Source organism: Ambystoma mexicanum, chromosome 4p (assembly GCF_040938575.1).
Source record: "Ambystoma mexicanum isolate Mex_15411 chromosome 4p, UKY_AmexF1_1, whole genome shotgun sequence".
Classification (NCBI taxonomy): Eukaryota; Metazoa; Chordata; class Amphibia; order Caudata; family Ambystomatidae; genus Ambystoma; species Ambystoma mexicanum.
The window spans coordinates 51,456,811-51,584,107 of record NC_090927.1 but is presented as its reverse complement, the minus strand read 5'-3'; the positions used below and the strand labels follow the sequence as shown (position 1 = coordinate 51,584,107).

Below are 127,297 nucleotides of genomic sequence, written 5' to 3'. Positions count from 1 at the left end.
GGCGCGAAGGGAACCGTGGATAAGAGGGGGCTGGAAACACCACTACCATATCGATCTCCTGAGTTCTCACGAACGAAGGAATACAGGAGCCAAGTATCCTGCAACCAAGAGGCTGGACCGAGGAATCGCTGGTGACCCATTGAAGGACTCCTCCTTTGCACTGCTGTCGTCCTGTGAAACCCCTTCCTCCTTTGATCGAACCAGAAGGCCTGTACTGGTGCTTCGACCTTTGGAATAGCAGGAACAGCTATTCCCGGCGACTTCATCATCTCCTGCCAGTAAGCCTTCGGAAGCGTCTCTGGGCCATCCAGTTGACTGACCAGCTTACACGGGAGTCTTGCTCTGTAACCGCCGCCAGGTTGTGTTGTATTTCGAGTCCTGGTCACTCTCACACGCTTCGTACACTTGGTGTTCCCAAGTCTGAAGTGAGTAGTGTACATTTGGCTCGGATACACACGGCCGCTCCGTTGCCCTACGGTGGTGACAAAACTGTGCAGGTTTCTTCGATTGGGACGTCTTTTTTCTCTACACGACGACGAGGCATTCCCGGCTCTTCTGAACCTGCCAGCTGCTGAAACTAACGTGGAGAAGCCTGGGTCTGCTTGCATCGGGGACCGGTGAGTAGTATAGCTAGGATCTGGTCGCCCTCCTGCAGTAGCCCATTGCTTTTCCCCGCTGTGTAAAAACAGCACCCTTTTGTCCGTACTCGTGCTCTGCTTCTGCTCACTGTGGAGGCTGCGCTTGAGTCGCGGAACCTGTTCTTCTTCTGTTGTGCACTAACCCGAACTGCCTGACTTCCTCCGAGGAGCTTCTCCTTTTGCCCGTTGGCACCAGCGTGTGCAGGTACTTTGAGCACAAGGCACCACTCTTCGCAGGGCTCGGACTTCCATCTAGTTAGGTGCCTCTGAAGGCGAACTGAGTCTAAAGCATTATCGCACTGCCTGTTTTCCTTCCCTTTCAGGTGGACTACACATTTCGTGCATATAACGCTTGCGACTGTCGTATTTGTATATATATTGTGTTGATATGGTATGTGTTGGCTTAATATTGTGATATTGTGATTTTCTCGCTACGGTCATTATTTTAAAGGCCTTAAAATAAATGTGTATATATTTTTGATATAACAACTGTTTGGAGTAGTTTGTAAGCGCTCTTGCTTTGTGTGCTCATTGCGGGCTTTCAGTCACCCTCACCCCTCTTGAGACCTAGTCTTGACCGCCGCGATCGCTACCTTGATTGGTCTGGCTCGTCCAGAGGTTACCCTGTTCAAAGTAATTAGGTTGGCCTTCTGAACTTCTGCGCCACCAGGACAGAGTTCAGAAATCCGTCTTAACAACCGTATGGGCTTGAAAATAGAAAAACTTCGAATCCCAATGCCCTTACACCAAACCCACGAGAGAGAGAAAAATGGCACGACCTTACATCATGCCGCAAAATACATCGCAGAAAAGACACCGTATAAACCCAAGTGGTCCTCAAGGACAAATGTAAGGGGAGAATTCAGGCCGTCTAACCATTATGAAAATAAAGAACACAGTAATTACAGGAACAGTCGACCAACAGATCCACCGAAAGCTCAAGGAATAAGTGAAGAGAAGCAATACCAGGAAGAACTAGGCAAACAGACGAAAACAGTGCCGAACAAAGAGGGAACTCAATTGAAACCGTGGAAGTGGTTTCAAGACCTTATTGCCCGCCCCCCCAAAGCATAGCAATCACCATCGTGTTCCAACGCCACTATGGGACGGGAGGAAATGCCACCCACTAAGCAAAAAGAACTACCCCTTCATATGGCATCGTGGAACACAAGAGGTCATCGCCATCTAATGACCGAAAGTGAGACTAACTTAAGAGCCTTCGATCTTATTTGCCTTCAAGAAACTTGGCTCCTGGGAAAACCGGCGTTAGATGGCTACGAAATTGAAGTTTCCCCAGCAACAAGGTCCTTACAGGGACGACCATCGGCTGGCCTACTGACGGCAACCCGGGTAGGCTCAGGAATCTCGAGTATAAAGAAGGTAGCTGAAGATTATGGCATGTTAACAACTCTTGTATCTTGGAATCACCGTCCCCGGGATCTAGCCATAGACGCTACATCAGAAGTAGCAATAATCAACCTATACTGGAACCCGGATAGAGTCTCCACTGAGGGCTTCTGTACGGAGATTGCGAATATCATCGATAAAATTACAATCGACCTAAAGGTCCCCCACGTAATAATATGCGGCGACTTGAACGCAAAATGTGGGAGCGGCAAATACAAAGATGATAAGCCTTCCTATCCCGTGGCCGACGAAAGCGGTAAAGCGTGGTCAGAATTAATGAAATCACGTAAGCTGTACAATGTGGCAGAACTGGTGGAGCACAAATCCCAAATTCCAACATGGGAAAGGTCGGGTGCGAAGGCTACTCTCGATTACATTTTCATCACCGAAGGTTTCATCCCGTATCTGACGGACTTCACAGTATACCGGACACCAAAAAGTGACCACAATCTGCTGCAGATGTCCTGGGGCGGTCTTATGAAGGAAAGAGGGCACTACCTACCAGTGGTAAGCTCGAATATGCAGCAAAACCGACTTCGTCTCTCATCTAACAACGTGAGAGGGTTGGAAATCGCTCTAAAGAAAAAAGGGGGGGTCCCACCGGAAAATGTAATAGAGGGAAGACCTGAATATGTATCGCTGCTTGTGCCCTACAAAACAAGTTTTGGAGGCAAGGTGAAAAACCCTCCCAATCATGTCCACACGTTCAACCAAGAGGTGGTGACAAAAAGACTGGAGCTGAGAAAGGTAAAAAAGAAAGCGATCAAGGCAGGGAAGAGGGAGGCATGGACTGAATACCGCACTGGCGAGAAGATTTACAAGGCATGGCTAAAACACCATCGCCAAGCACTGTACCAGAAGGATGCGGAAGCCATGCTGGTAATTGGGGCGACGAGAAAGACCAAAGATTTTTGGACATTGCTCAGAAATAGAAATTGCCAAAAAGCGCCACCACTCTCGAGTTCAGTATCTGAACAAAACTGGATCTCCCACTACTCAGACTTATACCGCGTACCAGGGGACTCGCCCCACCAGATTCAAAAAGGAGGGGAATACCCATGGATCGATTTAGCGAATCAGGAAAATATCTTAAGAACAATAACTTCAAGGGCACCGGGCCCGGATGGACTGACAAATGTGGATATTAAAAGGCATCCATCAGCATGGGCAAATGCAATTTCCGAACTCTTTACCCAATGCCAGACCCAGAGGCAAGTTCCAAAATCCTGGACAGAGGCAATTTTAGTCCCAGTTTTTAAGCAGGGCGATAGAAACCAACCGGCTAACTACAGACCGATTGTACTTCTAGATATAATTGGCAAAATCTTTGCCTCGTTGCTGTTACAACACTTCAAGGACTGGGCCGCCATCTCCCCAGCCACGGACTGTTTCCAGCCAGGATTCCAAAAAGGTACAGGAACGGCAATTAATCTTCTGATCCTGAGTATAATCAAAGCCAACGCAAAGAGGGGAGCTACTAAAGTTTACATGGCACTAATAGACCTCTCGCAGGCCTTCGATACAGTAGATCGTACTAAGCTATGGGCCAAACTGACAGCATGGAACTGTCCGCGACCAGTTCTCGACCCCATCCTGGCACTCCACACGGAAACATCGTTAAGGGTCCGTCTAAACCAGCAAGGGGCCCTCTCCGACATGATTTACACCAAACGGGGAGTCAAACAGGGATTTCCCCTGTTTATTGCATTTATTGGGGACTATCAAGAGTCTGAGAAAATGGTGCGAGCATTCCCTCCTAAAGTAGGAGGGGAGAAAGTGTCCAGGCTTTGGTATGCCGACGACCTGGTTCTACTGGACCAAACAGCAATCGGCCTTCAGCGCCAGTTGACCAACGTGGCGGCCTACATGAGCACGAACAATCTGCAAATCAACAAAACGAAAACCAAAATCCTGATACTCTCAAAATCAACAAAGAGCACTAAATCAACCTTCAGCTGGGCTTTGGGACAAACTAAAATCGAAGTCATAACCAAATATAAATATCTCGGAGTAATGCTTGACAACACGCTCCGTGAAAACTCACTCCAAAACTCGCTCTGGTCAAAAGTGCGAAACTTAACTTCTCAAATGCGGGCAGTCGATGGGAAATTTGGAAAATTCTCGTGGTTCCCCGCCCTACAATTCTACAAAACGAAAGTAGTTCCAACCATTACTTATGGCATGGCGGCAAACCTCAATCTCCCGGATGAACTATGGCCGCGTCTAGAAGGCTTCATTTGGAAATCAGTATTAGGCTTGCCTAAGTCAGTTCCCCTTCCAGCAATCCGTCGAGATTTAGGTTTGCTATCTCTTGGAGCGGTGGTGACCATATCTGCAACGCAACTATACAGGAAAATCCTGCTCCAAAGCTCCCCCCCCCGATTTTCAAAATCGTGGCGGCTGAATTACAAGGACGGAACTGCAAAGCCTTGGTAGATTGGGAAAAAAAAATCAAGATCGCTATGGAGGCGGTAGTGTGTGATGAAGAAATACTGATTTCAAATCCATGCCGTGTCAAAACTAAGCTAGAGCAGCAAGATTGGATCTGTACAAACGAAAAAGCTCTTTTTTACAAATCACTAAAGCACCTACCTCCTTCGCACAATCGCCTAAAGGAACCCTTAAAGTACTGTGACAAGTTCCCGGAAAAAAATCTAAGACAAACTTTTATGCGGGCACGGCTGAACTTACTGCCTACTAGAGAAATTCTATCTAGTAGAGCGCTGTCCCCATCAGCGGAGTGCCGTCTATGCAGTGTGCCGGACAATCGAGAATCACTCCGACATCTGTTAATGATTTGTCCAGCATTATCCTATGAGAGACAATCCTATCTGACACCACTCTTCAACAAAGCCAAGATGTTGGATGAGGAAACCTCCTGGTCACGGCTGATAGCTGGGGACTCGGCTAAATGGTCCAGGACAGCCGCAAAATTTTTGACTGTCGCCCTGCAAAGAGCTAATGGGCCTAATTGCAAGAGCCTCCAGGTAGCCCCTGAGGAGGCACCCACGTTAAGCCTGCTCTCGAGTCTAGAGTAATGAAAGGAGTCCCCAGGAGTGGTGTCCTTAGGTAGTAAACAAACTGTGCAACAGGGAATGCGAATTTCGAAATATGTTTTGTAAAAACCTATGAGGTTATAAACAAATAAAAAGAAAAAAAAAATAGCACAGCACGCGAGCTTGCCTTTCTGAATGGAGCGCCTCTCCTAAAAGCTAAGACTGCAATCAAAGACTAGGGATTGGATATGAAATGTGTTTATTTTAAAGTTTGTATATAGCACAGACCAGGCCCTAAGGGGCACTAGAGCGATATATTGCCAGGTGTGAACCTTGATGGACGATAGAGGAGAGGGATTCTTTGTGGGATTGCCTGGGTTCTCCTTCGGGGGGGGTTCTCCTTTCCTTGAAAAGGTATGGTCTGCCACGAGGGGAAGCCACTATGCCAGACTCTGAAACTGTCTACGCCAGGGGCTCCTCCCCCGCAACAACCGAGATAGGGAAAAAAGCCTGGATGGCTCAAAAAACCCTGTGACTGATATGATATGATATGGCATTTATAACGCGCCTATACACAAGTGTTTCAAGGCGCGACCAGGCAAGGGAGGGGGAACAGAGGAAAGACATAGACAACGATCCTACTAGGCCAGGTGTCATTCAGATCGCACAAGTGCAGGGGAAGGGGGAAGGAGAAAAGTGCGGGGGGAAGAGGGGACAGTGCAGTACATGAGATACATTGAATAAATAAAACAATAATACAAAATATGGCCTGGCCAGCTGGTGGCAAGTGCAAAGGGTAAGTGCAAACGTCAGGTGTCAAGTGCTGGAAGAGGGACTGTAGGGATACAGATAAACAGTCCCCAAGTGCGGGGGTTGCCAGGGAGGCAGTGCAGGTGTGCAACTGGTGGGGGAGGTGACCTGGGCCTGAGACCAGAAGGGGCCAGGTAACCAGTGCAGTCTCAGTATCAGCCAGGAAATCTGCAGGGGAGAGGAGGAGAAAAAGCAGAAGAAAAGAGGAAGCATTTGAGGGGCTTCCGGAACTAGAGATGGTCCTCCTCAAGTTTCAGGGGGGCAGGGAGGCTGTTCCAGAGGGAGGCCCCAGCGAAGAAAGAGATCTACCACCAACTTGTTGCTTGGAGAGCGACTGACCCTGAGGGAGTTGGAGGTGGATGAGCGAAGAGTTCGAGAAGGAAGACATTTAGGAAGAGAGAGTTGAAGGTCCAAGTGCAGTAGAATGTTGGTTCCCAAAGCTGCAGAGTGGATTCCATGAGGAATATAATGCACGGGTACGAGAAGGTCAATCACGGCCAAATGGTGTCCCCCCCTGAGAGCCCCTCCCCCACAATCACCTGCAACAGGGCCTCCATTCAGAAAGTCCACTTTCACCTTCACATCTAGTCCACGTTTTTCAAAACATGGATTTCCTGCTTTGCACCTAAATTCTGCAGCATATATTGACTTTGGCCTATTCATTAACTGGTTGGGTTAAACTCCAGACTGTGAACTGTCCCTTTCCAGTAATGTCCAGCCCACTCTAAACAGTGACTGTTTAAAAGTGCTCAGAGGGTCAGGCACAGGCTGGGACCGTGTGCTGTGTAGGACAGCTCTCCTCATCTTGCTCTTATCTGTGAGAAAGGCACCCGTCTCACCTCTCTCCTGTCCGTGAGTAAGGCAGCTCTCCTCACCTCTCTCTTGTATGTGGGTAGGGAAGCTCTCCTTTCCTCTCTCTGGGTAGTGCAGCTTTCCTCACCTCTCTCCTGTGTGTGCATAGGGCAGCTCTCCTCACCTCTCTCCTGTCTGTGCATAGGGCAGCTCTCCTCACTACTGTCTTGTATGTGAGTAAGGAAGCTCTCCTTTCCTCTCTCCTGTGTCTGGGCAGGGCATCTCCCCTCACCTCTCCCCTGTCTGTGCATAGGGCAGCTCGGCTCACCTCTCTCCTGTTTGTGCAAAGGGTGCTCCCCTCACCTCTAGCTTGTCTGTTGGTAGGGCAGTTCTCTCCTCCCTCTTGTCTGTGTGTATGCCAGCCTTCCTCCCCTATCTCCTGTGTGCATAGGGCAGCTCTCTTCACCTCTCTCCTGTCTGTGCATAGGGCAGCTGTCCTCACCTCTCTCCTGTCTGTGCATAGGATGGCTCTCCTCACCCCTCACCTGTCTCTGGGTAGGGCAGCTCTACTCACCTCTCTCTTGTCTGCACGTAGGGCAGCTCTCATCTCATCTGTGCATAGGGCAGCTCTCATCACTTCTGTACTATCTGTGCATAGGGAAGCTCCCTTCACCTCCCTTCTGTCTGTGCATAGAGAAGCTCTCACCTCTGTAATGTATGTGGAAAGGGCAGCTCCCCTTGCCATCCTCTTGCCTGTGCATAGGGCAGCTCTCTACACCTCTCTCCTGTCTCTGGGTAGGGCAGCTCCCTCACCCCTGTCTTGTATCTGGGTAAGGAAGTTCTCCTTTCCGCTCTCCTGTCTCTGGGTAGGGCAGCTCTCATCATGCCTCACCTGTCTCAGGCTAGGGAAGCTCCCTTCACTTCTCTCATCTCTGTGGGTAGGGCCTCTCTCCTGTCTGTGCATAGGATATCTCTCCTCACCTCTCTCCTGTCTGTGCTTAGGCAGCTCTCCTCACCTCTCTCTTGTATTTGGGCAAGGAAGCTCTGCTTGCCTGTCTCCTGTCTCTGGGCAGGTCAGCTCCCTTCACTTCTCTCTTGTCTGTGCATAGGACAGCTCCCTTCACTTCTCTCTTGTCTGTGCATAGGGCAGCTCCCCTCACTTCTCTCTTGTCTGTGCATAGGGCAGCTCCCCTCAACTCTCTCTTGTCTGTGCACAGGGCAGCTTGCCTCACCTCTCTCTTGTCTGGGGGTAGGGCACCTCTCATCACCCCTTGCCTGTCTCTGGGTAGGGCAGCTCTCGTCCCCTCTCTCATGTCTGTGCATAGGGGAGCTATCCTCAGCTCTCTCCTTTCTCTGGTTGGGGCAGCTTTCATCTCCTCTGTCTTTGCATTGGGCAGTTCTCCTCACCTCTCTCCTGTCTGTGCAAAGAGAATCTCTCTTCACCTCTCGCTCATCTGCAGGTAGGGCAGTTTTCATCTCCTCTGTGTATAGGGCAGCTCTCATCACCTCTCTCTCCTGTCTGTGCATAGGGCAGCTCTCATCACCTCTCTCCTCTCTGTGCAAAGGGCAGCTCCCCTCATCTCTCTCTTGTCTGTTGGTAGGGAAGTTCTCAGTTCCCTCTTGTCTGTGGATATGCCAGCCTTCCTCACCTTTCTCCTGTCTGTGCATAGGGCAGCTCTCCTCACCTGGCTGTGCATAGGGCAGCTCTCCCCACCTTTCTCTAGTCTGTGCATAGGGCACCTCTCATCATGCCTCACTTGTCTCAGGCTAGGGCAGCTATCATCTCTTCTGCACATAGGGCAGCTCTCATCACCACTCTCCTTTCTGTGCATAGGGGTGCACCCCTCACCTCTCTCTTGTCTGTTGGTAGAGCGGTTCTCACCTTCCTCTTGTCTGTGGGTATGCGAGCCTTCCTCGCCTCTCTCCTGTCTATGCATAGGGCAGCTCTCGTCACCTCTCCCCTGTCTGTGGGTAAGGCTGCTCTCATCACTCCTCGCCTCTCTCTGGGTAGGGCAGCTCCCCTTACCTCTCCCTTGTCTGTGCATAGGATATCTCTCCTCACCTCTCTCCTGTCTGGGCATAGGGCAGCTCTCCTCACCTCTCTCTTCTATGTGGGTACGGAAGCTCACCTTTCTTCTCCCCTGTCTCTGGGTAGGGAAGGTCTCCTCACCTCTCTCCTATCTGTGTATATGGCAGCTCTCCTCACCTCTCTCTCTCCCTCTTGTCTGTGCATAGGGCAGCTCTTCTCACCTCTCTCCTGTCTGTGCTCAGGGCAGCTCTCATCACCTCTCTCTTGTCTGTGGGTAGAGCACCTCTCATCACCCCTTGCCTGTCTGTGGATAGGGCAGCTCCTCTCACCCCTCTCTTGTCTGTGCATGTGATATCTCTTCTCACCTCTCTCCTGTCTGTGCATAGGGTAGCTCTCCTCACCTCTTTTGAATGTGGGTAAGGAAGCTCTCCTTTCTTCTCTCCTGTCTCTGGTTAGGGCATCTCTCCTGACCTCTCTCTTGTCTGTGCATGACCAGCTCTCTTCAACTCTCACCAGTCTGTGCACATGACAGCTCTCCTCACCTCTCTCTTGTCTGTGCATTGGGCCTTTCTCATCACCCCTCACCTGTCTCTGGGTGGGACAGCTCCCCTCACCTCTCTCTTGTCTGTGCTTAGAGTGTTAGGCAGAATCCTATGCAGTTCCCTTAGGGAGCACTACAGAAGATCAGGACTACAGGTATATGCAATAAATCCCCTTTGGTATCAGTCTGTACCACACAGATTTAGTTGGTAGCGGTGGCTGAGCAGTCAGACTTATCTCAAGAGAGAGATGAGCAGTATTCAGGGTTTACACAATAGGGCCTCAGTACTATGGGACAAGGAAACACTGACCAAAGCTTTGTATTAAATGAATATATATTTATTTTACACACTCTGATGTTCACAGACAAATCACTATTATCAAAGCAAGTTAAACCAGTCAAGAAAAGTATACACAACTCCCTATTAAATTGTAGACAAGTTTGAGCAATAGAGAAAACTGGGGAAAACGGCACAGTGTAAACCAACTAGAAATGGCACTCTAACAATTTCTCAAAAGGGAGGGAAAGGACAAGTTGTTTAGGTTAAGACACTATAACCCACCAGCAACACTTCTCAAGCAGATTGTGAACAAGTTAGGCAAGGCAGCACTTTAACATAAGCAATTCTTAAGTCAAAAACCGAACAAAATGGCATCTCACAATATTAAAAGAAGGAGAAGAAAAAGGTGGTTATAAGAGGCCTGTGCCAGAGTCAATGGTAAAAGGCAATGTGCCCAGGATCCAATTGTTCTAGTAGCTGCAGTCAAGTCTTTGTTTAACGATTGGAAAAGACGGTTGCAGAAGGTAAAAGACAATGTTAGACGATAGGGGTGGCCAATCCAGTAGGTAAGTACAGGATTTAAAACACCTTTAGCGATACCCAACGAAATGGGAGGCCTGGTGGAACAATGTACCTTTACAGTAGAAGAGGCTCCTGCGGTGGCGCTAGTTTCTGGCAGTTCCTGCAGATCGGGAGATTCAGCAGAGGGAGAGAGGCTCTCGTCGTGGAGGAAGGTTCGAGTTACTGCACTGCCCAGGGATGAAGCCAGCCGTGGTGCTGTCAAATCAAATAAAAGGTACACTCCTATAAATCACGGTCATGGTGGATGGGTGCCTGGCTATCCAGTCTCCGAGTGCAGGGCACTGGCGATTCGACCAAGGCAGGTCCTGGAAGGTGATTGGTGAACTGGTTTTCCCCACCAGCTCAAGGGAAGAAGACTCTTGCAGGCGAAGATCTTCTCGAGTCGTTGGAGAAAAGTGGTGAGAATCTGCAGCAGGGGTTCACCGGTGGTTCAGTCGTTGTATATGTCTTCAGCTTCTCTCCTCTTCAGGTTTCTAGTTCCAGTGGCGACGTCTTGTCCTCCAGTCCTCAGGACCCTGCTTTTATGCAGCAAGACCCCCATTCATACAGCCTAGCTGTCACTCACACAGTGGGGTGGCTCTCCTGGCAGGAGAACCCCCCAACCTATCAGGGCAGAGTGTGACTTGGGTTGCATAGACACCCCTGTCCAGCGTGCCTATTCCCCCCCCACACATCCTGTCTACCCCAGACTCAGTGGCTCCGAGATGAGGGCTTCTGTGCAGAAGCCCACCAAAAGGACGAACAAAGGATCCCCGACCCGGCTTAGGATTTCAGAGAAAGACACGAGAAAGAAATATTATTAAAGTTCTGGCAAAAACCCCACCGGATTAAAGTTAATATTAAAATAAACCAGGGGGTATGTTAGACGCTGTCAGTAAAAGTGGTAGCCTCGAACAATGGGAAAATCTCATAGGGAAATATTCGCGGTCGAATATTTACGGTAGTAACCACTGCCACCAGCCAGAAACTTTGGAGAGAGGGACTGGACGGTACCCTCTCGAAAATGAACACTAGGGAAAAACTATTAACCCTTTTCAGTACTTCCATAGTACGATGGTTTGTACTGGTTTTGTTCATAACATTTGACTAGTAATGTCAATGGGGACTTTACATGCCCTGGGAGACAGTAGTCAGTCCCAGGGTATGGAGTCTATGTTTGGGGCTCGCTATGACACCCCTGTGGTACTGCACGGAGGGTGCTGTGTAACACACATGTTAAAAAGATGATTCCTATGAGGGTGAGAAAACCCCATAGACCATAAGCACACAAGATAGCCCAAAACACACACTAGCAATCTGTCTAAGAGTGGGAAAAAAAGGGTCTCACTCTTAGCAGGAGAAAAAAATAAACCCTTGAAAATCCACAAAGGCTGCTGGGGGGCTTTATAGGTAAGGGAAATTAGCCTTTGAAGAGAATTATCCCTAACATAGAGCCGCTCTCCTCACCAGTCTCCTGTGTGGGCATGGGACAGCTGTCAACTCTCTCTACTCTGTGCATAGGACCGCTCTCCTTACCCCTCTTCTTTCTGTGGGCTGGGTAGCTTTCTTCAGCTCTCTTCTGTCTGTGCATATGTCAGCTCTCTTCACCTCTCTTTTGTCTGGGTAGGGCGACTCTCATCTCATCTGTGCATAGGCAGCTCTCTTCACCTCTCCCCTGTCTCTGCATAGGGAAGCTCTCACCTCTCTTCAGTCTCTGGGTAGGGCAGCTCTTATCCTCTCTGCCTTTGCCTAGGGAAGCTCTTGTCACTTCTCTCTTGTATGTGGGTAGGGCAGCTCTCATCTCCTCTGTGAATAGGTCAGTTCACATCACCTCTCTCCAGTCTGTGCATCGGGCTGCTCCCCTTGCCTCTGTCTTGTATACGGGCAGGGAGGCTCTCATCACCTCTCTCCTGTCTGTGAGTAAGGCGGCTCCCCTCACCTCTCTCCTGTATGTGGGTAGGGAAGCTCTCCTTTCTTCTCTCATGTCTGTGCATAGGGCAACTCTCCTCACCTCTCTACTGTCTGTGCATAGAGCAGCTCTCCACACCTCTCTCTTTTATGTGGGTAAGGAAGCTCTCCTTTTCTCTCTCCTGTCTCTAGGTATGGTAGCTCCCATCATCTCTCTCCTGTCTGTGGGTAGGGTAGCTCTCATCTCTCCTCGCCTGTCCCTGGGGAGGGCAGCTCCCCTCACCTCTCTCTTGTCTGTGCATAGAATATCTCTCCTCACCTCTCTCCTGTCTGGGCATAGGAAAGCTCTCCTCCCCTCTCCCCTTTATGTGGGTAGGGAAGCTCTCCTTTTCTCTCTCCTGTCTCTAGGTATGGTAGCTCCCATCATCTCTCTCCGGTCTGTGGGTAGGGTACGTCTCATCTCTCATTGCCTGCCCCGTGGGACGGCAGCTCCCCTCACCTCTTTCTTGCTGTGCATAGGATATCTCTCCTGCCTCTGCTCAGGGCTGCTTTCCTGACCTCTCTCCTGTCTGTGCATAGGGCAGCTCTCCCCGACTCTCTCCTATCTGTGCATAGGGCAGCTCTCCTCACCTTCTGTCTGTCTAAGGCAGCTCTCTTCACCTCTCACCGGGCTGTGCATAGGGCAGCCTTCCTCACCTCTCTCTAGTCTGTGCATAGGGCAGCTTTCCTCACTTCTTTCCTCTCTGTGCATAGGGACACTCTCTTCACCTCTCTCCGGTCTGTGCATAGGGCAGATCTCTTCACCACCACCCTCTATGTGGGTGGGGAAGCTCTCCTTTCCTCTCTCCTGTCTCTAGGTATGGTAGCTCCCGTCATCACTCTCCTGTCTGTTGGTAGGGTAGTTCTCATCTCTCTTTGCCTGTCCCTGAGGAGGGCAGCTCCCCTCACCTCTCTCTTGTCTGTGCATAGGATATCTCTCCTCACCTCTCTCTGCCTGTGCTTAGGGCTGCTTTATTGACCTCTCTCCTGTCTGTGCATAGGGCAGCTCTCCCCGACTCTCTCCTATCTGTGCATATGGGAGCTCTCCTCACCTTCTGTCTGTCTAGGACAGCTCTCCTCACCTCTCACCGGGCTGTTCATAGGGCATCTTTCCTCACCTCTCCCTAGTCTGTGCATAGGGCAGCTTTCCTCACCTCTCTCCTGTCTGTGCATAGGGACACTCTCTTCACCTCTCTCCTCTTAGGCCGGGCAGCTCTCCTCACCTCTCTCCTGTCTCTGGGTAGGGACGCTCCCCTCACCTCTCTCCTCTTAGGCCGGGCTGCACTCCTCACCACTCTCCTGTCTGTTGGTAGGGAAGCTGCCCTCACCTCTCTCCTCTGTGGGAAGGGCTGCTCCCCTCACCTCTCTCCTGTCTGTGGGTAGGGCAGCTCCCCTCACCTCTCTCCTCTGTGGATAGGGAAGCTCCCCTCACCTCTCTCCTCTGTGGGCAGGGAAGCTCCCCTCACCTCTCTCCTCTTAGGCCGGGTAGCTCTCCTCATTTCTCTCCTATCTGTGGGTAAGGAAACTCCTCTCACCTCTCTCCTCTGTGGTCAGGGCTGCTATCCTCACCTCTCTCCTGTCTGTGGGTAGGACATCTCCCCTCACCTCTTTCCTGTGTGGGCAGGGCAGCTCTCCTCACCCCTCTCCTGTCTCTGGGCAGCTCCCCTCACCTCTCTCCTGTCTGTGGGTAGGGAAGCTCTCCTCACCTGTCTCCTGACTGTGGGTAGGACATCTCCCCTCACCTCTTTCCTCTGTGGGCAGGGCAGCTATCCTCACCTCTCTCCTGTCCGTGGGTAGGGCAGCTCTCCTCACCTCTCTCCTCTGTGGTCAGGGCTGCTCTCCTCACCTCTCTCCTGTCTGTTGGTAGGACAGCTCTCATCTCTCTTTGTCTGTCCCTGAGGAGGGCAGCTCCCCTCACCTCTCTCTTGTCTGTGCATAGGATATCTCTCCTCACCTCTCTCTGCCTGTGCTTAGGGCTGCTTTCCTGACCTCTCTCCTGTCTGTGCATAGGGCAGCTCTCCCCGACTCTCTCCTATCTGTGCATATGGCAGCTCTCCTCACCTTCTGTCTGTCTAGGACAGCTCTCCTCACCTCTTACCGGGCTGTTCATAGGGCAGGTTTCCTCACCTCTCCATAGTCTGTGCATAGGGCAGCTTTCCTCACCTCTCTCCTGTCTGTGCATAGGGACACTCTCTTCACCTCTCTCCTCTTAGGCCGGGCAGCTCTCCTCACCTCTCTCCTGTCTCTGGGTAGGGACGCTCCCCTCACCTCTCTCCTCTCAGGCCGGTCTGCTCTCCTCACCACTCTCCTGTCTGTTGGTAGGCAAGCTGCCCTCACCTCTCTCCTCTGTGGGAAGGGCCGCTACCCTCACCTCTCTCCTCTGTGGATAGGGAAGCTCCCCTCACCTCTCTCCTCTGTGGGCAGGGAAGCTCCCCTCACCTCTCTCCTCTTAGGCCGGGTAGCTCTCCTCATTTCTCTCCTGTCTCTGGGTAGGGAAACTCACTTCACCTCTCTCCTCTGTGGTCAGGGCTGCTATCCTCACCTCTCTCCTGTCTGTGGGTAGGACATCTCCCCTCATCTCTTTCCTCTGTGGGCAGGGCAGCTCTCCTCACCCCTCTCCTGTCTGTGGGCAGGGCAGCTCCCCTCACCTCTCTCCTGTCTGTGGGTAGGGAAGCTCTCCTCACCTGTCTCCTGTCTGTGGGTAGGACATCTCCCCTCACCTCTTTCCTCTGTGGGCAGGGCAGCTATTCTCACCTCTCTCCTGTCCGTGGGTAGGGCAGCTCTCCTCACCTCTCTCCTCTGTGGTCAGGGCTGCTCTCCTCACCTCTCTCCTGTCTGTTGGTAGGACAGCTCTCCTCACCTCTCTCCTCTGTGGTCAGGGCTGCTCTACTCACCTCTCTCCTGTCTGTTGGTAGGACAGCTCCCCTCACCTCTTTCCTCTGTGGGCAGGGCAGCTCTCCTCACCTCTCTCCTGTCTGTTGGTAGGACAGCTCCCCTCACCTGTTTCCTTTGTGGGCAGGGCAGCTCTCCTCACCTCTCTCCTGTCTGTGGGTAGGGAAGCTTCCCTCTCCTCTGTGGTCAGGGCTGCTCTCCTCACCTCTCTCCTGTCTGTTGGTAGCACAGCTCCCCTCACCTCTTTCCTCTGTGGCAAGCCTGCTCTCCTCACCTCGCACCTGTCTGTTGGTAGGACAGCTCCACTCACCTCTTTCTTCTGTTGGCAGGGCAGCTCTCCTCACCTCTCCCCTCTGTGGTAAGGGCAGCTCCCCTCACCCCGCTCCTCTGCAGTCAGGTCAGCTCCTCTCACTTCTCTCCTCTGTGGGCAGGGCTGCTCTCCTCAACTCTCTCCTGTCTGTGGGTAGGACATCTCCTCTCACCTCTTTCCTCTGTGGGCAGGGCAGCTATCCTCACCTCTCTCCTGTCCGTGGGTAGGGCAGCTCTCCTCACCTCACTCCTCTCTGGTCAGGGCTGCTCTCCTCACCTCTCTCCTGTCTGTTGGTAGGACAGCTCTCCTCACCTCTCTCCTCTGTAGTCAGGGCTGCTCTCCTCACATCTCTCCTGTCTGTTGGTAGGACAGCTCCCCTCACCTCTTTCCTCTGTGGGCAGGACAGCTCTCTTCACCTCTCTCCTGTCTGTGGGTAGGGCAGCTCTCCTCACCTCTCTCCTCTGTGGTCAGGGCTGCTCTCCTCACCTCTCTCCTATCTGTTGGTAGGACAGCTCCCCTCACCTCTTTCCTCTGTGGGCAGGGCAGCTCTCCTCACCTCTCTCCTGTCTGTTGGTAGGACAGCTCCCCTCACCTCTTTCCTCTGTGGGCAGGACAGCTCTCCTCACCTCTCTCCTGTCTGTGGGTAGGGAAGCTCTCACCTCTCTTCAGTCTCTGGGTAGGGCAGCTCTTATCCTCTCTGCCTTTGCCTAGGGAAGCTCTTGTCACTTCTCTCTTGTATGTGGGTAGGGCAGCTCTCATCTCCTCTGTGAATAGGTCAGTTCACATCACCTCTCTCCAGTCTGTGCATCGGGCTGCTCCCCTTGCCTCTGTCTTGTATACGGGCAGGGAGGCTCTCATCACCTCTCTCCTGTCTGTGAGTAAGGCGGCTCCCCTCACCTCTCTCCTGTATGTGGGTAGGGAAGCTCTCCTTTCTTCTCTCATGTCTGTGCATAGGGCAACTCTCCTCACCTCTCTACTGTCTGTGCATAGAGCAGCTCTCCACACCTCTCTCTTTTATGTGGGTAAGGAAGCTCTCCTTTTCTCTCTCCTGTCTCTAGGTATGGTAGCTCCCATCATCTCTCTCCTGTCTGTGGGTAGGGTAGCTCTCATCTCTCCTCGCCTGTCCCTGGGGAGGGCAGCTCCCCTCACCTCTCTCTTGTCTGTGCATAGAATATCTCTCCTCACCTCTCTCCTGTCTGGGCATAGGAAAGCTCTCCTCCCCTCTCCCCTTTATGTGGGTAGGGAAGCTCTCCTTTTCTCTCTCCTGTCTCTAGGTATGGTAGCTCCCATCATCTCTCTCCGGTCTGTGGGTAGGGTACGTCTCATCTCTCATTGCCTGCCCCGTGGGACGGCAGCTCCCCTCACCTCTTTCTTGCTGTGCATAGGATATCTCTCCTGCCTCTGCTCAGGGCTGCTTTCCTGACCTCTCTCCTGTCTGTGCATAGGGCAGCTCTCCCCGACTCTCTCCTATCTGTGCATAGGGCAGCTCTCCTCACCTTCTGTCTGTCTAAGGCAGCTCTCTTCACCTCTCACCGGGCTGTGCATAGGGCAGCCTTCCTCACCTCTCTCTAGTCTGTGCATAGGGCAGCTTTCCTCACTTCTTTCCTCTCTGTGCATAGGGACACTCTCTTCACCTCTCTCCGGTCTGTGCATAGGGCAGATCTCTTCACCACCACCCTCTATGTGGGTGGGGAAGCTCTCCTTTCCTCTCTCCTGTCTCTAGGTATGGTAGCTCCCGTCATCACTCTCCTGTCTGTTGGTAGGGTAGTTCTCATCTCTCTTTGCCTGTCCCTGAGGAGGGCAGCTCCCCTCACCTCTCTCTTGTCTGTGCATAGGATATCTCTCCTCACCTCTCTCTGCCTGTGCTTAGGGCTGCTTTATTGACCTCTCTCCTGTCTGTGCATAGGGCAGCTCTCCCCGACTCTCTCCTATCTGTGCATATGGGAGCTCTCCTCACCTTCTGTCTGTCTAGGACAGCTCTCCTCACCTCTCACCGGGCTGTTCATAGGGCATCTTTCCTCACCTCTCCCTAGTCTGTGCATAGGGCAGCTTTCCTCACCTCTCTCCTGTCTGTGCATAGGGACACTCTCTTCACCTCTCTCCTCTTAGGCCGGGCAGCTCTCCTCACCTCTCTCCTGTCTCTGGGTAGGGACGCTCCCCTCACCTCTCTCCTCTTAGGCCGGGCTGCACTCCTCACCACTCTCCTGTCTGTTGGTAGGGAAGCTGCCCTCACCTCTCTCCTCTGTGGGAAGGGCTGCTCCCCTCACCTCTCTCCTGTCTGTGGGTAGGGCAGCTCCCCTCACCTCTCTCCTCTGTGGATAGGGAAGCTCCCCTCACCTCTCTCCTCTGTGGGCAGGGAAGCTCCCCTCACCTCTCTCCTCTTAGGCCGGGTAGCTCTCCTCATTTCTCTCCTATCTGTGGGTAAGGAAACTCCTCTCACCTCTCTCCTCTGTGGTCAGGGCTGCTATCCTCACCTCTCTCCTGTCTGTGGGTAGGACATCTCCCCTCACCTCTTTCCTGTGTGGGCAGGGCAGCTCTCCTCACCCCTCTCCTGTCTCTGGGCAGCTCCCCTCACCTCTCTCCTGTCTGTGGGTAGGGAAGCTCTCCTCACCTGTCTCCTGACTGTGGGTAGGACATCTCCCCTCACCTCTTTCCTCTGTGGGCAGGGCAGCTATCCTCACCTCTCTCCTGTCCGTGGGTAGGGCAGCTCTCCTCACCTCTCTCCTCTGTGGTCAGGGCTGCTCTCCTCACCTCTCTCCTGTCTGTTGGTAGGACAGCTCTCATCTCTCTTTGTCTGTCCCTGAGGAGGGCAGCTCCCCTCACCTCTCTCTTGTCTGTGCATAGGATATCTCTCCTCACCTCTCTCTGCCTGTGCTTAGGGCTGCTTTCCTGACCTCTCTCCTGTCTGTGCATAGGGCAGCTCTCCCCGACTCTCTCCTATCTGTGCATATGGCAGCTCTCCTCACCTTCTGTCTGTCTAGGACAGCTCTCCTCACCTCTTACCGGGCTGTTCATAGGGCAGGTTTCCTCACCTCTCCATAGTCTGTGCATAGGGCAGCTTTCCTCACCTCTCTCCTGTCTGTGCATAGGGACACTCTCTTCACCTCTCTCCTCTTAGGCCGGGCAGCTCTCCTCACCTCTCTCCTGTCTCTGGGTAGGGACGCTCCCCTCACCTCTCTCCTCTCAGGCCGGTCTGCTCTCCTCACCACTCTCCTGTCTGTTGGTAGGCAAGCTGCCCTCACCTCTCTCCTCTGTGGGAAGGGCCGCTACCCTCACCTCTCTCCTCTGTGGATAGGGAAGCTCCCCTCACCTCTCTCCTCTGTGGGCAGGGAAGCTCCCCTCACCTCTCTCCTCTTAGGCCGGGTAGCTCTCCTCATTTCTCTCCTGTCTCTGGGTAGGGAAACTCACTTCACCTCTCTCCTCTGTGGTCAGGGCTGCTATCCTCACCTCTCTCCTGTCTGTGGGTAGGACATCTCCCCTCATCTCTTTCCTCTGTGGGCAGGGCAGCTCTCCTCACCCCTCTCCTGTCTGTGGGCAGGGCAGCTCCCCTCACCTCTCTCCTGTCTGTGGGTAGGGAAGCTCTCCTCACCTGTCTCCTGTCTGTGGGTAGGACATCTCCCCTCACCTCTTTCCTCTGTGGGCAGGGCAGCTATTCTCACCTCTCTCCTGTCCGTGGGTAGGGCAGCTCTCCTCACCTCTCTCCTCTGTGGTCAGGGCTGCTCTCCTCACCTCTCTCCTGTCTGTTGGTAGGACAGCTCTCCTCACCTCTCTCCTCTGTGGTCAGGGCTGCTCTACTCACCTCTCTCCTGTCTGTTGGTAGGACAGCTCCCCTCACCTCTTTCCTCTGTGGGCAGGGCAGCTCTCCTCACCTCTCTCCTGTCTGTTGGTAGGACAGCTCCCCTCACCTGTTTCCTTTGTGGGCAGGGCAGCTCTCCTCACCTCTCTCCTGTCTGTGGGTAGGGAAGCTTCCCTCTCCTCTGTGGTCAGGGCTGCTCTCCTCACCTCTCTCCTGTCTGTTGGTAGCACAGCTCCCCTCACCTCTTTCCTCTGTGGCAAGCCTGCTCTCCTCACCTCGCACCTGTCTGTTGGTAGGACAGCTCCACTCACCTCTTTCTTCTGTTGGCAGGGCAGCTCTCCTCACCTCTCCCCTCTGTGGTAAGGGCAGCTCCCCTCACCCCGCTCCTCTGCAGTCAGGTCAGCTCCTCTCACTTCTCTCCTCTGTGGGCAGGGCTGCTCTCCTCAACTCTCTCCTGTCTGTGGGTAGGACATCTCCTCTCACCTCTTTCCTCTGTGGGCAGGGCAGCTATCCTCACCTCTCTCCTGTCCGTGGGTAGGGCAGCTCTCCTCACCTCACTCCTCTCTGGTCAGGGCTGCTCTCCTCACCTCTCTCCTGTCTGTTGGTAGGACAGCTCTCCTCACCTCTCTCCTCTGTAGTCAGGGCTGCTCTCCTCACATCTCTCCTGTCTGTTGGTAGGACAGCTCCCCTCACCTCTTTCCTCTGTGGGCAGGACAGCTCTCTTCACCTCTCTCCTGTCTGTGGGTAGGGCAGCTCTCCTCACCTCTCTCCTCTGTGGTCAGGGCTGCTCTCCTCACCTCTCTCCTATCTGTTGGTAGGACAGCTCCCCTCACCTCTTTCCTCTGTGGGCAGGGCAGCTCTCCTCACCTCTCTCCTGTCTGTTGGTAGGACAGCTCCCCTCACCTCTTTCCTCTGTGGGCAGGACAGCTCTCCTCACCTCTCTCCTGTCTGTGGGTAGGGAAGCTCCCCTCTCCTCTGTGGTCAGGGCTGCTCTCCTCACCTCTCTCATGTCTGTTGGTAGGACAGCTCCCCTCACCTCTTTCCTCTGTGGCAAGGCTGCTCCCCTCACCTCTTTCCTCTGTGGCAAGGCTGCTCTCCTCCCCTCTCTCCTGTCTGTTGGTAGGACAGCTCCACTCACCTCTTTCCCCTGTGGGCAGGGCAGCTCTCCTCACCTATCCCCTCTGTGGTAAGGGCAGCTCCCCTCACCTCTCTCCTCTGTGGTCAGGCCAGCTCCCCTCACCTCTCTCCTCTGTGGGCAGGGCTGCTCTCCTCACCAATCTCCTGTCTGTTGTAGTATAGGGCCCCTCACCTCTCTCCTCTGTGGGTAGGTCAGCTCCCCTCACCTCTCTCCTTTGTGGGCAGGGCTGTTCTCCTCACCACTATCCAGTTTGTTGATAGGACAGCTCCCCTCACCTCTCTCTTGTCTGTGCATAGGATATCTCTCCTCACCTCTCCCTGCCTGTGCTTAGGACTGCTTTCCTGACCTCTCTCCTGTCTGTGCATAGGGCAGCTTGCTCTCCCTGACTCTCTCCTATCTGTGCATATGGCAGCTCTCCTCACCTTCTGTTTGTCTAGGACAGCTCTCCTCACCTCTCACCGGGCTGTGCATAGGGCAGCTTTCCTCACCTCTCCCTAGTCTGTGCATAGGGCAGCTTTCCTCACCTCTCTCCTGTGTGTGCATAGGGACACTCTCTTCACCTCTCTCCTCTTAGGCCGGGCAGCTCTCCTCACCTCTCTCCTGTCTCTGGGTAGGGACGCTCCCCTCACCCTTCTCCTCTTAGGCCGGGCTGCTCTCCTCACCACTCTCCTGTCTGTTGGTAGGGAAGCTGCCCTCACCTCTCTCCTCTGTGGGAAGGGCTGCTCCCCTCACCTCTCTCATGTCTGTGGGTAGGGCAGCTCCCCTCACCTCTCTCCTCTGTGGATAGGGAAGCTCCCCTCACCTCTCTCCTCTGTGGGCAGGGAAGCTCCCCTCACCTCTCTCCTCTTAGGCCGGGTAGCTCTCCTCATTTCTCTCCTGTCTGTGGGTAGGGAAACTCCCCTCACCTCTCTCCTCTGTGGTCAGGGCTGCTATCCTCACCTCTCTCCTGACTGTGGGTAGGACATCTCCCCTCACCTCTCTCCTGTCTGTGGGTAGGGAAGCTCTCCTCACCTGTCTCCTGTCTGTGGGTAGGACATCTCCCCTCACCTCTTTCCTCTGTGGGCAGGGCAGCTATCCTCACCTCTCTCCTGTCCGTGGGTAGGGCAGCTCTCCTCACCTCTCTCCTCTGTGGTCAGGGCTGCTCTCCTCACCTCTCTCCTGTCTGTTGGTAGGACAGCTCTCCTCACCTCTCTCCTCTGTGGTCAGGGTTGCTCTCCTCACCTCTCTCCTGTCTGTTGGTAGGACGGCTCCCCTCACCTCTTTCCTCTGTGGGCAGGGCAGCTCTCTTCACCTCTCTCCTGTCTGTGGGTATGGCAGCTCTCCTCACCTCTCTCCTCTGTGGTCAGGGCTGCTCTCCTCACCTCTCTCCTGTCTGTTGGTCGGACAGCTCCCCTCACCTCTTTCCTCTGTGGGCAGGGCCGCTCTCCTCACCTCTCTCTTGTCTGTTGGTAGGACAGCTCCCCTCACCTCTTTCCTCTGTGGGCAGGGCAGCTCTCCTCACCTCTCTCCTGTCTGTGGGTAGGGAAGCTCCCCTCTCCTCTGTGGTCAGGGCTGCTCTCCTCACCTCTCTCCTGTCTGTTGGTAGCACAGCTCCCCTCACCTCATTCCTCTGTGGCAAGCCTGCTCTCCTCACCTCTCTCCTGTCTGTTGATAAGACAGCTCCACTCACCTCTTTCCTCTGTGGGCAGGGCAGATCTCCTCACCTCTCCCCTCTGTGGTAAGGGCAGCTCCACTCACCTCGCTCCTCTGTGGTTAGGTCAGCTCCCCTCACCTCTCTCCTCTGTGGGAAGGGCTGCTCTCCTCACCTCTCTCCTGTCTGTGGGTAGGACATCTCCTCTCACCTCTTTCCTCTGTGGGCAGGGCAGCTATCCTCACCTCTCTCCTCACCTCTCTCCTCTGTGGTCAGGGCTGCTCTCCTCACCTCTCTCCTGTCTGTTGGTAGGACAGCTCTCCTCACCTCTCTCCTCTGTAGTCAGGGGTGCTCTCCTCACCTCTCTCCTGTCTGTTGGTAGGACAGCTCCCCTCACCTCTTTCCTCTGTGGGCAGGACAGCTCTCTTCACCTCTCTCCTGTCTGTGGGTAGGGCAGCTCTCCTCACCTCTCTCCTCTGTGGTCAGGGCTGCTCTCCTCACCTCTCTCCTATCTGTTGGTAGGACAGCTCCCCTCACCTCTCTCCTCTGTAGTCAGGGCTGCTCTCCTCACCTCTCTCCTGTCTGTTGGTAGGACAGCTCCCCTCACCTCTTTCCTCTGTGGGCAGGACAGCTCTCTTCACCTCTCTCCTGTCTGTGGGTAGGGCAGCTCTCCTCACCTCTCTCCTGTCTGTGGGTAGGGAAGCTCCCCTCTCCTCTGTGGTCAGGGCTGCTCTCCTCACCTCTCTCCTGTCTGTTGGTAGGACAGCTCCCCTCACCTCTTTCCTCTGTGGCAAGGCTGCTCCCCTCACCTCTTTCCTCTGTGGGCAGGGCAGCTCTCCTCACCTCTCCCCTCTGTGGTAAGGGCAGCTCCCCCCACCTCTCTCCTCTGTGGTCAAGTCAGCTCCCCTCACCTTTCTCCTCTGTGTGCAGGGCTGCTCTCCTCATCAATCTCCTGTCTGTTGTAGTATAGGGCCCCTCACCTCTCTCCTCTGTGGGTAGGTCAGCTCCCCTCACCTCTCTCCTTTGTGGGCAGGGCTTCTCTCCTCACCACTATCCAGTTTGTTGATAGGACAGCTCCCCTCACCTCTCTCCTCTGTGGGTAGGACAGCTCCCCTCACCTCTCTCCTCTGTGGGCAGGGCAGCTCTCCTCACCTCTCTCCTCTGTGGTCAGGGCAGCTCTCCTCACCTCTATCCTCTGTGGTCAGGCTTCTCTCCTCACCTCTCTCCTGTCTGTGGGTAGGGCAGCTCTCCTTACCTCTATCCTCTTAGGCCGGGCAGCTCTCCTCACCTCTCTCCTGTCTGTTGGTAGGACAGCTCCCCTCATCTCTTTCTTCCATGTGCAGGGCAGCTCCCCTCACCTCTCTCCTGTCTGTTGTCAGGGCATCTCTCTCCTGCCTGTTGGTAGGGGAGCTCTCCTCACCTCTCTCCTGTCTGTGGGTAGGGCAGCTCCCCTCACCTCTTTCCTATGTGGTTAGGGCAGCTCTCCTCACCTCTCTCCTCTGTGGGCAGGGCAGCTCCCCTCACCTCTCTCCTCTGTGGTCAGGGCTGCTCTCCTCACCTCTCACCTGTCTGTGGGTAGGGCAGCTCCCCTCACCTTTTCCCTCTGTGGGCAGGGAAGCTCCCCTCACCTCTCTCCTGTCTGTGGGCATGGCAGCTCTCCTCACCTCTCTCCTGTCTGTTGGTAGGGCAGCTCTCCTCACCTCTCACCTCTGTGGGCAGGGAAGCTCTCCTCACCTCTCTCCTCTGTGATCAGGGCTGCTCTCCTCACCTCTCTCCTGTCTGTGGGTAGGGCGCCTCCCCTCACCTCTCTCCTCTGCGGGCAGGGCTTCTCTCCTCACCTTTCTCCTGTCTGTGGGTACGGCGCCTCCCCTCACCTCTTCCCTCTGTGGGCAGGGCAGCACTACTTACCTCTCTCCTGTCTGTTGGTAGGACAGCTCCCCTCACCTCTCTCCTGTCTGTGGGTAGGGCAACTCCCCTCACCTCTCTCCTGTCTGTGGGTAGGGCAGCTCCCCTCACCTCTTCCCTCTGTGGGCAGGGAAGCTCCCCTCACCTCTCTCCTGTCTGTGGGCAGGGCAGCTCCCCTCACCTCTCTCCTCTGTGGGCAGGGAAGCTCCCCTCACCTCTCTCCTCTTAGGCCGGGTAGCTCTCCTCATTTCTCTCCTGTCTGTGGGTAGGGAAACTCCCCTCACCTCTCTCCTCTGTGGTCAGGGCTGCTCCCCTCACCTCTCTCCTGTCTGTGGGTAGGGCAACTCCCCTCACCTCTCTCCTGTCTGTGGGTAGGGCAGCTCCCCTCACCTCTTCCCTCTGTGGGCAGGGAAGCTCCCCTCACCTCTCTCCTGTCTGTGGGCAGGGCAGCACCCCTCACCTCTCTCCTCTGTGGTCAGGGCTGCTCCCCTCACCTCTCTCCTGTCTGTGGGTAGGGCAACTCCCCTCACCTCTCTCCTCTTAGGCCAGGCAGCTCTCCTCACCTCTCTCCTGTCTGTGGGAAGGGCTGATCCCCTCACCTCTCTCCTGTCTTCGGGCAGGGCAGCTCTCCTCACCTCTCTCCTCTTAGGCCAGGCAGCTCTCCTCACCTCTCTCCTGTATGTGGGCAGGACAGCTCTCCTCACCTCTCTCCTCTGTGGTCAGGGCAGCTCCCCTCACCTCTCTCCTGTCTGTGGGTAGGGCAACTCCCCTCACCTCTCTCCTGTCTGTGGGTAGGGCAACTCCCCTCACCTCTCTCCTGTCTGTGGGTATTCATATCTTTCACAGCTCTCCCGTGTTTGTGCTCAATGCTCCTCTCATAAGGCTCCCATCTGTGGATTGAAAACACCTGACACCACTCTCCCATCTGTGACCCTTCACTGACCCCTTATCCTGATAGGCAGCGGAGGAGGCAGGCTCGCAGCCGCATTATAACAGGCATGTTCTCTCTCTCTGGCAGGAGGGCAGTCGCAGGCATGGCTCTCAGGTGCCTCACGCTCCATCTACTTGCCCTGCTAGTCTTGGTGCCCAGAGGGAGCCTGCAGCCACCGGGTGATGGCCAGGAAGGAGGTAATGTGGATCTAAAGCCTCTCCCCAACCCTCAGAGTCACACAGAGACCTTGGCCTGAGGTGGCCCCTTGAACAGTGGGGGCCCCCTGATTGTGGGCTCTCCTAGGGTGTGCACCTTTGCCTCGCTCCCATGGCCTGAGTGTGCAGCTGCTGGGTTGGAGTGTCTGAGTGAGTGAATGTTGGAGCCCTTTTGTGAACCTGAATATTTTTATATGGCGATGCATACTAGATTCATACCACTTCGAAGCGCTTTAATAATACATGATATTATTACCCAATTGCATACCATGGGATGTGTTTGTCTAGGAAGGCTGGAGTAGCCCAACATGAATCGGTGCCATACAGCATGAACACATGTATGTGAGGCAAGTGCTCAACTCACTGAGCTATCTTATTGCACAATCTTAACATCCTGGGCAGGGGCTGGTTATTCTGTGTCCTACCACCGATTGCATACATTGTGGTGGAGCTGCATGGCCACCCTCTCCTGCAGCTCACCCGCACTTGCATGCAGACACAGAATGCTCATGGATAAGGACACTGGTGGGGTCTTTGCATGACTATTGGGCACTAATGCGCCACCCCCTCGCTGTGCAGACCATTGAAACCTTTGACCGGGGCAAGACTAGTATATTGGTGTTAGGCAGAATCCTGTGCAGTGCCCTTAGGCACCACTACACACAATTAAGACTACAGGTGGCAATACAATTGTTACCTTTGGTCCAAGCCTGCACTACTATGTTAGAGTGGTAGCAGTGGCGTAGCAGCCAGGCTTATCTAGAGTATATGAGCAGGAGCAGAGATTACACAAAGGCACTACAATTACTGTGACTAAAGCAAACACTGACGCAAGGTTTCAGGTAGAAAAATATAAGTACATTTATTTTGAAACCATTTGTTATAAACACAAGACTTCTATTAAACTATAACACAAACCACACGTCAAATATATTACAACTAACCAATTCACTTTGTACAGTATGCCTCAAGGTAAGTACCCTGTGTTGGAATGAACCGGTATTACGAACAAAACACGTTACCGCGAATACGATTGCGATCACTTTTTTGACAGTTCGGTCTACTAATTAAACGTGTATCCATGACATGAAATGCTACCGGGGCAAAAACTCACTTAGCACCTGAGATAACCAGAGGGAGTTGGAGTCAAAAATCACAGGCAATATTTTGGTTAGGTAGACAGAATCGAGAAACACTCAGAGACTGGAGTTCAAGAGTCAAAAGGCCGGAGCCAGGGTCAAGTGACACTGGGGGCCTGTTGCCGAAGATCACACAGTCAGACAGTTCACGATTCAACGTAGCCAAGAGTACTGACACGCTCACCTGGTCTCCACGGGGGCGTAGCACATGGCTGCACGAATGATGTCTGCGCTGGCGTGGTACTGCGCTGTTGATGATGCTGCTGTGACCTCTCTCTTGTTATCACCCTCACAAGGCGTTTGTCTGCAAGATCGAAACAAGATGTGAGCCACTGAGTGGGGTTGAATTGAACCCACCTCCTCCACCGCCTGATACCCGACTCCTCTGGATCTCACCTTAGAATTTTGTAAGGTAGACTCTCCGTCCTGCAATCTAGCAGGGGCGCATTTAATACAGTCTTTCCAGGATCGAGTTACTTCACTGATCCGATGAGTGGTTGCCGAGTCTTGGAGAGTTGGGTAAAACAGGTAAGTCTCTATGCCAATAACTGCTTGGTATAGGTGTTTAAAGTCTTAATTTTGCCTCAACCCCTTTTGATCTGTGTCTTTGTCTTTTCTTTCAGGCGCGGCCTCGAATGGATTTCGACTGGAGATTCAAGTAGTTTTAAGATGCAGAGCAGATTGCCTTCAGGTGAGTTGAAGCGCTAGAATGAGGCGCTGTAAGTCTAAAATACTGGTTTCCAGTTTCCCTTCCGTGCGCAACTAACCTGTTGTTTTCCTCTTTTTTTTGCAGAAGCGGCACGGCATCAGAATGAAGAATGGAAAAACCGCTCCGAAGATGCTTCGGAAGAATGCTGAACCCGAGTGGGTCTTGCGACCTGAATGAATACCTTCCCTTCAGCTGATGCGAAGGTCCGGGAGCGGCTGAAGAAGCAACCGAAGGAAGGATGCTGCAGGTAAGACTTTGCTGTTGTACTGTCTTTGTTGTCTCTTGTCTTTCTCCTTCTAGGCACTGATGGATGAATTCTGAACGGGTGTGGATGTAGACGTTCGAAGACAGGACACACACGGTGAGCATTACGCTGCAGGAGTGCAGAATAACGTGAAGCGTGTTCTGCCTGCAAGGCGTGGCTTAAATAGCCTTGTAAGTAGTTCCAGGCAAAGTAGTCCCTTTACCACATCCTGCTCTTCAAGTAAAATAGTCCCTCAACCACACCCAGAGAAAGCTGAAAGGCTCAGCCTCACTAGGCTGGGCAAGTAGTTTCACGTGCTTCATCCCATTTTATGAGCCTGGCACCACCTGCGCCAGGACTGAGTCCAAGAGGCTCTGGGACACTCCTTTGGGGCTTGATAAGTCCTTATGGGAGTCGATGACTGGGGGGGGCCCATTGGATCCAGAGGGTTCTTAGTGCGAACCATGAAAAGTTCTTCAATATTGTCAATGTTCGGAAGCAAAAGTTATAAGAAGGAGGGAAGACAAGGGCAAGCCTTGGAGATGAAGAAAAGGGGTTCATCCAGTTTCATCAAGCAGAACACAGTACCTTGTTCCAGTGATGCAGCTGGTGCCCTGGCAGCTGTTCCTGTTGGTTGCCCGCAGGCCCACGATTCCTGGAGCTTCATTGTGAAGGAGGACGTCTGAAGGGGGTCTGCACCACACAGGGATTAAGCCGGCAGCAGCGACAAAGAATGAAAGGTGGGCTCTTTAAAAACAGGAGAGGCCCTTCAAATGGCTAACCAGACCACTACAGCAGGATGCAGTGATTTCGACCAAGGAAGAGGATCCTCTGGCTGGTTATCCCGACCAGGCTCAAGGGAAGAAGACTCCGGACTGGATCTTCTCTTAGTCGTTGAAGGGTAGATAGCTCAGGACTGCAGCAGGGCTTCACCGGGATGGGGTAGTTGCATCAGTAGTTGTTCTCTCCGCTTCTCTTCGGTTCCTTGTAGTTCCAGAGGCGACTCTCTGACTTCTAGCCCAAGAGACCTGCCTTTTATGCGCAAACCCCCCATTCACACAGCCTGGCTGTCAATCACCCAGCAGGGGGGTTGTCCAGCTTGGACAACCACCTCAGCCAATCATGGCAAAGTGCGACTTGGGTTTCCAAGGATACCATCTGCAGGGGGTGACTACACCCCTCCCTCACATTCAGCCCACCTAGACACCCAGGCGCCTGGTGGAGGGCTTCTGAGAAGAAGCCCGCCAAAAGACGGTGAACAAAGAAGGTGAACCTAGTTTGCAGCGCAAAGTAAAACACAAGAAGGACTTTAACAATAATAAATGGCGAATAAACCCAACCGGAGCCAAAAGAAAGACAATTTGGTCAAGCGGGTTTATGTTCGAGGCTAATATAATAGCCAAGAATAATACCACGTTTATCTAATATAATCGCGGTAGAAAAGTTAGGGTAGGTACCACTGCCACCAGCCAAGTCTAAATGTTAAAAGAACGAAACAATGCTCTAGGAGGTACAGATAAAAAGGGATACGAATTAACCCATTCCGGTACTCCATGGAAGATGGGGTGTACTGGATCCGTGGTAGATTGACCAAGGCAACTTTACCCTAATGGCAACTTTACCCTTTTCTGGGGGACTGTAGTCAGCCTCAGAAATGGAGTTGGGGGAAATCTCAAAGACATCCCTGTGCCACGGCACTGAAGGTGCTGTGTGACACACAAAAGAAGGGGCTACTGAAGTGGTGTACTTCAGAGTCCACAATAACACAAACAGAAAAATACACATGGCAAAACACAGGTAAGAGTGGGGAAAAACTCACACTCTTACTATGTGGAAAAAAAAGAAACTCCAGAAGTCCAGCAATGCTGCTGGGGGGCTCACTAGGTGAGAGAAATTAGCCATAAATGAGAATTATAATTCTCCCTAAAACTCGCCCCCCCAGACTATGGGAGAGGAGGATTTAATCCACTCCTGGATGGACCTCATACCTCTAGTCGGTTACAAACATCCTAGGGAGACCATCAGCATTTTGGTGGTGACTTCCTGCTCTGTGCTCAATGGAAAAATCAAATCCTTGCAGGCAGATTGACCATCTGAGTAACATTGGGGTTTCCCCTTTCATTTGCATCAGCCATCTCAAGGGTTGGTGGTCAGTCTGTATAGTGAAGGTAGATCCATACAAGTATGGTCTAAACCTCTTCAGTGACCACACAATAGCAAAGCATTCTCTTTCTATTGTTGCCCACCTTGTTTCAGGATCCTTTAACTTCCTGCTGATGAAACAAATGGGGTGTTCCCTACCTTTCTCACCCATTTGACTAAGGACTGCACCTATACCTACATTAGAAGCATCAGTCTGTACAATTAAGGGTTGGTGATAGTCAGGAGCTCTTAGGACTGGCGCTTGACAAAGGGCTGTCTTCAGACCTTCAAATGCTTGATTACACTCCTCATTCCACCTGACCTTTTTAGGAAATTTGGGAGAGGAGATGACATTCAAGGGAGAAGCTATGGCCCCATAGTTCTCTATGAAGTTCCTATAGTACCCAGTGAGACCTAGGAAGGCTCTCACTTGGGTTTGAGTAGTAGGGGTGGCCCAGTTTTGTACAGCCTGTACTTTGCTAGGCAATGGTCTTATTTCACCTCCTCCTACCTCATGCCCAAGGTAGACCACTGAACACGGACCAATTTGATATTTGCTTGCCTTTATGGTCAGGTGGGCCTGTTCAAGAGCCTGCAATACACAACCTAGGTGCTCAACATGTTCTTTCTATGTAGGGCTGAACACTGCAATGTCAACCAAGTATGCCATGCAGAAGTCCTCCATCCCATTCAGAACTTGATTGACCATCCTCTGAAATGTAGCAGGTGCATTCTTTAATCCAAAAGGCATTACCTTGAATTGGTAGAGGCCAGCTGGGGTGGAGAATGCAGTTTTCCCCTTGCATAGTCTGTCAGGGCTATTTGCCAATAGCCTGACGTTAGGTCCAATGTGCTGAGGTACTTGGCTGCACCAAGTTTGTCCACCAGCTCATCTGTCCTGGGCAAAGGATGGGCATCAGTCATTGTCACTGCATTTAGAGCCCTATAGTCCACGCAGAATCTCAACTCTTTGGATCCTGCCTTTGGTACAAGCACAACTGGGCTAGACCATGGGCTAGTAGAGGGCTCTATAACCCCGAGTTCAAGCATCTTGTTGACCTCATTCCTTATGTGGGATCTGACATTGTCTGACATTCTGTACCCCCTGCCTCTGGCAGGCAAACAGTCACCAGTGTGTATGTCATGCTGGCCCCAAGGGGTCAAGCCTGGTGAAAGTGAGAACAGGGAGGCAAACTGATTTAACAGTAACTTGCACTCATCCTACTGGTCAGATGTGAGACTGGAAGAGAGATTAACTCCTTCCACTTGCTCATCTAAAGGTAAGCCTCTGAGGAGGTCAGGCAGAGGTTCACTCTCCTCCTCCTCCTGAGCTAAAGCTAGAAGCAAAGCTCCTATGTCAGGTCTAGAGACATAAGCCTTTAAACGGTTGGTGTGAAAGTCTCTGGGAGCCTCCTTAGGATTGCCTAAGTCCACCAGATAGTTCACCTCTCCAAGTTTACCCACAACCTTGAAGGGTCCTATCCATTTGTTCTGCAAGGCCCTCTGCCTTGTTGGGACCATAACAAGAACAAGCTGGTATTGAGTAAACTCAACCATGTTAGCCTTCTGGTCATGCCAATGTTTGACTAGAGCTTGGCCAGCCCTAAAGTTATCACTTTCCTCTTCCATCATGTGTGACATTCTCCTCTGGAGACCTATCACATAGTCAGTCACTCTGACTGGCTTGGGGGAAGGAGCACTCTCCAACCCCTCCTTAATAAGGGCCAATGGACCTCTGACTGGATGGCCATAGAGAAGTTCGAAGGGACTGAATCCTACTCCCTCCTGAGGGACTTCTCTATATGCAAAGAGAAGGCATGGCAGTAGAAGGTCCCACTTTCTTCTAAGGGGTTCTTCTAAAGCACCTATCATGCCCTACATAGTTCTGTTAAACCTCTCTACCAGTCCATTGGTTTGGGGGTGGTAGGCAGTTGAGAACTTGTAGGTGACTCCACAGGTTTTCCACATGGTTTGCATGTAGTGGGACATAAAATTTGATCCCCTGTCAGATATCACCTCCTTAGGAAAACCTACCCTGGTAAAAATACCAAGAAGGGCCTTAGCAACAGCCGGAGCCGTGACAGTCCTCATAGGTATGGCTTCAGGAAATCTAGTGGCATGGTCCACTACAATCAGGATGAACCTGTTGCCTGAAGATGAGGGAGCATCAATGTCAATCCCAACCCTCTCAAAAGGAACTCCCACCACTGGGAGAGGCACTATGGGTGCCACATTCTTGGATCCACTCTTGCCAGAGGTTTGGCAAGTGTGGCAGCTTCTGCAGAATTTGTCTACTTGTGTACCCATTTTAGGCCAGTAGAAGTGCAGCAAGAGACTTTCTTTGGTCTTCTTAAAACTTAAGTGACCAGCCAAAGGTACCTCATGGGCTAACTGCAGAAACTGGAGTCGGTTCACTAGAGGTACTACAAGTCTTTTGTAGTCTCCAGGGGTTGACTCAGTTGGGTCACTGTAGAAGAGGCCATCCTCCCAGTGTAACCTATACTTCCCAAGCTCAGTCCCATTGAGCTGAAAAGTGGCCTGTTGACGAAGAACTTCCAAGGTAAGACAATCTCTTTGTCCCTTAATGAAATCGTCCCTGTTGGGTCCACCTTCTGCCAGTAAAGACTGCAGCTCAGGATGGTCAACAGGGTCAGGATCTCCTACCAAGGTAAAATCCTCTTCTAGATCTGATTCCTCAGTATCTAGTTTGACCATACAGGGTTGAACCTCACACTCAGCCTCAGCTGGTGTGGGAGTCACAGGTGTGACTTTGGACAGTCTCAGAGATGTCCTTCTGGGCACAGGAGTGCTTGCTGGTTTCTTGCTGGCAGACTTAGATTTCCCCTTTGTCTTTTCCTGTCCTGCAATGGCAGTAAGTAAGTCCTGTGGACTTGGGGTGATAGTTTCCTCTATCATGTCCCCAGGAGAGCCTCTTAAGGTTCTCTCCCTTGCAGACCTTGTGAGCTCCTGATTCCTTCTGCTGGGGGGCCTGGGGGTACTGGACACAACTCTAAGAGTTTTAAGGTCATTACCCAACAGGACCCTTCCAGGTAAGTTATTTTGCACACTTACAGGTATTCTGACAGTGATGTCATTACACTGGATGAGATCTGGTAACTGGGGAACTATTTGCACAGGGCCTCCAGCTAACTTGGTTAAGTGTTTGGGTGCCTTACCAACATCCTACACCTTGAAAAAACATTCATCAACCTTTTTGTATTTTTTAAAATTTTTTATTATTGAAACTTCAGTCTAACAATCACAATTTAACAGTTGATCAAGCATGACTTTTGTTACAGAAGCCATCTCACGTCTAGACAGCACCAAAAAAGAATTGAAAAAAGTATAGGTCAATTGACACCTGTCGCGTGACCTTCACTTTGTACTGAATGGCCATAGACAATAAGAAGGTACAAACAACAAGGAAGCATAAAAAGATTAGATAGACAGTAAAACAAGTATAGCGACAAGAATCATTCAATTGTGCTCCCTGTCAGTCAATACTTGAGGGCCCTTCTTCAGGAATGAATCTAAATAATTCACTACGGCACAGGATAGATTTATATTGTGTCCTGCAGTCACACGTCCCCACCATTTTGCCATATCGTCATCTTGAGGTGCATATGACCCAAGGTGGCATGATCGCTGGATACTCAGCCCTGTGCATGTTATGACTAGATGATGAAGCGATTCAATGTCACTCGAACAATATCGACAAATGTTGTCTGATGTGTCTTTGTTCTTTCGCTGCCACAACATTTCTTCAGTTTGCATTGCATTTAAACGGAACCTCAAGAATTGTTTTCGATAATAGCGTGCCGGACACTTTAGTAGATATCTACATTGTTTGTTCAGTCTGTGAAAACACGTTTTCAGCTTTCAATGTTGATTTCAATTTGTCTCGTTGTTCAGAGTTTGAAATCCAGGTCCAGGTTTCAAATTTCTTTTTCACCAACTGTGGCAAGTTGATCAAGTCATCAATTTTTATGTCGGCCCTTAATAGAAGATTTGCCAAAGATAATTTCCACTCGTTTAACAGGTTATTATTGGATTCGTCTTGATTTGTGGCAAAGATTTTGTATGCGGGTATTGCATGTAATAAGAGCATCTTGCGCCAGGCACTTAGTGATTTCCAAATTACCGCTGAATATAAGGAATTCAGTGATAATTCGTAACGGATCGCTGTTACAGAGACGTAGGTTGGTAGTTTCATTACACGTCTCCAAAATAAACCTTCTAGTTTGTGCCATATTAGAGGATCCAGGTTCCATCTGGCTTCGGCGCCGAACGTGATCGCTGGTATTACTTTTTGCGAGTAAAATATAATAACGGGTGATAAGCAGAATTTCCCGTACTCACTATTAATCTTGGAACCCTGTATTCCAAATTGCATCACCCGGGCAACTGGGTCCTGCCTCCAATGATGCTCGTTTAAAGAATTATTGAACATAACTCCCAGATAGCGGATGGAGTTTACTATCAACAAGCTGTCATTATCAATTTTCCATTTGAATGCTTTGTCTTTCTGAGACCCTGGGTGACCAATAATCATTACTTTTGTTTTTTCGACGTTCAATTCCAAATCATTAGCTTTTAAGTATTTGTGAAGATTTTCCAGTAGCCGTTGTAACTCAATTGGAGTGCGATCGATCAGCACAAGATCATCTGCGTATGTTATGCACTTGATATGGGTGGTGTTCAGTTTGGGTGAAAAACAATGTACCAGATTCAGGTGCTAAGGCACGTCAGCGATAAAGAGTTTGAATAGCTCCGCTGCCACAGGGCATCCTTGTTTCACACCTCTTTGTGTTAAGATTTTATTTGACAGGTCACCTTGATTGTTTAAGCGCACACAGATTGATGTACCGTTGTGGAGGGCTTGTATCAGTTCCAGTATAGGCCGAGGGCAGTTCCAGTTCTGCAACTTCTTCCAGAGCATGCCACGATAGATTTTATCAAAAGCTTGACGCATATCAATAAAGGCTAGGTACAATTTCTTCTTTGCCTTTAGAGTTTCCAACTTCAAGATGTTAAGAATGAGCAAATTTACTTCCACCCCCACTCCTGAGGTGAAACCAGTTTGACAGATGTCCAGGATCTTTGCATTCGATGCCCAGTCAGCCAATTTTTGGCGGAGGAAAGAGCCCAAGATTTTCCCAATCGTATCGAGTAGGGCAATCGGGCGGTAGTTCATCGGGTCCGCCCCATTCCCCCTCTTGAAAATTGGGACTACTATTGCCTCTAGCCATGAATCTGGGATTTTTTTCGTGGTGGAGATCGTTTTGAACAACACTTCGATCGATGCAGCCCATTGATGGGCGTGTTTTTTCAGCATCACATTGGAGGTCATATCTGGTCCGGCCGCATGCGAGTTCTTTAGAGATCTGATCACTTTCTCTATGTCCAATGCTGAACTATTCACCTCCCACGCTACATCGGCATGCTTTATTTGTCCACACGGTTCCTCTTGCGGTTTCTGATAAATTTCAGAAAAATGGTCTTCCCATTTCTTGCTATTTATTTCATTTGAAATGATGGCCGAGCATCGAGAATTGCTTGTATTCAAGATGGTCCATATTTGTCTGGTATCTTTGGTCACTAAAATTTTCATCATTTCTTCAGCTCTATTTTGAAGGATGATCATTTTTTGTGATTTTAACCAATTTCGGTACAATTGTCTCCTTTGTTTGATAGCCTTTCTTAGGTCTTTTGGGAGCTTGATGAGCGCAAGATTCTTTTTCAGCCATCTGATATCGCACTGCATGGATTTCTTTTGCGCTGAGATCATTGTGCATGACATATGCTTAGGAGAACGTCCCATTGGTCGAGCCGTGACCATGGAGGTCTTGAGTTGTCTCAAAAGCGGGGCATAGTTGACTTGTTGTTCTTCATGAAGTTTGAATAGCTGCTCGCCTAGTAGTTGAAGTTGCGGTCCATTAATTCGCAGCCGGTTCCCTCCGGCATTTACTGTTATCGGTGTTGCATATTGATCATCTGAGCTTGCCCACTCCATCATACAAGCCAATCGGAGAAGGTCATGATCGCTGTTAACCATTTTTTCGACGTTCAACTTGATCGTTTTTTCAGTCATATTTTGTGATATCCAGAAATAATCCAAGATGCTGTATGAGTCAGCACGGTGCCAGGTGGCAACCGGTGGATCATCGCCTTGAGCGTTTCCGTTTACCATGTGGCAATTGCGGTTTGTTAGAGCCGTCGACCAAGCCTGACTGTTTCGAGAAATCTCATTGTCATTTAATTGGACGTTTATCTTTTGATCTACATCAAACCTGAACCAAGTACAATTTAGGTCAGCACAGCAGATTATAGATACGTTTCTATGTGTTATTAGAGCGTTGTCTATCAAGTGGGTGGTGGCTTTGATGAAGGACGCTGTGCTGCTTTTATATGGGTTCCAATAGCCGTTGATAATCAGCAGATGCTGACGCTCTTCCTTTTTTGTGTGAGAAGATTGCAAGACTATTCCTTGAATAAAAGGATTAGGATTGAAGGTTTCCAAGGTTGTCCACCAGATGTTTATTTTTATCAGCATTAATAACCCCGAATAAGGTCGACCCTGGGGGTTCTTCACAGCCGGATTCAAGTGGATTTCAAAACCATCTCTAGACCGGGCTTTGCCAAGCCACGTCTCCTGCAGGCAAATTACAATGGCCTTTTGTAGGTTGATGTCGAAATCATTGAAAAGATGCGTGAACCCTCTCGTGTTCCAAGATAGGAATTCGCACCAGGATTCACGCACTGCGGATCATTGCTATTGCCTTCTATTTTGGGTGGTTGGATTGCGGTTTTCCTATGTCGGCTTATGAACATCATGAGTATTCTGGATTACCCTTGTGGGGATCTCAGCAAGTGATTTCCTCAAGTCATTATGACTCAGGGTTGCAACTTTTTTGTCTGCAGGCATTGTAGAACAGCTATTGGGATTCATTGTCGACTCCGGTGGTTCGGTCATAATGTCGAAGCCAAAAGCAAGTAGTTCTTCAGAGGCTCGCATGATGGTATTGCGGACAGACACAGATGCAATGTGCAATAGAACTTGATCTGCTGTGAGTTCTGTCGGATATTCCACAATTTTGATGTCCTCCGACTCAATAGTGCGTAAAGAGGGTATACATTTGAACAGCTTCATGACGTTGTTACGATTTAAGTTAACGTCATTGTCATTGTTTTGAATATTTTGCAGGCGTAATTTCTTAATTTGTGTTGAAGGCAGAGATATTTGGTTGTATTGTACTCTTGAAGTATAGTGGACTTTTTTACTCTTTTGATTTAAAGTGCATTTTGGATTCCATCTTGATGAGTGATCACTGTGTTGATCTAATTGCTTGTGAGAGCTTTTTTGGATCTTGGCATCTTGAAAGTTTCGAATGGAATTGTTAGGGCGTTGATTTATCGTCCCTTTTGTTGCTCTGGGCGGTGGATTCGAATCATGGCATACATTTTCGTTTTCCATGGTTTCATGTCCCTCAAAGGAATCTCCTCGGTGTGAGTATGCAGAGAGGTCACATAAGTCTATTTCAGATCCAATTTCGGAACTATCTACTGTTTCGATGTCAGACTCCAGTCTTCTCCTTTTAATTGATTTAGGAGGTGGAACACTTTTAGAAGCATCAATTTTGACTGTGGGCGCGATGAATGTTCTCTCAACATCTTTTGATGGTGCCACTCGCTTGAACAGACCCAAGTGCTTTGGAGAAGTTATATTTCGAATAAACTCTTTTACCTTGGATTTGCCTTTTGCCAGTCGGGGTCGTTTGGCCTCGTGTGAGTTTTTAATGAGCGGGAACTTCATTGAATATGGGTTGACAAGTGATGCATCTGTCTGGGCAGTAATTATTTATTATGCAGTGCCCTCAAATATGCCAAACGAGTTTGTCGGACACCGAGAGGCCTGTTTCACGGCTGGCTGAGTCGTCTCAGTCGCTAGAATCTCCGTAGACCGTTGGACATCTCGGTCATCTGTGGTTGCTTCTTTTTGATTTGGGGCCTTGGTGGAGTTCGCCGTTTTGGTGATTTGGTTGGCATTACCAGAAGTATCTGGCGTTTGTACTGGACATATCAGTGTCGTCGGCCGAGCAGGATTTGGTGTTACTTGCTTGGTTTGCCCACGTTGCGACATCGTAGAAAGCACTGGGTTACGTTGTTTACCCCTTTTGAGTGCACCAGATGAAAAGTGGAGCTGACCCCTGGAGGATTTTTCATTTGTTGTCATGGTTGTTGGGCATTTTATCCTTGTGTCATCATTGGATTGCGGCAGCATAGAGTTACAAGTGGTCACGTCAGCATTGTGCCTCATCCATTTTAAAGCATCCAGTAAGCCTTCCGACAGGGTGTCATTTTGACAATGATGTCGAGCTGCTAGATCAGTCAAGCGCTCTTGCCAACGAATGGTAAGGTCTGCCTCTCTCGAGATCTGATTAGTTAGAAAGTTGTTGAAACGTTCTACTTTCTCCATTTTTTCAGTTAAAGACGATATTAAGGCTGTCTGGTCTTTGAGTACATCATAGATGGATTCATAAAGTTTTGTGAAGGGGATCATCGCCATTGACGATGCAGCAAGCACTTTGTTATAAAGCTGGGTTGCTGCTGCAGCCGAGAGACTTGATTTTTGCGTCGAGGTAGAAGAGCCATCAGAGCAAGAGTGTGCGCTCATCGTTGTATCTTCAAGCATTGGAGACTGATCGCTCGAATGTAATGTTCCAGGATTTTCTTGCAGTGTTTTTTTTGTTTTAGCTGGCCGAGCTCTAGGTGTGCTTGTTGATGCATAATTAGTCGATTGAGGGAAATCGGGCAAGTTATTCAGAAAGTTCGAACACTGAATTTGTTGAGTTCGATGGAGAGCAGGCGGACTGCTTTTTCTGAGCGGCCCGAATCCGCCACTGAAAGTATAGTTTGGTCGCTCCGAACTCGATTTACATGTGGCGCCACTTCTTCTGATTCAGATGATTTTTGCAATGAATGTTGAAGTTGTCCGTTCATACATTTTTGTTCATGGTATGCGATCAGTTTTTCCTTGGCAGTGGCATAGTCAACATCTAATTGTACCACCAAACGTGTTTCCCGTCCTGATTTGAAGAGGCCGCCATTATCGCTTTTTGCGGCGGGGACAGCAACATGTGGTACTTTGGGTGGTATGGGCATTTCACCAACATGTGGATGACCTGAGGCCACGGTTCTCTCCCGCTGTGTTTTCATGATCTGAGTTTGTTGATTTACGTGCCTCAAGTGGTCATGAGCAAGGCATGGGGTGGCATCAGTCAGCCTTGACTGTTTATGCGTTGAGGACTCATTCCTGGGTGGCCCCCATTGAAATGCATCTTTGGTCCGAGGACTTTGCTCTGACAATGTCGAGGGCATTGGTTGAAGCATTGGATGAAGTGAGGCTGAGCCCGTCATTGAACGTGGGCCACTGGAATCTCTTACGTCTTCGGCCATGTTTAATTTGCTATCATTGATGGATCGGTCGAGTGGTGCATCTACAGCGCCCGGCGCAGCCAATGGGCCTGCCGATTTACTCATGATCACTTCTTGGGTGAGAGGTGATCCGACTGAATCGTATAGTTGAGCCGCTGACTGAAAGAGCGCATTTATAGAGGTTTTAGTATTTGTAATGTTTACACTTGTGTTCACGGCTTCCATTAGCTCCACTTCTGTAAGGTCGAAAGGAGAATAAAAAACCTCGGGACTTGTTGCCAAGACACTCCTATCAATGATGGTTTTTTCATGAGCGTTTGTACTGTGCTTTGTGCTCAGGTCCGCCTCTGGAGGTAATTGCTGGGTCGATTTGGGGGTGGGGAGGTCTTTTAGTGACAGTATCTCAGTGACACATGGGCTCTGGGCCGGGGAGGGTAAGGGGGGGTTTACTTGCTTCGCACACCCGTTCACCTCCACTTTCTCCTCTCTCATTCGTCTCATTTGCATTTCCAATTGCGGCGGCTCCACAAAAGCAGAAGGTTGAATGCTACTTATTGCGGTAGAAATTGACGGTAACAAGTCTGAGGAGGTGAGGGAGGAAGAAGAGGGGCTAACTGACATCACAAGCCCCCCTTCAGAGACAGGTACCGCCTCTACTCGCTCACTTACCTTTGGCGGCTTGTTGCCTGTTAACGCTTTCAAGGAAGTCCAAGCAATTAGCATTCAACGATGCTGGAGCGTCTTTCTTCGTGTCTGAGGGCCCGAGTCTGCGGTCATCTGACACACTCAACCAGCCCAGGACCACGGTCGAAAATGTTAGGCGGGGAGCAGGCTGCAGGGCACAGGGCCCGTGGCTGACTGTGGCAGACTGACTCTGCTTCACGACTCCGTGCCATTCATCAACCACAGTTATGCTGGCTCCAGTGTCTCTGATGGCAGGGGTCTCCTGACCATTCACAAGAACACTATCTTTGTAATGCTCTTTAGTATTATCTGGGATTAAGTTATAGACATCTAAGTTCTGTTGTTCCCAAAGACCCAAGTACACTAAAGAAGCACTAGCTGAGACTCTCATGGGCTCATCAGCTAGTAGCTGAAAGTTTCCACTGGTCATAGGTACTTCATCCACCTGGGAGAAGGTTGAGGAGACAGTGTTGATCCCTGAAGGTTTACCCTTACACTTGGGATCTCCTTTCACATGGCCAGGTAACCCACAAACAAAGCATTTCTCAAATGCTCTCTGGAATGGTGGTTTGCTCTGACCTCCATCTGGTGTGGAACCAGGTGGTACACTAGCCTGATTCAGTTTACCTTGTGGCTTACCCTGGTTATGTTTGTGGCCCTATTTTGGATTGGAATTATTGGAATACTCTGTGTTGTCTTTCTTTGGCTGCTTCCCCTCATCCTTCTTCTGAGTAGGCTCAGAAACCTTGTGAGTAGCCCTGTTGGCAACCCAAGATTCTTAGGATCTATCTCCTTTGAATCAGCCAAGTGCTGTCTAAGCTCAGGAGAGCAGACATCAAAAATAGACTCCAAGATTACAAGATTCCTCAAACCGTCATAAGTGTTCACTTTGTAACCCTTACCCAACCATCTAAGTTTTTCAAACATTCACACACCCAGGTAGCCCAAGGGGTACCATCATGCTTTTTGAGGGTCCTAAACCTCTTAAGGTACTGGGAAGGGGTCTTCCCAAACCTAGCTATTAATGGTAGTTTCACACATTCATAATCCTGCTTATCCTCTTCCCCCAACTCCATTACAGCATCACTTGCAACAGGGGGAAGCCTAGAGAAAAGCCAAGGAATCAACTGATTCCCTGAGATACCTTGAATCCATGATTGTACTCAAACATTGCTAACCAATCCAAAACATCAAGTTTAGTGCCATACATACCAATCATTTCCTTTGGCATACAGGGTCTCTTAGGGCTGGAAGACCTGGAAGACTCTGGGAGAGAAACCTTTTCTAGAGACAGTTTCTTCATTTCTAGTTCATGGTTCAGCTCCATCTCTCTGAGCCTTAACTCATGGCAGTTTGTGCATCAATATGTTTCACTTCCAATTCAAGTCTCATTTTCTCAAGTGCAATAAACTCAGGAGTAAGTGTAGGACCTGTGGGGGTCCTTGTGGACAGAGGTTGTGCTTTCTGAGCAGGCAAAGGAGTTGTAGGGTTTCCTAACAAGGACTCATCTACTTCTTCTAAAGTAACACTTTCAGAATCAGAAACATCAACATCCACATTTGCTGGAGTGGTAGGCCCTTCTGACCCACTCTCCAGACTTTTTCCCTTTAACTTTGCAATCAGTTCAGATTTCTTTCCTTTACCAGAGAGATTCCTATCCCTACACATGGTTCTCAGAACATCAGCAGTATAGAGCAAAAGACTCTCTTCAGTGTAGCTTTCCATATTTGACATGATTTCTCAGTTAAATAGAATTAGTGGTGTTAGCCTTGTGGTTAGTTGAACCCAAGCAACAGCAGCACTCTAAGTGTAATCGCTCTACTTCCAAATCCTCACCGCTGTACACCAGTGTTAGGCAGAATCCTGTGCAGTGCCCTTAGGGACCACTAAACACAATTAAGACTATAGGTGGCAATACAAGTTTTACCTTTGGTACAAGCCCATACTACTATGTCCGATTGGTAGCAGTGGGGGAGCAACCAGGCTTATCTCAAGAGTATATGAGCAGTAGCAGCGATTACACAAAGTGACCACAATTACTGTGACTCAAGCAAACACTGACTCAAGGTTTCAGGTAGAAAAATATAAGTACATTCATTTTTAAACCATTTGTTATAAACACAACACTTCTATTAATTCAAAAAGCATACGTGAACTATACTACAACTAACCAATTCACTTTGTACAGTATTATTTGAGGTAAGTACCCTGTGTTGGAATGAACCGGTGTTACGAACAAAACAGGTTACCATGAATACGATTGCGATCACTTTTTGACAGTTTGGTCTAATAACTAAACGCGTATCCGTGACATGAAATGCTACCGGGGCAAAAACACACTTAGCACCTGAGATACCCAGAGGGAGTTGGAGTCAAAAATCACAGGCAATATTTTGGTTAGGCAGACAGAATCGAGAAACATTCAGAGACAGGAGTTCAAGAGTCAAAGGGCCGGAGCCAGGGTCAAGTGACACCGGGGTCCTGTTGCCGAAGATCACACAGTCAGACAGTTCGCGATTCAACGTACCCAAGAGTACTTTGATATGTCAATGTTCGGAAGCAAAAGTTATAAGAAGGAGGGAAGACAAGGGCAAGCCTTGGAGATGAAGAAAATGGGTTCACCCAGTTTCCTCAAGCAGATCACAGTACCTTGTTCCAATGGTGCAGCTGGTGCCCTGGCAGTTGTTCCTGTTGATTTCCCGCAGACCCACGACTCCTGGAACTTTGTTGTGAAGGAGGACATTTGAAGGGTGTCTGCACCACACAGGGATGAAGCCGGCAGCAGCGACAATGAATGAAAGGTGCGCTCCTTAAAAACAGGAGAGGCTCTTCAAATGGCTATCCGGACCACTACAGCAGGGTGCAACGATTTTGACCAAGGAAGAGGATCCTCTGGCTGTGGAAGATGAGCTGGTTATCCCCACCAGGCTCAGGGGAAGAAGACTCCGGACTGGATCTTCTCTTAGTCGTTGAAGGGTAGATAGCTCAGGACTGCAGCAGAGCTTCACCGGGAAGGGGTAGTTGCAGCAGTCGTCGTTCTCTCCGCTTCTCTTCGGTTCCTTGTAGTTCCAGTGGCGACTCTCTAACTTCTAGCCCAAGAGACCTGTCTGTTATGAGCAAAACCCCCATTCACACAGCCTGGCTCTCAATCACCCAGCAGGAGGGTTGTCCAGCCTGGACAACCACCTCAGCCAATCATGGCAAAGTGCGACTTGGGTTTCCTGTGCAGGGGGTGACTACACCCCTCCCTCACATTCAGCCCACCTAGACACCCAAGCTCATATTGGAGGGCTTCTGAGCAGAAACCCGCCAAAAGACGGTGAACAAAGAAGGCAAACCTAGCTTGCAGCACAAAGTAAAACACAAGAAGGACTTTAACAAAAAGAAATAGCTAATAAACTCAACCAGAGCCAAAAGAAAGACAATTTGGTCAAGCGGGTTTGTGTTCGAGGCTAATATAATAGCCAACAATAATAGCACGTTTATCTAATATAATCGCGGTAGAAAAGTTAGGGTAGATACCACTGCTACCAGCCAAGTCTAAATGTTAAAAGAGCGAAACAATGCTCTAGGAGGTACAGATAAAAAGGGATACAAATTAACCCTTTCCGGTACTCCATGGAAGATGGGGTTTACTGGATCTGTGGGAGAATGACTAAGTAAAGTTAATGATAACTTTACCCTTTTCTGGGCGACTGTAGTCAGCCTCAGAAATGGAGTCGGGGGGAAGTCTCAAAGACAACCCTGTGCCACGGCACTGAAGGTGCTGTGTGACACACAAAAGAAGGGGGCTACTGAAGTGGTGTACTTCAGAGTCCACAATCACAAAAACAGAAAAATACACATGGCAAAACACATGTAAGAGTGGGGAAAAACTCACACTCTTACCACGTGGAAAAAAAATAAACTCCAGAAGTCGAGCAAAGCTGCTGGGGGACTCACTAGGTGAGGGAAATTAGCCATAAATGAGAATTCTCCCTAACAATTGGTGTGGCACTTTCAGCATAAAACAGTATTTTACTGGGCAATAGTTGCATATATTTTGGGCACTTGAATTACGGAAATGTGCCAAACAGTGGCAAAGGTGGCATATATTAGGGGAACAGGTATCATGAAAATGTGCTAAGCATTTGCAAAACTGGCATATATTACGGGAACAGGTATCAGGAAAATGTGCTAAACAGTTGCAAAACTGGCACATATTCTAGGAACAGGTATCATGAAAATGTGCTAAACAGTTGCAAAGCTGGCATATATTCTAGGAACAGGTATCATTAAAATGTGCTAAACAGTTGCAAAGTTGGCATATATTCTAGGAACAGGTATCATTAAAATGAGCAAAACGGTTGCAAAACTGGCATATATTATGGGAGCAGGTATTGTGAAAATATTCTGAACAGTGGTAAAGTTGGCAAATGTTGAGGTCCCGGGCATCATGAACATTTTTTGTAAAATGCTTCAATATACTAATATACTATTGGTAACTTGGTATCGGTTGGAGGTTTTCATGCAGCACTCCACGGAACAGATTGTAATTTATAGGCACCATTTCAACACATTGGGGGTCATTACGTCTTCCCTGGTCCGGAATAAATGCCGGAATCAACAGCACCAGTGATTGTGGCAATTCTATCCCATGGAGTCCTATCAAACTCCATGGGAATGGGATCTTACCGGCTCTCCGCTGCTCCTAATAGCCTAATAACACCGGGATATCGGGCGGCAGGGACGGTAAGTGCAGTTTACCAGTATCCCGCCTGTACTACCGCAGGATACTAGCAAACTCGTAATGGGACTATTATCTTAAAAATAGTCTTGGAGGAAAAAACCCCCAAAACCCCTAAATTGGGTTGGGACTGCTCACTGCGCTTGCTCAGCAAATTTGGGAAAACACTTACAAACCTCTACGACTGTAGCATGGGGGCTAACTTAACCCCATTGATTTCAGGACGCAAAACAGATGGGTTGAAATGCATCATGCATATGGCTCTGTGTGTTTGATGAAGGAACTTGTATGTTTGCATGAATGTGTGGGATTGCTAAAACCCAAGACTAGCTGGAAAGCAAGGCTGCAAAGAATAGGGGAAGCACCCAGGGTGATACAGGTAGGGTGCGGAGTAGGGGAGGAGGGGATCTCTGGAGGGAGGGAATTAGGGTTTGAGTGATAAGCAAGAGTAGGGAGGAGCATGCCCTTTATGCATTAGTTACTGTTTCCATAGGAGGAAAAGGCCTGTTGTCTTGTGGTTTTCCTTCTTGCAATTCTTTGATTCCAGTCTAGCCATACTGAGACTTCTGGTGAGACCCTGGCCTCCAGAGATGGTGAGTTTCACACCCCTCTAGAGTGGGGTGTGATTTTCTAGTGATGCTCTGGCCTCCGGAGATGGTGAGTTTCTCAGCCCTGTAGAGTGGGTTTAGGTTTTCCTGTGATGCCCTGGCCTCCAGAGATAGTGAGTTTCTCTCCCCTGTAGAGTGGGCTTTGGTTTTGTAGTGATGCTCTGGCCTCTGGAGATAGTGAGTTTCTCACCCCTGTAGAGTGTGCTTTGTTTTTGTATTGATGACCTGGCCTCTGGAGATCGTGAGTTTCTCAGGTGTATAGAGTGGGTTTTAGTTTTCTAGTGAGGCTCTGGCCTCCAGAGATAGTGAATTTCTCAGCCCTGTAGAGTGGGCTTTGGTTTTGTAGTGATGCTCTGCACTCCAGAGGTGGTGAGTTTCTCAGCCCTGTAGAGTGGGCTTTGGTTTTGTAGTGATGCTCTGGGCTCCGGAGATGTTGAGTTTCTCAGGTGCATAGAGTGGGTTTTGGTTTTCTAATAATACTCTAGCCTCCAGAGATGGTGAGTTTCTCAGGTGTGTAGAGTGGATTTTGGTTTTGTAGTGATGCTCTGGCCTCCGGAGATGGTGAGTTTTTCACCCCTCTAGAGTGGGCTTTGGTTTTCTAGTAAGCTCTGGCCTCCGGAGATGGTGAGTTTCTCAGCCATGTAGAGTGGGTTTTGGTTTTCTAATAATGCTCTGGACTCCAGAGATAGTGAGTTTTTCAGGTGTATAGAGTGGGTTTTGGTTTTCTAATAATGCTCTGGCCTACGGAGATGGTGAGTTTCTCAGGTGTGTAGAGTGGATTTTGGTTTTGTAGTGAGGCTCTGGCCTCCGGTGATGGTGAGTTTCTCAGCCCTGTAGAGTGGGTTTTGGTTTTCTAATAATGCTCTGGACTCCAGAGATGGTGCGTTTCTCAGCCCTGTAGTGTGGGTTTTGGTTTTCTAGTAGGCTCTGGCCTCCGGTGAGGGTGAGTTTCTCAGCTCTGTAGAGTGGGGTTTGGTTTTCTAGTGAAGCTCTGGCCTCTGGAGATGGTGAGTTTCTCACCCCTCTAGAGTGGGCTTTGGTTTTCTAGTGATGACCTGGCCTCTGGAGATGGTGAGTTTCTCAGGTGTATAGAGTGGGTTTTGGTTTTCTAATAATGCTCTGGACTCCAGAGATGATGAGTTTCTCAGGTGTGTAGAGTGGGTTTTGGTTTTGTAGTGATGCTCTGGCCCCCGGAGATGGTGAGCTTCTCAGGCCTGTAGAGTGGGCTTTGGTTTTGTAGTGATGACCTGGCCTCCAGAGATGGTGAGTTTCTCAGGTGTATATAGTTGGCTATGGTTTTCCAGTGATGCTCTGGCCTCCGGAGATGGTGAGTTTCACAGCCACGTAAAGTGGGCTTTGGTTTTGTAGTGATGGTCTGGCCTCTGGAGATAGCGAGTTTCTCAGCTCTGTAGAGTGGGCTTTGGTTTTGTAGTGATGCCCTGGCCTCCGGAGATGGTGAGTTTCTCAGCTGTATAGAGTGGGCTTTGGTTTTGTAGTGATGCTCTGGCCTCCAGAGATGGTGAGTTTCTCAGCCCTGTAGAGTTGGCTTTGGTTTTGTAGTGATGACCTGGCCTCCGGAGATGTTGAGATTCTCAGCTGTATAGAGTGGGGTTTGGTTTTCCAGTGATGCTCTGGCCTCCAGAGATGGTGAGTTCTCAGTTGTATAGAGTGGGTTTTGGTTTTCTAGGGAAGCTCTGGCCACCAGAGATGGTAAGTTTCTCAGGTGTATAGAGTGGGTTTTGGTTTTCCAGTGATGCTCTGGGCTCCGGAGATGGTGAGTCTCTCAGCCCTGTAGAGTGGGCTATGGTTTTCTAGTGATGGTCTGGCCTCTGGAGATAGCGAGTTTTTCAGCTCTGTAGAGTGGGCTTTGGTTTTGTAGTGATGCCCTGGCCTCCGGAGATGGTGAGTTTCTCAGCTGTATAGAGTGGGCTTTGGTTTTGTAGTGATGCTCTGGCCTCCAGAGATGGTGAGTTTCTCAGCCCTGTAGAGTTGGCTTTGGTTTTGTAGTGATGACCTGGCCTCCGGAGATGTTGAGATTCTCAGCTGTATAGAGTGGGGTTTGGTTTTCCAGTGATGCTCTGGCCTCCAGAGATGGTGAGTTTCTCAGCTCTCTAGAGTGGGTATTGCAGTGATGACCTGGCCTCCGGAGATGGTGAGTTCTCAGTTGTATAGAGTGGGTTTTGGTTTTTTAGTGAAGCTCTGGCATCCGAAGATGGTGAGTTTCTCACCCCTCTAGAGTGGGTTTTGTTTTTTTAGTGAGGCTCTGGCCTCCGGACATGGTGAGCTTCTCAGCTCTGTAGTGTGTGCTTTGGTTTTGTAGTGATGCCCTAGCCTCCGGAGATGGTGAGTTTCTCAGCCATGTAGAGTGGGCATTGGTTTTGTAGTGATGCCCTGGCCTCCGTAGATGGTGAGTTTCTCAGCTCTCTAGAGTGGGTATTGCAGTGATGACCTGGCCTCCGGAGATGGTGAGTTCTCAGTTGTATAGAGTGGGTTTTGGTTTTTTAGTGAAGCTCTGGCATCCGAAGATGGTGAGTTTCTCACCCCTCTACAGTGGGTTTTGTTTTTTAGTGAGGCTCTGGCCTCCGGAGATGCTGAGCTTCTCAGCCCTGCAGAGTGGGCTTTGATTTTGTAGTGATGCTCTGGCCTCCGGAGATGTTGAGCTTCTCAGCCCGGTAGAGTGGGCTATGGTTTTGATGGTGAGTTTCTCAGCTGTATATAGTGGGTTTTGGTTTTCGAGTGATGCTCTGGCCTCCAGATATGGTGAGTTTCTCACCCCTCTAGAGTGGGCTTTGATTTTGTAGTGATGCTCTGGCCTCCGGAGATGGTGAGCTTCTCAGCACTGTAGAGTGGGCTTTGGTTTTGTAGTGATGCTCTGGCTTTCAGAGATGGTGAGTGTCTCAGCTCTGTAGAGTGGGTTTTTCTTTTGTAGTGATGACCTGGCCTCCAGGGATGTTGAGTTTCTCAGCAGTGTAGAGTGGGTTTTGGTTTTCTGGTGATGCTCTGGCCTCCATAGATGATAAGTTTCTCACCCCTCTAGAGTTGGGTTTTGGTTTTGTAGTGATGCTCTGGCCTCCGGAGATGGTGAGCTTCTCAGCCCTGTAGAGTGGGCTTTGATTTTGTAGTGATGCTCTGGCCTTCAGAGATGGTGTGTTTCACAGCCATGTAAAGTGGGCTTTGGTTTTGTAGTGATGCTCTGGCCTCCGGAGATTGTGAGTTTCACAGCCATGTAAAGTGGGCTTTGGTTTTGTAGTGATGCCCTGGCCTCCGGAGATGGTGAGTTCTCAGTTGTATAGAGTGGGTTTTGGTTTTCTAGGGAAGCTCTGGCCTCCAGAGATGGTAAGTTTCTCAGGTTTATAGAGTGGGTTTGGGTTTTCCAGTGATGCTCTGGGCTCCGGAGATGGTGAGTTTCTCAGCCCTGTAGAGTGGGCTATGGTTTTATAGTGATGGTCTGGCCTCTGGAGATAGCGAGTTTCTCAGCTCTGTACAGTGGGCTTTGGGTTTGTAGTGATGCCCTGGCCTCCGGAGATGGTGAGTTTCTCAGCTGTATAGAGTGGGCTTTGGTTTTGTAGTGATGCTCTGGCCTCCAGAGATGGTGAGTTTCTCAGGCGTGTAGAGTGGGCTTTGGTTTTGTAGTGAAGCTCTGGCCTCCGGAGATGGTGAGTTTCTCACCTTTGTACAGTGGGCTTTGGTTTTGTAGTGATGACCAGGCCTCCGGAGATGTTGAGTTTCTCATCTGTATAGAGTGGGCTCTCGTTTTCCAGTGATGCTCTGGCCTCCAGAGATGGTGAGTTTCTCAGCCCTGTAGCGTGTGCTTTGGTTTTGTAGTGATGCCCTAGCCTCCGGAGATGGTGAGTTTCTCAGCCCTGTAGAATGGGTTTCGGTTTTGTATTGATGACCCGGCCTCCGGAGATGGTGAGTTTTCAGGTGTATAGAGTGGGTTTTGGTTTTCTAGTGAAGCTCTGGCCCCCGAAGATGGTGAGTTTCTCACCCATCTAGAGTGGGTTTTGATTTTGTAGTGATGCTCTGGCCTCCAGAGATGGTGAGTTTCTCACCCCTCTAGAGTGGGCTTTGATTTTGTAGTGATGCTCTGGCCTCCGGAGATTTTGAGCTCCTCAGCCCTGTAGAGTGGGCTTTGATTTTGTAGTGATGCTCTGGCCTCCGGAGATGGTGAGCTTCTCAGCCCTGTAGATTGGGCTTTGGTTTTGTAGTGATGCTCTGGCTTTCGGAGATGGTGAGTTTCTCAGCTCTGTAGAGAGGGTTTTGGTTTTGTAGTGATGACCTGGCCTCCAGAGATGTTGAGATTCTCAGCAGTGTAGAGTGGGTTTCGGTTTTCTCGTGATGCTCTGGGCTCCGTAGATGATAAGTTTCTCACCCCTTTAGAATTGGGTTTTGGTTTTGTAGTGATGCTCTGGCCTCCAGAGATGGAGTGTTTCACAGCCATGTAAAGTGGGCTTCAGTTTTGTAGTGATGTTCTGGCCTCCGGAGATGGTGAGTTTCACAGCCATGTAAAGTGGGCTTTGGTTTTGTAGTGATGCCCTGGCCTCCGGAGATGGTGAGTTCTCAGTTGTATAGAGTGGATCTTTGTTTTCTAGGGAAGCTCTGGCCGCCAGAGATGGTGAGTTTATCAGGTGTATAGAGTGGGTTTTGGTTTTCCAGTGATGCGCTGGCCTCCGGAGATGATGAGTTTCTCACCCCTCTAGAGTGGGTTTTGGTTTTCTAGTGAGGCCCTAGCCTCCGGAGATGGTGAGTTTCTCAGCTCTGTATAGTGGGCATTGGTTTTGTAGTGATGCCCTGGCCTCCGTAGATGGTGAGTTTATCAGCTCTGTAGAGTGGGCATTGGTTTTGTAGTGATGCCCTTGCCTCCGTAGATGGTTAGTTTCTCAGCTCTCTAGAGTGGGTTTTGCAGTGATGACCTGGCCTCCGGAGATGGTGAGTTTCTCAGGTGTATAGAGTGGGTTTTGGTTTTCCAGTGATGCTCTGGCCTCCGGAGATAGTGAGTTTCTCAGCCCTGTAGAGTGGGCTATGGTTTTATAGTGATGACCTGGCCTCCGGAGATGGTGAGTTCTCAGGTGTATAGAGTGGGTTTTGGTTTTCTAGTGAAGCTCTGGCCTCCGGAGATGGTGAGTTTCTCAGCTGTATAGAGTGGGTTTTGATTTTGTAGTGATGCTCTGGCCTCCGGAGATGGTGAGCTTATCAGCCCTGTAGAGTGGGCTTTGATTTTGTAGTGATGCTCTGGCCTCCGGAGATGGTGAGCTTCTCAGCCCTGTAGAGTGGGCTTTGGGTTTGTAGTGATGCTCTGGCTTTCGGAGATTGTGAGTTTCTCAGCTCTGTAGAGTGGGTTTTGGTTTTGTAGTGATGCTCTGGCCTCCGGAGATGATGAGTTTCTCAGGTGTATAGAGTGGGTTTTGGTTTTCCAGTGATGCTCTGGCCTCCAGAGATGGTGAGTTTCTCAGCTGTGTAAAGTGGGTTTAGGTTTTGTAGTGATGCTCTGGCCTCTGGAGATGGTGAGTTTCTCAGGTCTGTAGAGTGGGCTTTGGTTTTGTAGTGATGCTCTGGCCTCTGGAGATGGTGAGTTTCTCAGCTGTGTAGAGAGGGTTTCGGTCTTGTAGTGATGCTCTGGCCCCCGGAGATAGTGAGTTTCTCAGCTGTGTAGAGTGGGTTTTGGTTTTCTAGTGAAGCTCTGGCCCCAGAAGATGGTGAGTTTCTCAGGTGTATAGAGTGGGTTTTGGTTTTGTAGTGATGCTCTGGCCTCCAGAGATGGTGAGTTTTACAGCCCTGTAGAGTGGATTTTGTTTTTCTAGTGATGTTCTGGCCTCCAGAGATGGTGAGTTTCTCACCCCTCTAGAGTGGGTTTTGGTTTTCTAGTGAGGCTTTGGTCTCTGGAGATAGTGAATTTCTCAGCCATGTAGAGTGGGCTTTGGTTTTCCAGTGATGCTCTGGCTTCCGGAGATAGTGAGTTTCTCAGCCCTGTAGAGTGGGCTATGGTTTTATAGTGATGCTCTGGCCTCTGGAGATAGTGAGCTTCTCAGCTGTATAGAGTAGGCTTTGGTTTTGTAGTGACGCTCTGGCCACCAGAGATGGTGAGTTTCTCAGTCCTGTAGAGTGGGCTTTGGTTTTGTAGTGAAGCTCTGGCCTCCGGAGATGGTGAGTTTCTCAACCATGTAGACTGGGCTTTGGTTTTGTAGTGATGACCTGGCCTCCGGAGATGTTGAGTTTCTCAGCTGTATAGAGTTGGCTTGAGTTTTCTAGTGATGCCCTGGCCTACAGAGATGGTGAGTTTCTCAGGTGTGTACAGTGGGTTTTGGTTTTGTAGTGATGCTCTTGCCTCCGTAGATGGTGAGTTTCTCAGCTCTCTAGAGTGGGTTTTGGTTTTGTAGTGATGACCTGGCCGCCGGAGATGGTGAGTTCTCAGGTGTACATGTGAAAGCAAAGGGAAATATCGAGGCTGAGTACCTTCAAGAGGAAATACGCCAAATGCGGGTTATAAAGATACACAGATCTTTATTCAAAGTGACTGAACAGTTTTCAAAGGAACAAAGTTTGGATAGCTATCAAGCCCTCAGTTCGTCACAGCGAATACCAGCCCTTTCGGTGTGAGAAGTGAGTGGGGCTGTACATCAGAAATGTTTGTGTTTTTATACAATTCTAAACATGATGTCCAGCCCATTTACAGGTTAACCATTTCCCAATCTAGGGTTCATGCCGAGTTCACCTCTGACTCGCCCCGTTATATGCATATGGATCACCTTCAGTGTACATGTTCAACAAATCACAATGTCAACAGTGTATTCTTGGATTCAACATAAGCCTTAGTACATATCTTAATACAATGCAGTTCAACAAATGTTCGCATTTGGTATTTGAATAACATTGTGCTTAGTGTATGCTCGCGGATTAGTATCGTTAGCACCGGTAATCATCAATCCACAGCTCAAGGAAGGATAAGGTCTTGTTACATGACCCTAACGTTTGGTCTGTGGGCAGTTTAAGCATTAACTTTCATGCATAGGTCAAGACGTCCATGTTGCAAACAGAAGAACACTGTCCACCATTTCAGAACACAGGGTGACTTTGGAGTGAGAATCAAAATGGCGGATGAACCTAAAATGGCAGCAAATCGATCTAAGGTCAGCTCCTTGCATGCGGACTTCTTCGCAGAGCTACTGGGTTTAGGCCAATATATATACAATAAGGGGGCACGATTATGATATCCCGTTCGACAAACCCGCCTTTTTCGCCTAAGCCAAGCGCTAAACTACTTATAGTCACTTTACGAGTAACTCCACGTCTCTATGTCCACACACCCTGAATCACTATCAGAGATGTCAATTGCCATAAGATCAGTTACTAAAATTTCTTTCAGCACATATTCATTAGCTTTCTTGTCTGGGGCGTATACCTTACATCCTAATGTACCCATCACCTGTGTGCAACATCCTCCTAACATCGAACACATACCAGGAAGACATTGTATACAACAACAAAGAAACAACAAAATACCAATAATATTCAATAAGACTGAGAGTAGCTTCCATCCGCAAGATCGCAAGAAATCCAAGAACCAAGCGCTAGGATCCCAGTTTCCCTTGGGAACATGTACTTCTGAACTTAGGACTTGCAGATTTTGTATTGCCTTAAAGATAGATGGGAGGAATCTGGCACGAAAATGCAGCATGCGGACCCCACTAATTTACATACTCCACCACGTTCAGCAAGAATGGCATCTAATGCCATCCGGTTCTGAAGTGCTACTAACCTTATTGCTTTCTGTTCTAATGTCATATTATAGAGTATGTCAGTGGTCCGGTTGATGGTCCTCTCCAGTACTATCGCTAGTCTCCTGATATCCTCAGAGTTCATTATTTGTCCCCAGAATGGTATGAAGGATTTAGCTACGTCACCCAGAACTAGTGCTGAAGTATCGCCATTCTCGTCCCGCCGTGGACAAGCCTTTGAAATCTCTACAGTGCTAGCAATGAATACCCCGGGTAACAGAATTCCTAAGTAACAAGTTCCCTGCCAATCCCTAGGTGACCATGGAAATGCTCTATTACCGCAAACAAAGTAGACATGTTCGCCTACATACAAAGGTCAGTCCTCGCTATTCAAATTCGCAACGTTGGCACAACCTTTAAAATCACCCATTGACTGAGTACCATTCCTCTGTATGCAGAAAGAAACTGAAACAGGGCTATGATTAACAGTGTAAGAAAGAGGCGTGGCATCATTATTGTCTATAGGAGCCATCTTGAAAGATATCAAAGATTGAAAAGGACGAGACACTTTATCAGAAGGCCTAATAGAAGCAACATTAAGCTTGCTCCTATTCGTAAAGAGTGAGCATCCCAGGGGCGTTAGAACACGTTTTTCAAAATTATTTAAATTAGTTCCATCAAAGTTTCCTGAGATGCTTTAGTTCCATCGGCCAAAGAACAGTGCTCTAAGAGAAGCATAACAAGCAGTTGTCAAAGGTAAAGGATGAATATACCAACCAAGCCACTTATCCCCATGCTACGGTAAATGTGAACAGACCCAACAATTAGATTTGTTAATAATGGCATGTGTAGCATTCATGATGAGTAATAGGGTGTTGTTATGGTAACTTTGTCTATGCTGAGAGTCTCTAGGAGATAGAGTGTGCAGATGCACGATAGGAGTAGAAACAGCAGGTACATTTTCAGTAGGCAACACATTCTCTAACGGGTGTATTTCTTCTAGATACCAGAAACCTAAGGCAATGACTATTGTAAAACCAATCAACATTATCAAAAGACAGCAATACGTTTTAGGGGCCCAAACATTAAAATGTTCATTTCCGTAGCTGGTCACACAGTCTTTTCCCTTTTCCATACGAGCGGAAGCGGTTGCAGGCATTGTACTCTTCAAACGAAAGCACCAGAGTTATTAGCTGGTGACCTCCGGGCCGAGCGGTTTCTTAGTCCTTCCACAAACCCTAGCCAACAGAATCCCCTTACGAACAATTGATCGGGCCAAAAAGGCAAACAATTGATGATTTTCCTCGATCACACAGCCGAACCGTGCATTAGGTCTATTTCCTCGGACGCAGATCGTACCTTGTGCTTCCTGGTACTGAATGATCTGAGAACAACGTGTCGGCACTTCCCGCTGGAAGCGAAGAATCGAGAACATTAGCGGATGCAAGATCCGGAACAACAGCTTCCAGAAACAAAACTGTTGGAGAGTGTGGAGGCAAAATGGCTGTTTCCCCAGGCCCACAGGCTCAGGGAGAGTCTCTGATGCACTCTCAATGCTGTTTACTGCTTCGGGATCGTTGGTTGCAGTACTGGTGGGGGGTTCTGTGTCTTCTGTATCGTGTGGTACTGGATGTGGAATCCTCTTGATATGCGATGCATGGATCCAATTCTTCCGGGCTGCCACCCGCACCGCAGTCTGTGTGACCAGCAGGACTTGGATGGGGCCCCGCCAATGAGGTGCAAGGCAAGAGGATCGCTCAAATGACTTGGTGAGGATCTGCTTCCCCGGTCGTATGCTGTGACTGGGACCCTCGTACCGTACAGGTAAAGCCTCTCGCACCTGGTGATAAATCAAATACAAGTTTTTAGTCAACTGGCTACAATAGTCGGAGAGAAGTACATTTTCAATATTTCGCAGAGAACGAGAATTCGGAAGATTCCAAATGTTGGCTGGCCTACCCATAACCACCTCAAAGGGAGAGAGCCCAGTCCTAGTTTGAGGGGTTGTACGCATAGATAACAACACAATCAGTAAGGCGCCCGGCCATTTTAGCTTGGTGCCGGCACATGTCTTAGTGAGCTTGTTCTTGATGATGCTGTTGTGTCTTTCCACTAATCCAGCACTCTGTGCGTGTCTAGCCGAATGGAACCGTTTATCAATCTGTAATCCCGCGCATATCTGCAGAATACCTCGAATGGGACAGAAGGTGGACCAAAGCTACCCCTAGGAGTTGATGTGCCCTTTCCCACATTCTGCTGTAAACAAATCATGCATTCCTGAACAAAGCGTTCAGCTACTTTAGGGATTTATCATTTACCCACACATTTTGCAAAATCTTGGTTACCTCACGAGCACATATATGGGTGGGACCATTAGCCATAACATCCATCATCATAATGTATGCTTCAGGCAGTAGCCATTTCCCTTCAATCTTGTCCACCTAACACCCATCATCATCCAGTTTTCCCAAGCCCTCAGCCCATTTCTTAGATTCTTCTAATGTGGCATCGGCTTGAATATCCCTTACGGAGTCAATACTCTCATTCAAAGTACAGGCATTTGTGGCTTCCCTTGAAGTATACATTTATGAAGAGAGATCAGTGGCAGTCTGTTTGGCTATCTGGTCAGCGAAAGCATTCCCTTTTCCTATATCATCTTCAATCTTCTGATGCGCTGTGCATTTTATGATAGCTAGCTGAATAGGGAGTGCAAGCGCTGAGAGTAACCGTACTATCAAGGAGCCATGTTGTATTTTTATAACATGTGAAGTCAAGAACCCTTGTTCTGCCCAAAGTCTACCAAAGTTGTGAACCACCCCAAAGGCATACTGACTGTCAGTATATATTTTCACGGTAAGCCTTTCGGAAAGTTCACAAGCTTGGGTCAATGCTATAATCTCTGCAGCCTGCGCAGAGTTATGCATGATTCTCCTGGTCTCCACGACCATGCTTAATGTGGTGATTGCATAAGCAGCTGTGGATGTATCATCCGGAATTTTGAAGCAGCAGCCATCACAAAACAGCTCCCCTTGTGGATTGTTCAAAGGAGTATCTTTCAGATCGATTCTACCCTTCGTCTCTTGTTCGGTAGTGTAAAGGCAGTCATGTGACTCTTAGTCACTGCAAGCAGTACCTTGCGGGAAAGGTAAAAGTTCAGCCGGATTAAGAACACAACACCTCTTGATTTGTACGTGTGGGGCAAACAAGATCAATTCATATCTCGTTAATCGTGTGGAGGTGAGGTATTGCATTTGTGTTCTGTTTAATAGAACATCTACAGAGTGAGGTACCATCAGGTTTAAAGCATGGCCTAGGACCATTCCCTCGCTCTGTTTTACAGACGCAGCAGCAGCAGCAACAGCTCTCAAACATCTTGGCAAAGTGCATGCTACAGGATCAAGGGCGGAAGAAAAGTAGCCGCACGGCCTATTCTTCCCTCCATGTTCCTGCGTTAATACAGCCAAAGCACATCCATCACATTCATGCAAAACAACACAAAGGCCTTTTCATAGTTTGGTGTGCCCAAAACTGGTGAGCACAATGCAGTCTTGAGCAGATCAAATGCACACTGGTGCTCCATGTTCCATGGCAATGGCAAAGAAATTCCCTTCTTCGTCAAAGCCAACATTGGCTTAATCACTTGTGAGAAGTTGGGGATCCATTGTCTACAGTAAAAAGCCATTCATATCAAGGCTCTAACTTCCTTCTGTGTATTTGGGACAGACATGCTAGAAATTAGTTTTATCCGTTCAGGCGTCAAACTTCTTCCCTCCTTTGATAGGAGATAACCTAAAGAGGCGACCTCCTGAAAACAATATTGACATTTTTTAAGTGAAGCTTTGTGTCCATGTTGTGCTAGATGAAGAAGCAACAACTCAGTGCCTTCCTTACAAGTGCTCTCTGAGTCAGCAGCTAAAAGCAAGTCGTCGACATATTGAAGCAGTGTACAGGTAGAAGGCAACTCAAGGCTATCGAGCTGTTCTTTCAAAGCCCTACTGTAAATGCTAGGACTTTCCGTGTAACCTTGCGGTGCACGGGTAAAGGTAAACAAGTGTCCCCCTAAGGTGAACGCGAACAGATATCTACTGTCTTTGTGTATAGGAATACTAAAGAAAGCGCTCTTTAGATCGACAACACTAAAGTGGGTAGCTGAAGCCGGGATCATGGTTAATATTGTAGTCACATCAGGCACAATTGGAAATTGTGGAGCAAAGATCTTATTGATGGCACGTAAATCAATTATGAAACGGAAGGGAATTGCATTATCACCTTTTTTGTACACGGGCAAAATCGAACTATTGCACAAACTACCTGCAATTTCCTCAATCACCCCTCAGTGCACAAAATCAGAAAGTATGCATTTCAAAGCTTGCTCACCATCGACCGAGATCTTGTACTGTGTTATACGTGGCAGCTTTACTCCATGTTTCAAGACAATTTTAACAGGTTCAATTTGCAAAACACTGACATCATTATCATCAACAGCCCACAAACACTCCGGAGCATCTCTAAATTCCGGTGGCAAAGGTCTGGTCAAGAACTGAGAGACAGAAAGTTGCTGTGGTGAAATCATCAAACGCACTCCATCTGAAGAACAACGATTTAACGCATTAAATTCCTTCAACAGATTCAACCCCAACAAATTCTCTCCACAATTTGTAGTCAAGAGGAATGGACAATGGTCCGTAAACGGACCCAAAGAAATAGGTACCGGCGAAGAAACCTGGCAAACAACAGGTGTGCCAGAAAACCCTACAGAAACATTGGTTTGCCCTGACAGTGGAATGTTTGGAACCCACGAATGATCAATGCAACACTTCCGTGCCCCTGTATCTATCAAGAATAGATGTTTCCTATTACCCGCTATCATTTCAACATAGGGACCTTTCAGATTAACAGGAATAGGCGTCGGTTCCAAACCCTGCTTTGGGCAATCCCAGCGAAACAGGATGTCATCAAAAGGATGTTCTTCAGAGAGGTAAGCAGCAGAAGGATGATCAAAAATGTTTCTATTATCCACACTAAGTGCCTGATTATCCTGCGAAAAAGGTTGCTGTGAATCCTATGAAAACTGGCTTCTACCAGGACCCGCTGCCCCAGGGCGGCCTCTGGATCGTCTACCCATATTCCCAAATGTGCTATTTGACCTCTGTTGGAGGATCGGGCATTGTGCACGCCAATGACCCTCTTGTCTGCAATAAGCACACTGATTAATGTTTACAGGACCCAAGGGCGCATTCCCCTGTGGAACGTACTGACCTCTAAATTGCGAACTACCCCTTCTAGGGCCTCTAACAATTTCCTGCAATAATACCTTTGTTTTTAAGTCACCTTTTCTCTTCTCGACTTGTTCCTTTTCTTTATTGACACTTTTCTCTTAGTACTGAGCCATGTGCAGTACTTCTGACTGAGACTTCGTTTACCAAGCGCTCTCAGATGACATAATCTGTGACTGGATGTCAGGCAGCAATCCACACACAAATTTGTCCACGAATAATCTTTTCCCAGACTCTGTGCCTAAGTCTTGTCCACTGAAATCTGAAAATACTTGTTCGAACCGATTAAAAAACTCGGTAGCACCTTCAGACTTTCCTTGGATACAGGCAGTAAGCTTGTCCCAAATAATCCTTTTTTCAGGAATTATAGTTTTTAATTTCATAACTATTCTGTCAGGCAAAGTTAGGATCACCTGCGGCGGTCTATCACCAGCTCGTCTTTCTCTATCAAGTCTAGCCATATTATCCCATGTATCTCCCAACCCTGGTACATTGTCTACAGTTCTAATCTGTTTTCACAATTCAACAGGCAGGAGTACAGGAAATAACAAATCGATATCACTTAAGGTGAATACCGATGATTGCAAAACAGACTCTATTTCTTTATAGAACCCTGTTGGATTCTTCCTAAAATCGGGAATTGATTGTTTAATATTGTTCACTTCCTGTCTCGAGAACGGGACGTGAACGAACTGTGACACATAATGTGCAGGAATAACCTGAGCAGGTGTACCTGCTGCAGCATTAGCAGGAATCTCTACCTTTGGAACAAATGTCGGAGGAACCTCTCTCATAGGCAACTGAGAAGTAGGCAACTCCGAACGCTTACTAAGCAACAGAGCTAAATCGAGTGCTAAAGCAGCAGAAGAAGTGTCAAGCGAAAAAGCTCTCTTATAAATACTCAATAACTCTGCGGGACAACAAATCTTTCTTTTTACACACTCATCCTGTAGGTACTCTACCATTACCTGTATCACTTTCCTCTGCATTTATGGCGTATACTGACTATACATGTCATATACTTCTGTGGGAGATATCGACATGTCTGAGATCTATCTAATCGCATCTTTCATACAAATTCACGTTTCCTCAGTTATCGATTTACAACAAGGAAGGAACCGTTTCTGTACGAACATAACATCCAAACTTTCACCATCTACATCTTCATTCCGTAACCTTTCCAGCTCCCTTCTATACACAAAAACCCTCTCGACATGCTCTTGTACTTTCTCCGCAGTATCTGTAGTGAACGCTAAAGTATTCAGATCCCTCAACCCTTGCGGGAGATCTGTATTATTTAGCCGGTTCCACATTATACATAGATGAATTCCTAATCCTTCAATAAAAACGTTTTTCTCAGGAAAATTGGCTAAATTATGAAGTGTGGCAAGAACATCAGCTTTATCACCCTTCTCCATGCAATGCTTAGCCCACGCAGTTAACTCAAGCTTTTTCTCTGAAGATACAGTATTACGAGTCACAACCCTCGATCCTGCTCCCCATTCTACTACAAGCGGTGCAAAACCACTTGGAAGAGAGAGAGTAGGCAAGTTTTGAACATCAGGAAACTGAGGTACTACGGCAGGCGCGGCAGGCAAACCCACCGGACCCATAACAACAGGCAAAGGCGGAGAAACAAGCAGAGGAGCGACAACGAAAGGAGGAACAACAACTGGAGGAAGAGGAACAGCAGGAGGAACGATAGGAAGAACAGGAGGATGAATAACAGCAGGAAGAGGAACATACGGAGGTGGCGCAGTGGCACCAGGCCTTCGTTCATTTAAATGTTTATCGATAAGTTTATCAGAAACATGAAAGTCTTTAGAAGGATACATTTTCTGGACACCAAGTGAAAAAGCCCTATCCATATTCCTAGCTGACTCAGACTGTTTATTCTGGTCATATAACAACGCTTTTTCGGCGTTCGTCATATGACGGCGCGCATGCTTTTCTCTACTCTTAAGCTGCTGCAAAGCTTCTTTCTTCCAATTTTGTAATACGTCAAATGCTGCACGTCTAGCCTTTTTCTTCAATAATATAGATTCTAAGTATTCAATACGAGGGATTTCAAAACTACCATTAGTTGGCCACCGAAGTTCGGAAGCATGTCTAGTTTGTCTGTGCCAAATATCATTAAACACTATACTACCAATGCCAGGCTTACAGTACATAGTACATGCCGGCGACCCCTACATTGGTGCAGTCGGCCAAATTCCAAAGATTGTCTGTCCTTGCGGAATAATGCCCTGAAGCAGGCAGACAATTTCTCAGGCATATCAGAATACTTGTGTTACCTGGTCAATAATTGAACTCGCGAGTGCAATGCATCAAAACAAATTATCAGGATACTTAAGAATCGGGTCACGACTCACCTGATCAAGCCTAAGGAGGTCCGATCGGATTTCAAAATTTTCTAACAAAGTTTACCTCGTGTTTGGTGATTTCGGCAAATCTGCCCACCTCGATATATGGACCCTCGTCAAAATGCCGACTCGGACCGCGTGCTCACCGTCCAGGGATCGGGCTGTGCAGCACTGCTGAGGTGTCACTTCTCATTCAGGAAAGGGGCCCCCTTTACACCATCTGATCCCGGCCCGATAGTCACGTCAACCTTCAACGAGCTGGCATCAATCTTGAGGGTCCCTATTCGGGCGCCATCTGTGAAAGCAAAGGGAACTATCGAGGCTGAGCACCTTCAAAAGGAAATACACCAAACTCGTTTATAAAGATACACAGATCTTTATTCAAAGTAACTGAACAGTTTTCAAAGGAACAAAGTATCAGCTAGCTATCAAGCCCTCAGTTAGTCACAGGGAATACCAGCCCATTCGATGTGAGAAGTGAGTGGGGCTGTACATCAGAAATGTTTGTGTTTTTATACAATTCTAAACATGATGTCCAGCCCATTTACAGGTTAACCATTTCCCAATCTAGGGTTCATGCCGAGTTCAGCTCTGACTCACCCAGCTATATGCATATGGATCACCTTCAGTGTACATGTTCAACAAATCACAATGGCAACAGTATATTCTTGGATTCAACATAAGCCTTAGTACATATCTTAATACAATGCAGTTCAACACATTTGTTACATTCGGTATTTGAATAACATTGTGCTTAGTATATGCTTGCGGATTAGTATCGTTAGCACAGGTAATCCTCAATCCACAGGTCAACGAAGGACAAGGTCTTGTTACATGACCCTAACGTTTGGCCTGCTGTAACGCTCACCTGATTCCCACGGAGGCGCAGGTCTGGCTTCGAGTGCTGATGCTTCTTCAATGGTGAAGCGCAGGACTCTGAAGATGGACAGGAAGGGCCCCTCTACTCTGGCTTCTCCGGCTCGCAGGAATATTCCCCTGTGCGTGAAAAGGGAGTATTACCTACTGACTGAGTTATGCTCAAGCCTCCCACTCTCTTCCAACCCTCCACGATACCCTTCCACGATTCCCCGTGAAGTCTCACCTTAGGGTCAGGAAGGATGAGCTCTCCATCCTGCTTCTGATGCAGGGGCGCGTTGAAACCCAGTTACTTCACTGGATTGAGGATTATGGGAGTTCAGGTAAGCTTGACTATTCAGGTAAAGCTCTGTAAAAGTTCTGTTGCAAGTTCAAAAGTCCAAGCTTAATAATAATGTTCATTGTCTTTTTCCCCTTAGGGGCCGGGATTCGGAATGCCGGAGATATGGCGCCGACCCGAAGTGATACGTGCAGTTCCAGTAAATGACAGGTAAGTTCTGGATGAGCGCTCGGGTAATGTCTTTGCATTCACTCATTCAATGTCTTTGTCTTTTTTCCCCATAGGGGCCGGGGTCCGGATGCCTGGAAGCGGCAAGACCCGAAATGAAATGGGAATGACCCAACAGGTAAGACTTAGAAGGAAACTGAGCTTTTCCTATTCCCTTCCTTCTCTCACCTTGTTCTTGTCTTTCTCTCTAGGTTCTGGGAAGTGGCTGTGGATCCGGATGATCGCTGCTGAAGATGGTGGCGTCCAAGAAAGGTGAGTGAAATGCAGCGCTGCAGCGATTGTAGCGAAATGCTTTTAAAATGATGTCTTCCTTTTCAGGATCGTCGGTGTGATGTCTCTGTGGTGCTGATTTAGCAGGTAAGGTCTTTTGTCTCCCTTTGCAGGTGACCCAGGATACTGACAGGCGTGGCTGAGGTCCAGATGCAGGAGCTGACACGGTGAGCGTCCAGCTGCGAGGAGCAGAACAACGCGAAGTGTGAGTTGCTGATCGGGTGTGGTTTAAATAGCTTTGGAAGAAGTTCCAAGTGTGTATCCTTCCTCCGATCAGGTATGTATCCTTCCCCGACCACACCCGGGTGGAAAGTAATCCCACAGGTAAAATAGTTCCATTCAGGCCTCAAGAGGGCCTGGATGTGGCAGCATGGTCTGCATCAGGTAAGTGCACATTAAAACACTTGAACATATGTCTAGCTTTATGAGCCTGGAGCCTAAGGCACCAGGACAGGGGTCCAACATGAGCCTGGCGCCTAAGGCGCCAGGACTGCGTCCAAAGGGCCTCAGCTTGGGCCCGCTGGCACTCTCCTAGGGGAAATGATGCCTGCCTCTGGGGTTGCTGGGTCGGACCTGGCTCCTTGGAGGCAGGCATCATGACACCTGCGGGCAGTTTAAGCATTAACTTTCATGCATAGGTCAAGACGGCCATGTTGCAAACAGAAGAACACTGTCCACCATTTTATAACACAGGGTGACTTTGGAGTGAGAATCAAAATGACGGATGAACCTAAAATGGCAGCGAATCGATCTAAGGTCAGAACCTTGCACGCGGATTTCGTCACAGAGGGACCGTGCTTAGGCCAAAATATATACAAAAAGGGGGCCCGATTATGATATCACATTCGACATATCGAGTGGGTTTTGGTTTTCTTGTGAAGCTCTGGCCTCCGGAGATGGTGAGTTTCTAGGCCCTGTAGAATGGGCTTTGGTTTTGTAGTGATGACCTGGCCTCCATAGAGGGTGAGTTTCTCAGCTCTCTAGAGTGGGTTTTGGTTTTGTGGTGATGACCTGGCCTCCGGAGATGGTGAGTTCCCAGGTGTATAGAGTGGGTTTTGGTTTTCTAGTGAAGCTCTGGCCTCCGGAGATGGTGAGTTTCTAGGCCCTGTAGAATGGGCTTTGGTTTTGTAGTGATGACCTGGCCTCCATAGATGGTGAGTTTCTCAGCTCTCTAGAGTGGGTTTTGGTTTTGTGGTGATGACCTGGCCTCCGGAGATGGTGAGTTAACAGGCCCTGTAGAATGGGCTTTGGTTTTGTAGTGATGACCTGGCCTCCATAGAGGGTGAGTTTCTCAGCTCTCTAGAGTGGGTTTTGGTTTTGTGGTGATGACCTGGCCTCCGGAGATGGTGAGTTCCCAGGTGTATAGAGTGGGTTTTGGTTTTCTAGTGAAGCTCTGGCCTCCGGAGATGGTGAGTTTCTAGGCCCTGTAGAATGGGCTTTGGTTTTGTAGTGATGACCTGGCCTCCATAGATGGTGAGTTTCTCAGCTCTCTAGAGTGGGTTTTGGTTTTGTGGTGATGACCTGGCCTCCGGAGATGGTGAGTTAACAGGTTTATGGAGTGGGTTTTGGTTTTCTAGTGAAGCTCTGGCCTCCAGAGATGGTGAGTTTCTCACCCCTCTAGAGTGGGCTTTGATTTAGTAGTGATGCTCTGGCCTCTGGAAATGGTGAGCTTCTCAGCCCTGTACAGTGGGCTTTGATTTTGTAGTGATGCTCTGGCCTACGGAGATGGTGAGCTTCTCAGCCCTGTAGAGTGGGCTTTCGTTTTGTAGTGATGCTCTGGCTTTCGGAGATGCTGAGTTTTTCAGCTCTGTAGAGTGGGTTTTGGTTTTGTAGTGATGACCTGGCCTCCAGAGATGTTGAGTTTCTCAGCCGTGTAGAGTGGGTTTTGGTTTTCTAGTGATGCTCTGGCTTCCGGACATGATGAGTTTCTCACCCCTCTAGAGTGGGTTTTGGTTTTCTAGTGAGGCTCTGGCCTCCGGATATGGTGAGTTTCTCAGCCGTGCAGAATGGGTTTTGATTTTCCAGTGATACTCTGACCTCCAGAGATGGTGTGTTTCTCAGCCCTGTAGAATGGGCTTTGGTTTTGTAGTGATGCTCTGGCCTCCGGAGATGGTGAGTTTCACAGCCATGTAAAGTGGGCTTTGGTTTTGTAGTGATGCCCTGGCCTCCGGAGATGGTGAGTTTCTCAGCCGTTTATTGTGGGTTTTGGTTCTCCAGTGATGCTCTGGCCTCCGGAGATGGTGAGTTTCTTAGCCATGTAAAGTGGGCTTTGGTTTTGTAGTGATGCCCTGGCCTCCGGAGATGGTGAGTTTCTCAGCTGTATCAAGTGGGTTTTGGTTTTCCTGTGAAGCTCTTGCCTCCGGAGATGGTGAGTTTCTCAGCTGTATCGAGTGGGTTATGGTTTTCCTGTGATGCTCTTGCCTCCAGAGATGGTGAGTTTCTCAGCTGTATCGAGTGGGTTTTGGTTTTCCTGTGATGCTCTGGTTTCCGGACATGGTGAGTTTCTCACCCCTCTAGAGTGGGTTTTGGTTTTCCAGTGATGCTCTGGCCTCCAGTGATGGTGAGCTATACAGACCTGTAGAGTGAGCTTTGGTTTTGTAGTGTACGGCTGGTGACACTCTATTATTATCATCTTTCCCACGCTACAGATTGGCTAGCTCTCTCCCTTCACCTCCCACCAAGACGCCCACTGGCTGCTGATAGGACCAGAAGTTGGGAGGTATGGGTTATGGAAGCTGAGGGAGGAGGAACAATATATCATTTCAAAATGACAGATAGTTTTACACTTTTCAGTTCTGAAAATCTAACATGACAGCTACCCTAATTTTTCATATAATTGACAGCACATATATATTCTTGAGTTCTATATTTTATGGCAAGTCAGAAAATACCAATTTTATTTTGGCACGCCCTTCCTGGGTGGAGCTACTGTTTTTCGTGATTTTCTCCTGAGCCGAAATAGTCACAAATCTGCCCCTTCCTGATTCAAACCTTACTTCCATAACCTATCATCACACCAACTTTCTATTTCCACAGAATTATGAGAAGGCTGGAAACATAATTGTTCTCATTTGTGTTTGTTCACTCGGCCTTATATCGGAAAACAATGTATTGACTGGCTTTTATATTTCAATGAAACTCCACATTAGCCACCTACACTCTCACAATAGGGGCCTAGCATGGCCTCTCCATCTCTGTCACTCTGGGGCTTTTTACCCCACAGAGCGCAACCAATGTATTAAACCTAGGGCATCTAGAGTGTAGCCAATGTATTGAATCTAGGGAATATCAGAGTGCAAACAATTCATTAAACCTGTGCATCTAGAGAGTAGCGATGTACTGAATCTAGGGAATATCAGAGTGCAACCAATGCATTAAACCTAGTACATCTAGAGTGTAGCCATGAACTAAATCTAGGGAACATCAGAGTACAACTAATGCTTTAAACCTAGAGCATCCAGACTGTAGCCATGTACTGAATCTTGGGAATATCAGAGTGCAACCAATGCATTAAACGTAGTGCATTTAGAGTGTAGCCAATTTATCGAACCCAGGGAATATCAGGCCGCAACCAATGCATTAAATCTAGAGCGTCTAGAGAGTAGCCATGTACTGAATCTAGGAATATCAGAGTGCAGCCAATGCATTAAACCTAGTGCATCTAGGGTGTAGCCATGAATTAAATCTATGGAATATCAGAGTGCAACCAATGCATTAAACCTTGTGCATCTAGACTGTAGCCATGCACTGAGCCTAGGGAATATCAGAGTGCAACCAATGCATTAAACCTAGTGCATCTAGAGTGTAGCCAATGTATTTAATCTAGGGAATATCAGAGTGCAACCAATGCATTAAACCTAGTGCATCCAGACTGTAGCCATGTACTGAATATAGGGAATATCAGAGTGCAACCAATGCATCAACCCTAGTGCATCTAGAGTGTAGCCATGTACTGAATCTAGGTAATATCAGAGTACAACCAATGTATTCAACTTAGTGCATCTAGAGTATAGCCATGTACTGTATCTAGGTGCAACTAATGCTTTAAACTTAGTGCATCTAGTGTGTAGCCACGTACTGAATCTAGGGAATATCAGAGTGCAAACAATTCATTAAACCTAGTGAATCTAGAGTGTAGCCATGTACTGAATCTAGGGAATATCAGAGTGCAACCAATGCATTAAACCTAGTGAATCTACAGTGTAGCCATGTACTGAATCTAGGGAATATCAGAGTGCAACCAATGCATTAAACCTAGTGCATCTAGACTGTAGCCACGTACTGAATCTAGGGAATATCAGAGTGCAACCAATGCATTAAACCTAGTGAATCTAGAGTGTAGCCATGTACTGAATCTAGGGAATATCAGAGTGCAACCAATGCATTAAACCTAGTGAATCTAGAGTATAGCCATGTACTGTATCTAGGTGCAACTAATGCTTTAAACTTAGTGCATCTAGAGTGTAGCCAATGTATTGAATCTAGGGAATATCAGAGTGCAAACAATTCATTAAACCTAGTGCCTCTAGACTGTAGCCATGTACTGAATCTAGGGAATATCAGAGTGCAACCAATGCATTAAACCTAGTGAATCTAGAGTGTAGCCATGTACTGACTCTTGGGAATATCAGAGTGCAACCAATTCATTAAACCTAGTATATCTAGAGTGTAGCCATGAACCTAATCTAGGGAATCTCAGAGTACAACTAATGCTTTAAACCTAGTGCATCCAGACTGTAGCCCTGTAATGAATCTAGGGAATATTAGAGTGCAACCAATGCATTAAACGTAGTGCACCTAGTGTATAGCCATGCACTGAATCTAGGTAATATCAGAGTGCAACTAATGCTTTAAACTTAGTGCATCTAGAGTGTAGCCAATTTATTGAACCCTGGGAATATCAGGCCGCAACCAATGCATTAAATCTAGAGTGTCTAGAGAGTAGCCATGTACTGAATCTAGGAATATCAGAGTGCAACCAATGCATTAAACCTAGTGCATCTAGAGTGTAGCCATTGTATTTAAACAAGGGAATATCAGAGTGCAAACAATGCATCAAATCTAGTGCATCTAGATTGTAGCCATGTACTGAATCTAGGTAACATCAGAGTACAACCAATGTATTAAACTTAGTGCATCTAGAGTGTAGCCATGTACTGAATCTAGGTAACATCAGAGTACAACCAATGTATTAAACTTAGTGCATCTAGAGTGTAGCCATGTACTGAATCTAGGTAATATCAGAGTGCAACTAATGCTTTAAACTTAGTGCATCTAGAGTGTAGCCATGTACTGAATCTAGGTAATATCAGAGTGCAACCAATGCATTAAACGTTGTGCACCTAGAGTGTAGCCATGTACTGAATCTAGGGAATATCAGAGTGCAACCAATGTATTAAACGTAGCGCATCTAGAATGTAGCCATGTGCTGAATCTTGGTAATATCAGAGTGCAACCAGTGCATTAAACTTAGTGCATCTAGAGTGTAGCCATGTACTGAATCTAGGGACTATCAGAGTGCAACTGTAGAGGAGGTCCCAGACATGGCCTGCACCCCTGCCTCCCATGTCGAGGTACCAGGAAAGTACTCGCCAAGGTACGTGACGTATGAGGAGCAAATGAACCAACAGAGAGCCGCGCTGGGACTCTGCCCAGTGTACATCAAAAGATCCGTACCTGTTGAAGCGCCCATAATCAGACAACCCTGGGCAGCACGGTACCCTATCAGACAGCCATACCAGCCAGTGATACGAAACGAGGAGTACCTACAGACGGACCACGAAGAGACCCAAAGAGCATTAATGGAGGCCAGTAGAAATGACACAAGGGCCTGGACAGGCACGTGCGTGAACGAAAACGGCTATCAAGGATAGCATGCCAGTGCGAGCAGCTATGAAAAGGAGAAGTAATGGACACAGAAAAGAGACAATGTTGAAATGTAAGGAAATGTGGCTATGAGGTAAGATAGAAGTAGCCAACTAGTTAATGCGTGTAAATAGGCTTGGAACGCAAGAAGCGAAGAAAACGATACTGCTTGCTATGCTTAGTAGAATACTAGAAGCGGCATACGCCAACTATATATATCTACCTCAAGAAGCACATTATACAAGTGGGACTCCATTTTGTAAAGCAGTAATGTGCCCAGGCTGCCAGAGGCCTAACAGGCCAAGTTTCATAACCCAGCCAGAGTCAAGAGAAGGAGCGGAATCGAAACTCAACAAAGAGCGGCTCATGCCTAAGAAATCAAGGTCATCCAGAGAAAGGGAGGAGAGCATCAGCTAACAAGACTCAAACTTCAGAGCATACCAGCCTACCCCATGAAGGTCAAGATAAGGGGGGCCCATGCAGGTGGCGAGGCTAAAGAAGAAACAAATACACGAAAAACTTGGAACTGTAGCAGAATTCACGGTGAACAGACATGTGACTAGTCAGGCGCGAAGAATTACCAACATCTGATGTCACCCAGATCCAAGGGTGCAATAACTTCTCCAGATAAGAGGCTACAGTTTCGAGGCCATACCCAGAAACTGATTGACGGAAGGGAGGCAGGGTGAATCTTGGGACACCAGGCACCTGTGTGTCCATTCTGCATGCTGCTAATTAAAATGGGGATTTATGTCTAGGGGTGTAACCTGCCCAATCACAATGGATCATGTAATCTAAGCTCCTATAGATACTGGAACCAATGGGACATCGTAGTTGTAGTGACGTCTATCACGCGTGATGTAGAGGGTTGGGCGTAGACGCCCACCCGATAAGAGTTATCCAATCCGCATGCTCTGTTACTATATACAGATATAGCACATATACTTAAGTTACCTTTCCCAACCAATTATATTGCATGACGAATTTGTAGAATTAGACATCAGTGATGACGAGTTTTGCCTATAACTATTGCTGTTCAACTGAAGTTTGAGGAAGTCGGAGCGAGACATGTGGTCGCAACGATGCTGATTCCCAACTGCTTCCCTGTTTGATGTTCTTGTCATTAAACGGACTTCCCTTTGCCAAACTACTGAGTCCTCATTATTGAGTCATGTTGGAGTAAGTGAATCCTGCACCCCATCCCTCACATGGTGCAGATACCTTGTCTTACAAGTACTAGAGGGTGAGCACTGACCTATGGGCCCATTGGTGGACATCTCGTTCTCCTGTACACTTGGTAGCGTGAGGATGTTTTCGGCCATCGATTATGGATTATTGATTAATATAGTTATAAGAAAGCTATAGACCAACGGCACAAAGTAACTCTGGGCCTTCGGCAAATATCATGAGCCCTTTCGCCATTCCGACTGAGTAGGCTGAGAAGCTCCCCATGGACAATCATAGTGTAAGTCCATAAAAAATCTGCAGTGGGTCTGAAGGAACTCGCCTTTCCAAGCATATCCCTTCTCATTCCCACAGGCAGCCAATCGGACAAAAAAACCCATAAGAGGCTGAAGAGGAAGGGGTGGTGATCCCGAAGCTCCAGAGAGGAAAAGATGCGATCGGTGAGTGAAGCAACAAACTTGTTACTTTGGCAAATGTCTTGTAGGCATTAGAACAAGCAAGGGAAAGGTAAAGGAGGGTGGCGGAGAAAAAATAAAATAGTCAGAAGTAGAGAAGACTGTATATATATAAGGGGTTAATAACTCGAGTATAAAAGAGAAAAACGTAAGGTTACCGGGGGGGCACCCAAGAAAAAAACGTAAGGTTACCGAGGGGGCACCCGAGAGTTACTGGGGGGGCACCCGAGATTAAAACGTAAGGTTACAAGGGACGGGGGGGCACCCGAGAGAAAAACATAAGGATTCGCCTTGTTCCTGCGCTCAAATACAGCGGTCAAAAGAAACGTGAACTCATAGCCCATATAATAAGGGACAATTAGACTACGATGACGTTTAAAGGCGCATTAAAGGAGTTTGTTTAAACTCCATGATGGGGTATTGATTAGAAGGCAGGTATATGTATGACCAGCTGGTGTCCATCTAATCTGTCAAGTGTCTGTCCTATGTGTTCTGATGTATGCTGATTGTAAGAGAACTGTATCATTGATTGTGTGAGATGAAATTTGATTTTACGCGATTCTGTGAAGAAGAGGGAATCGCCAATCAATTGATGGTTTTGAGTTAATTGATAATATACATTTTGGCGGGAAAAGAGTGGATTGGAGCTTGCGTATCTGGTGCTCGCTCATACTAGTAGAAGGATAGCAAACTGTATAAATATTGCTGCTAATGGAATTGAAATGAAGGTCACCCCACTTGTGCATCTATGCAAGCAACTACCTAAGCATGCACCTAAATTAAAAAAAAGTATAGCACAGAGTGGGTTAAGGGTACTGCCCACAAGATGTTTAGGCCTTGGCCGCAGAATGAGTCCCTATCAAAAGCCATCTTACAACACATGACGACTTATCTACATGCCACATACAGAGGCAAGAAGCTAGAGAAGCGCCTTGCTGTTCTAGAACTATGAAAGATGTTTGAGCAGATGAAGGAGGAAGAGCCTCCTGCAGATTGGATATTAAACGTATGCACGGAGGGGGGTGAGACGGCGACCGCGCCACCGGCCCCGCCTGAGCCAGCCATCGAGGGAAGTAAGACAGAGGGGCTCTACCCGTTAAGAGAACTAAAGGCAGCCACAGGGTATAGAACCCTGCATATGAGTCGCCTACGTATAGTGGCGACGACAATAAAGAAAAGGACCAGGAAATTAATCTTGCCTCCGCAATCCCGAGGGACAAGGAGAGACGTAATGACAAACGAAAGGATCAGGCACAGAGTTGTGCATCTCTCATTAGGGAGAGAGAGGGAAAGAGAGGGAAAGGAAGTAAAGGTAGAACTGATGTGATAACATTCGCGAAAGACGAATGGATGGGAGGTCAGATATTGCTGAAGCTGGATGGAAAAGAAAGTGATGATATAAGGCCAGGAGAGAGGTCTGATGAGACGCAAAGGAGAGAGAAAGAAAAAGAGATGGAAATAAGGGATGAAAGGACAAGAAGGAAGGATAGGCTGAAGCGAGAACAACTATATAGCGAAGAGCAAGAGAAACAGCTCAATCGCAAACAGAAGGCAGCCTATGACCAGTACAAACAGAATAAGCAAAGGTTGGAAGAAGAGCAAAGGGTACATGAGAAGAGAGTGAAGAGAAGAGAAGATGAAGAAATTAGAAGGGCAAAGGAACGAAGAAAGTAAAGGATGCGGGAAGTAGACAAGGCTAGAGAAGAAGCGAGGAAGCGCAAGGAAATAGATGAGGAAACAGAACGTAAGCGCAGACAGAGGGCACGAGATCTTGAATATTTGGAGCGGGAAGTTAAAAAACCCAATCCTGTTGTAGAATGGGAAGACATAGAAGAATTCTTTCCTGCCAACGACTCGCTGCAAGGTATAAGTGGGACAAATATTGAAGATGACTTCGACACCAGAAGCATCAGGGAAACGATTTATAAAATATACAATGAGATGGGGCTAGAACAGATATCACATGGGGGAAGGGAAGATGAGTGCTTGGAGAACACTCAGCTATATGAGGATGTTACTCGAAGTAGTGGGAGCAGGGGACTGTCCCTACACAGACTGGAGATTGGGCAGGACGAAGAAGATGCAAGGAGTTGTGTAATTGGGAGTATTCAGAATCTGACTCCGGTGGGGAAACGGAGGATGAGGCACACGGGGAAGGGAGACTGTTAGGAAAGATTTTGTAATTGTAGGTAATTTTCCTTCCATGTGGCAACCCCTAAACTTTTTGCTGTTGTTTTTCACCTTGTTCTTGACTTTGCCAGAGAAGTACAGCCTTCTGCCGCACTCCTCTGGGCTTTCGCTCCTTTCTTATGGGGAAACTGACATGCCCTTAAGACAGTCAGTACCGGGGAACGCTGTTTCCCGTAGTTTGTTTTATCATGTTGCGGCTTTCGTGCAACATGACACAAGAGGGCACTGTAAGCTAAGTTACAGCTCTCTTGGGTCTCTAGCCTTCTACAGGCCCTAGATACTCATTTAGGATTGTATCTGATCGGTGCAAGCGATTCAGGGACGGGAATGGTGGCAGCGATCGTTTCTTGTGTTTTGAGCTCCTTTTGGCATTCTAAGTGCGTTTCTCGCGCTTAACCCAAAATGGTGGCCTGGCTCCCAAAATGGCCAGACCACGAGGCTCCTTTGTCCTGTCCGCTGACCGTCTTGCTCCCTTCACCTTCCCCAGGTCGAGCCGACCCGGGGCCTTCCTTATTTGGGCATGTACTTTCCCGCGAAAAACGGATGCTTTTGCGGGCTTCTACATGTCTTGTGTGTGCCTCCAGGATGTGGGCTCGGATGTCTGGTCCCAATACACATCCTGGGTGCCAGAGAGTCTAGGGTGGTGTGAATGCCTGGGACCACCGTGGTCCGTGATTGGTCCACGATGTCATGATCTCTGCTTCCAAAAGGTCAGGGTTTTCCCAACTCCCTTGGAAGCAGATCCATAACCCAGGTTCCGAGTGCCAACCAGTCCCAATTGGGACCTTTTGGACCCAGTCCTGGCGCCAGTGGCACCAGGCTCATAAATATGCCCAGTCCCAGCGCTGGAAGCGCCGGGCTCATAATGCTTGGGTGGACTTACCTTCAGCAGACCATGCTGCTTACTTGCCTGCCAGTTGAGCCTCTGATCCTCTTCTGTTTGGAACTACTTTTCCTGTTGGGTGGGGCTGGAGCCACTCCCTAGATTCAGAACACTGGAACTCTTCTGGAAGGCAGGAACTCTTTTCTTACCAGGAACTCTTTTCTTACTTAGGCGTGGCTGTGGAAGGAGACACCTAAGCACTACAGGAGGCTATTTAAACCACACCCGGTGGATGAATCTTGCTTTGCGTTATTCTGCAACCTCTGCAGCAGAACGCTCATCGTGTCTTCTGCATCCGGTCCTGGGCCTAAGGAAAAAGGCTTACCATCCTGAATCCAGTCTTCAGCAACACCTATAAAGACAAGAAAGAACAGGTTAGCATTCCGGCATCTGAAAGGCAAAGGCTTACCATCCTGAATCCAGTCTTCAGCAACACCTATAAAGACAAGAAAGAACAGGTTAGCATTCCGGCATCTGAAAGGCAAAGGCTTACCTACTCTTCGTGCGCTCCGGAGGTCTTCACACTGCATTCCGGCATCTGAAAGACAAAAGTTTACCAACTCTTCGCACGCTCCGGAGGCCTTCGGCGCTGCATCCCGCATCTGAAAGACAAAACAAGGTGCGTTTAAAGACATTGGGGAACTTTAATACTCACGTGCCATTACTCCTTTCCACATCTAATCCAGTGGGTATTCCGGCACCCTGCAGCCGCTCCGAACTCGTACCTGCAAAATAAAAAGACAGTTAGAGCGCATAGTGAAGCAGGCAACAAGCGCTTACTTACGTGCTTCCAGGCGCTTCTATTCATCACACGGGCTCCATCTTCAACTCACTTCAGCCCGTCATCCGCCATCGCCGGAACCCTGCAAAACAAGAGACATCATTACTAAAGACTTTAAAGACATTTGAATGACTCGAAACTTACCGTTCGTGCAGTAAACAACGGACAGCAGTCCTCTGAAGTCAAGAGGCCTGCGCTACCTATCCAGTGAAGAAACTGGTTACAGCACCCTGCCCCGAGGCAGATGGAGAGCTCGGCATTCACTTACCTAAGGTGAGAGCGTTAACCTTTGGGGGTCTACAGGAGAGGAGAAGAGGAAAGAGATAGGGACACCCCAATAACCCCAGTTCATTAACCCCATATTTTCTATCTGCAGACATCTTACTCTACACGTCAGGCATACAGTGCACAGAGGTCCAGCCCAAAGAGCCAACCGGGTGCTACACATCACCTTTGAAGATACGGTAGTCGCCCAGTCAAGACCGGCGCCTCTGCGAGAATCAGGTGAGCGTTACAGAACGCAAAGCCTACCGCAAAACTCTCGCCCAGGCGCTATGGAAACCTCGGATACTGACCCCCTAGCCCGGTTACTTGGGGAACTAAGGGCAGAAGTGCATGCAGCTCGTCAGGAAACGAATGCTCTAAGAAGGGAACTAATTATTTCCAAGGAGAGAACAGACAATCTTGCTAGACAAGTGCTACAGTCACAAGCCGGACAGACCCCGTTACCCGCATCAGGGGCAAATCTTCCTTCAACATCCTCTATGAATCCAGTGCAGATCAACCTACCTGGGAATGTACCTCTGGCTCCGCCCGAACGATTTTCTGGTGACCCAAAGAGGTTTGCAGTATTTATCAATCAGTGCCGGTTGCACTTCTTATGCCGGCCAGCAGCCTTTCCAACTGATCAAGCAAAAGTAGCTTTTGTACTTTCGTACCTTAGTGGCAATGCGGCAGACTGGTCGATCCCTCTAGTTAATCAAGATGATCCGGTTCTCCATGATTTTCAAGCCTTTCAGCTTAGTATGGAAAAACTGTTCGCAAGACATTCACAGGGGCAGGCCTTGGACAATGAGCTTCTTTCGTTGCGACAGGGTAATCAAGACCTTTTGGCTTATATTGCATCTTTCAATAGACTAATAGTGGAAACTCAATGGCCTGAGGACAAAAGGATTACGCTGTTTTATAGAGGTCTACGTGGAGAGCTCAAAGGCGTTTTAGCCCAAGTAGTGAATCCCCCACAAGACGGTTCGGATTATATAGACTTGGTCGTTCAAATAGATCACAGGCTGCAGAACAGGAAGGCCGATCGTTCCAAGTTTGATGCTCGAGTATTTTCCAAACCGCCAACTCCTTCCAAAGGAGTAGACTCCGGGGAACCCATGCAAATAGGGGGTCTGAAAGGTCCTCTAACACAAAGGGAGCGGGAAAGGAGGAAACAGTTGCAATTATGCCTATATTGCGGAAACTCAGGGCACTTTCTTCGAGACTGTCCGGTGAAACCTGCCAAGAAGGCAGTAGGAGCTGCAGTTACCAAAGTTACAAACTCTGAGCAGGGAAACGACCTCGCCCGACAAGAATAGAGGTCCTCTTGCCGAGCGTGAAAACCAGTTCCGTGACCTCGCATTTCGTGATACCTATGGTCCTCATTAGCCCTGATAATCCGGATCGATTACATGCAATTGAAGCTTACGTCGACAGCGGTGCCATCGGCAATTATGTGGATCATGAAATGGTTTTGAGGATGAATCTAACTCTTTGTCCCAAGGCTGTAAAGGACGTCATTACTACGGTGGATGGTACGGAGATAGCCTCCGGGCCAGTAACGCATACCACTCAAGAGGTGATGCTAGTAAGTCAAGATGGACACCATGAGAAGATCGTGTTCGATGTGATCAAGGCCCCTCAGTTTCAGATTATTCTAGGAATACCTTGGTTAGAGAAACACAGTCCTCTGATCGATTGGCGAGCAAGAACGGTCCAGTTTCCAGAATGTGTCTCTACTTGTCACCCTCCACCTGGTGTTGCACTGGCCGCAATTTCTTCAGAGACTCCCCAGTTACCTCCCGAATACCTAGAATACCAAGATGTTTTCCGGAAGGATCAGGCTAACTCTCTACCTCCTCATAGGTCCTATGACTGCCAGATAGACCTGATACCTGGATCTACTCCTCCTTGTAGTAGAATTTATGCCCTCACCGAGCCTGAGAACCTTCACCTTCGACAATACCTGGATCAATACCTGGCAAATGGGTTTATTCGTCCTTCCAAGTCCCCTGCTTCTTCAGCTTTGTTCTTCGTTCCAAAAAAGGAAGGAGACCTTAGAACTTGTATCGATTATCGCTCCCTGAACCAGATCACCGTTAAGAATAGATATCCGTTACCTTTGATCCCTGAACTCCTGGACCAAGTCAGAAAAGCATGCATATATACAAAGCTGGATCTTAGAGGAGCTTACCACTTGGTACGAGTAAAAGAGCGCGATGAATGGAAGACGGCCTTCCGCACCAAGTATGGGCTATTTGAATATCGGGTCATGCCCTTTGGACTTTGCAATGCCCCGGCCGCCTTTCAATATTTTATGAACGATGTCCTCAGAGAGCTCATAGATTTATGTGTTGTTGTTTACATTGACGACATCCTCGTTTATTCTTCATCGGAATCTGAACATCGGAAACACGTGAAAATGGTCCTCGAAAGATTGCGTCAACACAAACTTTTCGCTAAGTTGGAAAAATGTGTTTTCAACGTGACTGAAGTTGAATTCTTGGGATTCATATTATCACCTGGCGGAGTGCGTATGGATTCAAAGAAGGTCGATGCAGTTCTCAAATGGCCATCACCATCCTCCGTAAAAGGTGTGCAAAGCATGTTAGGCTTCGCTAACTTTTACCAAAGGTTTATCCCCGAATTCTCTCGAATAGTCCAGCCCATCACTGCCTTGTTAAAGAAAAACAAACGTTTTGAATGGTCTACCGAGGCGGAACAAGCTTTCCAGGATTTGAAAACTAAATTTATCTCTGCACCAATCTTAAAACACCCTCGCCCCGAACTCCCCTACATCGTGGAAACTGATGCTTCAAGCCTTGCCATGGGGGCAGTTCTATCACAAAAGGACCCGGTAACCAATCAGTTGCATCCCGTGGCATTTTGGTCCCGCAAATTCTCGCCTCCTGAAATCAATTACACGATTACTGACAAGGAACTTCTGGCTATCAAGTCTGCATTTTAAAGCTTGGCAGCATTATCTGCTGGGGGCCCGACACACCGTTACTGTGATTACGGATCACCGAAACCTGCAATATTTGAAGACCGCAAAAGCCCAATCCTCTAGACAACTCCGTTGGGCATTATTCTTTGCCGAGTTTGACTTCATAATTACCTATCGACCTGGTACAAAGAACGGTAAAGCCGATGCCCTTTCTCGGATGGGAGTGGAAGAACACTTGGTCAACCCTAAACCTGTACCAATCATTCCCGAACAAAGAATTCTGGGTGTAATAGCCACAGAATCCATAGAGGAAGTTAAGGATAAAGCCAGGCAACTTGTAACTCCAGCAGACATACAGAATTGGCATCTGCAGGGAAAGGACTTTGCAGTAAAGGACAACTTATTGTATTTCCAAGAACGATTATACCTACCCAGCACAGATTTACAGAAAAAAGTAATCTCTTGTTATCACGACTCTTTAATGGAAGGTCATCCCGGTATAGCCAAGACCTCAGAAAAGATCAAGCGCTACTTCTGGTGGCCGTCTTGGAAAAAAGATATCAGAGACTTTATAATGTCCTGTGGAGTATGCGCCCAAAACAAGAGTCAAAAGGAAAGACCAGCGGGCCTCTTACGCCCTATTGACATCCCACCTCGCCCTTGGCATACGCTTTCTATGGACTTCATCACCGATCTACCTCCATTCTCCGGATACAATACGATTCTAGTAATCGTGGACTTATTCTCCAAGATGGCGCATTTCATTCCGCTCAAAGGCTTGCCAACAGCAGCAACTCTGGCCCGAGAATTTCTCAAAAACATCGTCCGACTGCACGGTTTTCCTTCGGTTCTAATTTCGGATCGAGGTAGTCAATTTATTTCTCATTTTTGGCAAAGTTGCTGTCGGTCGGCTCAAATTGATGTGAGACTATCGACCAGTCACCACCCTCAGACCGACGGACAAACCGAGAGGACCAATCAAACTCTGGAACAGTATTTACGCTGCATGCTGCAACAAACTGAAAAAACTTGGAAAGATATCCTTTGGATAGCCGAGTATGCCTACAATAACTCTGTCCATTCGGGAACTGGGAAAACCCCGTTTTTTCTTTTGTACGGCAGTCACCCTCGAACCTCGGAGTTGGATCCCCTCCAAGATCTTGAAACACCAGCAGTAGACTACCTGCATTCTACAATCACCCAAGCCTTTAAGGAAGCTGTTTCTCACCTTCAAAGGGCTAAAGAACAATACAAGAAAGGAGCAGATCAACATCGGAAGGAAGCCCCTCACTATCAAGTAGGGGATCAAGTCTGGTTATCCACCAAATATCTATCTCTAAAAGGGCCACGCACATTCAACCCAAGATACCTTGGTCCCTATTCCATCACTACCATAGTAAACCCAGTAGCGGTCAAGTTGGACTTGCCCCCGCACATGAAGATACATCCGGTCTTCCACGTCTCTCTATTAAAACCTGTGCAACCTCAAACCCGACTAACCAAATCTCCAAAACCTATCCTAGTGGATTGAGAACTCGAGTTTGAAGTCAAAAGCATTCTGGACTCCAAGATCTCCAAATCTAAACTATTCTACCTAATTGACTGGAAAGGCTACGGCCCCCAAGAGAGATCCTGGGAACCTGCTGAATATGTCCACGCTCCTCGCCTAATCAAAAGATTTCACCGAACATTTCCTGACAAGCCAAAACCCCCGGAGAAGCCCGGTTTGGGAGGGGCCTTGAGGGGGGGTACTGTCATGATCTCTGCTTCCAAAAGGTCAGGGTTTTCCCAACTCCCTTGGAAGCAGATCCATAACCCAGGTTCCGAGTGCCAACCAGTCCCAATTGGGACCATTTGGACCCAGTCCTGGCGCCAGTGGCACCAGGCTCATAAATATGCCCAGTCCCAGCGCTGGAAGCGCCGGGCTCATAATGCTTGGGTGGACTTACCTTCAGCAGACCATGCTGCTTACTTGCCTGCCAGTTGAGCCTCTGATCCTCTTCTGTTTGGAACTACTTTTCCTGTTGGGTGGGGCTGGAGCCACTCCCTAGATTCAGAACACTGGAACTCTTCTGGAAGGCAGGAACTCTTTTCTTACCAGGAACTCTTTTCTTACTTAGGCGTGGCTGTGGAAGGAGACACCTAAGCACTACAGGAGGCTATTTAAACCACACCCGGTGGATGAATCTTGCTTTGCGTTATTCTGAAACCTCTGCAGCAGAACGCTCATCGTGTCTTCTGCATCCGGTCCTGGGCCTAAGGAAAAAGGCTTACCATCCTGAATCCAGTCTTCAGCAACACCTATAAAGACAAGAAAGAACAGGTTAGCATTCCGGCATCTGAAAGGCAAAGGCTTACCATCCTGAATCCAGTCTTCAGCAACACCTATAAAGACAAGAAAGAACAGGTTAGCATTCCGGCATCTGAAAGGCAAAGGCTTACCTACTCTTCGTGCGCTCCGGAGGTCTTCACACTGCATTCCGGCATCTGAAAGACAAAAGTTTACCAACTCTTCGCACGCTCCGGAGGCCTTCGGCGCTGCATCCCGCATCTGAAAGACAAAACAAGGTGCGTTTAAAGACATTGGGGAACTTTAATACTCAAGTGCCATTACTCCTTTCCACATCTAATCCAGTGGGTATTCCGGCACCCTGCAGCCGCTCCGAACTCGTACCTGCAAAATAAAAAGACAGTTAGAGCGCATAGTGAAGCAGGCAACAAGCGCTTACTTACGTGCTTCCAGGCGCTTCTATTCATCACACGGGCTCCATCTTCAACTCACTTCAGCCCGTCATCCGCCATCGCCGGAACCCTGCAAAACAAGAGACATCATTACTAAAGACTTTAAAGACATTTGAATGACTCGAAACTTACCGTTCGTGCAGTAAACGACGGACAGCAGTCCTCTGAAGTCAAGAGGCCTGCGCTACCTATCCAGTGAAGAAACTGGTTACAGCACCCTGCCCCGAGGCAGATGGAGAGCTCGGCATTCACTTACCTAAGGTGAGAGCGTTAACCTTTGGGGGTCTACAGGAGAGGAGAAGAGGAAAGAGATAGGGACACCCCAATAACCCCAGTTCATTAACCCCATATTTTCTATCTGCAGACATCTTACTCTACACGTCAGGCATACAGTGCACAGAGGTCCAGCCCAAAGAGCCAACCGGGTGCTACACATCACCTTTGAAGATACGGTAGTCGCCCAGTCAAGACCGGCGCCTCTGCGAGAATCAGGTGAGCGTTACACACAAATGGTGTGAGTGTTGATGAGCGGATCTCCCATTGGGTCCCCTCCGTTTTGGCGCGAAGGGAACCGTGGATAAGAGGGGGCTGGAAACACCACTACCATGTCGATCTCCTGAGTTCTCACGAACGAAGGAATACAGGAGCCAAGTATCCTGCAACCAAGAGGCTGGACCGAGGAATCGCTGGTGACCCGCTGAAGGACTTCTCCTCTGCACTGCTGTCGCCTTGTGAAACCCTTTTCACCTTTGATCGAACCCGAAGGCCTGTACTGGTACTTCGACCCTTGGAATAGCGGGAACAGCTATTCTCGGCATCTTTACCATCTCCTGCCAGTAAGCCTTCGGAAGCGTCTCTGGGCCATCCAGCTGACTGACCAGCTTACACGGGAGTCTTGCTCTGTAACCGCCGCCAGGTTGTGTAGTATTTCGAGTCCTTGTCACTCTCACACGCTTCGTACACTTGGCGTTCCCAGGTCTGAAGTGAGTAGTGTACATTTGGCTCAGATACACACGGCCGCTCCGTTGCCCTGCTGTGGCAACAAACTGTTCGGGTTTCTTCGAATGGGACGTCTTTTTACTCAACACGACGACGAGGCGTTCCCTGCTCTTCTGAACCTGCCAGCTACTGAAACGGACGCGGAGAAGCCTGGGTCTGCTTGCATCGGGGACCGGTGAGTAGCATAGCTAGGATCTGGTCGCCCTCCTGCAGGAGCCCATTGCTTTTCCCCGCTGTGTCAAACAGCACCCTTTTCCGTACTCGCGCTCTGCTTCTGCCCACTGTGGAGGCTGCGCTTGAGTCGCGGAACTTCTTCTTCTTTTGTGCACTAAACTGAACTGCCTGATTTCCCTCAAAGAGCTTCTCCTTTTGCCCGTTGGCACCAGCGCGTGCAGGTACTTTTTAGCACAAGGCTCCACTCTTCGCAGGGCTCAGACTTCCATCTAGTTAGGTGCCTCCGAAGGCGAACTGGGTCTAAGCATTATTTCGCACTGCCTGTCTTCCTTCCCTTTTAGGTGGACTACCCATTTCGTGCATCTAACGCTTGAGACTGTCGTATTTGTATATATATTGTGTTGATATGGTATGTGTTGGTTTACTAGCGTTATATTGTGATTTTCTCACTACGGTCATTGTTTTAAAGGCCTTGAAATAAATGTGTATATATTTTTAATATAACAACTGTTTGGAGTAGTTTGTAAGTGTTCTTGCTTTGTGTGCTCATTGCGGGCTTTCAGTCACCCTCACCCCTCTTGAGACCTAGTCTTGACCGCCGCGATCGCTACCTTGATTGGTCTGGCTCGTCCAGAGGTTACCCTGTTCCAAGTAATTAGGTTGGCCTTCTGAACTTCTGCGCCACCAGGACAGAGTTCAGAAATCCGTCTTAACAAATTGGTGTGCAGCGGTGGGATACGACTGAAGGTATCCAGTGTTGCGCACGAACTAAGGCATTTCAGGTTATTCCAACCAGGACACGTAGTGAATTGTCGTAGTATAACTTTAAAAAGGCCATAGTCCTATCTAACAGTATGGAAACAAATACCTTGTTAACTTTAAATGCTTCCAAATCAGTAACATTGAAAAAGATGTGTGCGGAGAGAGGTGTTTCCTCTCAAGGCACGAAATTGGAAATGATCCAAAGAATCGTGGCGTGGCAAGAAGCGCAGCTTGACGCTATAACTTCTGAGGACAGTGCGGAAGGAGGTGGGGCTGCTCTCACTGGTAGAACCGACGGTTCTGCCGCTGCACTGATCCATCGCGACCATGAGGACAGGGAGGACGAGATGTCCAATGTTTCCTCTGCCAGTGCTGATGGGGAGGCTATGCTTGAATTCAAGAAGCAAGAGCTGCGGTTTAGGCAGCAGGAGCTTGAATTCAGCATAGCCAAACTAAAAATCGAACAGGCAGAAAAACAAAAAGACAGGGATCACCAGTTGGAACTGGCCAAGCTTCAGTTTGCAAATGGGTCCAAGGGTCCTGGACATGGGTCTGGGGCTTCCTCTCATCCACGGTTTCCGAAAGATCTGCTCAGTGTGTATGAAGAAAGGAATGACATTATGGACTGGCTGAATGTGTTTGAGTATGCATGCGAAGTTCAACAAGTTGACAGTGCTGATAAGATTGCCTGGTTACTCAGCAGACTGCCCCATTCTGGCTGTAGTGCCATTATGGAAATGTCGAAGGCTGAGCGAGCTGATTTCGCAATGTTAAAGCAAACTCTCATTTTAAAGTTTGGGAAGACTCCGGCCCAATATTTGAAACGTTTCAGAGAGTATAAGAAAAAGGAAGGTGGTACTTGGGTATCTTATGTCACTGAATCCTTGAAAAACTTAACTGGCTGGGTCGAAGGTTATAAGGTTTCTACCTTCGAAGGCATGATAAATCTTGTCATGCTGGAACACATTTTTGCATCTTCTTCCCCGGAGCTTAAGCAGCATTTGGCCGATTCGAAGGAGATAGATCCTAAGAAGCTGGCCATTGCAGCAGACTTATGGGTGTCACATCGAGTGTCCCATAAGGACAAAACTCATCCTGGTAAGCAGGAGGAAGGGAAAAAGTCCAAAGATAAGGAGGGTGGAGAATCTGATAAATCTTCTTCTCAAAAGGGCCACAAAAATAAAAATAAGGGTAAGACACAAGAGAACTCACAGGGTAGTGGAGGTCAGCCTCCGAAACAGAACACTGGTTAGAATAAGCCTCCCTATGTAAACAGACCCAATGGATCTTGTTTTGCTTGTGGAGCAACTGACCACGTGAAGGGGGATCCCCGGTGTAAGGTTAGACCTTTGGGGGTCCACTCCGCTAATCTGGCCTTCTCCTCCTACGAGGAAGAAGAGATTACAGGAGCATCCTTCTCCTCAGACTCATTTCCCAGCGGGATAGAGGCTGAGGTAGTTTTAGTTTCCCTGGGTTCCTGGGAGCCTAAAGTCGCAGAGGCTTATGCTAGGATTCCGGATAATACCAAGCACTACTTTAAAGACAGTGTGCTCATCAATGGAGTAGATACTCCAGCTCTTAGGGATAGTGGGTGCAGTCGCACTGTAGCGGATTCTACCTTGGTAGACTCAGAGGAAGTTGCCAGAGCTACTCTGATGCCCACTAAATTGGCTGACGGCCCACTCCGTATGTTCCCAGTAATACCTGTAAATCTTACTTTAAATGGTACAGCAGTCAGGATTCCAGTGAGCATTCAGAGAAACGTCCCGGGAAAGGTCTTGTTAGGTAATGATCTCAGAGCGTTAGGGCTCGTAGGAGACACTGCCGAAAGACCCTACACACGGTCTCAAGCACGGGCAGCATTGGCCAAGACCAATACGCTGCCCCAGCCGAAGGGGAAACCCAGGGTGAAAGGAGTCGACAAGTCAAGACGAGGGAAAGAGAATATTCCCCCGAGCTCGCCTACCACTGCGGTGGAGGAAGTTGGTCAATCGCCCGGGCCTGACGAGGAGGTGGCGATGCCTGAAGTATTTGACCCCAACGATCATCCTGAACTAAAAGACTTGTTAGTTGAAGGAGGTCCTGATAGGGACGAATTCAGTAAAGGCCAACGTGAGTGCCCATCTCTGGAAGGCCTAAGGAGACAGGCCTGCTCCCAGCTTGAGGGTGAACCTCCTGGGACGCATAGGATTTATTGGGAAGGTGGACTCCTGTATAGTGAGCCCACAGAGTCTACAAAAGGAGACCATAGGAGGTTGGTGGTTCCCCTTGCTGTTAGGCCCTTCCTCCTGCAGTTGGCGCATGAAGTTCCCCTTGCTGGTCACCTTGGTATGAAGAGGACCAAGCAAAGGTTATCCATGCACTTCTACTGGCCCAAGATGGGGGTGCAAGTAGAAAGTCACTGCAGGAGTTGTGCCTCCTGCCAGTTGTCTGGTAAGGTTGGCTCGACAATCCAAGCTCCGTTGGTACCGCTCCCAGTTGTGGGGGTACCATTTGAAAGGGTAGGGATCGACATCGTTGGTCCCCTTGACCCGCAAACATCCTCGGGCAATAGGTTTATCCTGGTGCTGGTCGACCATGCAACCAGATATCCTGAGGCCATCCCATTGAAAACTGTAACTGCCAAGTCAGTTGCAAAAGCTTTACTTGGCATATTTACTAGGGTTGGCTTCCCTAAAGAAGTTGTGTCGGATCGTGGCAGCAACTTTATGTCGAAGTATATGCATGCTATGTGGAAAGAATGTGGGGTCACCTACAACTTCTCTTCTGCATACCACCCCCAGACCAATGGTCTGGTGGAACGTTTCAACAGAACGTTAAAGAGCATGATTGGGGCTCTGGAGGAACCTCAGAGAAGAAAATGGGATCTTCTTTTACCATGCTTACTGTTTGCCTACCGAGAGGTACCACAGGAGGGTGTTGGCTTCAGCCCCTTCGAACGTCTGTTCGGTCATCCCGTACGGGGACCCTTAGCCATCGTCAAAGAGGGATGGGAGATGCCCACTCCCCCTGTTACTACCAACGTAGTTGATTATGTGCTAGGGTTCAGGAAACGAATGGTACTTCTGATGGGCTTGGCTAGTGATAAATTGAAGGCAGTACAAGCGCTGGTGAAACATTGGTACGACCAGAAAGCTTCCCTCATCAACTTTACACCTGGTCAGCAAGTCCTGATCATGAATCCCATAAGGCCTCGGGCTTTACAGGACAAATGGTCAGGCCCTTACAGAGTGGTGGAGCCCCTGGGTGAGGTTAACTATTTGGTGGACCTTGGAAGGCCTGGACAGGCTCCAAAAGTTTTTCACGTGAATAGGCTGAAGGCTTTCGTCCCAAGAGTCGAAATCGCAGCACTGCTACTGGCTTCAGATGTTGAGGAAGAGGAGTCTCAACCTCTCCCCGACCTGTTCCAAAGCGGTCCTTCAGATAGCTCCATTGAGGGTGTCCGAGTGGCCCCTCACCTGACTTCTGATCAGCAGGCTGAGGTGAAAAGTTTGCTTAGGCAGTTTTCCCCCCTGTTTTCACAGTCGCCTGGTTTGACACCTTGGTGCAAACATAACATTGACACAGGAGACAGTGTACCTACCAAAAGTAGGGGATACAGGATGTCAGACAAAGTACGGTCTTATATTAAGACCGAGGTCAACAAGATGTTAGACCTTGGGGTGATTGAACCCTCTAGTAGTCCTTGGTCCAGCCCTGTGGTTTTGGTTCCAAAGGCAGGCACTTCTGAATTGAGGTTCTGCGTGGATTACAGGGCTCTGAATGCTGTCACCAAGACAGATGCACACCCCTTGCCTCGAACAGATGAGCTGGTGGATACTTTGGGTGCCTCCAAGTACCTCAGCACGTTTGACCTCACTGCTGGCTATTGGCAAATAGCTTTAGCAGAACATGCCAAGGAGAAGACAGCGTTTTCTACTCCAGACGGTCTTTACCAATTCAGAGTAATGCCGTTCGGGTTGAAAAATACACCTGCCACTTTCCAGAGGCTTGTGAATCATGTGTTGAATGGGTTGGACGAATTCTGTCTTGCATATCTGGACGATATAGCAGTTTTCAGTGCCACCTGGGAAGACCATGTGAAACACCTCGGGATTGTGCTCCAGGCTCTTCAGAAAGCACACCTGACCATAAAGGCTAGTAAATGCCAGATTGGACAAGGCTCAGTGGTTTACCTTGGACATGAAGTAGGTGGAGGGAGGATACAGCCTCTTCCCAGTAAAGTACAAGCAGTACAAGACTGGCCTTCCCCCACTACGTAAACCCAAGTGAGAGCCTTCTTAGGACTCACGCGGTATTACCGCAATTTTGTGGCAGACTATGGCACCATAGCTGCCCCTCTGACTGCCCTCACAACTCCGAAGAAACCCAAGAAGGTAACTTGGACCGACGAGTGTGAGAAGGCCTTCAATGGCTTAAAAGACTCCTTGTGCCAGGCCCCTGTCCTCAAGGCCCCTGATTATCAAAGACCTTTTATCGTGCAGACGGACGCCTCTGACACTGGGATAGGAGCTGTACTATCACAAGTAGATGAGAAGGGTAAGGAACACCCTATTGGTTTTATTAGCCGCCAGCTTAAGGACAGAGAGCTCAGATGGTCCACGGTAGAGAAAGCATGTTTCTCTGTTGTGTGGGCCCTAAGGAAGCTGAGGCCCTACCTCATTGGGACCCACTTCACTGTGCAAACTGACCATAAGCCCTTAAAGTGGCTAATGAACATGAAGGGGGAGAATCCAAAGTTGCTTAGGTGGTCCATAAGTCTACAAGGCTTCGACTTCACTATTGAGCATAGGCCAGGTGTCCAACATAGCAATGCTGATGGGTTGTCCAGAATGTTTAACCGACCTGAACAAGAGACTCATCCAGGGGTGGATTAGTTCCCCCTGTCCATAGTCTGGGAGGGGCGAGTGTTAGGAAAGATTTCGTAATTGTAGGTAATTTTCCTTCCATGTGGCAACCCCTAAACTTATTGCTGTTGTTTTTCACCTTGTTCTTGACTTTGCCAGAGAAGTAGAGCCTTCTGCCGCACTTCTCTGGGCTTTCGCTCCTTTCTTATGGGGAAACTGACATGCCCTTAAGACAGTCAGTACCGGGGAACGCTGTTTCCCGTAGTTTCTTTTATCATGTTGCGGCTTTCGTGCAACATGACACAAGAGGGCACTGTAAGCTAAGTTACAGCTCTCTTGGGTCTCTAGCCTTCTACAGGCCCTAGATACTCGTTTAGGATTGTATCTGATCGGTGCAAGTGATTCAGGGACGGGAATGCTGGCAGCGATCGTTTCTTGTGTTTTGAGCTCCTTTTGGCGTTCTAAGTGCGTTTCTCGCGCTTAACCCAAAATGGTGGCCTGGCTCCCAAAATGGCCAGACCATGAGGCTCCTTTGTCCTGTCCGCTGACCGTCTTGCTCCCTTCACCTTCCCCAGGTCGAGCAGACCCGGGGCCTTCCTTATTTGGGCATGTACTTTCCCGCGAAACACAGATGCTTTCGCGGGCTTCTACATGTCTTGTGTGTGCCTCCAGGATGTGGGCTGGGATGTCTGGTCCCAATACACATCCTGGGTGCCAGAGAGTCTAGGGTGGTGTGAATGCCTGGGACCACCGTGGTCCGTGATTGGTCCACGAATGGTGTGAGTGTTGATGAGCGGATCTCCCATTGGGTCCCCTCCGTTTTGGCGCGAAGGGAACCGTGGATAAGAGGGGGCTGGAAACACCACTACCATGTCGATCTCCTGAGTTCCCACGAACGAAGGAATACAGGAGCCAAGTATCCTGCAACCAAGAGGCTGGACCGAGGAATCGCTGGTGACCCGCTGAAGGACTTCTCCTCTGCACTGCTGTCGCCTTGTGAAACCCTTTTCACCTTTGATCGAACCCGAAGGCCTGTACTGGTACTTCGACCCTTGGAATAGCGGGAACAGCTATTCTCGGCATCTTCACCATCTCCTGCCAGTAAGCCTTTCGGAAGCGTCTCTGGGCCATCCAGCTGACTGACCAGCTTACACGGGAGTCTTGCTCTGTAACCGCCGCCAGGTTGTGTAGTATTTCGAGTCCTTGTCACTCTCACACGCTTCGTACACTTGGCGTTCCCAGGTCTGAAGTGAGTAGTGTACATTTGGCTCAGATACACACGGCCGCTCCGTTGCCCTGCTGTGGCAACAAACTGTGCGGGTTTCTTCGATTGGGACGTCTTTTTACTCAACACGACGACGAGGCGTTGCCTGCTCTTCTGGACCTGCCAGCTACTGAAACGGACGCGGAGAAGCCTGGGTCTGCTTGCATCGGGGACCGGTGAGTAGCATAGCTAGGATCTGGTCGCCCTCCTGCAGGAGCCCATTGCTTTCCCCCGCTGTGTCAAACAGCACCCTTTTCCGTACTCGCGCTCTGCTTCTGCCCACTGTGGAGGCTGCGCTTGAGTCGCGGAACTTCTTCTTCTTTTGTGCACTAAACTGAACTGCCTGATTTCCCTCGAAGAGCTTCTCCTTTTGCCCGTTGGCACCAGCGCGTGCAGGTACTTTTGAGCACAAGGCTCCACTCTTCGCAGGGCTCGGACTTCCATCTAGTTAGGTGCCTCTGAAGGCGAACTGGGTCTAAGCATTATTTCGCACTGCCTGTCTTCCTTCCCTATTAGGTGGACTACCCATTTCGTGCATCTAACGCTTGAGACTGTCGTATTTGTATATATATTGTGTTGATATGGTATGTGTTGGTTTACTAGCGTTATATTGTGATTTTCTCGCTACGGTCATTGTTTTAAAGGCCTTGAAATAAATGTGTATATATTTTTAATATAACAACTGTTTGGAGTATTTTGTAAGTGTTCTTGCTTTGTGTGCTCATTGCGGGCTTTCAGTCACCCTCACCCCTCTTGAGACCTAGTCTTGACCGCCACGATCGCTACCTTGATTGGTCTGGCTCGTCCAGAGGTTACCCTGTTCCAAGTAATTAGGTTGGCCTTCTGAACTTCTGCGCCACCAGGACAGAGTTCAGAAATCCGTCTTAACAGAGACGGTGCAGAAAACGGCTCCCAGGGGACCGAGGTTTATGATGGTCAGATGCTAGCGAGTCCACAAGTAGGACACTGAAGTCTGCCTCGCAGTCCGGCCGACATGAAGGAACACCCTACGGTCAGAGGGGGGTGTCAGCACCTGCCTATGAAGATAGATTAAGGGCATTGCCAGGGAGACGGCAAGGCGGAAATGCCACCCCAGCGATAGACCGGAGAGCTTTGGGGAAAGAAAAGGAAGACTGTGTATTCCAATTCCCGCTGCTAGAAAAAGGGGGCGCAAGACCACAATATATTCCATGGCCACACATGGACTGAGAGAACCTAAAAAATAAGCTTCCAATGCTGACATCGGGAGCCAGGAATTGGATACATTAGTTAGAGAAAATGATGGGGGGGTGTCACCTTAGTTATAGGGAACATTAAGGGCCTCCTAATTGCCATACTAGAGCAGACGATGTATGGAAACGGGCAGGCTACCCTAGGGTAACCCTAACTAAGACCTCCCATGGCGGAGCACCATTTAATAATTGTAAAGCAGCAGTGTGGAAAGCGCTGAGAATGCTATATCCAGACACTTCTGATATGGAGGCTATAAAAAGAGTCAGAGGATCCGTTGATTTATATCCAGAATTTTTAAGACGCGTGGGTGCTCGAAACGCATGAGTCTTGGACGAAATCTATCCCTGTATTCTACCAAATATTATGCCAAGGGTTGCCGGAACTAGTGCAAAAATAGCTCAAGAAATTGGTAGGAATAGAAGCTAAACCATGGGCTAAAATACAGTTTTCAATTGCACATAACTGTAGATTGTTGCAAGAAAAGAATCAGAAAAAGGAAGCAACTCGTAAGGGTGAGGAGGCGAAGCTGGTGCAGTAGAAACTCTCAAAGTATGCTCTCGAGGGAGACATGCTGACAAGCCCAGCTGAACCACGCGCACAGCAGGCGACTAACCCAGCGCAAAATAATCAGGGTAGCGTGGGATTTTACCCAAGGGGAAGGGGTTTTGGAGGAAGAGGATGGCAGAGTAATAGGGGGGGGGGTTTGAGGTAACCAGGGAGTCTTTCAGAATAATCAAGGTGGCTTTCAGAATGCGCAGATGGACAGATGGCCCTCCGCCAGTTTGTTGGCTGTGTGGAATGACAGGACATATGGCGCGCATGTGCAGAAGCCAAGGCATGTGGCAAAATAGCCAAGGGATGGGGGCAGGCATGGTGAATCAGCCAGCCATCCCGCAACAGGGCAGTGCACAAAATCACACAGGCGCCAGGCTTGCAGCAAGGTGCACAGTAAGTGGTTCAACCCCCGCACATGGGGAACGTACCACAGGGACAAACCCAGCAGGCACCACAGCAAATGTCGCAGGGCACTAGCTCCGAAGGGGGAGTCAACCCTGGAAATGGGGGAAATCAGCAAGTATATAGTGGGCCGAACCTATATATGAAATGGGACAGCTCACGGGGGACTCTGATATGCTCTATCCTATCAGTGACACCAGACCCTAATAGGGAACCTAGGTTGAATGTCGTCATAGGGGGCAAAGAATATTCTTTCTTAGTTGACACGGGTGCGACACACTTGTGCATACGAGAAGGCAAGTTTTCCTTGTCCGGCGAGGCTATAGATACTCAGAGTTTCACTGGAGCTCACAGTAGAGTTCCCTTTACAGACACACTCCCAGTCTCTGGAGAGCACGAAATGAATGTACCCTTATTGTATTCACGTCAGACCCCAGTAAACATCCTGGGTCGGGACTTAATGACTAAGTTGAATATGACAATCTCATTTCCCGAGAATGGTATAGTCTGCTCCACTCCAGGAATGCATTATTCGAACGTGTGCAAAATGATCAGAGCACACTCCGGACGTATAGCCATGAGAGCTATACCATTAGAGCCAGAAGTCTTCGCATATGGCGTACGGGTGCTCATGGCGGGATTGCCAGGCCTTGCAGATAGACCTATGATGACACCTGATGAGTTTCTATTCAGACCAAGAATACCTATGCATGAAGAAGAGGGACACGTATTTCCCTTAATGATACAATCTGCCGCAGTGCGAGGGAAAGTGGTATTGGTCGAAGAATATGACAACGAAGGCAGACAATGGTGTACGATTATCGCCAACGAAATAGGGTATCGAGTGACTGACATCACCGATGACGATCTGTTCGAAGAACACCCTGACCTAGAAGAGACAAGGATGGAAGTAAGTCTCATATTTTGGGTCAAAATGATCAAACGGAAGGTACCACAGAGAATGTTGTTGGCGCTAATATGTCCAGAATACTTTGATGACGACATGGCCCAAGTGCCTGTCACGGTATGGACTACAGGGCCCTATGACGTAGGCCTCCTGAAGGGTGCAGGTGAAGTGAAAATTAAACTAAAACCAGGAGCAATTTTATCAAGGGCGCCACAATATCCCATATCCAGAGAGGCAGATGAAGGGATCGTGAAGACAATTTCTGCCATGATGGTGCAGGGCATCCTAGTGACGTCTGAATCACCTTGCAACACATTGATTTACCCTGTCAAGAAATCAGAGGGACTTGGCGTTTAATCCAAGATTTAAGAGCATTGAACGATATAGTGGAAGCCAAGTTCCCTCTAATCCCTAATTCATCCACAATTCTATGCAACATACTCACTGAGGCAAAATATTTCATGGTGATTGACTTGAAAAATGCGTTTTTCTCAATCCCGCTACACCGTGACTCACAAGATATGACGTCATTTACTTTCAGGCAAATGCGCATGAAAAGCACGAGGTTGCCACAGGGATACTGTGAGTCTCCATCCATTTTCAACAGAGTCCTACAGATGGACCTAAGCAATATTGCAGTAGACAGTGTTGTTTTGCAGTACGTGGATGACATTCTGATCTGCAGCGTCACTGAGGAACAATACAGGCGCGAATCTGTCCAGCTATTGACTATCCTGCTGAGATAGGATATAAAGTTGACAAGGAAAAACTACAATACTGTCAGCGAGAGGTGCTGTACATAGGACAGCTAATCTCACACGAAGGGAAAAAGGTAACCCCAGAAAGGGCTGAAGCTCTCATGAACACGGCTAAACTGTTCACGATAAAACAAATGCAAAGCTTCTTAGGCCTGTGCAATTATGTCAGGGAATGGGTCTTTGACTGCAGTTCGTATACCAAGTCTTTGCTTCAGGCCCTAAAGAAGGCCTAGGTGATAAGGGAAAAAATTGAATGGACGAAGGCAATGGAAAAGGGGTTTGTAGAACTCAAGGGGGTGATTTGGAAGGCCCCAGTTCTCGGGATTCCTAATTATGCAGAGGAATCCTACCTGTTCCCACACACCGATGGTAATTTTATGACGGCATTGCTCACGCGGCGAACCTCACTGGGGTACAAGCCCCTAGCATATTACAGCAGGAATCTGGACCCGGTCATGAAGGGCCACTTCCCATGCAAACAAAATCTAGCTACTGCCGGTTTCGCCATTGAAAAGGCATCATCTATTGTGATGGGGTGCTCCATGACATTGTATGTCGAGCACTCGTTGTTCGCCATACTAGAAAAGCCAAAGGGCACGCTGACATCTCAGAGAGCATCCGCATATGAAGTGATTATTTCTAACCCATCGATCAAAATAGTGCGATGTTAGTGTGAATCCAGCTACGTTCATAGTCGAGCCAGTCACAGAGGGAGAACCCGTACATGACTGCGCGAATTATGAGGAATTCTATGATGAAATCCCCAGGGTAAAGGAAAATGCCCTGGCAGGTGGTGGGATCGTGTTTATTGACGGCTCATCTAGAATCGACCAAGAAGATGGACAAAGATACACAGGCGTGGCCGTGATAAAACACCTAGCGAATGGAGAGTTCAAGGTACTCGTCAATGCACGAATACCATCTCACTATTCTGCGAAAGCTGCAGAACTATTGGCGCTGATACTCGCCATTGAGAATCATGCAGACCAGGAAGTAACGGTGTACAGTGACTCCGCCTATGTGACATCTACCATGCACGCAGGCTTAGCACGCTGGAAAAGAAGGGCTACCTCCGAGCGGACGGCACGCCAGTGCAACATGCAGCCTTATTGGACAGGTTGATAAAAGCACTACATCTCCCAGTGGGCATAGCAGTCGTGAAATGCTCCGCCCACACCAGAGGGACAGATTTTGTGTCAAGTGGAAATCACGAAGCGGACACGGAAGCCAAGCGCATGGCATCCAAGGATGAAACAATCATGGACGTGGAGGTGGCACGTACCCATGAGCGTATGATGGTGGCACGAGCCACACCAGAGGCCTATAGCAACATGGGACAGATTCAGCTAATGGAACTCCAAGGGGAGGCACCTCAGGAGGAGAAAGATTTGTGGAAGCGTCAAGGGGGTTCCTTAAACCCCTCTGACGGGTTGTGGAGGCAAGACAGCACTGGTAAACCAGTAATGCCTGTCACCCTACTGAAGGAACCATTGGAACAATTACACTACCCTATACATATGACAAAAGAAAATCTCACTGCAACGCTTGCAGAAGACTGGTTTACACCGAATTTAGCAGAGCATGTTGCATTCTTCATGGTGAAATGCATTATCTGCCAGCAATTCACTGCTGTGCACACATTAAAAATAGTGAGAGGAGTTATCCCCCGTCCAAATGGGCCATTCCAGCACTTGCATATCGACTACATCGACATGATTCAAGTGTACAACGGGTACAGGTATTTAATTGTGGTGGTGTGTCCGTTCTCTAGATGGATAGAAGTATGTCCCTGTACACACCCAGATGCTACCTGTGCTGCCAAATTTCTAGTGAAGGAAGTGTTCCCCAAATGGGGGGTGTGCGAGGTAATGAGATCAGACAATGGCGCTCACTTTATTAATGCAGTTTTCGAGCAGATCAGCTAGTTGCTTGGTATAAAGCACAAGTTCTCGTCGGCATATCATCTGGAGGGGAATGGTATATGTGAGCGGCTCAACGGCCTGTTAAAGGAGAGGATAGCCAAGTTGAAGCTCACATTAAAAAAGGGATGGCTGCACTGTCTACCACTGGCATTGTATGCACTTCGGAACCAACAAGGCTCCGACCATCATCTCACGCCGCACGAGATAGTTACAGGCAGAAGGATGAGGACCCCCCGAGATAGAGCTAGATGTGATGCCCAGCCAACAAAAGAGGTCTTGGGGACAGAGATGCAGGACTACTTGAATTGTATGACATCCAGCATCTCTGTCATTTCAGGCAATCTGCAGCGCCGAAGAAAAGGGTGCAGCCCAGAACAAAATACAACAGGAAGTGCTGAACCAGACGCCGTGCAAAGTCTATGTGTGCCACCTGTCTTCCCTGATGACGGTGTCCTCATAAGGAACTTTACAAGGAAGAAGTGGGATGAGCCACGATTCAATGGCACTTTCATCGTAGAGGACTGCACTCCTTCAGCCGTCAAAGTCCAGGGCAGAAGGTCATGGCTCTTCCTGAATGACATTAAACCTTATATAGGAGAGAGCCCTCCAGCTGCATCTAACAGCGAAGAAACCACAGACAACGGGGAAGAACACCAGCATGTGCAGACAAGATCCATGGCGAGGAAGAAGGACGCATGAGCAGCAACACTATGACAAAAGAACTCTGATTCAATTTGTGGCTTTAAATAGAATACTTCCCCAAACCAGAGAAAGGTGATAAAGAACAATAATGCGGACACTCTGTACTCCACAGTTGCAGGGTAAAGAAGAGAACTACACACACACAAAGCCACAACAACGTTGAAAAAATGAACTTTTGAAATAGCGTCACGCACAAGTAGTACAAAGAATCAAGAACTCTAATAGACTGTAAATAAGATGTATTGCTGAGAACGTAACATAGTATCCTGAAGCTAGTATCAAGACTTTGTTCACAAATCTAATGGTATCCCCCAGCAGAAGTCTCAAGTGGGATGTGCTAACCTACTTCCAGCTGGTGGTAATATCATATCCGTTACTCATAGGGAGAGAAACACAGACTTTATTCAAGATCCTGCGAACAAGAAGGTAATTTGGCAACTGCTGACTGTCATCACGGAAGCCTTCGCCGAGCTACACGAGCACAGCAAAGAGGACACAAATGCATCCACCGCCGGTAGACATTGATGAACTCACATTCACTTTGTTCTTTCAAATAATCGAGAAATGCCCAGGACTCATCGGGAGAACAACTGACACACGTACTTTCATCAGAGACCCAAGAAACCTAGCTCAGTTGAACCAGCTGTGGACTAAGTGAAATCACCTTGTGGCGGTCCGCGCAACGGGAAGGTGCAAAGACTGTTCGAATCAAAATAAAAGCTCATGATCAGGACCCGGCCAAACAGGACAAATGTCCCTATCACCCGAGGACACCCGGCTGGCGCACAATGTCCTGTTTAGGCTAATCCCAGACTATCCGGAAATGGTGGGGAGGCCTGCAGGTGTTGACGTTATCAACTTCCTTAGAGATCCAGCCAATACCCCACACATGGGCACTCTGCTCCATGGAATCATGCTCTAGGTGGAGCTATCTAACTTCCAGCGAGAATATTTGAGAAGATTCCAGTGAGACTTTCCGCCGAGGGACAGACCCGAGGGACAGAGACACAGTTCTTCAGTTTTCCGCTGTGGGGCAGACCGAGAGAAAGAGACATAGTGCCTTATTTTCCACAGAAGGACAGATCGAGAAGAGCAGAAACGAGAACTACACCATCTTATTTTTCTTTTTGCTTTTTCTATTTTTCTGATTTTTTCTTATGTTTCCATGTTTATTTTAATTTTTATTTTTTTTTATTTTTACAACATTCTATTTTTGTGTGGTTTTTAGCAGTTCCATCTTTTTATTCCTTCGCATTGAACAGGTTCCAGCATGTCCTCAGGACCAAAGCAAATTCGAGGAGTGCACTGGGACTTCACCTACCATAGATATGCATAATGAATGTGATGTACCAAAGTTGCTAGCCTAACCTTTTTCCATAGTCTAGCAAAAGGAACTGTACTGCATACCCAGAGATTACCGTCATCACCCGCAAGAGGGGGGACACTTGAAAAGCACTCGCCACTTTAGTAGTAATGAACTCTTGAGCTACGAGAACAGAGCAAGAAAAGGAATAAATAACTGACTATGGACTGGTCCGAAATGGTGGCCCAGAACAGTAACTTAGTTTTACCGACAGCAGAGGGGCGCCCCCGCTTCCCCGGGAGGAAATGCTGCCAGATGTCCTACAAGTCTATCATGTGTATATGCTTAGTAATTATCATTGTGTTTTTATCTTTGACTATTCGAACTGCATTTTTATTGGTGCACGAAGTGTCCCAATTTCAGTGCACCCACCAGATGATGAACGCCTGGGTCCCCCGAAAGTACCCAGACCATATATAGTCATCCCAGTCCCAAGAAAACCTGATGGTAAAGTTAACAAACTAAAATTAAATGTAATTAGCAGTGATTTAGACACATTTGAGGTAACTAATGAAGAGAAAAGCTGGAGACAGGTTCAGCACGGAATGAATGAAAACGCGGCACTGACCGCTGCACGTTCCCACACACAGAATGCACACAGACAAGGGCAAGTGTCTATGGCTACAGGGCCTCCAATGTAGGCAGCAGAGAAGGGGAGACTGCCTGCCGAACAATCAGATCCAGAAAATAGCGGAAGCAACCAAGGAGAACCAAGTGAGAAGCCAATGAAAGCAAAATCCCTCAAAAGAACAGAAGTAGCCACAAAGGAACTCACAGAGAAAACACAAGCACTGATAGATTATTTGTTCCCATTCATAGTCAGAGCAAAGAAACTGCACGAGGAGCTGAAAAATAGGACTACAGAGACTATAACGACAAGCACGCCAGCTCAAACACTGCTAACAAGCACCAGATCTACGACACAGGCACACGTTGGGGAGTTGGTGAGCCAATGGCGGCCAGAGTACCTCGATATAAAAATTACAAGAGGAAAGGAAGAGAAATGCAAAACCTTCTCCTACCACTGCAATACAGCCTAGGCAGCCTGCTCTACCAAGACGCACAGAGTAGAAAAGCAGCACAGACGCTTTTAAGGATATATTAATAGCAAACTATAGATGAACGTTGAGAATCAAGAGAAGCCCATATGAAGATGACAATGAACTCAACGATTACCTGGACAGCACAGCCCATCTCGGAAATAACATATGGTACTAGCACATGAAGGAAGCAGGACGAAGGAAGTCAGAAGGAGAATGCTTCGTCTGTGCTCTTCTACCATACTGCATGGGAAAATCCAAGATCTTCGTGGCTGTAGAAATTGATGTCCCCACAGCACACTGTATGTCACACGTAGCAATGTGCAACACCAGAGGACAATTTATGGGAAGAGATGCCTCATTGATATAGGCCAATGAAAAGGACTACCCGGATGAAGATGGCAACGTCCAGGACATTAAAACAAGAAACAGGGAGCACACAAGGAATCACGTGATCAGATACGAGAATCCTGACGTCAAAGGATCAGGAACACGATGGGTAATAAACCCAAGATTGAACGTTCAAGGAAAAACTGCAGAAGAGGCTCAAATCTGGAAGAACAGAGGCCAAATGCAGATTTGGGGAACAGTGGTCTCCCCAGATGGATGGGAAGAAGGAGTAGTAATCTGCCGAGCTTGGATGGTCCTTGGAGCCTGCCGAGAAGCAATAGAGAATTCACAGAAGTTATGCAAACCTCTATGGCCAAAACTGGTAAAGCTGCTAACATGGGTCGAAGACAGAGGAGGACCCCTGCAGATAGTACCAATGGAAAGCCCAAAACTATGCTTCAGAAGTAATGGCACGAGGAAGATGGGAGAGAATGTAAACTGCGGACGAATCTTTGAAGCACCAGGAATGACACAAGGAACCGCAGTCATCATGGACCATTACTGGGCGTGTGCACCCAAGGCATACATAAGACTGCCAAAGAACTGGGGAGGCATATGCACACTGGTGAACGTCCACGTTCCTGTGCTGGTGATCCCTAAGAATGACCTGAATTTGGACTGATTCCCAAAGGCAGATGCTCACCTGAGAAAAAGGAGATCAGTGGAACTGATATCCAGGATGAAGAGAGAAAATTACTTCTCTGCCAAATCAGAAGAGGCATTCCATGCAATCCCATACGAACACAGGCTGTTCAGCCTCACCTCAACAGTGTTCACCACGATGCTCTTGCCACACATCCAAATTGGAGTGAATGCTAAATGGTTGCAGATAACCAGATGGGAGTTATTGCAGAATATCAATACCACTATAAAATGATTTAACATGATCAAAGAAGAACTGAGAGCAATCAGACTGATGACTCTCCAGAACAGATATGTGCTTGACATGATCACAGCGATGGATGGAGGTGTTTGTGCAAAAATCGGAGGGAGAATCGTGTTGCCCATTTGTACCATCACACAATGAAGAAAACGGAACCCTAACAGAGGCCATAAGTATGTTGACAAACTTGAAAAACCAAATGATCGATGAAAGTGATGAAGTGAACGATGACAGCTGGTTTGGAGCCCTGTTCTCATGGGTCCCACAATGGATGGCAGATATATTCAAGTTTCTGGAGGCTCTAATTTCAATGGTATTGCTAGGATTCTGTGTTATCAAGATAATAATTACACAGTGCCAGAAAACTGCTAAGAAAGCCATAAGGGTGAAAATAATGGTTGATGTCGAACTAGGATGGAAACCCAGAGACCTGACTGATGAAGAAATAAGAGACTTTGTGAAGGCCAGCAAATTTGCGCCAGAAGGAACAAAGTTCACATATCCTAAGAAACGAAGAAGGTATGAAGGAAAATGGATTTACTGCAGCCCAAATGGACAATGCCAGCTAATGACCTGGAACAAAGACGAACATGTGAAAACAGCAGGGAGTTTGAAAGGGGTGATAAAAATATGGACTCCAATGACTCACACATTCACACCATCATGTTCAAACCCTGAAGACGATGAACATGACACCGAAGAATCAAAGGAAATAAATGCAAAAGAGATTGCAGAAGTGGTCGATGAACCGACCATATGGGGGAGTGTAGAGGAGGTCCCAGACATGGCCTGCACCCCTGCCTCCCATTTCGAGGTACCAGGAAAGTACTCTCCAAGGTACGTGATGTATGAGGAGCAAATGAACCAACAGAGAGCCGCGGGGGGACTCTGCCCAGTGTACATCAAAAGATCCGTACCTGTTGAAGCGCCCATAATCAGACAACCCTGGGCAGCATGGTACCCTATCAGACAGCCGTACCAGCCGCTGATACGAAACGAGGAGTACCTACAGACGGTCCACGAAGAGACCCAAAGAGCCTTAATGGAGGGCCAGTGGAAATGACACAAGGGCCTGGACAGGCACGTGCGTGAACGAAAACGGCTATCAAGGATAGCATGCCAGTGCGAGCAGCTATTAAAAGGAGAAGTAATGGACACAGAAAAGAGACAATGTTGAAATGTAAGGAAATGTGGCTATGAGGTAAGATAGAAGTAGCACACTAGTTAATGCGTGTAACTAGGCTTGGAACGCAAGAAGCTAAGAAAACGATACTGCTTGCTATGCTTAGTAGAATACTAGAAGCGGCATACGCCAACTATATATATCTACCTCAAGAAGCACATTATACAAGTGGGACTCCATTTTGTAAAGCAGAAATGTGCCCAGGCTGCCAGAGGCCTAACAGGCCAAGTTTCATAACCCAGCCAGAGTGAAGAGAAGGAGCGGAATCGAAACTCAACAAAGAGCGGCTCATGCCTAACAAATCGAGGTCATCCAGAGAAAGGGAGGAGAGCGTCAGCTAACAAGACTCAAACTTCAGAGCATACCAGCCTACCCCATGAAGGTCAAGATAAGGGGAGCCCCTGCAGGTGGCGAGGCTAAAGAAGAAACAAATACATGAAAAGCTTGGAACTGTAGCAGAATTCACAGTGAACAGACACGTGACCAGTCAGGCGCGAAGAATTACCAATGTCTGATGTCACCCAGATCCAAGGGTGCCATAACTTCTCCAACTAAGAGGCTACAGTTTCGGGGCCATACCCAGCCAACTAATTGACACATAGCCCTAAGAAACTGATTGATGGAGGGAGGAAGGGTGAATCTTGGGACACCAGGCACCTGGGTGTCCATTCTGCATGCTGCTAATTAAAATGGGGATTTATGTCTAGGGGTGTAACCTACCCAATCACAATGGACCATGTAATCTAAGGTCCTATAGAGACTGGAACCAATGGCGCGTCGTAGTTGTAGTGCCGTCTATCACGCGTGATGTAGAGGGTTGGGCGTAGACGCCCACCCGATAAGAGTTATCCAATCCGCATGCTCTGTTACCATATACAGATATAGCACCTATACTTAAGTTACCTTTCCCAACCAATTATACTGCATGACGAATTTGTAGAGTTAGACGTCAGTGATGACGAGTTTTGCCTATAACTATTGCTGTTCAACTGAAGTTTGAGGAAGTCGGAGCGAGACATGTGGTCGCAACGATGCTGATTCCCAACTGCTTCCCTGTTTGATGTACTTGTCATTAAACAGACTTCCCTTTGCCAAACTACTGAGTCTTCATTATTGAGTCATGTTGGAGTAAGTGAATCCTGCACCCCCATCCCTCACATGGTGCAGCTATCTTGTCTTACAAGTACTAGAGGGTGAGCACTGACCTATGGGCCCGTTGGTGGACATCTCGCTCTCCTTTACACAACCAATTAATAAACCTTGTGCATCTAGAGTGTAGCCATATACTTAATCTAGGGAATATCAGAGTGCAACCAATGCATCAAACCTAGTGCATCTAGAGTGTAGCCATGTACTCAATCTAGGTAATATCAGAGTGCAACCAATGCATCAAACCTAGTGCATCTAGATAGTAGCCATATACTGAATCTAGGTAATATCAGAGTGCAACCAATGCATTATACCTAGTGCATCTAGAGTGTAGCCATGTACTGAATCTAGGGAATATCAGAGTACATCCAATGCATTATACCTAGTGCATCTAGAGTGTAACCATGTACTGAATCTAGGTAATATCAGAGTGCAACTAATGCATCTAACCTAGTGCATCTAGAGTGTAACCATGTACTGAATCTAGGTAATATCAGAGTGCAACCAATGCATTATACCTAGTGCATCTAGAGTGTAGCCATGTACTGAATCTAGGGAATATCAGAGTACATCCAATGCATTATACCTAGTGCATCTAGAGTGTAGCCATGTACTGAATCTAGGTAATATCAGAGTGCAACTAATGCATCTAACCTAGTGCATCTAGAGTGTAGCCATGTACTGAATCTAGGGAATATCAGAGTACATCCAATGCATTATACCTAGTGCATCTAGAGTGTAACCATGTACTGAATCTAGGTAATATCAGAGTGCAACTAATGCATCTAACCTAGTGCATCTAGAGTGTAACCATGTACTGAATCTAGGTAATATCAGAGTGCAACTAATGCATTATACCTAGTGCATCTAGAGTGTAGCCATGTACTGAATCTAGGGAATATCAGAGTACATCCAATGCATTATACCTAGTGCATCTAGAGAGTAGCCATATACTGAATCTAGGTAATATCAGAGTGCAACCAATGCATTATACCTAGTGCATCTAGAGTGTAACCATGTACTGAATCTAGGTAATATCAGAGTGCAACTAATGCATTATACCTAGTGCATCTAGAGAGTAGCCATATACTGAATCTAGGTAATATCAGAGTGCAACCAATGCATCAAACCTAGTGCATCTAGAGTGTAACCATGTACTGAATCTAGGTAATATCAGAGTGCAACTAATGCATTATACCTAGTGCATCTAGAGAGTAGCCATATACTGAATCTAGGTAATATCAGAGTGCAACCAATGCATTATACCTAGTGCATCTAGAGTGTAGCCATGTACTGAATCTAGGGAATATCAGAGTACATCCAATGCATTATACCTAGTGCATCTGGATTGTAGCCATGTACTGAATCTAGGTAATATCAGAGTGCAACTAATGCATCTAACCTAGTGCATCTATAGTATAGCCATATACTGAATCTAGGGAATATCAGAGTGCAACCAATGTATTAAGCTTAGTGCATCTAGAGTGTAACCATGTACTGAATCTAGGGAATATCAGACTGCAACCAATGCATCTAACCTAGTGCATCTAGAGTGTAGCCATGTACTGAATCTAGGGAATATCAGAGTACATCCAATGCATTATACCTAGTGCATCTAGAGAGTAGCCATATACTGAATCTAGGTAATATCAGAGTGCAACCAATGCATTATACCTAGTGCATCTAGAGTGTAGCCATGTACTGAATCTAGGGAATATCAGAGTACATCCAATGCATTATACCTAGTGCATCTGGATTGTAGCCATGTACTGAATCTAGGTAATATCAGAGTGCAACCAATGCATTATACCTAGTGCATCTAGAGTGTAGCCATGTACTGAATCTAGGGAATATCAGAGTACATCCAATGCATTATACCTAGTGCATCTAGAGAGTAGCCATATACTGAATCTAGGTAATATCAGAGTGCAACCAATGCATTATACCTAGTGCATCTAGAGTGTAGCCATGTACTGAATCTAGGGAATATCAGAGTACATCCAATGCATTATACCTAGTGCATCTAGAATGTAGCCATATACTGAATCTAGGGAATATCAGAGTGCAACCAATGCATCAAACCTAGTGCATCTAGAGAGTAGCCATGTACTGAATCTAGGTAATATCAGAGTGCAACCAATGCATCAAACCTAGTGCATCTAGAGTGTAACCATGTACTGAATCTAGGTAATATCAGAGTGCAACTAATGCATCTAACCTAGTGCATCTAGAGTGTAACCATGTACTGAATCTAGGTAATATCAGAGTGCAACTAATGCATCTAACCTTGTGCATCTAGAGTGTAACCATGTACTGAATCTAGGGAATATCAGAGTACATCCAATGCATTATACCTAGTGCATCTAGAGAGTAGCCATATACTGAATCTAGGTAATATCAGAGTGCAACCAATGCATTATACCTAGTGCATCTAGAGTGTAGCCATGTACTGAATCTAGGTAATATCAGAGTGCAACTAATGCATCTAACCTAGTGCATCCAGAGTGTAGCCATGTACTGAATCTAGGTAATATCAGAGTGCAACTAATGCATCTAACCTAGTGCATCTATAGTGTAGCCATGTACTGAATCTAGGGAATATCAGAGTACATCCAATGCATTATACCTAGTGCATCTAGAGAGTAGCCATATACTGAATCTAGGTAATATCAGAGTGCAACCAATGCATTATACCTAGTGCATCTAGAGTGTAGCCATGTACTGAATCTAGGGAATATCAGAGTACATCCAATGCATTATACCTAGTGCATCTGGATTGTAGCCATGTACTGAATCTAGGTAATATCAGAGTGCAACTAATGCATCTAACCTAGTGCATCTAGAGTGTAGCCATGTACTGAATCTAGGGAATATCAGAGTACATCCAATGCATTATACCTAGTGCATCTAGAGAGTAGCCATATACTGAATCTAGGTAATATCAGAGTGCAACCAATGCATCAAACCTAGTGCATCTAGAGTGTAACCATGTACTGAATCTAGGTAATATCAGAGTGCAACTAATGCATCTAACCTAGTGCATCTAGAGTGTAACCATGTACTGAATCTAGGTAATATCAGAGTGCAACTAATGCATCTAACCTAGTGCATCTAGAGTGTAGCCATGTACTGAATCTAGGGAATATCAGAGTACATCCAATGCATTATACCTAGTGCATCTAGAGAGTAGCCATATACTGAATCTAGGTAATATCAGAGTGCAACCAATGCATTATACCTAGTGCATCTAGAGTGTAGCCATGTACTGAATCTAGGGAATATCAGAGTACATCCAATGCATTATACCTAGTGCATCTAGAGTGTAACCATGTACTGAATCTAGGGAATATCAGAGTGCAACCAATGCATCTAACCTAGTGCATCTAGAGTGTAGCCATGTACTGAATCTAGGGAATATCAGAGTACATCCAATGCATTATACCTAGTGCATCTAGAGAGTAGCCATATACTGAATCTAGGTAATATCAGAGTGCAACCAATGCATCTAACCTAGTGCATCTAGAGTGTAACCATGTACTGAATCTAGGTAATATCAGAGTGCAACTAATGCATTATACCTAGTGCATCTAGAGTGTAACCATGTACTGAATCTAGGTAATATCAGAGTGCAACTAATGCATCTAACCTAGTGCATCTAGAGTGTAACCATGTACTGAATCTAGGTAATATCAGAGTGCAACCAATGCATTATACCTAGTGCATCTAGAGTGTAACCATGTACTGAATCTAGGTAATATCAGAGTGCAACTAATGCATCTAACCTAGTGCATCTAGAGTGTAACCATGTACTGAATCTAGGTAATATCAGAGTGCAACCAATGTATTAAGCTTAGTGCATCTAGAGTGTAACCATGTACTGAATCTAGGGAATATCAGACTGCAACCAATGCATCTAACCTAGTGCATCTAGAGTGTAGCCATGTACTGAATCTAGGGAATATCAGAGTACATCCAATGCATTATACCTAGTGCATCTAGAGAGTAGCCATATACTGAATCTAGGTAATATCAGAGTGCAACCAATGCATTATACCTAGTGCATCTAGAGTGTAGCCATGTACTGAATCTAGGGAATATCAGAGTACATCCAATGCATTATACCTAGTGCATCTAGAGAGTAGCCATATACTGAATCTAGGTAATATCAGAGTGCAACCAATGCATTATACCTAGTGCATCTAGAGTGTAACCATGTACTGAATCTAGGTAATATCAGAGTGCAACTAATGCATTATACCTAGTGCATCTAGAGAGTAGCCATATACTGAATCTAGGTAATATCAGAGTGCAACCAATGCATCAAACCTAGTGCATCTAGAGTGTAACCATGTACTGAATCTAGGTAATATCAGAGTGCAACTAATGCATCTAACCTAGTGCATCTAGAGTGTAACCATGTACTGAATCTAGGTAATATCAGAGTGCAACTAATGCATCTAACCTAGTGCATCTAGAGTGTAGCCATGTACTGAATCTAGGGAATATCAGAGTACATCCAATGCATTATACCTAGTGCATCTAGAGAGTAGCCATATACTGAATCTAGGTAATATCAGAGTGCAACCAATGCATTATACCTAGTGCATCTAGAGTGTAGCCATGTACTGAATCTAGGGAATATCAGAGTACATCCAATGCATTATACCTAGTGCATCTAGAGAGTAGCCATATACTGAATCTAGGTAATATCAGAGTGCAACCAATGCATCAAACCTAGTGCATCTAGAGTGTAACCATGTACTGAATCTAGGTAATATCAGAGTGCAACTAATGCATCTAACCTAGTGCATCTAGAGTGTAACCATGTACTGAATCTAGGGAATATCAGAGTACATCCAATGCATTATACCTAGTGCATCTAGAGAGTAGCCATATACTGAATCTAGGTAATATCAGAGTGCAACCAATGCATTATACCTAGTGCATCTAGAGTGTAGCCATGTACTGAATCTAGGGAATATCAGAGTACATCCAATGCATTATACCTAGTGCATCTGGATTGTAGCCATGTACTGAATCTAGGTAATATCAGAGTGCAACTAATGCATCTAACCTAGTGCATCTATAGTATAGCCATATACTGAATCTAGGGAATATCAGAGTGCAACCAATGTATTAAGCTTAGTGCATCTAGAGTGTAACCATGTACTGAATCTAGGGAATATCAGACTGCAACCAATGCATCTAACCTAGTGCATCTAGAGTGTAGCCATGTACTGAATCTAGGGAATATCAGAGTACATCCAATGCATTATACCTAGTGCATCTAGAGTGTAACCATGTACTGAATCTAGGGAATATCAGAGTGCAACTAATGCATCAAACCTAGTGCATCTAGAATGTAGCCATGTACTGAATCTAGGGAATATCAGAGTACATCCAATGCATTAAGCTTAGTGCATCTAGAGTGTAACCATGTACTGAATCTAGGGAATATCAGAGTGCAACTAATGCATCAAACCTAGTGCATCTAGAGAGTAGCCATGTACTGAATCTAGGTAATATCAGAGTGCAACCAATGCATTAAACCTAGTGCATCTAGAGTGTAGCCATATACTGAATCTAGGTAATATCAGAGTACAACCAATGTATTAAGCTTAGTGCATCTAGAGTGTAGCCATGTACTGAATCTAGGTAGTATCAGATTGCAACCAATGCATTAAACCTTGTGCATCTAGAGTGTAGCCATGTACTGAATATAGATAATATCAGATTGCAACCAATGCATTAAACCTAGTGCATCTAGAATGTAGCCATGTACTGAATCTAGGGAATATTCACCGATAGTGAAAGGGAGAGAATGAGATAAATCTCCCTATGGCAGAGGGTGAAGAGCAGAGGTTCAAGGACTGATCATTTTGGGACCCCAACCGGGATCGGGTGGGGTCATTGGTTTGCGAGTACCAGGAAATTATAAAAGAGAACTCTTCTGGGTAGGAGGTGATCCAGATGAGAGCAAATATGCAAAACCTAAGGTTTTAGAGAATGAGGAGAGAGGAGTGGTTGACGGTGTCAAAAGAGGCAGATGGGTCTAAAAAAATGAGCATAGAGAAGTGTTTGGATGGATGGTGTGATAGATCACAGGGTTTAGTCACTTCTCCCCTGAGGGGAGCCTTTCCTCGTGGGGCTAGGGAGGTGAGCCCGCTATGCAACATTCCCCCGATGGTGGCAGTAAGCGAGACCTCACAGGGAGAGAATTCCCTCTTGGGGATAAGGACTCCCATTTCATTAGGGGACCATCTGTAACATCTATGCTTCAGTCCATCAGACAAACTACTGTCTGTTATTGTAATGTTAGTTCTAGCATTGATTTGAGAAATGTCTGACAAAACCACTGAGACAAAGAAGAGAGATGGGCGAGTAATACAGATTGCTCTGTGGTCTAAAGTTAATCCAACTGTGATGGAGGAGCCCAAACGAGTAAGAGAGATTACTCATCAAAGAGAGAGAAAAGACTTTGATGTTACGCTGGGGAGGACCCAGAACTGATATATAAAATGAGAAGAGGGACTGAAGATGGAGAGTGAAGCCCAGGAAGTTCGAACCGGGGAAGAGCTGGAAACTGCCGAGAACCTTGATCGTGAGAACCTGGATAGTGGGCGTACCGAACAGTGGTCTGTGTTGTGCCACAGAAAAGAAACACGACTCAAGGAGAAACGAGTGAGCAGTGGTGTGACCTGGAAAAGATGGGCTGTTCAATCTAAGGGTGTCATAGGCACTGCTGCAGTCATAGCTATACAGAGCCACACCAAAAAACCAAGACGAGTCGGCGTGACCTCCGAAGTTGGTCTGACGCCAAAAGTTATTTAGATCCTAAAGAGAGATCCGGTAATGCTAGCCCATGAGCAAAAAGGTAACGGGATAGGCGGCAGACGCGACAAGGTATACGGAGAGCAGGGACACACTAAGACAACTCATCCCAGTGACACAAGAAGTGTACAAAAGTGTGAGAATAACTACAAGACCCAGTCTACTCGTCCCAGTGACACAATAAGGGTACATACGTGTGAATAACTACGGGACACAAGAAGTGTTTATAAGAGTGAGAAAAACTATGAGACGCAGCCTACTTGTCCCAGTGACACATGAAGTGTTTATGAAGACCAGAGAAGATTTGTGTAAAGCACATTGGTTTTGAGTAAGGAAGCACAGTAGTACATAGATACAAGATCAAGAGAAAGGACATTTGGGTCCCTTTAAAATGTTGAGAAAAGGGAACCTTGCAGAGACACTTCAAGAGGACGTAGCCCAAAGGGTTGCACATGCAAATATCGCAGGGAGAAAAGGATCATCTCTAAAAGGAAAGGGGATGCTGGGAGGGTGGAAAGGTCCCTGAGGAGAACTAAAAGAATGAATCCAAGAGCTAGCCAAGAACTATTTGAAAATCATCTGTTAGGCCTGAACAGCACATCCAGGAGAAGGGAGTCATTCTCCTGGACATTCATTCTCCTGTACATTCTATATTAAGGCAGGGAAAGCCTATCCAGGATAAGGAAGCCATTCTCCTGGAAATTCTATACGAAGGCAGGGAAAGCCTATCCAGGAGAAGGGAGCCATTCTCCTGGACATTCGCAGGAAAAGCCTATCGAGGAGAAGGGAGCTATTCTCCTGGACATTCTTTACTAAGGCAGGAAAAGCCTATCGAAGAGAAGGGAGCCATTCTCCTGGACATTCTATACTAAGGCAGGAAAAGCCTATCCAGGAGAAGGGAGTCATTCTCCTGGACATTCTATACTAAGGCAGGAAACATCTATCCAGGAGAAGGGAGCCGTTCTCCTGGACATTCTATACTAAGGCAGGGAAAGCCTATCCAGGAGAAGGGAGTCATTCTCCTGGACTTTTTTGTTGTTGTTTCTTTCTTTTGTGCCAGAGCCAGAATAGATTAGTTTGAGGTGGAGGACAGACTGTTGACTTTTTGGACTTCACTACTGATGACAAGCACACTAGTTTGGTTTCTTAGATAGGGGAACCCTTGGAATTGGGGTAGATAGGTCACTTCTTGGTGCATTTGTCAGAAAACTAGTCTGTCTCCTTCTTCTGTCCTACCACATTGGATAATACTTTATTTTGGCTGTAGCCATTAACAGTAATGGATACATAGTACATAAATTCATATAATTCAATCATTTACAAACCATGTTAAGTCAAGGTCAAAAGGGGATATTTTTTCCAAAAATTAAAAGTGCATATTATTCCTATTTCTTCTTACAATTTCTAAAAACATTTATTGTGCAGAATCATTACAATTCATCACTGGTGCCATGGGTTCCCTGCAAGTCCTAATGGCTTAACCCTTGTAGTGCCGTTTGGGCCAAGACCTTCTTAAATCAGTACACTTTGGGCAGATCAACATAAAATGGTGTAGAGCTTTCTGAACACCATGTTCGCAGTGGCAGTATTTGAAAACCACCGGCCACTTCATACACGCCTTCAGAGGAAGCACATTTAGGCTGGTCATTAAAAGTATTCTTCTGTGCACAGCAGATCGTAGCGGGGGATGGCTATACCCGTATCACAGCCTTGGAAATAGCACAAGAGAGAAGTCAAATGTCAATGAAGTAAGTTTGGCCAGACGACTAATCGTGGCCCTCTGCTCCTTGACTTGAGAATAAGTCTAATCTCAACATTGTTAAAATGTGAGAGTTGTCCAAGGCCCAACTTTTCATCAGGGGAGGACCTTGTTTTATCCATGAAACTGTGCTATATATGTAGATGTCACAATCTTTCCAACTGCCTTTTTTATGTTGGTGTCCGCAATGTTTTCCAAATGTGCTTAAAAAAAATTACCAAGAATCTTGGTTTTGCCAAGATTGATATGCTTTGGGCTCCGAGGTTTAGTCTTAGTGCGTCCTCAGGAGTACAAAGAGGGGGGTCTACAGTTTTACGTAGAAACTGATTTTGGGTAGTATCAGGGCCTGCACAATCCTTAGCTCCCCAAATCTCACTACCATACAAAATGAATGTGTACCCTTTTATCTCATTACCTCAAGGCACTTATCCAATCGTTTACCTCTAAAATGTTGACTGAACCTTACAAGGCCCTTCAAACCTGCGACCGCTCTTTCCGTTGCCCTTCTGGCATGTGGGTGCCAACGGCCATCTCTTGCAAACAATAGGCCAAGAGAGTCTGAGCATTAAAGAGAAAGTTGGGGCACGCTGTCCCAGTGGAGTCTTTGCTACAAAAGCCAGATTGAAGTGGAATCCCAAGACTGCTGTCTTCAAGGTATGGAGTCAGACAGTTGAAGACCCCCTGCTCAAGAACCTTTGAATGAATAGGAGGGAAACACGGCACGGGATGTATGGGTCAGGAGAGGGTATCTTTCAAATGAGTAGGACAGTTGCTGATTTTAAGGAATGAGGCAAGAGTCCAGCGTAGAGATAGATTTTTAAGATCTCACTGAAATAATTGAAGGTGATTGAGACTAAAGGGCCTCATTATGATCTCGTGGTATGGCCAAAAACGGTGTAATGTAGTGGTAACAGACACAGACTTGCTGCCGCATTACCGCAATTCAAATTGTAGGTTTGGAGGTAAGTGGAGGAAAAACCTCTAGCAAAAGGCTACTGGTAATTGCGCCACCTTGTTGTCAAAAAAAGGAAATTCCGCCGAAATCCCCATGGAGTTCTATGGACTCCATAAATAGAGACTAACACCACCATACCACCAGACCAAGTGGCGGTAACGGTAAATACGTTTGGTGGAATCTCTGCGGATTAACCACCGAGGCACCACAACATTTGTAATGAGTCCCCTTGTCTTTGACAGGCTGAAGAGCAAACGGGGCGGATGGAAGATTTGACCAAGCTGAAGCTTCGAGAGAAGGGGAGGAAAAGGGTGAATATGAGGAGGTAGCGAAGAAAGTCAAGGTGCATGAGCGAGGGTACAAGAAAAAGGGAAGTAAAGATGGTGGAGGAAGATTCCAGCTCAAAATAGAGGGTAGGCATTGAGCCGAAAGGGAAGGGGGAAGGCTAGGCTTGGAAGGAGCAGGTGTACTTTTTACCTCAGTTGTATATATTTTATTTAACATCTTCATCCAGGAGCAGAAAGACACCTGAATGACACAGTAGAGCTTGAATCCACCTTTGTCGGTGTTCTCAATCCGTTGTCTACTACTATCAGTGAATGATTCATGAAATGGATGAATTAACACAGAGGAACTTCCAAGCATGAGTTCATGGAACAGCATCCCTCGTGTGAACCAACACTCCACACATTTCAATCGCAGGCCACCTGTTGCATAAGTGAGATGAGCAGAAGAATCAGTAAAGAAAGTGAGAAGAGGGAAGGGGTAGAGGAAGGTATCTAGCAGAAGAGGGAAGGGGTAGAGAAAGGTATCTAGCAGAAGAGGGAAGGGGTAGAGAAGGTTATCTAGCAGAAGAGGGAAGGGGTGGAGAAAGGCATCTAGCAGAAGAGGGAAGGGGTAGAGAAAGGTATCTAGCAGAAGAGGGAAGGGGTAGAGAAAGTTATCTAGCAGAAGAGGGAAGGGGTAGAGAAAGGTATCTAGCAGAAGAGGGTAGGGGTAGAGAAAGGTATCTAGCAGAAGAGGGAAGGGGTAGAGAAAGGTATCTAGCAGAAGAGGGAAGGGGTAGAGAAAGGTATCTAGCAGAAGAGGGAAGGGGTACAGAAAGTTATCTAGCAGAAGAGGGAAGGGGTAGAGAAAGGTATCTAGCAGAAGAGGGTAGGGGTAGAGAAAGGTATCTAGCAGAAGAGGGAAGGGGTAGAGAAAGGTATCTAGCAGAAGAGTGAAGGGGTAGAGAAAGGTATCTAGCAGAAGAGGGAAGGGGTAGAGAAAGTTATCTAGCAGAAGAGGGAAGGGGTAGAGAAAGGTATCTAGCAGAAGAGGGAAGGGGTAGAGAAGGTTATCTAGCAGAAGAGGGAAGGGGTAGAGAAAGGCATCTAGCAGAAGAGGGAAGGGGTAGAGAAAGGTATCTAGCAGAAGAGGGAAGGGGTAGAGAAAGTTATCTAGCAGAAGAGGGAAGGGGTAGAGAAAGGTATCTAGCAGAAGAGGGTAGGGGTAGAGAAAGGTATCTAGCAGAAGAGGGAAGGGGTAGAGAAAGGTATCTAGCAGAAGAGTGAAGGGGTAGAGAAAGGTATCTAGCAGAAGAGGGAAGGGGTAGAGAAAGGCATCTAGCAGAAGAGGGAAGGGGTAGAGAAAGGTATCTAGCAGAAGAGGGAAGGTGTAGAGAAAGGTATCTAGCAGAAGAGGGTAGGGGTAGAGAAAGGTATCTAGCAGAAGAGGGTAGGTGTAGAGAAAGGTATCTAGCAGAAGAGGGAAGGGGTAGAGAAAGGTATCTAGCAGAAGAGGGTAGGGGTAGAGAAAGGTATCTAGCAGAAGAGGGAAGGGGTAGAGAAAGGTATCTTACAGAAGGGGGTAGAGCGCATCCTGTGATGGCACACCAGGGTAGTGGGGCATTATGTGTGTCGTCGTCAAGTCAAAAGGTTGATAATTTTGTGATTTGAAATATGGGAGGCAAGGCTCTGTTATGCAATGTGACCAGTTGTTGGTTACTCTCTGGGGGTGCCGTCTAAGGAGACTCACATGACTGCTCACATGAGAGCCTCTGGTGTGAAGGATTCTGTGGGTGGAAGCAGAAGCCAGGCGAAGGCTGAGCTCCACAAAGCCCTTGCTTGCTTAGGGGCTCCGGCCCATCGCCCTTTCCAAAGCTAACAGGCCCAGGCAGGGAGTTTAGCCTTTGCTGCTTGTCTCCCTTAGTTGCAGATGGCTGGAGTTGGTGCCCTGAAGAGACCCAATAACAATGGAAGCAGTGTGACACGTGTCCTTCTGAGAGCCAATCAGAGTACTCAAGATGGCTTCCACCTCCTCCTGGCAGCAGGCCGACAGGGTCCTGGCTGTTGTAGGCCCAGGGAGCTTAGTTTTGGAGGCAAGACCTGGGGATTGTGTGTTGGATATAGAGCAGACATTGCAGAACGCGTCTGAGATGTCACACACCGTGTTCACATCTGTGTAACAGGCTAATGTACGTGCATGCCTTCTTGCTTTTTCTGAACATACTCAATAGTGCTATTTAAATGTAACTATGTCTTCCCATGTGTTTTGTGCAGTGCCAGCAGAGTTCCAGCATCTCCAGGACGTAGAGGATCACATCGCCCAAGCGGAGTGGAGACCAGGAGATCGCAGGTTTGTGTTGAGGCTTGCGGAGGCCTAGGGCAAGTTTACATACACATCTATAGACACATGTGGTGGTAAGAAAGGAAGGTAAATGGGCAGGATTCAGCAGATGCAATATGGCAGGCAAAACAACCATAGAGATTAGCCAGATTGGTATAGGGAATAGAAAAGGGAATATTGGAGCTAATGGGAAAACATAATCGTACTAGACCTTGATTACGTCACGGAGAGACAGAGAGCCAACCCTCCTCTCTTATAGAGTGAGGATCTCATGAACAAATGGCCAGGACACACAAGTTATGGAGAGGTGAAAGAATTGCTCATTCTTGAAGTTTCCCGATTCCTTACCTCCCGATCTACAATGATTTATCTACCAGCGCCACAAACCCACACTCGAGGAGGCGATCCAAACAGCGACTATCCATCAAAGAGCTATACACTCCGGAGAACCGTTGGAAGGAGGAAAGAGATCAAGACAGGCGAAAACCGTGAACAGATCGAGAAAAAGAAGCATTCAGGGAAATACACTTTCCCAAATTCAGGCCAGTGGTGAAAGAAAGACAGACCTTCTCCCCGGCGAAGATCGGATTAGATTGAGACCCGGATCTCGCCCAGAAGAAGGAATCCGATGCTATGCCTACAGGACACCCTACCATATAACAATGTTAACAGAAATATGAACCTATGGAGCTAAGATGATCAACCCCCGATTACAGGAATAATGCTCCAAAGAGTCAACGCTAGAGCCCGAAGAAGAACCAGTAAGCCTAGCCTGGGGTGCCTCCCAGATTAATTCCTGGGTAAAGATGAGCCCCTGAAATTGCTGTCTTGGACCCTATATCCAACAGGGGAAACAGACCAAACATTTCACCTATTAATACTGGTCTAAGGAAAACACACAAAAGCCCTATTGAATTCCAGAAGGAAAGGAACTGCGATTAAGGCAGATCTGGTATCCAGCAAAGAATTTAACCCAGACCTGATAAGACACACCGTCTGTCTTCATGGGGAAATGGACCAATGACCCCAAGAACAAGTGAAGTCTGGGTACTGGGGCAACTAATTACAGTATCCATGAAGAAGTACTCCTAGGAACAGACTTCCCCCACATTCCATCAAGCAGCAGGGGCGGAAAGGTATAAGCTCCTACCCCCTGGTAGTTGGCATACTCCAAGAGGAGAGGCGAGTTGGCATACTCCAAGAGGAGAGGCGAGTTGGAAGAAGGGGCAGAGGCATGTGACATGGTCAGGGACTTGACCTTGTCAGGGGGAACAGGAGCCCCTCCCAAGCTGAGGTAGGAGGCCTACCAAGGCATATCCCAGAGCCAATTCTGGTGGAGGTATTGAGGATGCCCACACGAAATAGAAAGCCGGTGGGATATCAGTAGGAGGAGCTTCTTGGATAAAGGCAGCCACTGAACCAATTGACAGGGATACCCAGGAATTGGAATTCCTTACCCTGAAGCACCTGCGAAAGGATCAAGCAACTCCTTATCGAAGTGGAGGACCTGAAAAGCTCTAGCGCCCTTGCATAGAGACAAGGGAGTCACCTAAGAAAGCAGACCCGGGAGGCTTGCATAAAGATAAGGGAGTCACCTAAGAAAGCAGACCCAGGAGGCTTGCATAGAGACAAGGGAGTCACCTGAGAAAGCAGACCCAGGAGGCTTGCATAGTGACAAGGGAGTCACCTAAGAAAGCAGACCCATAAGGCTTGCATAGAGACAAGGGAGTCACCTAAGAAAGCAGACCCAAGAGGCTTGCAGAGAGATAAGGGAGTCACCTAAGAAAGCAGACCAGGAGGCTTGCATAGTGACAAGGGAGTCACCTAAGATAGCAGACCCAAGAGGCTTGCATAAAGATAAGGGAGTCACCTAAGAAAGCAGACCCAGGAGGCTTGCATAGAGACAAGGGAGTCACCTGAGAAAGCAGACCCAGGAGGCTTGCATAGAGACAAGGGAGTCACCTAAGAAAGCAGACCAAAGAGGCTTGCAGAGAGATAAGGGAGTCACCTAAGAAAGCAGACCCAGGAGGCTTGCATAGAGACAAGGGAGTCACCTAAGAAAGCAGACCCAAGAGGCTTGCATAGAGACAAGGGAGTCACCTAAGAAAGCAGACCCAAGAGGCTTGCATAGAGACAAGGGAGTCACCTAAGAAAGCAGACCCGGGAGGCTTGCATAGAGACAAGGGAGCCACCTAAGAAAGCAGACCCACAAGGCTTGGCAAAAATTGAAATAGTTGAGACGAGGTCAGTGTAATGGGGTGGACTCCGGGTCCAAGTAATCAGACATTTCAGGGGTAGAAAAAACCCAGTTCAACTGAGGAGGAAGAAGGAGAGTCCAAAACCGCAAGTGATCGCCAGGAAGAACCTAACTCCCGGAACGCCAAACAGAATAGCCTTATTATAGAGGATATATTGAGTGCCCTAATGGAAGGGCAACAGCATAATGAGACCCCAGCGGCCCTACAGGGAGTTCCTCTGGAATGGCAGAGGCAACCAGTGATGCCCACTGCAGTCCTATAGAAAGAAAGAAAACATTATAATTGTTCTTTTATAACACACTCAATGCCGGAGACCAGTTTGTAAGCATGAGTCCGGGATTCCAGCCTGTGTTGCTTCCAAGACTAATGCGTTGCCTCTGAGCTATCCGCCTCAGCTTTGCCAATTAGAAAGAGTGGCTGAAACAGCAGGATGTGATCAGGAGAGATGGGCATGACATGTGGCACCGATGTTTACGGGAACGTCCCAGCAAGCCTTCAAGACCGTAAACACAGATGTCCATGAGCTAGCACATGATACCACCAGTTGAGGCCAGAGGTTGCAGAAACGCAGTGCAAGGCGTCCCAACGGTATCGGGGAGCTGCTGCATATGGATCTTTAAAAGACAGACCAGCAGGATAGTACTGGGAAAGGGAAGCCTGGATTGGTCCCAAGGAGGCGCAGCTCAACAGGGAGGCACAGCTCTACAGGGAGGTGCAGCTCAACAGGGAGGCGCAGCTCTACAGGGAGGCACAGTATATTGGGTGCACAAAGCAGGCCGTCGTGCACTGACAGTGCCAGATGCTAAATCTAGGGAGTAGAAGAAGGTGGGGTGCAAGGTGTAGGGTAAACAGAGCATGATATATGGGCCCACCAACCTTTTGGGGGAATTGGCATGCAATGGTACTTGCACCCCTCACAGTGCTACCCCTTGTATCCGTGCCCGGTGGGCTCCATTACCGTAGGGAAGTCCCTCAGATGGGTGAAGGCCCTCTTGAATGTCTACATAATTGTTAGGCCTAAGGAAGGGGGGAGCCTGGAAACAACATCTGTTACTTTGATGAACCTTGGAGGGGCGACTGGATAAGGAGACCAGATACTCAGTTCTTTGAAGAAGGTCTTGGAATTGCCACTTAAAAAGTAAAGTGTGCGCCTTAGCAGAGCCAATGTTGAGCCCTTTAGATTGAACCACTTCTGGGCATGTGCAGCCCTGGAACCTCTGCCCCACAGCTGATCCCAGTGAAGGATATTTCCCATGGATCTTCCGTAACTTTGCGGAGAACTTTGTACAATACTTGGAATATAGCTTTTTTTGCCTCAAATACCTATGCCTATCACTCACACTAGCATTCTGCTCACGCAGGACCATCATGTTGCTGTATCTTAGTAAAACCTCTTCATAGTTGGGCCTACTAGCAAAGCAAGACCTGATTTCTCAGCCATACTCAGGAAATGAAGCTCCAAGGAGCCCAGTGAGTCTTCCGCACACATGGACTCCCTTAGACAGGCTCCTAACTGTACTATGCCATCACAGGTGCTCAGAGCAGGAGGCGGTCCACAGTGAGCAGGATGCGGGGTGCACAGAGCAGGAGGCGGTCCACAGTGAGCAGGAGGTGGGGTGCACAGAGCAGGAGGTGGTCCACAGTGAGCATGATGCGGGGTGATCAGAGCAGGAGGTGGTCCACAGTGAGTAGGATGCAGGGTGCGCAGAGCAGGAGGTGGTCCACAGTGAGCAGGATGTGGGGTGCACAGAGCAGGAGGCGGTCCACAGTGACCAGGATGTGGGGTGCACAGAGCAGGCGGTGGTCCACAGTGAGCAGGATGTGGGGTGCACAGAGCACGAGGCGGTCCACAGTGAGCAGGATGTGGGGTGCACAGAGCAGGTGGTGGTCCACAGTGAGCAGGATGTGGGGTGCACAGAGCAGGAGATGGTCCACAGTGAGCAGGAGGCGGGGAGCACAGAGCAGGAGGTGGTCCACAGTGAGCAGGATGCGGGGTGCTCCGAGCAGGAGGTGGTCCACAGTGAGAAGGATGCCGGGTGCACAGAGCAGGAGGTGCTCCACAGTGAGCAGGATGCGGGGTGCTTAGAGCAGGAGGCGGTCCACAGTGAGCAGGATGTGGGATGCACAGAGCAGGAGGTGGTCTACAGTGAGCAGGATGCAGGGTGCACAGAGCAGGAGGTGGTCCACAGTGAGCAGGATGCGGGGTGCACAGAGCAGGAGGTGGTCCACATTGAGCAGGATGTGGGGTGCACAGTGAGCAGGATGCAGCGGTGGTCCACAGTGAGCAGGATGCGGGGTACACAGAGCAGGAGGCGGTCCACAGTGAGCAGGATGTGGGGTGCACAGAGGGTATACACGCATTTCGCCGAATGGATTTTCATCGTGGGACATTTCATCGCCAAATTTTTCATCGCCGAAAACCCTTTTTTTAAAAAAATAAATTTGTGGGGGGTGTTTTGTAGGGGTTGGGGTATGATTATTAAAGTAGGGGGGATCTTGGGAGGAACCCCCCCAGAAATAAAATTAAAAAAAAAAACAGGGTTTTTGGCGATGAAAAATCAGCGATGAAATGTCCCACGATGAAAATTCATTCGGCGAAAGAACGTAGAACCGCACAGAGCAGGTGGTGGTCCACAGTGAGCAGGATGCGGGGTGTACAGAGCAAGCAGTGGTCTACAGTGAGCAGGATGCAAGGTGCTCAGAGCAGGAGGCGGTCCACAGTGAGAAGGATGCAGGGTGCACAGAGCAGGAGGTGGTCCACAGTGAGCAGGATGCAGGGTGCGCAGAGCAGGAGGTGGTCCACAGTGAGCAGGATGTGGGGTGCACAGAGCAGGAGGCGGTCCACAGTGACCAGGATGTGGGGTGCCTAGAGCAGGCGGTGGTCCACAGTGAGCAGGATGTGGGGTGCACAGAGCACAAGGCGGTCCACAGTGAGCAGGATGTGGGGTGCACAGAGCAGGTGGTGGTCCACAGTGAGCAGGATGTGGGGTGCACAGAGCAGGAGGTGGTCCACAGTGAGCAGGATGCCGGGTGCACAGAGCAGGAGGTGCTCCACAGTGAGCAGGATGCGGGATGCTCAGAGCAGGAGGCGGTCCACAGTGAGCAGGATGTGGGATGCACAGAGCAGGAGGTGGTCTACAGTGAGCAGGATGCAGGGTGCACAGAGCAGGAGGTGGTCCACAGTGAGCAAGATGCGGGGTGCACAGAGCAGGAGGCGGTCCACATTGAGCAGGATGTGGGGTGCACAGTGAGCAGGATGCAGCGGTGGTCCACAGTGAGCAGGATGCGGGGTACACAGAGCAGGAGGCGGTCCACAGTGAGCAGGATGTGGGGTGCACAGAGGGTATACACGCATTTCGCCGAATGGATTTTCATCGTGGGACATTTCATTGCCGAATTTTTCATCGCCGAAAACCCTTTTTTTAAAAAAATAAATTTGTGGGGGGTGTTTTGTAGGGGTTGGGGTATGATTATTAAAGTAGGTGGGCTCTTGGGAGGAACCCCCCCAAAAAATAAAATTGAAAAAAAAACAGGGTTTTTGGCGATGAAAAATCGCCGATGAAATGTCCCACGCTGAAAATTCATTCGGCGAAATAACGTAGAACCGCACAGAGCAGGTGGTGGTCCACAGTGAGCAGGATGCGGGGTGTACAGAGCAAGCAGTGGTCCACAGTGAGCAGGATGCGAGGTGCTCAGAGCAGGAGGCGGTCCACAGTGAGAAGGATGCCGGGTGCACAGAGCAGGAGGCGGTCCACAGTGAGCAGGATGCGGGGTGCACAGAGCAGAACTGGCCTCTAAAGCACAGGGTAGATGTGAGATACAAGAGCTGGTTGGAGAACACTTGGAGCAGGATATTGGACACAAATTAAGTAAGATCTGTGGTTCATATTCTGCTGAAGATGGGGTTTACAGAGCAAGATCCGGGGTACACAGTGTAGAGTTCATTGCACATAAATATCAAGCATGGACAAGAAATGCTGGTACCTAGAGTAGGTTTCTTGGTATTCAAAGCAAGTTGAGTTACACAGAGCAGGAAGCTTCACGGAATTGGAATTGGTGTGCACGAGTTTTGAAGTGGTGCACACAGTGCAGGCCCAGTATGACATTTGACTTCTATTTTTAGGTCTGCAGCAGGACAGTTGGAGCATTTGGGGAGAGCAGACCAGCCCCTCAACTTGCAAAGCAGGTTGCAGGTCAGTAGTTGGCGTGTTCTTTGTCTCAGTCCCACCCATGTGTTTTCATTATTATCACCCACCTCTCTGCAAGAATATCCACCATCTTCTGGCTGCTTTCAAGACTATGATGTGTAGTCTACAAGATTTGTAATACCTAGAGCACATATACCCAGTTACAAGACGTGGTTGTATCCACAATGCACGCTTTTCAAGTGATCACACTTATTTTACACTCCTCAGTCTACTCCACACTCCCCCAGCAATGTGGATGCATGTTTATGTTTTTATGTTTATTTTATATATTTATCAAAATCAGAGGGAAATCAATGCATTTGTGGCACAATAACAATTACTACATTTCACATTGATAACAGAGCGCAGGACATGGGTCCTTTACAATGGGGTGAGAGACTGTGGCCCTCATTACGACCCTGGCGGAAATCGAAAAACGATGGCGGAAATGCAATACCGCCATCGAATAGCGCTCGGTGCGATTATGACCCGTCACCGTAAAGTACGATGCCATTAGCGACACCGTAGTGAACGCCAACGCTAACTGCACCAAGTACGCGCGCGCGCCATGCCAAACCGTAATTAGCACCATGGCGCAAGGGTACGCGAATTCCGACCCTAGCGGACATGTACTTAACGCCATCAAGCACGGCGGAAAGTACCATTCCGCCATGGTGAGAAGTACGGCATCGCGAATCAACCGTAAACGGCCCCACTGAGTGCCTGTACACCGCTCCCTGGCCACATAGTACAACTCCCCGTAGGTGCAACGAAGTCACAATGCAACCAGTGAAATGTACAAGTCACCCATGCATGCCAACGAACAAAAGAATCACAAGAGGGGCCAATGGGAGCTGCAGGGCACAGATGGCACGAATACAGAAGCTATACCAATGGACATGACCTCAGTCTCCCACCAAGAAACGCACGCAAACACAGGCACCTGTGACCAGCAATATTCCGATAATCACATCATTCCACCAATCCACCTGGCTGACCGGCATCTGTTACACAAAACCTAATCCCCCGCCCCTGAGCATGACATCATCAAAACAGTCATAATGGCAGCCCTTATCCCTGACCTCACTGGGCTCCGTAGGCAAACGCGCCCAGCACAGTACCACGCAACTATACTCCGAAGCTGGAACCCAATGCAGATCTCCTCACAATACATCGCTCCCCAAATAGGAATATGCCACATCACTTGCAAAGAAGAACGCTACACGGCCCATATCAGAATAGAAATTTAATGCACAACAAATTCACCAAGCCCATACAGCCATTAGGCCATGAACTCCAAAACACATTTCACCATTGTGGGCTGCATCCGCAATAAATGACCAGCTACTTCTTGTGTGACGCCCTGTTCCTTCATGGTACACAGGGGCTACATTCTCGTACGAAAAGGCAACATGGAAGCGCCTAGAACCGCAGGGCCGTCCCAATAGGGAGGCACTAGTCCAGCTGAAAGGCCGAAATGTTGCTCCGAGCCACTAGTACTGCGTAAGGGCATGTGGCCCATTGGCGATCGTCCCATAAGATCGTAATGCTGCTCCACTGATTAACACGAAGCAGCAGGTGTCGGGAGTAAAACCCATCTGCAGGAGTGGCATACAGATGGCAGTGGCAAAAGGGGAGGAGATACCTGTCAACCAAAAGAAAAGAAAAAGAATAGAATGGCCATCAGAACTACATTCGAACAACTCACTCCAATGATCACACTAGATCCACAGCCATATGCATGCTAGCCCACTCCAAAGGATCATCACCACCCCAAAACCACTTGCGACTCATAACTATCCATATCGAGGTGAAAACACCATCACAAACGAGTGTACCTGTGCATGCGTCTGTGAAAACAGAATCCATCAGATGGGATTGGTAACGTGCATGGACACAAGTGTCTGAAGGCGCGTCGAGACAGGGAGGGCTCAACAAGGCCAGATAGACGATGGTCCCACTATGGCAGCCCTGCATCACATAGCGCAGGGGAGGCGGACAGATTCCAAGAAGCCCTGTACATGGCAAACACCGTATCAAATCATCTGTCCATGCATCCATTCATCATTCCCTCATCCCGTAATGATAACGCCTGTTTCCATACTCACATAACATGTGAGAATTCCATTGAGTCTGTGCGTTATGCAGCCTGCAAAATCCACTGTGCCCCAGCCCGTAATTCCAGTGTTGTGAAGTAACATGTATTTGGGAACGTCCGGCCTCATCATCCACTTCGCTATTGCGCATCCCAAACTATTCATATCAATCATTGCATCCTCGCCATGGCCCCTGTCCCAAGGACACTGAACAATAGAACGTTATATTTGCAGTCAGACCTGTGGGCATCTCCTCGCCGCTAGCTGAAGACCGAAAGCGCCGCCCTTCGAATTCCTCATTTGCAACATCACGTCGAAAAGGCATCTGTGGCCGCTTGAAATCACAAATTAATCCATCTAGTGCGGCTGTGTGTGAAAATGGCAACTGCCTTCACTCACAAATGGGACGCCCCGCCCGTCGTTGAACCTCGGTGCAGTGATGCATGAGGGTCCACCGTTACTCGAGTACTACGTTCCACTGACCCTTCACAAGTCTGTTCGCGACTGCAAAGAATGCATGTGAAACAATGGGACCATAGCCGAATGAACATATCAACCAATGTTACACGGCCATCGGGTACTAATACATGATTGTAATAGCAAGATGCCATTCCTCGAATTGCAGCGTTGTGTGCGGGACGTGCTCGCCCAAAGGGGAGAGCAGCTTGCACAGGTGGAATGAATCACCACAGGTGGAGGCCATACAGCCTGAAAACACATAAATTGCACACCCAGTCTCCTCCCACAACCACACCCACTCCGAAATGCTACCGGCAGGACTCGCGATGTTGGCCCTGGGGGACCTGATAGCACTGCAAGTACTCCAACTCCAAGAAGAAGACGAACACCAACTACAACCGGCCGCACGGAGGAGACGCAGGAGGAGGAGGAGGGCAAGGCAGGGCCAGCAAGGGCTGCCAGCACAGCCACTACCACCACGCAGGCAGCCCGCAATCCCACGCCTCCGAGCACATCCGTTCAACCTCACTGATGAGCAGATCCACACCCTCTACCGTTTGGACCGGGACACCATAGCCGCCATTGTGGACATGACACAGGCTGACCTTGTCAGCATGATAGATAGCCCAACCGCCATCCCACCCCTACTGAAGGTGGTGTCTGTACTCCACTTCCTGGCCACAGGCACCTACCAGCACACAGTCGGACAGTTGCATGGCATTTCTCAGCCACTGTTCTCACGGACACTATTGCAAGTGCTCGATGCCCTCCTGCAGCACGCAGACGACTACATCTCTCTACCACGCTCGGAGCAGGAAATAACCAACACAAAAGTGGGATTCCATGCACTTGGCGGCATACCGGGTTGCATTGGTGCCATCGACTGCACCCATGTGGAATTGGTCGTCCCACATGCCATGGAGGCCCAGTACCGCAACCGAAAACAATTTCATTCACTGAATGTACAAATGGTGTGTGACTCCAACAGGATCATTACACATTGTTGTGCCCGATTCCCTGGATCAACCCATGATTCTATGGTCTTGAGGAACTCAACAATACCACGCTACATGGAGCGACACGCAGGGAACAGATCCTGGCTACTCGGTGAGTCTCATTTCATGCATGATGATGTGGGGTATGTGATGCGGCAATGACCTGGCAGGAAGGGGGGGGGGGGGTGCGTACGTAGCAATGGCATTCCACATAATTCGTTTATCGTCCACATACAGGTGATGCCGGATATCCACTGAAGAGATGGCTCCTCACACCAGTCCGGAACCCACGGGACCAGCATGAGGAGGACTACAACCATGCCCACTCACGTACCCGTGTAGTCATTGAACAGGCATTCGGCCTACTGAAGACCCGTTTCCGGTGCCTCAGCAGGTCTGGCGGGGCACTCCTGTACCGCCATGAGAAGGTTGCAAAGATGGTGATGGCATGTGTCATGCTACACAACATGTGCGTACGTAGAAATGTGCCCATGCCCCCTGACGCAGAACTGCAAGCACCTGAAGATGGTCATGATGAGGGTGGGGATGTGGCAGCACCTCAAGGAGTCTGCGAGGCACAGGAGGGCCGTGAAATTCGTCAGCATCTCATAGATGCATGCTTCTAGCATTCACGCCTGGTGGCTGATACATGGACACGGGACTCGTGGCACTGTGTGTGTCTGGTACATGCACAAAATGGACTGTACGCCTATGATGGCCTAGTAGACGAAGATCATTGTCCACACATCTCATTGGTTGATCGTGCATTGTTTATGGCATATGTGATATCATGTTGAACACCCTATCGACCTGCAACCCAAGTGAGCCCAACACACCCCCTCCACCCTCCTACCTCCCCCCCGAACACCAGTGTCCAAAGATGCTCATTGTCAGTGGGCAGTCGCTATTGCAAGCCCCCTCTGCGGGTATCAGGGGCACCCCTGCCTGTGGAGCGCAGGTTCCTCCCAGATCTACGTTGGGGGCTGCCCTGGACGGAACTTGCAACGGATGATGTCTCTGCCTGCTCACGTCCATGCATGTCCCTAAGGGTTTGTGAGAGCTCAGTGAGCACACGGCGCACTGCGGCAAGTTCGGCACATACGTCTTTGGACGTCGCATGCAGTTCCCCCCTCAGGCTCTCGGTGCTTCTCTCCATTTGGACTCTCAGGCTCTCGGTGCTACTCTCCATTTGGACTCTCAGGCTCTCGGTGCTACTCTCCATTTGTGCCCTAAGTGTCTCAGTTGATGTTTCTATGTCTGCCTTAGTGCCCCCACATCCATCGGCATGGTCCTTGAGGAGCGTGGCCAGTTGCTGCTGTTGCACGATTAACTGGTCGAGGGACTGTTGCCTCTGCTGGGCCATGGCCATTTGCGGTGGTGTCACAGAGGGGCTGTTCGCCTCATGTTGCCCTGCCACAGGGCTTGTGGGGGATGGCCAGTCGTCGTCTTGTGGGTGCCCCTGCGTGGTATCCTCATGGTGTACGGGATGGAACAGACAGGGGGATTGGGACAGGTCATGGATGGATCTGACTTCGACATCCCCGTCTTCTGTGTCGGAGCATGCTGCCATTAATGGGGTATCACCTATGGTGCTGCTGCCACCAGAGGCAGTACCTTCTGTGGCATCCATTGGGGGGACCTGTGGTGGTGCTGTTGTGGGCATGCTGGCTGCTGGGGTGCCTGTTGATGTTCCCTCCTGTGTGCTGCCACTTGATATGTGCTGCTGCCGTGTCTTGATGCGTGCAGCTGAGGTGGAGGGTCTTTGGCCGTCGGTCTTGGCCCTCTTTGCAGGTGTGCTGGTAGGGGTGTCCTGGAGCTCGTCGTTTGGATTGGACCCTGTGGTGGAGTAAAGGAGGGCGAGCGTTATTAATGGGTCTGTGGGAATTGGAATGGCAATGTATCACATGCATTGGGGTGGTACCTGAGGGTGATTTGGGTCGGGGCCTTGGAGGTGCTTTCATTTGTGTGTGGAGTGAGGGTGCAGTTGTTTGGCAGCCTGCAGTTAGGGTGTGCCTGCTGCACGTGTAGTGGGTGTTTTGGGGGTTTTTACTTATTTATGTATTTATTGTGTGTTTTAAAGTGCGCTATCAGGCCAATGTGTGTGGACGTTCTCCTGGCCATGTGTTGCTGTTGCGCTATGTGGACACATGTGAGTCACATGATTGGACATTGTGGATTTGGCATGGTTTTATTTGGGCCACCTACCTGATTCTCCGGATGTCTGCACTCCTTTCTCCATCCCTCCGACTCCCTCTATGCTCTCCATTCCAATGGTGGAGGCACAGATTTCTTCCCAGGGGGTCAACTTGATGGGTGATTCCGATCCTCCCCCGGTGGCTGTGGCAATGTTGCGGTTGGCAGAAAGTATGCTACGGACGCGTATCCGCAGGTCGTCCCACCGCTTCCTGCATTGCTGTGGGTTGCGGGGTGCGGTCCCCACCGCACTTACCCGCTGTGCCACCAGGGCCCATATGGCCTTCTTGTTCGCAAGTGCCGTCCTGGTCATTTGCGTGGAGAAGACGGCGGCGGCATTCTCCTGGAGGGTCTCTGTAAGCACGATGAGTTCCTCACGGGAGAAGTGGACCTGCCGCTTGCGGTCGCACGCTTTCTTCGCTACTTTTCCCATTTTTCTTGGTTTCACTAGGGTGGATGATGGGTTGGGATGTGTCTCAGGGTGGTGTTTTTAGTGGTTGTGTGTATTTTGTGGTTTTATAGGTGTACGGGGTGTTGTTTCCCGTTCCGGGCCCATGTTTTTACTTCCGTTTCCGTATATTTACGGTCACCGTACTTTCCGGTTGGCGCTCACTGCGGTGTCCGCTATGATGGGTGGCGGTATTGCACCTAGGGCGCCGTACGGCGGCGGTGTGGGCCGTTTTGGGGTCATTTCCGCCATCGCGGACTTTGCACTTCCGCCATGGCGTGGTGCTCGTGCCCGATGGGTCGGAATGGGCCGCACTTTGCTCCATCGTGCAATGGCGGAAACGCTATTTACGCTGTGGCGGTCCGGTCAGTCACTTTCCGCCAGGGTCGTAATGAGGGCCTGTGACTTGAAGACCAGATGTTTCAGGGGAAGGCGGAAACATAAAGCAGGGACCAGGACAGGACAGAATGACATAGGAACGGGATGGTGGAGGAAGTGCAGAAATAAGGATGGAGGGGTGACGGAAAAGTGCTGTGGGGTTGTCCATGAAGGGTAGGGAGAGAGTAAAATAGGGTGATGAGGTAGCATAGAGTGATAGGAAACAGGCTCTTCAGTAAGAAGAAGCACTTTGAGGTTGGATTTAAATAGTGGTAGAGTTGGAGTAGTACAGAGAGGGAGAGCATTTTGGAGTAGGCGAGCGAGGTAAGAGAGCACAGGGGGCTTAAGTGGTGGCAAGGAGCTGAGCCTGGGATGAGTGTAACGAGCGAGGAGGAGAGCACGGAGTGAGATGAGCGATAGGTACGGTGGGGCGAGAAGCCGTTTGTACTTAACCCTTCGTTTGATAGAGTTGATGGATTTGGTATTCCCTACACTCCCGATGATGATCCATCGAAGCCTAAAACAACTTCTTATTTCTAGGAAACAAAGCAAAATGTTAAAGTAGCCCTTTGATGCCACCAGAGTCTCAAGGAAGCCTCAATGCTCCAGACGCCCGATTGTATAACTGGGCCACTAAACTGGCGCAACTAACTAGAGCCAAAATAGAAGGCACGGAGCAGCCACTATGGATATATTTTTTTTTTAAAATAATTTTCATTACTTTTTTTGCAATGTAAGTTAACAACAACTTAACTTATTCCCAAGTCCACCACCCTAACCCTCCCGAAAACCCTCAACTACAGGTGCAAGCACTAATATGAACGTTATATGAAATTAAGATAAATGCAAGGCTAAACAGGACATACATGGTTGCGCATATTGGGATCTTTCGCGATGTCTATACCAGAGAAGTCATGCCGGGAGGTCAACTTGTAAAAAACATTGATAGCGTTCCCGCTTTGCATTGTGATTTTCTGATCACTCCAGATCATCAAGGACTCTTCATTGCAAGACAGGGTCGTCGCTACTAAGGATGTACGACCGTAAGGGATCCCAGTAATCAACTGGTCTGACTTCAGCTGGGAGAGAGGAAAAATACGAGGTTTATCGGTATTCGCAGATTTTCATCACATGCATCCACTCCTTCACCGAAGGAGGTCTTAATCTCTTCCATGTTTTCGCTATTAGGGCTCTGGACACTGCGGAGGACATGGCCAAAGATTCCTATTCTCCAAAATATGCCCGTAGCCAAGCCACAGGAGTATCCTGTGGATAGCGAGGGACCATGCTGACCATTGCCCCACACACACACACTCCCAAAAGGACAGCATATGACCACAATTCCAAACCACGTGCATGTAGTTAGTCGGGTCAACATTACACCGTGGGCAAGCAGCTGTTCTCTCAGGACAGTACTTTTGAAGTTGTGCAGGTAAGTGATAGATCTGATGTAGGAATTTAAAATGTGCTAGGTGGAGTCTAGAGTTCAGGGATTTCTTCTGGGCCGTCCTACAAATGACCTTCCATTGCGACTCTGAAAAGGGCATGTCCAGCGACCTCTCCCACCTGTCCTTAAATAACACTCGAGGAACAGGACAAGGGCTTTAATACGTTTATATAGGGCTGATACCACACCATGAGTTGGGGGGGGTTCCTCACAAACCGGGCCAGTAGGGTAGGGACAGGAGCCAAAGGACACTCACCCAACACCTCTCGCAGAGTCTCTCGCAACCTGAACTATAACAGCATGGAAACAGCTTTTCAGGGGCCCGGTTCTTAAAGCAGTTCCATTGAATGAAGTTGCCATCCTGTACCACATCGCCCAAAAAATGCAAGTCTAATTTCTCAAATTGTGTTTTAAAGACCCCTTCATGAGTGAGTTCTATTCCATGAACAGAGTACAGTGCAAAGTCAGCGTGGTAGCTACCCACTATGCCAGCCCCTGAGCAGGCCTGATCCCACGCCCAGCGTGTAACATCAATCGGGTGTATCTCACCTCTGGGTATTCGTCTGGGTGTTCCCCACAATATGCCTTTCAGGTCATCTGGCCATGTGACGGCTCTTTCGAGTTTAATGTGTGGCAGTTCCTTGAAGGGGTGCCACCACCAAATGGCATACTGAATCTGAGAGGCGAGAAAGTTCACAAATAAATCTGGGTAGTCCACGCCCCCACCTCATATGGTAGCGGTAGGGTGTCCAGTGCGAGCCTCACCTGCCCTCCCCCATACAATGGACAATAATGACCGAGCACGCTTCCAGAACCAAGAAGGCGGGATGAGTGGAACATTGTTACAAATATAAAACATCTTGGGGATCACAACCATCTTGGCCAAAGTGAACTGTTCAGCCTGGTAAAGCGGGATACAGATCCGGATGCCAACCGTGCACTCTAGCTGTTCCAGGGCGGCCAAGTAGTTATCTTCAAAGAGTTTAGATGGAGTGGTAGACACCATAATGCCCAGATATCTCATTCCCTTGGAGCACCAGCGAACATCTGCTCCAATATCCATTGCAATTACCCCAGAGGTAAGGGTTAAAATCTCAGATTTAGACCAGTTGATTCGTAACACCAAGAACCTACCAAATAATGATATATCCTGCACTAATGGTTGCAAGTTTTGTCTGGGGTACTTGACATACAGAAGCATATCACCCGCATAGAGGAAGATAGTTGAGATGTGGGAGTAGACCTTAAACCCCCTATGAGAGCCAAATTCCCTTATGGCACATGCCAGAGGTTCAATCATTATGGCAAAAAGGATATGGGGAAGGG

At 48.3% G+C, this 127,297-nt stretch overlaps 1 long non-coding RNA gene across 1 annotated transcript; it reads left to right on the top strand.

Moving 5' to 3' along the window:
• Positions 1–6,619: 6,619 nt before the first annotated feature.
• On the top strand, positions 6,620–111,524 carry LOC138452976 (uncharacterized). The gene is made up of 3 exons (XR_011260340.1): positions 6,620–6,703; positions 24,691–24,800; positions 111,444–111,524. It is a non-coding gene; the product is annotated as an uncharacterized lncRNA (long non-coding RNA).
• Positions 111,525–127,297: the final 15,773 nt, after the last annotated feature.